Here is a 144,179-nt window from a genome sequence, read left to right as displayed (position 1 = left end):
GATGAAGACCCAAATTTGTCTGCATACACACAAAGTACACCACCAGTTGGAAAAACAATATAAGCGCTGGATTTGAGTGACTATGAAATGACAACATGGGTCAAATTCTAGTAACCAAAGTCCCTCTGTGGTGGGGGCTGCTGCCGTGCCAGGAGCTGATGGAAATCTCTTCCTCAGGCTGACTTTCCCTGCAAAGTAACATTAACTCTAAAAACAATCAACAGGAAAAGGAGGAAGCCAGCTTGGCTTGGAGGATACTTCAGGAGCAGAGCCTGTCTCCCAGGAATTTGAAGCTGGTTGAACCAGGGAATGAGGTCACAGGTCGGGGTTGAGGTATCTGTGAATTATTGAGGCTACAGTGGACCTGTCTCTTTCTTTCCTTATAGTCCTGCCTCAGTCTTCAAACTTCTCTCCTCACACATTAGACCTGACTCTTAACGGATAACATTTTTTTCTTTCCATCTCCCAGGTTCAAATCCTGAGCAAGGCAATATCAGTGGCCCTGAGCTCTGCTTCCAGGAGGGGTAGAGATCGGAGCTGAGACCAGGGACCCAGGGAAGTGTGTTGTAGGGAGCTGCGGGCCTCTTCCCACAGCCCGGCTCCTGGCTGCCTGGCTAGCTTATGCCCCGAAATAACAACACACAAATTGTATTCTTTTAAACACTGCCTGGCCCATTAGATCTAGCTTCTTACTGGCTAATTCTTACATCATGATTACCCATTTCTTTCTTTTTTTTTTCCTTTTTAAGAAGGGTTTAATATTTTCCGAGAACTGTCAGATATTGACATCAAACACATTTGCTAACAAGTTGGTTTGGAGTTTCAGCACGTGAGGGGAGGATATGGTGGCATGTGTTCTGATTCCAGGTACTATGAAGGATATTGACTTCTGAGTTCACCATGGGCAACACAGTGGGATCCTTTATCCAAAAATGAAATAATAATAATAAGTAGCAGTGGTGGTGTTCTCAGGCACCGGTTTTATTTTGGTGTCCTCAGAATTGTCACTTTTCTGATTTTTGAACAGGCAAACTATAGTCAAGATCTTCCCTGCCTGCCACTCAGGAGTATATTTCTAGTTTTATATGCCACATCTAGGATTTTATCTGGTTATTACAAATATAAAAACATTTGGTTTTGTGCAACTGTCTTTTTAAAGGTGTATTAATGGTTTAAAGATTAATGTAGACAATTTATAGCTTACTAGAATATATTTTTCACATGCTTAAAAATCTAATTGGAAGGCCTTTTTATTATTTCTTCTGTACCTGTAATTAGCTCTTTTAATTTAAAAACATACATCTAACCAGGTCCTTTTTTTTCTCTTACTATGAATTAAAGTACTAACTTGTGTTTATGTACTTTGCTCGCTGAAGATAATGTACAGATTCTTTTTTTCCCCCATATGGCAGAGAGTAGATTATCCATTTCTACAGAAGTAATCTCTTCTCTCTGGTATTTTCTCTCCCCATCCAAGCCTGATTCTCTTAGTTTGGTGTTTTTTTTTTTGTTTTTTTTTTTTAAGTGAGGGATGGAGGGAGATAGAAGTGAGTTTCTGAGAGTCACTACTAGACGAGGAGAAGTGCTGGGGAATCTGATGTACGTTCAGTGCTTGCTGCTCAAGAGAACAGAGCTTTTTCCCTGGTATTTTTCATAAGCAGTGAACTGGGCTTAGGAGGATGATGTCACTTTATTAAGTATCTATTTTATTTAGACTAGTAACACTAATTTTTGTATTGTAGAAGTTGATTGATTTGTTCTTTTTTTTCTCTTAACAATTGGTTTTGTATTTAGAGAAAAATTGGAATGGTAATACAGTATCCATATACCCCACATCCAGGCTCATCTTGTTACCAACATCTTACACTAACATACGCCATAATTAATAAAGTACCCTAAGTCTGTATCAAATGTCTTTTTTCTGTTGCAGGATTCCTTATTACATTAGTTTTTCTGTCTTGTAGCCTCCTCTTAGATTTTTCTTGTTTTGGTGGCCTTGATAATCTTGTTGTTAATTTTCTTTTTTTTTTATTGCGAAAAGAAGAAAACAAAAACATAAACAAAAAACAAGTTTCCACCTCCTCCCGGCCTCCCATTTCCCTTCCCCTCCTCCCACCCTTCTCCCCCTCCTCCCACCCTTCTCCCCCTCCTCCCACCCTTCTCCCCCTCCCCCCACTCCTCTCCCCCTCCCTCTCCAGTCCACAGAGCAGTCCGGGTTCCCTGCCCTGTGTTAAGTCCTAGGTCCTCTCCGTCCATATCTAGGAAGGTGAACATCCAAACTGGCTAGGCTCCCACAAAGCCAGCACATTAAGTAGGATCAAAACCCCCTGCCATTGTCCTTGGTGTCTCATCAGCCCTCATTGTTCGCCATGTTCAGAGAGTCCGGTTTTATCCCATGCTTTTTCGGTCACAGTCCAGCTGGCCTTGGTGAGCTCCCCGTAGATCAGCTCCTCTGTCTCAGTGGGTGGATGCACGCCTCGTGGTCCCGAATTCTTTGCTCATGTTCTCCCTCCTTCTGCTCCTCCTTGGGACCTTGGGAGCTCAGTCCAGTGCTCCTGTGTGGGTCACTGTCTCGATCTCTATCCATCACCAGATGAAGATTCTATGATGATATGCAAGATATTCGTCAGTATTGCTCTAGGATAGGGTCATTTCAGGTTCCCAATCCTCAGCTGCCCAAGGAACTAACTGGGAACCTCATCTTGGGCACTAGGGAGCCCCTCTAGGGTCAAGTCGCTTGCCCACCCTAAAGTGGCTCCCTTAACTAAGAATTGTGGTTCCGTGCTCCCCTATCCACCTTTCCTTTATCCCAATTCTCCCGTTTCCCAGGTCCCCCCTCCTTCCCTTCTACCTTTTCTCTCCCCATCTCCCCTTACCCCCATCCCACCCCCCCCCAAGATCCCATTTTCTCCCCGGAAATTTGGTCTACTTCCCTTAGCCAAGAGGACAACTATATGTTTTTCCTTCGGTTCACCTTCTTCCTTAGCTTCTTTAGGTTCACCTATTGTAGACTCCGTGGTCCTTATTTATGGCTAGAAACCAATTATGAGTGAGTACATCCCATATTCATCTTTTTGGGTCTGGGACACCTCACTCAGGATAGTGTTTTCTATTTCCATCCATTTGCATGCAAAATTCGAGAAGTCATTGTTTTTTACCGCAGCGTAGTACTCTAGCGTGTATATATTCCATACTTTCTTCATCCATTCTTCCATTGAAGGGCATCTAGGTTGTTTCCAGGTTCTGGCTATTACAAATAATACTGCTATGAACATAGTTGAACAAATGCTTTTGTCATTTGATAGAGCATCTCTTGGGTATATTCCCAAGAGTGGTATTGCTGGGTCCAGGGGTAAGTTGATCCCGAATTTCCTGAGAAACCGAAACACTGACTTCCACAGTGGTTGCACAAGATTGCATTCCCACCAGCAATGGATGAGGGTACCCGTTCTTCCACAGCCTCTCCAGCAAAGGTTATCCTTGGTGTTTTTGAGTTTAGCCATTCTGACAGGTCTAAGATGATATCTCAAAGTTGTTTTGATTTGCATTTCCCTGATTGCTAAGGAAGTTGAGCACGACCTTAAGTGTCTTTTGGCCATTTGAACTTCTTCTGTTGAGAATTCTCTGTTCAGTTCAGTGCCCCATTTTTTAATTGGGTTAATTAGCATTTTAAAGTCTAGTTTCTTGAGTTCTCTATATATTTTGGAGATCAGACCTTTGTCTGTTGCGGGGTTGGTGAAGATCTTCTCCCAGTCAGTAGGTTGCCTTTGTGTCTTAGTGACAGTGTCCTTTGCTTTACAGAAGCTTCTCAGTTTAAGTAGGTCCCATTTATTCAATGTTGCCCTTAATGTCTGTGCTTCTGGGGTTATACATAGGAAGCGATCTCCTGTGCCCATCTGTTGTAGGGTATTTCCCACTTTCTCTTCTATCAGGTTCAGTGTGTTCGGACTGATATCGAGGTCTTTAATCCATTTGGACTTGAGTTTTGTGCACGGTGAGAGATATGGGTCTATTTTCATTCTTCTACAGGTTGACATCCAGTTGTACCAGCACCATTTGTTGAAGATGCTTTCTTTCTTCCATTGCATACTTTTAGCTCCTTTATCGAAAATGAGGTGTTCATAGGTTTGTGGGATAAAATCCGGGTCTTCTATATGATTCCATTGGTCGACTTCTCTGTTTTTATGCCAGTACCACACTGTTTTCATTACTGTAGCTCTGTAATAGAGTTTGAAGTCAGGGATGGTAATGCCTCCAGAAGATCCTTTATTGTATAGGATTGTTTTGGCTATCCTGGGTTTTTTGTTTTTCCATATAAAGTTGATTATTGTCTTCTCCAGATCTGTGAAGAATTTTGATGGGATCTTGATGGGGATTGCATTGAATCTATAAATTGCCTTTGGTAGAATTGCCATTTTTACTATGTTGATCCTCCCAATCCAAGAGCAAGGGAGGTCCATCCATTTTTTGGTATCCTCTTCAATTTCTTTCTTCAATGCCTTAAAGTTCTTGTCAAATAGATCTTTCACTTCCTTGGTTAGATTTACCCCCAGATATTTTATGCTGTTTGTGGCTATCGTGAATGGTGAAGCTTCTCTGATTTCCCTCTCTGCTTCCCTATCCTTTGTGTATAAGAGGGCAACTGATTTTTTGGAGTTGATCTTGTATCCTGCCACATTACTAAAGCTGTTTATCAGCTGTAAAAGTTCTTTGGTGGAGTTTTGGGGGTCGCTTATGTACACTATCATATCATCTGCAAATAACGAAAGTTTAACTTCTTCCTTTCCAAATCGAATCCCCTTGATCCCATTATGTTGTCTTATTGCTATTGCTACAATTCAAGCACTATATTGAAGAGGTATGGTGAGAGTGGACAGCCTTGCCGTGTTCCTGAGTTAAGCGGGATGGCTTTGAGTTTCTCTCCGTTTAATTTGATGTTAGCTGTCGGCTTGCTGTATATAGCTTTTATTATATTTAGGTATGACCCTTGTATCCCTAATCTCTCCAAGACTTTTAACATAAATGGATGTTGAATTTTGTCAAATGCTTTTTCAGCATCTAATGAAATGATCATATGGTTTTTTTCTTTCAGTTTATTTATATGCTGGATTACATTGATAGATTTTCGTATGTTGAACCAGCCCTGCATCTGAGGAATGAAGCCTACTTGATCATAATGGATAATTTTTTGGATGTGTTCTTGGATTCGATTTGCCAGTATTTTGTTGAGGATTTTTGCGTCGATATTCATGAGTGAGATTGGCCTGAGGTTCTCTTTCCTGGTTGAGTCTTTGAGTGGTTTTGGTATCAGAGTAATTGTGGCTTCATAAAAGGAATTTGGTAATGACCCTTCTGATTCTATATTGTGGAATACATTAAGGAGTATAGGTATTAGGTCTTCTTGGAAGTTCTGGTAGAATTCTGCATTGAAACCATCTGGTCCTGGGCTTTTTTAGGTAGGGAGGTTTTTGATAACAGCTTCTAATTCTTCGCGACTGACAGGTCTGTTTAGATTGTTCACCTGGTCCTGGTTTAGTTTTGGTAAATGGTATTTATCTAAAAAAGCGTCCATTTCTTTTACATTTTCCAGTTTTGTGGCATATAGGCTTTTGTAGTAAGATCTAATGACTCTCTGAATTTCCTCTGTGTCTGTGGTTATGTCCCCCTTTTCATTTCTGATCTTATTAATTTGCGTGTTATCTCTCTTTCGTTTGATTAGTTTGGATAGGGATTTATCTATCTTGTTGATTTTCTCCAAGAACCAGCTTTTTGTTTCATTGATTCTTTGGATTGTTTTCTGTGTTTCTATTTTGTTGATTTCAGCCCTCAATTTGATTATTTCCAGTCTTCTACTCCTCCTAGGTGAGTCTGCTTCTTTTTTTTCTAGAGCTTTCAAGTGGGCTGTTGAGTCTCCAATATGTGCTTTCTCTGTTTTCTTTAGGTGGGCACTTAGTGCTATGAACTTTCCTCTCAGGACTGCTTTCATAGTGTCCCATAAGTTCGAGTATGTTGTTTCTTAATTTTCATTGAATTCAAGGAAGACTTTAATTTCTTTCTTTATTTCTTCCTTAATTCAGGTATGGTTCAGTAGATGACTGTTCAGTTTCCATGAGTTTGTAGGCTTTCTGGGGGTAGCATTGTTGTTGAATTCTAACTTTAATCCATGGTGATCTGATAAGACACAGGTGGTTACTAATATTTTTTTGTAACTGTGTAAGTTCGCTTTGTTACCAAGTATGTGGTCAATTTTCGAGAAGGTTCCATGAGCTGCAGAGAAGAAGGTATATTCTTTCCTCTTTGGGTGGAATAATCTATAGATGTCTGTTAAGTCCATTTGATTCATTACCTCCATTAATTCTCTAATTTCTCTGTTAGGTTTCTGTCTGATTGACCTGTCCATTGGTAAGAGAGGAGTGTTGAAGTCTCCTACTATTAGTGTGTGCGGTTTGATGGCTACCTTGAGTTTTAGTAATGTTTCTTTTACGTACGTGGGTGCTTTTATATTAGGGGCATAGATATTCAGGATTGAGACTTCTTCCTGATGAATTGTTCCTGTTATGAGTATAAAATGTCCCTCTCCATCTCTTCTGATTGATTTAAGTTTGAAGTCAACTTTGTTAGAAATTAGTATGGCCACACCTGCTTGTTTCTTAGGTCTATTTGCTTGATAAGCCTTTTCCCAGCCCTTTACTCTGAGTAGGTGCCTGTCTTTGTAGTTGAGGTGTGTTTCTTGTAGACAGCAGAATGTTGGATCCTGTTTTCTTATCCAATCTCTTAGCCTGTGCCTTTTTATAGGTGAGTTGAGCCCATTGATATTAAGTGATATTAATGACCAGTGGTTGTTAACTCCGGTCACTTTTTAAGTAGTAGGGTTTGTGTGTTTTCCTTCTTTGATTTGCGCTGGTGAAGAGTCTCTAGATGTCTGAGTTATTGTGGTCATTGTTGGACTCCTTGGTTAGTGATTTTCCTTCTATTATTTTCTGTAAGGCTGGATTTGTGGCTACGTATTGTTTAAATTTGTTTTTATCCTGGAAAATTTTGTTTTCTCCATTTATAGTGAATGAAAGTTTGGCTGGATATAGTAGTCTGGGCTTGCATCCGTGGTCTCTTAGTTTTTGGAGAACATCTATCCAGGACCTTCTGGCTTTCATGGTTTCCATAGAGAAGTCAGGTGTAAGTCTGATAGGTTTACCTTTATAAGTAACTTGGCCTTTTTCCTTTGCGGCTCTTAATATTCTTTCTTTATTCTGTATATTTTGTGTTTTGATTATTATATGGCGAGGGGATGTTTTCTTTTGATCCAGCCTATTTGGTGTTCTGTATGCTTCTTGAACCTTCATAGGTACATCTGTCTTCAGGTTGGGAAAGTTTTCTTCTATAATTTTATTAAGTATATTTTCTGTACCGTTGAGCTGCACTTCTTCTCCTTCTTCTACTCCAATTATTCTTAGGTTTGGTCTTTTTATTGTGTCCCATATTTCCTGAATGTTTTGTGATGAGAGTTTGTTGGACTTGCTGTTTTCTTTGATCAGAGTGTTTATTTTCTCTATGTTATCCTCAGAATCTGAGATTCTTTCTTCTATCTCTTGTATTCTGCTGGTTATACTTGATTCTGTAGTCTCTATTCGTTTACCTAGATTTTCCATGTCCAGTCGGCCCTCTGTTTGTGTTTTCTTCTTTGCCTCCATTTCAGTTTTCAAGTCATGAACTGTTTCCTTTATCTGCTTGATTGTTTTTCCTTGGTTTCCTAGGGTATCATTCACTGATTTACTCAATTCCTCGAACTTTCTATTATACTTCTCATCCATTTCTATAAGGGCGTTTTTTATATGCTGTTTAAGGGTGTCAATCACTTTCATGAAGTCAGTTTTTTCTACTTCTTCTTGATTAAGGTGTTCATGTCCTCCTGTTGTGGGGTCACTGGCTTCTGGTGGTTTCGTGTTGTTTTTCAGATTGTTGGGAGAATTCCTGCATTGGCGTCTGCCCATCTCTTCCTCCCAGTACTCCCCTTTGGATCTTCTTTTATAGGATCAGGTCTTCTTGCCCACTGATGTACCTTCCCAGTGATGTCACTCCCCAGAGATGTTTCTCCACAATGATGTTTCACTCGGTGCCCAGATCGAAACTCTGCGCTGCTTGGTTAGCTCGCGAACAAAGGGCCCACCCCGCTCGCTGCGGGCAGGCTATGGGAACAAAGGAGCTACCGGCCACCCCTATGTCCTCCCGGTTCAGATTCGGTCCCAGCGCCCTAGCAGGCTGGGCAGGGAGGCGCTATGCCCCAAAGGAGGGAGGGAGACAGGGGGTGTGGGGATCTGGATGTAAGCTGAGTGGGATAGGAAGAGAGAGGGGGTTTGGGCAGTATAGCCCCTGTAGGATGGCCAGGAAGTGTGGGCGGGCTGAGGTATGATCCCAGCTGCCGCAGCACTCACTCACCACAATGATGTTTCACTCGGTGCCCAGATCGAAACTCTGCGCTGCTTGGTTAGCTCGCGAACAAAGGGCCCACCCCGCTCGCTGCGGGCAGGCTATGGGAACCTTACCCATTTCTATTAATGTGTGTAGCACCCCAAGGTGCGCTTACCGGCAAGATTCTAGCCTAAGTCCATCCTGGGTTGGCGCTTCATCGCGTCTGCCCTGGAGAGAGCTGCATGGCATCTGATCTCACTTCCTCTTCCTCCCAGCATTCTGTTCTGTTTACTCCGCCTATCTAAATTTCAACCTATCAGGTCCAAGGCAGTTTCTTTATTTAACCAATGACCTTCCTCCATCAGAAGTGAACATCTCTAGGGTGTAGGGTGCTGGGGGCTTGCAGGGGTGCCATGTGGTAGCTGCAGACCCAACTCTGCCCTGCTTTCCAGTTGCAACCTGTGTTCTCCTATCTTTTCTCTCTGAGGGCTGGGAGATAGGATGGAACAGAGCCAGCAGGCCTCCCCCCGCCCCACTCTTACGTAAGAAGCAGCAAGCCAGAGGCTCTTTCTTTCCTCCCTTCCCCCCTCTCTTCCCCCTCCCTTCTTCCCTCTCTTCTTCCCTCCCTCCTTTTCCCTCCCTCTCTCCTTCCCTCCCTTTCTTCCTCCCTCCCTCCCCTTCTCACCTTGCTGCAGTTTATTTCTTCTTTATTGTATGTACAGAGCCAAAAAGGAGTTTTACCTGTATTTCTGCTCAGCTTTCCTGCACCCGGACTTCAGAACCAGAACACGTGCCCCTGTGTGTGGGCAGACCAGGATGTCCATTCCGAGGCTACCAGGCCTACTGTGCTCTCCTCCTCCCCTTCTTCTTCCAGCCTGTCATGCCCCTCTCCCTCCACGCCAGGCTTCTGGAAGGAAAGGATGCCTTCATAGTGGCTTCGAGGCCTGAAAACTCAATCCAACCTTTGCACACACTGCAAAGAGGAGATTGGATCCATTGGGTGTTGATTGACACTCGGGTTCTCCATGTGCTTCACATGGAGGGGGCAGGGATACTGCCTCTTTGAGAGGTGCCCTTTAGTTTGTAGGCGCATGTGGGGCATCCCCACTTCCACTGCGGGCCACTTCCAGTCAGCGGTGATGTGTCGCGGGAGGTCCTCCTGCTCCTCCAACCTATAGCTGCTGAAATACCAGCCCATTGGGGTGTGGTCTCTCTCCCTTTAAAAAAGCAACCACTTCCCTCTTCTCTCTCTCTTCACTTCCTCTTCCTCCCAGCGTTCTGTTCTGTTTACTCCTCCCACCTATCTTCTAACCAATAAAATGGGCCAAGGCAGTTCCTTTATTAGCCAATGACCTTCCTCCATCAGTGATGGAAGCCCAGAGGCACCTGCGAGGGTCAGAGGATGCCTTTCCTAGACTCCACATCGACCGGGTCACTGTGTAGGAAGAATGCAGAGTTGTCCCAGGATGATCTGATCTGGCCACTAGGAGTTTTTTTTTCCCCACCCTGAGGGGTGAGGTAGAATTAGTAATTCAGGCAGACACTCTGTCTCTAAGGTCTCAGTGAGAAAGCTCTGTTTTTCAGGCAGAATACCAGCATTATCCTTCAGGCAGCTCTGGGACTTGCATGATGAGCAACCTGAACAGGCTCATGATAAGATGAGATAGCATAGGACAAAGTGTCACCATTCAAGCTGAGACTTTTTAACACATACATACCTCAACCCAGCCATGGACACCTGGATCTGGAGGCTGGACATTCCCTCCCTGTTGGGAAACTGCCTGGCCAGGATGTGGGACTACCTCAAGTCATGTTTTCAGATGTATAAGGCAGGTATGGTTAGTCTCAGGTCACTAGTGCTGGTTAATTTTTTGACAAGTTGACACAGGTTGAAGGCATCTTGAAAACGGAGACTGCTCTTTCGTTTCCTGGCAGCTCACACCCAAATAAGCACACAGAAACTATATGGATTACAATACTGTTTTGCAAATAGCTTAAGTGTATTTCTAGCTAGGTCTTACATCTTAAATTAACCGATTTGTATTAATCTATATATCACCACAAGGCTGTGGCCTACCAGTAAGGCTCCAGCCAGCATCTGTCTCCTTTGACAGCTGCATGGCATCTCTCTGACTCTGCATACTCTCTCTCTCTCTCTCTCTCTATATATATATATATATATATATATATATATATATATAGATATAGATAGATATAGATATAGATATATAGATATAGATATATAGATATAGATATATATAGATATATCTTCCAGCCTGGCTATGTTCTGCCCTGCCATAGGCCAAAGCAGCTTTATTCATTGCCCAATAAAAGCAACACATATACAGAATAACATGCCATATAATCTCCCCTTTCCTGTCTAAATAAAAAGGTAGGTTTTAACTTTAACATAGTAAAATTACATATAGCAAATCAAGTATCAAGCAAGAATTACAGTTACAATATTTAGTCTATTTGTATCTGGCAAAATTAAAGAAAATATTCTATCATCTATTTTACCTTTGTGAATCTAAAGTTTCAGATCTAATTTATCTTTTATTATAAATAAGGAAAACTATAGCTATAACTGTCTTCAACTCCATCAAAGACTCCAGAAGGATATGTTACCTAAGTAAACAGGAAGTGCATTGTAAGCAACTTCCAAAACTCTAGAATTGACAGAGACATCTTGCTGCCTGGACAGTCACCCAAAGTTCTTCTGTAGCATTGAGGCATCCATCTTCAGCCCACTGGCCCATAGTATCCAGAAGAGTTTTCCATGAAACAGGAAATTTGCAGATCTGGTCCACCTATATTGGCAGTTTTCAGTCACTTTCTTCTGTGTCTTGCAGAATGTCTGGCAGTTTCTTCTGTGAAGCAGGAACGCTAAAGGTCCATTCCATCTTTTGGAAAGTTCAGCAGTCACTTTTCTGTGGGTCCTGCATGTGCAGTTCATACAGCATGCCATAAAGCAGTCCAGGCAAGAGCAGTTTCTTGCCCAAATGGCTAGCCTTGTCATGTTAAAGACAAATTCCATAACAAGTTTCAATACCCATCAACCTCTCTGAATTAATCAGTGCTGCCAGAAGTAGACATGTCTCACTTTCTAGAAAAGTCTAAGTTCTTAAAACATTTTAAATACCATATTCTGTAGGTCTTTGAAGTGTTGAAGATTAACTAAAATATATCTCTGTATATGTAGAAAACCTAATTAACATGACTAAAAGTTTATTATAGATGACTCTCTATTAACCTGGATTTCTTAATTGTACACTACATTTTTTAAATGAACTGTATAAACTTAATACCTTAAACAAGAGTAGAAATATACAGATAACAAAAATTGGCCTTAAATTTGTATCAATAAATCAAAGTCCATATCAATGTAAAATATTCATTCCTATATCATATCCCACTTTAAATGAAAACAAACATTTATAAATAATCATTTTTGGGAATTTGGGCATTATTTTCTCAAAAATACTTCCTGCTATTTGTTGGGCAAAGTATTTTTAGAGTCCATGGAGACCTTTTAGGGGGTCTTGGTTCATCAAACCACATTAGTGTGGAAAGAATCCACAGGTTCCCATCCTCTGTGGAAACAAAAGCAGAACCTCTTTTCCAAAGTAACATATCCTCAGACTCAAGTTTTGAAGTCAAGATATCTTTAAAATATATATGTTGGGGGCTGGAGAGATGGCTCAGTGGTTAAGAGCATTGCCTGCTCTTCCAGAGATCCTGAGTTCAATTCCCAGCAACCACATGGTGGCTCACAACCATCTGTAATGAGACCTGGCACCCTCCTCTGGCGTGCAGGCATACATCGAGGCAGAATGTTGTATACACAATAAATAAATAAATCTTTAAAAAAAAAGACAGAAAGAAGAAAAAACTGCTTGCAATACACAGTTAACAGCAGAACTGACAATAGTAGAGAGCATCTTAATATATTTGAAATGAGGGTTGGATTAAATATAATTTTGTAAGAGACTTAAAAGTACATACCATTTTTTAATATTTATTTATTTATTATGTATACAATATTTTATCTGCGTGTATGCCTGAAGGCCAGAAGAAGGCACCAGACCTTATTACAGATGGTTGTGAACAACCATGTGGTTGCTGGGAATTGAACTCAGTACCTTTGGAAGAGCAGGCAATGCTCTTAACTGCTGAGCCATCTCTCCAACCCCAGTACATACCATTTTAAAACATGAGACTTATTGTTTTTGTAGTCTGTTGATGGAGGAAGGTCATTGGTTAATTAATAAAGAAACTGCTTGGCCCTCATAGGTTAAAACATAGGTGGGTGGAGTAAACAGAACAGAATGCTGGGAGGAAGAGGAAGTGAGCTCAGAGGCCATGCTCCCCTCTCCAGAGCAGACACAATGAACTCCCACCCAGGATGGACGTAGGCTAGAATCTTCCCAGTAAGCGCACCTTGGAGTGCTACACACATTATTAGAAATGGGCTAGTCCAGGTGCGAGAGTTAGCCGAGAAGAGGCTAGATATAATGGGCCAAGCAGTGTTTAAAAGAATACAGTTTGTGTGTTGTTATTTCGGGTAAAGCTAGCTGGTGGTGGGAGCTGGGTGGCGGAATGCAGCCCCTCAGCTCCTACAACAGTCTGCAATGAGATGCAATAAACAGACAATTATAACATTAATCATAGGTACATTTAACTTACATGTATGAACACACACAGAGAGTGAACAGGAATTGGGTGAAGTGGATGCTCTTAGTGGGCCCTACCAAAGGCATGCCACTGTGCAAAACACACATGCAACAGAGTCAGCAAGAAGAATTTAGAGACAAAAACATAAATAAATTGGGGGACCAGGCAAGGTATACAGTAAAGATGGCAAGATTTGGTCACCCGACCTGGCTCTCAGTTAAGATGGCGGTGAAGTCACCTGACCTCAATCAAAATGGCAGAGGTCACATGTTGTATGGAAAATCTACAATTTTTGAGCTGCAGGGATTTTAAGGTTAATAATAAGAGAGACCTAGAGAGGGGGCTGGAGAGATGGCTCAGTGGTTAAGAGCATTGCCTGCTCTTCCAAAGGTCCTGAGTTCAATTCCTGGCAACCACATGGTGGCTCACAACCATCTATAATAAGGTCTGGTACCCTCTTCTGGCCTGCAGGCATACATGTAGACAGAATATTGTATACATAATAAGTAAATAAATAAATATTTTTTTTTAAAAAAAAAGAGAGACCTAGAGACATGATCCACCCTGTCACTGAGCTGCCATGCCACAAACCCTGGCAGGGAACAAAAGGCTGGAATTGAAAAAAGCCGCCTCATGGATCCGACCAATCTTGTTAGCAGCGGTAGCAGTGGCAGAAACAGTTTGAGGAAACTCTGACAGTAGTTATAAAATTGGAGTCAGCAGGACATGGGTGGAGTGAGCCTAGGAGCTGAAAAAGTAGGGCATTAAGGCCTGGGGTTTTAGGGCCTCTAAAAGGCATCTATCCCAGGGGGAGACTGGATTGACGGACATGGATGGCTTCCTACCCATAGCTGAAACTGTGAAAACCCACAAAAAAACAGTTACACCACAAGGCCTCCATGCAGACTTTACCAAAACAAAAACAAGCAACACAGTGGGGGGGGGGAAGAAAAGAAAAAGAAAGAAAAACTGAGGGACCCTGGGCCCCCAACTAAATGCACCACACAGAGTGTGTAGAGCTAGCGTGGGAGAACTGACTAGGGTCAGTCTGGTCACAATTTTAGCTAAGGGAAGCAATTCAGAGATGAATGTCAACAAAGGGCTCAACCATAGCAGAATGGGGGAAACTCACCAATCAAAGGCAGTGGTGTGCAGAGAAATCATGCTCAGACATATGGAACATGTGGTTGTTGTGGAAAAAATACCTGGTTCTGGATTCCGACCCTGGGAGAGGAGCTCAGGGCAGGAGAGCCTCTAAAATACTTGTTCCATCTCTTCAGCTCTACGAAGCATGCTTTATGGAGGATGTGGCCACTGATGAGTGTTCCACGTTCCAGGGGACAACCCTATATCCATGCACATATGGGAAACACTAACTGGACTTACTGTGTCATCAAAAAACAAAGGAAGACATGAAGTTGGGAGACAATATATGTGAGAATGTATTTGGAAAGAGGAAATGGGGTTAAATATGATCATATTTCATTGTACATATGTATAAAATTCTCAAAAATAATGGCTGGTGAGAAGACATTTGGCACCAAGCCTGACAACCTGAATTTGAACCCCAGGACCTACAGAGTCCTTTTGTTTACAAATGCACACATTGATTTCCTTCCTTTTGATTGTTTAAAATTTGTTATTATTACTGGGCGGTGGTGGCACACATCATTAATCCCAGCACTGGAGAGATAGAGACAGGAGGATCTCTGTGAGTTCAAGGCCAACCTGCTCTTCAGAGTGAGTTCCAGGACAGGCTCCAAAGCTACCCAGAAGCCCTATCTCGAAAATAAAATAAAATAATTGTTGTTATTAATTTTTTAAATTTCTTTAACTTTATTTCATGTGCATTGGTGTGAAGGTGTCAGATCCCCTGCAACTGGAGTTACAGACTTGTATCTGCTCGCTTGATTCAGGAAATAACCAGGCCAGCTTAAACATAAACAATTATATTTTTAACTGTTATAAGGGGAAACTCACACCACAAGAATGGGAAGTCCGAGTTCCACTGTGTCCAGCGGGGAATCACCCAGAGAGAGCGCACACCTGGTCTGTCCCAGTTTTCTTCCTGGGCTCCAGGTAGCCATGCCTTAACTAGGCTCCACTTCTTAAAGGAGATTGGTTAACAGAGCTTCCTCCATCACTAGACAGTTGTGAGCTGCCATGTGAATGCTGGGAATTGAACCTGGATTCTCTAGAAAAGCAACCAGTGCTCTTTAACCACTGGGCCATCTCTCTAGCCCTACTTTTATTGTTGTTATTAGTGTATACATGATTTGGAGATGGGGTACATTTGCCACAGTATATGTATGGAGGTCAGAGAACAGCTGGTAGCAGCTCACATAAAAGGGCATGGAAGAAGGAAGCTTTTGCTTTTTTCCTGTTTGTACTTACTTTTGCTCACTTTGTAGAGTCCAAGAATAAGAAAATATAAATGTAGATTCCAAAAATAAAAATGTAAAAATAGAGATATATAAAGTTCTAAGTCTAGGAGAATGAGAACAGACTGTCGGCAGCTTTCTCAGCAGATCAAGGATCAGTCATTCACAGTGAGCTATTTTCTCAGATCCTTGGGAAGCTTAGGTCATTTCATTTTACAACTGGCTGTTTTATTTACAAGACCAGAGCTTCTCCCTGCAAATTGAGAGTAGTGTCCTGGCCATCCCTGATAAACAATAGATGTGGTCTACGGCCATACCACCCTGAACGCGCCCGATCTCGTCTAAACAATAGATGTGAACTGAGTTAACCTTTAGGAGACAGAGATACTGACCTCTGGGTTAGGCACTGTCTCTGTTATGGGAAAGTGGCGCCACCAGAGGGGAGGCATGGGACACCAGTATACACTGTCTGGAGGTACCAGGAGACAGTGGACAAATGCAATGGTTTAATTAATGAGCTCTGGTAATGGAGGTTGTAAAGTATGACAGTCAGTATCTGAAGATTTACCTTGAGATAGTGTGAAAAGCTTTCTGATATCTTTTAAGTTTTCCGCCTAAAAACCAGTTAATTTTAATTTATTAACCTTCTAGTATTACTAATAGTCCTTTTTCTGACTAATTGCTAAAGATATCTGTTTTCTTGCAATTAGTGACTTTCACTGCAATCTACTCTAAAACATGTTTCATGATAGCTGCCTGTTACCCACTGACGTTAGAACTCACTCCCCTCCTTAGGGTCTATGTTTACTGATCCACAAGGTCAGGGAAAGATTATAAAAATTCCTTTGTTCAGACCTAATGCTTGGTGCCTCTACTATAAAAAGTGGGTTCAAAAACAGGCCATTTGCCGCAGCCTAACAAACACCATCTCTGGCTGTGGTCTCAGCTAGCTGATAAGCTTCTGTGCCCTGCGGTGTTTTTTTATTTCTTATTTTTAAGTTTGCTTCTGGTTTTCCTAGGATCTGGTTTCTTTTTTTTTTAATATTTATTTATTTATTATGTATACAATTTCCTGTCTGTGTGTATGCCTGAAGGCCAGAAGAGGGCGCCAGACCTCTTTACAGATGGTTGTGAGCCACCATGTGGTTGCTGGGAATCGAACTCGGGTCCTTTGGAAGAGCAGGCAATGCTCTTAACCACTGAGCCATCTCTCCAGCCCCTAGGATCTGGTTTCTGAAATAAAGTTTGCTTCTGGTTTATTAGACTTGGTGGTGCTCTCATCTTTGCGTGACCCCCCCTGGACCCAACAACTTTTGATGGTAATTTCTTTTTTCTTTTCTTTTTCTTTCTTTCTTTCTTTCTTTTTTTGTTTTTATTTGGTTGTTGTTGTTGTTGTTGCTGTTGTTTTTTGAGACAAGGTTTCTCTGTAGCTTTGGAGCCTGTCCTGGAACTAGCTCTGTAGACCAAGCTGGCCTCGAACTCACAGAGATCTGCCTGCCTCTGCCTCCCAACAATTGCTCTGTGATTAAAGGTTTGTCCCACCACTGCCTGGCTTCACTGGTAATTTCATCTATCCTGATGCTAAGGCATTACTTCTCTACCAATAGAACCTTCTTCAGAATTTTGGCATCTACTGAAAACCAACTGAAATATACAGTCAACTTCTGGATTCTTGGCCTTTCTATTAGGAGACAGCCTTTATTGGACTAACCAGACCACAGACTATAAGCCACTCTAATGAAACCTCTTTTTATTTATACATATAGATTTAATCTGTTGGTTCTGCCCTCTAGAGAACTCTGACCAATACAGCAGGAAATTTTTTTGAGACAGGGTTTCTTATAGCCCAGACTGACTCTGTGTAGTCCATGTTGGCCTAGAATGTTTCATCTTCCTCCTGCCTCAGCCTGTCACTATCCTCAGTGCAAAAACAGGGTCCCTGACACACTTTACAGATACAGTATCAGGCCCCGTTCTGCAAAGTGTAGTACCTTTGCAACCCAGACATAGTTGATTGCTCCCCCTGTGGCAGCTGAGGTGAAACCTAATATAACAAAACATCCTCCCCATAATTAAACCTGATGGTTAGACTCTGTGGCATGGCCTGAGGCCTATAGGAATGAATCCCCCTTTAACTGGTCCCCATCTCCTCAGGGTTTAGAAGCCACCTACCAGGAGACAGCCAGCAAGGACATTCCTCCATCTGAACGAGTTTCCTTTCTTTCGTTTGTTGTTTTGGCTTATTTTTGTGACACAGGGTCTATCTATCTCAAACTTAGTTTCCTCCTGCCTCAGCCTCCCAAGTGCTGGACAAATATCCTACTGTGTAGCCCTCCGCTGTCCTTCCTCTCCCTAGCTTTCTCCAAGCCTCTGTCGTTATGGAGAGAAGGCTTCCGTGTCATCTTCATCAGACCAGCTGGCTTTGTTGACACCTGCTGCACCAGCACAGCCTTGAAATCCAAGAATATATTGGCAAAGGGTGTCCAGGTTGAATGAATGCACAGAGCACAAGGTTAAGGTGGAACAGCTTCTTTATTGTTCTGCTGGGGCTGGCTTTTATACCATGGCGCCAAATGAGGAGGGGGCTGCATAGGGACTGTAACCTGACCCTGGCAGGGATCAAAGAAGGTCACCATGTACTCAAAATTCCTTCCCCTACTCCAGGAGCAGAGGGTATTTATTATGTTTTCTTTGCAGATAAGCACCTCAAATGGGGGCAGGGATATCATAACTCAGGACTGCTGTTCCCACAGACAACTGTCTTAGTTCCCTTACAGGAAGGGCAGGTAGGGCTATAAGGCCCTCACCCTGGTAGCCACGCCTCCTAACCAGTTGTATGCAATTCTGCCCTAATTGCATGGTGGCCTCAGGAAGGGGTAGAGGATGTAGGTGGGGAAGAACTAGAGGAGGGGCTGCAATCTACATGGCCGGCCATGATGGTTATAAAGACATAAAGGGATCATAGGAAACAGCTGAGGTTTACAAATGTATGGCAGGACTAGAGTCCCAAAGAATGTGCAGTTGCAAAGATAGACCTTAGTGGTTTTAGAAACACCAGTGCCAGGTGATAGTCACCAGAAGTACCAGCTACAGTGAAATGGAGCAGACTGAGATCTCAGAGACAGGCTATGTATATGCTGTCGAAGGTAGGGCCAAAGAGGTACCTTATTTTTGATAATGCCGGAAGACATTTAAGAGATTTTAATTTTTTTAAGAACAGTTAAGACTATAGAACATTTGTGCTTATAAAATGTTTCATATTGTTGCCGGGCATGCCTTTAATCCCAGCCTGGTCTACAAGAGCTAGTTCCAGGGCAGGCTCCAAAGCCACAGAGAAACCCTGTCTCAAAAAACCAAAAAAAAAAAAAAAAGTTTTATATTGTTAATATTTGGACTTAAAATATAAAGCTAAAAATTAGGGCACAGCCATAAGCACAAAATGCTAACCAGAAACCAAAATGTTCACTTCTTGTGATGCAGAAGACAGTGACCTAAGCAGTTTGATAGAGGGCTTGAAACAGCGTCCAAGCCTGTGGGTCTCAGTCTTTTGGGATTTGTACAGGAGTAGCCTATGACCACCTCCATGCCAGATGTTTGGATTGAGATTCATAACATTGGCAAACTGCACGTGTAAAATAAACGCAGAAAAAAATTGTAATGTGGGATCACCATAACATGGGAAACTGTATTAAAAGGTCAAAACATTAAAAATATTAACTAATGGTTTAAAAAATGTATCTCCTTGCTCAAGGCCTATTCAGGCTTCAAAATGCATGTTTAGCCTCCTTGTCTTTGCTAGCTTTGTTGGGTTCCAGCTATTTGGATAAACTGAGTCATATAAATTTCTTTTGCATTGCTAGTAAGAGGAAAAATTGTTTTCTAAGGATAAAACTACAAAGTCCTTTTCCCAAGGTCAGGCATTCAGATAAAGCTCCCATTCCTGCAAGTGTCACCCTCCTTATCTGTGACAAAAGGAACTTGTGCCCTGTTGCCACACCACACACAGCTGTAGTGCCTTAGAACTTGGGTAATGCTAGCCCCCAGGCTCCCTCCTGTTCCCATTTCCCCCTGGGACCTTTTCCTTGCCTTAGCAGGAGGCAGCATTAACAGCTGCATACAAACTTGTTCTATTTTTACCCTCAGAATTACTAGTTTAGTTTCTTTATTATTTATTCAAAATCATTAGGTTTTTTTTTAAGATTTTATTTATTATGTATACAGTGTTTTGCCTGCATGTACACCTGCAGGCCAGAAGGGGGCACCAGATCTCATAGATGGTTGTGAGCCACCATGTGGTTGCTGGGACTTGAACTCAGGACCTCTGGAAGAACAGTCAGTGCTCTTAACCTCTGAGCCATCTCTCCAGCCTCAAAAATCATTTTTTTTTTAAGGCTAAACCTGAAAGAATGTAAAGTTCTAATCTTATGAAAGCTGCTACCTTACGACTGTTAGGAATTACAAGTTAGTCAGTCATTTTTTTTTCCTTTTTAAGGTTTTTTTTTTTTTTGATTTTTCGAGACAGGGTTTCTCCGTAGCTTTTGGTTCCTGTCCTGGAACTAGCTCTTGTAGACCAGGCTGGCCTCGAACTCACAGAGATCCTCCTGCCTCTGCCTCCCGAGTGCTGGGATTAAAGGCGTGCGCCACCACCGCCCGGCCATTCTTTTTTTTTAAAAATATTTATTTATTGTGTGTACAATGTTCTGTTTGTGTGTATGCCTGCAGGCCAGAAGAGGGCACCAGACCTCATTACAGACGGTTGTGAGCCACCACGTGGTTGCTGGGAATTGAACTCAGGACCTTTAGAACAGCAGGCAATGCTCTTAACCACTGAGCCATCTCTTAATTACAGGGATAAGCCTTTTTTGGTCCCCTGTACATGTTTTCAAAGTCAAACATAAAACAAGTTACTAGAAACAAAGTTTGTCTAGTTAGATGTATGTAGGCAGCCCTCATACTTCAGGGATCTGCAGAATATGGCATTTAAAGTGCTGATTAAAAAGTTTATTATATTAGACAGAGACTCCATGACCCAAGGTCTCCAAAGATAATTATGGAATACCATGATGTCTCCACTTGGATCATGACAACGCTGACCACTGGGCAAGATGCCCCAATATAACACCTGCTACCAGGACCCAGCCCAGACTGTGGAAAAACAGCAAGACTTTGGAGAATTGATTGCATCACTTTTGCCTAGACAAAATAAAGTCAGTCTTTTCCACTCCCTCTTCCACATGGGCCTGGCTAAGATACTTCTGCTTCCAATGCTGTGGAGACCTGGGCATGGCTAACTATATATAGACTCTAGTCTCTGTCAATTTTAATAGATTCAGAAGCTGCTTGGTCTATACTCAGGTGTAATTTATTTATCTTTCTGGGATCTCTGACAGTATTGATGGCTAGGCCAGCTATAACTTTGTCAGCTTATCAGCAGCAGGCATCCAGATCCTTCTACAAAGCTATATCCAGCTTGTTAGCTCATTTTATATATATCAAGACTTGCTTTTCCTAAAGCTACTAGGTCTCTTGATAAAAAAAAATATTTTAAAACATCTAAAGGTCTGAGGATATAAAAGATCATAAGCTTTTAGGGTCTTAAAAATGATTTAAGATGTAATTGTTGTGCCCAGACTCTTACTCCCAAGAGAGACCACCAGGGATCTAGAACTTGGATGCAAAAAGCAAGGTTTATTCCAAAGTGCAGTACGAGCCAGGCAAGGAACTCATCCAGTACATTCAATACAATCTCCTAGAGATTACAGGGATTTGTATAGACAATCTTGCAGGACCACCAGTTCTCACCTAATTTGCATACACGTACCTAATTGAGGACAGCAAACGATTACAAAAGGGCACTGTTAGCTGGGTGGTGGTGGCGCACGCCTTTAATCCCAGCACTCGGGAGGTAGAGGCAGGCAGATCTCTGTGAGTTCGAGACCAGCCTGGTCTACAAGAGCTAGTTCCAGGACAGGCTCCAAAGCTACAGAGAAACATTGTCTTGAAAAAAAACAAAAAAAGGGGGGGGATGCTGTAATAGATTAAGCAAAATGCTGCAGATCCCCAAGTGGTGGCAGTGGGCCATGAGAAGCAGCAAGTCCCAGGCAAGGAGCCCCCAAGTGACCTGTGAGCCATGGCAGGGAGCAGCACAGGCAAGAGACCTCGGTGGGGCAGCCAGTCGCACGAGGAGCCGCAGCCCCAGCAGGTGAAAGACAGATGGATAGTTGCGCCATGCAGTGTGAGGTTGGATATTTATTTAGTGGGTTATGGAAGGAAAGGGGAAAAGGAAAAAAAGCAGAGAGAAAGAGAGAAACAGAAGTGGGGGAAGGGGAGAAGTAAACTGGAGAGACAGAAGCTGCCTCTTTGATGTGGGAAGGTCATTTGTCAATCTGTTGTTTCATTGGTTAATCAATAAAGAAAACTGCTTGGCCTGATAGGTCAGAAAATTAGGTAGGTGGAGTAGACAGAACAGAATGCTAGGAAGAAGGGAAGTGAGCTCAGATGCCATGCCACTCCTCTCCAGGGCAGATGCGATGAAACTCTGGCCCAAGATGTACGCAGGTCAGACATGCTGAATCTTTCCTGGTAAGCCACCACCTCGTGGTGCTACACAGATTATTAGAAATGGGTTAACCAAGATGTGAGAATTAGCCAGTAAGAGGCTAGAGCTAATGGGCCAGGCAGTGTTTAAAAGAATACTATTTGTGTGTTGTTATTTCGGGGCATAAACTAGGCCTGTGGGAGCCAGGTGGGATGAAAAGCAGGCCTTCCCGCAGCTCCTTCTACACCTCTTCGAGAGGGAGACAGAAAAGGAAGGGACTCAGCCTAGAAGCTGAAGATCAGTTTGCCTCAGCAGATAGGGGGGTTGTGGGCATGGCATGTCTCTTAAAGGGACAGGACAGATCATTACAGGCACAAAATCCAATAAGCATGATATCATTATGCAAATGAAGTATGAATATAAGTACATTCTCAGTTGGCCCGTTCCTATCTGTCCTTGGGGTATATAGATGAAGCATACTACAGACATATTTTGGACAGTTCTTGGCTGTCCTTGAGGATGCTCTCCCAGTTGTTATCAGCTCCTGGCCCTTGTCAGGTATGAAGTGTTTTTGGCCTAGCCTAAATAGCGTGGTTCAGGAGGAAAGCAATTAGGTCACTCTGACCGGCTTTTCATTTCTCTCAGTAATACATGTTACAACAGTATAAAAAGATGATTAAGATATATAAAATGTTTCTGATTTATTTTCCCTTTAACGGTATAGTTCTGATAAGCTGACAGACCAATGACTACTTACTGTTTGGGTCACAAGCTCAAGATTTTAGATTTATTCTGGTTGCCATCTAAACATTAACTTAAAGGTGTTTCTCATCAGGCCAAAGACATCTCTATCCAATCCATACCTGGCTCTCTGGACAGCAGAAAACTATATATGCTTCTAACCAAAATCTGTAGTTTTAACTAGGACTACAGGTACCTGTTATCTGCTTTTTTTTTCTACAATATGGATTTCAATATAGGCCTGAAAGTTTCAAATGTATTTTCCTTTAAGTACGTAAGTTTTAACTTCTTTTCCAAGTTTAAACCTTGTGTCAATAGGTTTCCACTTGGCTGGCAGACACATCTAAGTATCAGTTGCTGACTACAACCTGCTCTGAATGACTGAGAGGCCTGGACTTGCTGAGAGCTGATGTGGATGCTCCCTGTCTCTTCAACAGAGTCAGTGAATCGGATGCTTCTGATGAGTGCCCCATTGCCTGAATTCCCTTCTTACCTTTGGCTAGCCTTTCAGCCTACCTGGGCCCTGTTAACAATGCCCCAATGTCAGCTTGAAGTAGTTACAGAAAAGACCACATTGTACCATGCTCCCTGCCCAGAATAGGTTGAAATACTAAGACAAAGGGGGGAACTCCCTGGCAAGGCTACCTATAATGCCCATCACATAACAAAAAAAAAAAAGCAGGCCCAGAGTTGTCAATCAATGGATTCTAAAATGGTTCTACAATAAGAAAATACCTTGGTTCTTTATGCAGAACCAAAGAGAACATCCAGGATTATATTTATAATCTGGTTGTACCCAAAGATCCGAGCTACAGGGCCTGGGAGGATGGCCACTGCTTTGAAAAAAATCTGTTAGCTAATGATCGCCATACTATCTCCTTAAACCCATGGGCAAACAGGACCCATGATTGGGTCCTATTATTGGTATTTATGAAGGGGGAAATATAAGACCCAGCCATGACAAGCTAAGTAGAGGCTTGAATCTCAGTTGTTTACCCTAAGGCAATAAATACCTGGTTCCAATAAAGACCACAAACTACCCAGGCACCACCCAGAACAGACCAATCAAAGGAAATTCCTAATGTTTTCACCATTTTAGATAGGATCACCTGCCTGCACACACCCATCGCTTTTCACCAGGACACCTCTAGACAAATGTCAACCAATCAGAGATCCTGAAACTTAGTAATCCCTCGCCCCTACCCTTGCTACTATAAAAACCTACCTCAACTGAGCTCAGGGCTCTCTGATCACTCTAATACGTTGGACACACAGAGAGACCAAGTTTGCAAACTTGTATAAGAATAAAGTCTGTTTTACATACAGGACTCATCTCCTAGTTGGTTTTGGGGGGGACTCTGTGATCGAGGCATAACATGTGCATGTGTGTTTTCATGTGCATGGATTCAAGTTTGGTAGTGCCTAAAGATCCTACAACTTGGAGGAACCTTTATTAAAAAACCAAGTCAAGCCTGGGGTATGTAACCTTTGAGAAGCCCTGGGTTCCATTCTCAGCACTGCAAGCAAGAATAAGGTAAAACAAAATGAAAACAGAATATGTACTTCAGACTCAAATGCATGCTTACTTAGAATCAGACAGAAAACACAATTCACAAAAACTAAAAGCTAAGAAATGTACTAAGTGGTGGTGGTGCAGGCATTTAATCCCATCACTTGGGAGGCAGAGGCAGGTGGATCTCTGTGAGTTCAAGGCCAGACTGGTCTACAAGAGCTAGTTCTAGGACAGGCTCCAAAAACACAGAAACCACCACTGGCAGGAACCGATCATTTCAGGTAAAAAATTTTTCTTTTATAAATAAAATGTCTGAACACATTACTGTTCAAGAATTTAACAGTTTTTTTAATTGTACCATGTGGGAGATTTTACAAGAGGTGTCTATCACCCCACATCTATGGATCCTTCTGGGATTCGTAGTTTTCATTGGCACTAAAAAATTGGTATCGATTCTTGTATATTGATACAAAGTTAAATTATATTTACTATTGTATGCATGCATGTTTCTATCTCTGTTTAAAACATTTTTATGTATTGACATATATAGTATTGATATATATATATATTGTATATATTTACCATATTGCAGTGTACATTTCTACCTCTGATTAAGATACTTATATAATGTTTGTGTATTGATATATATTTACCATATTACAATGTATATTTGTACAGTGTTTATATTTGGAGGTCATTATCCTCATTTGTTACACAGTTGTCTATTGTCTTAGTCTTTAAGTTAGATAGGTATTGAGAATTATATAGATAAATAGTCATCTAAGTTTGTCATTTATAATTAGACTAATCAGGTTCTCTAGATATATAGAGATTATACTCAGTATAGATAGATAATCTTCAACCTCTTCAAAGAGCTGTAGAAAATGGCCTTTAATCTAACTCAGAGTTTCGTGATAGTGAGACACAATTGCTCCTGGCAACACCGCTCTATTCCCGAGAGAATGTTGAGCACCAAAGACACTCCACCTGGAGCCTTTCTATTTGGCAGAACTGGCCTTTGGGCAAAGAAATGCCCATACCGCAACCACTGACACAGATACAGAGCGTGCATCAATGGATAAAACAGGACTGTCATATCCTGCCAAGACAGGGTAAGGTAGTTTTGAAAAGTTCCTTGCCTTTAATAATGGTATGTCAGTTATGTTAGGCCTTAGCCAAAGTTGGTTGACTCAACATTGCAAACGAGACTTTGGGTGATTGCCCAGGTAGTCAGTTGTCTCTGTCAATTGTTGCACATTTTGGATATATCTCGTTTGTTGAGTAGTGTTTATTCCCTTCTCTTTGACGGAGTTGAAGATTATATAAATTGTAGTTACTCTTTACATTATTTAGACTCCTTGAGATAGAATGTTTAGCAAAACGTTTGTTCTCAATATTTGTTATATTTATTATTTGTTATTATTGTATATAGTTGTATTTGGTTTAGTTCTGTCTTATTTAGACAAAAAGGGGAGATGTAGGGATAAGTCCCGCCCTTAGGAGGCGTGTTCACCTCGGGCTAATGTTTGCCTATAAATTTGGCAAGCGTGCTCCCAGCCGCTGCTTCTGCTTTCCTGGTCTCTGTGGGAACGGTGGTTCTGTAAGTCTATTTCGCCATTAAAGCTGTATACATATTTTTACAATCTGTCTGCATTTGTTTACGCTGTTACACACAGAGAGATGGGGGCATGGCGAGGTTAAAAACGTGTTTTTAAAAATAGTTGAAAAGGATGGTTATGTGGCTCAGTTTGTAGACTACTTGGTTCCAACCCCAGCACCACATAAAGAATGCACATAGTGCCGGCGGTGGTGGCGCGCGACTTTAATCCCAGCACTCGGGAGGCAGAGGCAGGTGGATCTCTGTGAGTTCGAGACCAGCCTGGTCTACAAGACCTAGTTCCAGGACAGGCACCAAAGCTACAGAGAAACCCTGTCTCAAATAACAAAAAACAAATAAACAAAAAAAAATGCACGTAGTTGTTAATGTTTTCTTTAACTGATGAGTCTATTTTCTCAATTGTAATCCAAGAACACATAAATGTAGTTTTTTAAAAAGAAAGACTGTCCCCCAAAATTAAAGGAAATGAGAATAAGAAAGAAAGAACTAAAGTTAGATGTAAGCACACTGGGGAGGCAGAGGCAGAATGGTTGTCACAAGTTCAAGGCCAGCCAGGACTACATAGCAAGACTCTATCTCACTCCCATAAAAACAGGAAGTGGGGGAGAGAAAGAGAGAGAGAAAATATGAGAATTTTATTGCATAGTCAATTGCTATTATATTTATTGCATTGTTGATTTCTGTTGTGTGAAAAGATCTTTCCTGGGGAAATAAAACACACACCTCTACTTACCCCATGATAGACCAAAGTTTAACTTGTACTGGGTTACTGATGGGAGTATGGTGAGGGGCTACTTACAGGAGTAGGGGTGACTCAAAAGTAACCCTAGCACAGGTGACATCTCCTCAAGAGGTACATCCTGAAGTTCTCTGCACAACTGGACAGGTCTGAGCTATTGCCTTTTGGCAGCTGGCCAGAGTTACCTGCCCCAGCAGGAACTGACCACTTCTGAAAGCTGAGGAGAAACCTTTAGAATCGTGCAAGTCTCGGCTTCCTCAGTATGTATATTTAGTGCCCTTCTGGAGGGAACCTTTCTCAACCCTTTCTGCTAGTTTTGGTTTTGTTTGTTTAAATTTTACTTTATATGTATGAGTGTTTTGCCTGCGTGTGTGCGTGTGCCGTGTGTGTCCTTGGGGACTTGCAGCGGTTTACCATACAATTGGAGTCCCTGAAACTGGAGTTAAAGGTGCCATGTGGGTACTGAGAATCAAACCTGGGTCCCCTGCAAGAACAGTCAGTGCCCTTAACTGCTGAACCATTGATGAACCAGCCTGCCTCCATTTTAGTCTTGAAAACCACCTTTTTTTTGGTTTTTTTGAGACAGGGTTTCTCTGTAGCTTTGGAGCTGTCCTGGAATTCGCTCTGTAGACCAGGTTGGCCTCAAACTCACAGAGCTCTGCCTGCCTCTGCCTGCTGGGATTAAAGGCGTGCACCACCACTGCCCGGCGAAAACCATCTTATCGTAAAGACAAACTAAGCTCATTCCTGTTTATGGTCAAATCTCTGTTTCTCAAGTGTTGGGCTATGTTCCACCTGTAACCTTAAGTACCCAAGTTTCTGTGCTGCCTGTTCCAAAATGTTGGTATAGCCATGTAACCCTGATTATTTACCCACTGAACCCCCATTTGGAAACCCCTACCTCTGAGGTCTAAAAGCCTTGTCTTCCTCATATCCAATGCTGACCTTTCCAACCCTGTGTTGTACATTAAAAAAAAAAAAGGTTGCAGCTGGACAGCAGTGGCACACGCCTTTAATCCCAGCACTCGGGAGGCAGAGGCAGGTGGATCTCTGAGTTTGAGGCCAGCCTGGTCTAGAGTGAAATCTAGAATACCAAGGGCTGTACAGAGAAACCCTGTCTCAAAAAAAAAGCAGGGGGCTGGAGAGATGGCTCAGTGGTTAAGAGCATTGCCTGCTCTTCCAAAGGTCCTGAGTTCAATTCCCAGCAACCACATGGTGGCTCACAACCATCTGTAATGAGGTCTGGTGCCCTCTCCTGGCTTGCAGGGATACACACAGACAGAACATTGTATACATAATAAATAAACAAAGTTAATATTTCTAAAAAAAAAACAAGATGCTTAAAAAAAAGCAAAACAGAAAAGCTTGCTTTAAGATTAACACAATCTCGACAGCCCTCGTTTTAATTTTTTTGAGATTAGTTCTCAGTATGTTGTTGTTCCTAATTTCTGGCTGGCTTTCTTGTCTGCGGGTTGGAGGGTAAAGATGTTACGCAGGGAAGAAGACACAGACACGCGGCGGTCCCACGTGGGTGCACTTTTAATGGGGGAGGGGTAGCAGCGGGCAGGTAAAAGGTGTGCGAACACAACAGGAGAGGCGGGGGAAAAAGGGAGAGAGAGGGCTCGTGGCGGCCCTCGCTTTTTAACGAGGAATGCAAAGGCTTCTGGGAATATGTCCGTAGTTCGCAAAAGAGTTTCAATATTTAACCTAATCTTACAACCTAACTTACCATGATATTTATATGATTCTCTGTAATAACTTGCTTCCCAAGGAGCACCGGCGGGTCTGGGAACAGGCGAGGCTGCACGCTGATGAAGTTCATCAAACGCTGGCTTCCCATCCCCCAGGGGCAGAGGCAGTGCCGGACCAGGAACCCCACTGGGATTACAACTCTCCCGGGGGCATTCTCACCAGAGACCGGTTCCTAACTTGCCTCATGGTGGGGCTAAGGAAGGCTGCTCTCAAACCAGTAAATTATTCTAAACTCGCAGAAATTTTCCAAGACACTAAGGAAAATCCCTCTGCATTTCTTGACCGCCTTACTAAAGCTATGTTACAGTTCACAAACATGGATCCAGAATCCACGGAGGGCAGACAGCTCCTGATGACCCATTTCGTCAACCAATGCTACTCAGACATCAAGGCAAAGCTCAGACATTTGGAGAAGGGTCCCCTAATCCCACAGGCACAGATCCTGGAGACGGCCTTTAAGGTGTACCACGCGAGGAACGACAGAACCCGGAATCATTGCCACGTAATCACCGCACCCGCCTGGCCAGCCGAGGTGATGGACTCCACTATCCCCCCTCCCCGTCTCGGCTCCCCTGCCCCCCGGGGTGCATGAGCCGCTGGGCCCAGGCTTCAAATGTGGTAAGACAGGTCACTGGGAGAAGGGATGCCCCAATCCCCATTGCAACCCAAGGGGCCCCTGCCCAAGGTGTCACAGAGAGGGTCACTGGTCCGCAGACTGTCCTCGTGCATTCGATGATGCGGGGGCGGCCGCCCCAGAGGACCCCCAGGTTGACCTATTGGGTTTGGCCCTGGAAGACTGAAGGTTTCCGGGCTCCTCCATTGACAACCCGACCGCCACACCCATCTGCAACCAGAAGCCGCGGGTACTTCTCACTGTGTCGGGACGCCTCATCTCATTTCTCTTGGACACCAGAGCAACATATTCAGTTCTAAGGGAATTTTGGGGGCCAACCTCCCCCTCAAGCTCCCCTATCGTCAGGAAAGGGGGATAGCCTTATCTACCTCACCAAACTCCACCTCTCAATTGCATATTTAGAGGTATCTTTCTCACTCATTCATTCCTAGTTCTACCAACCTGTCCAGTCCCACTCTTGGGAAGAGATCTTCTGACCAAGCTGGGAGCCTCCATTTCTTTCGCGCCCCCCCACTCGTTTTGTTTCAGATTCGTCAGTGACACAGCTGCTGCTTCTCCTGGCCCCGCGATCTTCTGATACTAACATGCCTTTTCCTCTTCCAGCCTCCCAAGTGGACCCTCTCGTGTGGGATACCCAAAACCCCGCTGTCGCTAAACACCATTCCCCCGTTGTTATTCAGTTAAAAAACCCCACTGGGTATATCACCCAAGCCCAGTTCCCCCTTTCTTCCCAAAGCCTCAGAGGACTAAAACCTATAATCTCTGATCTTTTGAGGAAGGGGCTGCTTCGCCCCACCTCCTCCCCCTTTAACAATCCTATAGTGGCTGTCAAAAAATTTAACGGAACTTATCGTTTGGTTCAGGACCTCCGGTTCATCAATTCTGCTGTCGTTCCTTTACACCCAGTCGTACCCAATCCCCTCACCCTTCTGTCCAACATTCCTTCAGGGACCTCCCACTTCTCAGTCTTAGACCTCAAGGATGCCTTTTTCTCTATTCCTCTCAGCCCTCAATCTCAGAACATCTTTGCCTTCACCTGGACAGATCCTGATACTAATTTCTCCACACAACTAACCTGGACCGTTCTCCCTCAGGGATTCCGGGACAGCCCACACCTCTTTGGCCAGGCTCTGGCCTCTGATCTGCTCTCACTGTCCCTCCTTAAATCAAAACTGGTACTCTATGTCGATGACATTCTGCTGTGTAGCCCATCTTTGGAGACTAGCAGGACTGACACCGCCACCTTATTAAATTTTTTATCCAAAAAGGGCTACAGAGTCTCGCCTTCTAAGGCTCAATTGTCCACCACTCAGGTAACGTATTTGGGATTAATCATAACCCCAACACAAAAGGCTATCACCCTGGACAGAAAAAGACTAATTCAATCTCTTGCAGTTCCTTCCACCAAAGAAGAGGTTCTATCGTTCCTGGGAGTGGCCGGTTTCCTGCGATCCTGGATTCCCTCATTCTCTCTCGTCGCTCGCCCCCTATATGAAGCAGCTCTTGGCTCTCTGCATGAGCCCCTCCTTAACCCCATCACCAAACCTTTCCAGAGACTCCAACAGGCCCTTACCCAAGCCCCAGCTCTCCATCTTCCGGATTTAACCCGCCCTTTTTCTCTTTACGTAGCAGAAAAAGAGGGCTATGCCCTGGGAATCCTAGGCCATCAACTGGGACCTTCCTTCGCACCTGTAGCTTACCTGTCAAAGAAGATGGACCTCACCACTCGGGGCTGGGCACCCTGCATACGTGCTTTGGCGGCTGCTAAACTCCTTATTAGTGAGTCAAAAAAGCTAACCTTCAGAGCACCCACTACGGTTTTCTCTCATCATAACCTGTCTAACCTCTTAACTTACAAAGGCCTACAGACCCTACCTCCTTCTCGAGTTCTTTCCCTTCAGGTGGCGCTGGTGGAAGATACGAGTCTCACATTTCAATGCTGCCCACCTCTTAATATTTCAAATCTTCTACCTCAACCTAATGTTAATGATTCCCCATCCCATTCCTGCATTGAGGTCCTAGAGGACCTACTGCCCCACCCCTCACATATACAGGAGGGCAGTCTGTCCCAGGCTACTCACACCTGGTACACAGACGGCAGCTCCTTTCTATGTGACGGGACCCGCAGAGCAGGTTATGCCATAGTGTCAGACACAGAGATAGTCGAGGCAAAGGCACTCCCTGCTCATACTACTAACAAGCAGGCTGAGCTGATAGCCCTCACCCGTGCCTTTCAGTTAGCCACAGGACAATCTTTAAATGTCTACACAGATTCTAAATATGCTTTCATATCCTGTTATCTCACGTGGCCATCTGGAAGGAACGTGGGCTTCTCACGGCGAAGAGAGGGTCTATTACCAACTCAGAGCATATTATGGACTTACTAAAAACTTCCCATCTCCCTAAAGCTATAGGAATTATTCACTGTCGGTCTCATCAGTCTGACAGTTCTATTGTTTCCAAGGGAAATAACCGGGCTGACAGAGCAGCTAAAACAGCAGCTCTTAGCTCAGATCTGCCTCAGTTACCTCAGGGAGTTCTTACAGCACAGCCTACAACCTTACAGACACCTCCTAACACTCAACAGATCCTGTCCTACCTACACCAGCTTTTTCATCCCAATGAAAAAGCTCTACTTCATTTTGTAAAAACACATATTAAACCCACACCTGAGGACATCAGGTTTCTAAAAGCCACCACTGCCTCCTGTCAGATCTGCCAAAAGTCAGATCCCAGGACCAAATATCATAGCTTCCCTTTCCCTATCCACCAGGCAAGGGGCTCCCTTCCGGGAACTGACTGGCAGCTGGATTTTACACATATGCCCACAGTCAGGAGAATTAAATATCTCCTGGTTCTGGTGGATACAATGTCTGGGTGGGTTGAAGCCTTCCCCACCTCTAACAAGAGAGCCCAGACAGTCTCTGATGTTCTTCTCCGAGAGATTATTCCCCGGTTTGGACTCCCAACTTCTCTTCAGTCAGATAATGGTCCAGAGTTTACTTCTCAGATTTCTCAAAATCTGTCTAAAGCGCTCGGAATCCCCTGGAATTTTCACATACCGTACCATCCTCAGTCGTCAGGTAAGGTAGAACGAACTAACCGCTCTTTAAAGGAAGCTCTCATTAAGATGTCACAGGAACTTCACCTCGACTGGGTAAGACTTCTGCCCCTCACTCTTCTCAGGCTTCGGGCTCTCCCAAAGGGCCCCCTTTTCATTTCACCCTTTGAACTCATGTATGGGCAGCCGGTCTTAACCCCCGGCCTCTCATTGGGGACCTCTCCCCTTCCTGACCACCTGCTCACTCCCCTCCTTTTCCACTTACGTTCACTACTGTGGGACTTCACAGATCATTCACTACCTCAACCATGTGCTAATACATGTCCACCACCGGTTAACATAGGAGATAAGGTATTACTCTCACCCCCAGGCCAGCGTCCCTCACCTCTTTCTCCTAAATGGCAGGGCCCTTTCAGAGTAATTCTTCTGACTCCCACAGCTGCCAAGCTTGAAGGAATTCCTCATTGGATTCACCTGTCACATCTCAAACCGTTTATCTCCACAGCTCAATATAATCCTTCATACACGGTAATTCAGATGGGACCTTGTTCTCTTAAGTTCCAAAGGACACCGGTTCAGCCCCCTCTACTCCAGTCTAAGGAAGACAGTGGTCCCATCTGTCGCTGTGTTAACACACCCTTCCTTCTTTAAATTCACAAATAACCATCTAGCTGTCGTTACAGGTACCATCATCAAATACGGAGTCAAGGACTCAGGTGGTAAGCAGATTCTCAACAAAGTTCTTTGACATAACAGGTCAGCCGCTGACTGCAGCAGTGGCCCCTGAAATGTTAAGGAATATACGGTTAAAATCTATTTCTTTTAAGACACTTTCTTTAAGCTCCAGGATGCCAGCCCAACCCACCTAAACAAATCAAACACAAGCAGATCATTAACGGAATAAGTATCATTTAATTTTTTATCATTCTTAACCCCAGACATCCTAAAACTCCCTCACCCCAGATCTCCTCTCCCCTTTAATTTTTTTTCTCTACTAATGCAACTTTTGCCTTCCAGCATCTTAATGATGACCCAGCTACTTAGAAAAAGCCAGACAGATTTCTTCAATCAGCCTCCTCTGACGCCAGCCAAGACTTCAAACACCAGCGGGACAATCAGCCACCCCAGACACCAGCGATCAGCGACACCAGTGACCTCAAACGCCAGTGGGACATCGCCAGAATAATCGGACATTCCCTGGATCCCCCGACGCCCAAAGCCAGCAGGAAGCAGTCATGAGAGACCAGGCTACGCCCGCATTCCCTACCCTTTAAGGTACCCCAATTTTTTTTTAATCAAACCAAAAGGGTGAAATGTTGTTCCTTTGCAGAACTACAGCTCCCAGCATTCTCCTGGACTACGGACATATTCCCAGAAGCCTTTGCATTCCTCGTTAAAAAGCGAGGGCCGCCATGAGCCCTCTCTCTTCCTCTTTCCCGCCTCTCCTGTTGTGTTCGCACACCTTTTACCTGCCCGCTGCTACCCCTCCCCCATTAAAAGTGCACCCACGTGGGACCGCCGCGTGTCTGTGTCTTCTTCCCCGCGTAATGTCTTTACCCTCTAACCCGCAGACAAGAAAGCCAGCCAGAAATTAGGAACAACATATGTAACCCAAGAGAGTCTGGATTTTACCATTGTATTACCTCAGGGTCTTCTGAGGGCTGGGATTGCTTTGATTACATTCTTTTTTTTTAAATATTTATTTATTTATGTATGTATGTATACAATATTCTGTCTGTGTGTATGTTTGCAGGCCAGAAGAGGGCACCAGACCCCATTACAGATGGTTGTGAGCCACCATGTGGTTGCTGGGAATTGAACTCAGGACCTTTGGAAGAGCAGGCAATGCTCTTAACCTCTGAGCCATCTCTCCAGCCCCTCATTTTTTTTTTAAAGACAATGCATTTCTTGTTAAATTTATTTTATTTATTATGTATGCAATGTTCTGTCTACATATATGCCTGCACACCAGAATAGGGCCCCAGTTCTCACTACAGATGGTTGTGAGCCACCCATGTGGTTGCTAGGAATTGAACTCAGGACCTCTGGAAGAGCAGCCAGTGGAATTTAACCACTGAGCCACCTCTCCAGCCCCTGATTATATTCTTGACAGGAATAACTTTCATTTAGATCTGCTTGAACTTTTTTTTAAAGATTTATTTATTATGTATACAACATTCCTGTATGTTTGTATGCCAGAAGAGGGCACCAGATCTCATTATAGATGGTTGTGAGCCACCATGTTGTTGCTGGGAATTGAACTCAGGACCTCTGGAAGAGCAATCAGTGCTCTTAACCTCTGAGCCATCTCTCCAGCCCTTGAACTTTTTATTTACTTACTTGTTTGTTTTTAAACTTTTATTTATTTATTTATTTATTTATTTTTTATTATTTTTTGGTGTTTTGAGACAAGGTTTTTTTGTGTAGCTTTGGAGTCTGTCCTGGAATTCACTCTGTAGACCAGGCTGGCCTTGAACTCACAGAGATCAGCTTGCTGCTGCTTCTTGATTGCTGGGATTCATCGCCCAGTGAATTTTTAATTTTTTAAAGCTGTATTTCTTTTTCTTTTACATGGATGGGTGTTTTGCCCGCGTGTATATTTGTGCACTATGTGCATGCAGATCTTGAGGTCAGAAGAGGGCATTAGATTCCCCTGGAATTGGAGTTACAGATCGTTGTGAGCCTCCATGCGGGGAGGGGGGGTGGGTAGGAATCGAATCAAGTCCTTTGGAAGAGCAAATTGTGCTCCAAACCACCAAGCCATCTCTCCAGTCCCTGCTCAGTTTTTTGGCTAATAGCTGGGATAATCTTCCATAGACCATCTTTCGGCTCTGCAAACTTGAAACATTTTTTGCTCTTCCACCACCCACTTCCCAACTGCTGTAGTGTGGTGCTACCAGGTGGGCAGGCAGATTATTCCTGGAAGTCATTCCCATCCCAGGATGGCCAGTAATTCCTATTTGTGAAAATGGTCCAACAAAATCATGCTAACTGCATCTCCAACTTCTCCGGATTCAGAAGTCCCTCAGCCTGTGAAGTGGGGCAGAAGGAAAGACGCAGGAGATAGCAGTGTTTTGTTTTGAAACTGGGTCTAGCTATGTAGTCCGGGCAGGCCTGGAAGCCACAGTGAACTCCTGCCCGTGGAGTGTCGGGATTACAGATGTGCACCAGCCACTACTTAACCAATTATAGCTCATAGCAAACTCTTTCTCCAATTTTACACAAATGTATGACAATAGCGTTCATTTCTGGGGTCACTCCAAGGATTTCCAGCAAACTACAAGCCAGAAGCTTAAGCCTTAGCTCCGGGTCCCTAATGTGAAAGGTTTGGGTGTTTTTCCACTTCTGATTAACAAAGAGCGGAAACCGGAAAAAAAAAAGAGGTGGTGGTGGGAGGGGAAGGCAGGAGAATCTGAGAGGGCGGGGTAAAGTGCTTGCCTCTGCGCAGCCGCCTCAGATCCCCTCCCCCCACTCCCTTGAGCAGATCATCCTAATTCCGTAGTTGATGTGACCCTGGTGCCACTAGAGGGCAGCAGAGCGTCACGTCTGGCGAGGCCCGGCTCATTCTCTGGGGTGCCGACGGGACTTGCGAACCTCGCTCACATAGACTTCCGGTGACGCCATCCATCGGTAATAACAAAAAGTGTGCCCGCTTGACCTAGCACGGAGCCGCGGAGCACTGATAGATGCTTCCCTGTTAAAGATCAGGCTCACCGGAAAGTGTGGCGGAATGCCACCCCAATGGGCAAAGGTCCGCGTGGCAGTGGGGTCAGGCCCCTGAGGGAGGTAGCCCAGAGCTGGCAGATGTCACAGGCACTGTGTATTCACAACCAGTCGTCGCCACAGGGCACACAGAAAAAAACATTGTAAGCCCAGAGGTGTCTGTCACCGACTTTCCAGCTGCTTATTCAGGAACTCTGCAAAACTGGCGGCTGGGGGTGAAGGGCTGCCTTTTGTAGAAGAAATTTGCAAGTATCTGCATCTGTAAGGGGAATAGCAAAAGCAGAGGGGACTTCTCCGCTCTGAAAAGGAGGTGGGGGTCCGACGTCCAGGGCCCACACAAAGGCGCACAGGTGGCAATTCCTGAGAGACGCCACTGCATGACAAGGCAGCCCGACCAGCTGCAGACAGCTTTTTCCGCCTGCTTTGGGCCTTCTCTTGCCCCGGAAGCCCAACCTCAAACCCTGCCTGCCAGCAGCTCTTCGCCGTGACTCTCTAAACTCTGGATAGTGGTTCAAAAAGAAATATGGCTGCTTTTATTCCTTTTTGTTATTTAGGTTTTTTGTTCTGTTTTGTTTGAAACAGTTTCATGAGGCCCACTTGGCCTGAAGCCCAAACTGGCCTTGGACTAATCCTTCAGTGCTAGGGTTACAGGCCTGTGCTACCATGGCTGTTTTCTTTTTTTTTTTTTAAATATTCATTTATTTATTATGTATACAACACTCTTTCCACATGTATGCCTGCAGGCCAGAAGAGGGCACCAGACCCCATCACAGATGGCCGTGAGCCACCATGTGGTCGCCGGGAACCGAACTCAGGACCTTTGAAAGAGCAGGCAACGCCCTCAACCTCTGAGCCATCCCTCCAGCCCCGGCTGTTTTCTTTTTGTCTCTCACTTTCCCTCCCCCTCTCCCTCCGTCCCTCTCCCTTTCTCTTTCCACAGCTGGGCTGGGGTGGGGGTGGGGGCCGAAAGAAGGGGGTGTGGAACTCAGGCCCTTGAGCTTGCCAAGAAACCTCACTGCTACTGAGCGGTCTTCAGCCCAGAAAGACATCTATTTTAATGCTCAGTTATCTGTTTAAGATTTGATTGATTTTTAAATTTAATTTTTTTTGTGTGTGTGTGTGACAAGATCTCACTCCGTGGCTAGCCCAGCCCCTAAACTTTTTGACTTGATCTAAAAGAGTGCCTTTAAAGTCTTTTAATTCATCATTTTAATTAGAAAAACCAAGGAGTGCGATGAGGTGTGGGGAGCAGACCAGTCCAGACCTGTCTCTGGCTATAGGCTGGGCCCCAACCCGGTCCTTGCCTAACCAGGAGTTCAGACACCTAATATGTTCTCACCCCAAGCCTGCGGGGCAGCGACATCTTAACATGCTTCCTTGTGAGTCCCTTTGATTGGTGGGTCACTCTCTCCCTTGTGAGTCCCTTTGGGGGGTCACTCTCCCTTGTGAATCCCTTTGATTGGGGGTCACTCCCTTGTGAATCCGTTTGGGGGTGGTCACTCTCCCTTCTGAATACCTCTGATTGGGGGGTCACTCCCTTGTGAATACCTTTGATTCGGATTCACCCCGAATCAAAGTATTCACAGGGGTGTGTCTGATTAGAAATCACACTGCTCAGATTTGTGAGCCCCTGCAGCTACCTCAGCAGCCCTAGGAGTTAGCTGGAGTCCCCCTGAAAAAGGGCCAGGCAGATGAAGCCAGAGCACAGGATGGATCAGAGTGAAACAGCTAGTCAGTTTGTAATCAGAGGTGGACACATGGGGAGAGGACAATAGCTCAGCCCTGACTGCCCCCACCCAGGGCTGGATGTGCGTGCCTTGAGAGCTGGGTGTGCTTTGGCGGTTTTCAGGGCTCTGTTTGTGATCCTGGGGCTTACTTACTAAATTCCAGTCTTCAAAGGATGATATTTACAATAAAGTTTAAAAATGACTAAAGCTGTAGACCGCCTTGGTTCGTGCTGGCTAGGTGGTGGTGGTGGTGGTACACACCTTTAATCCCAGCACTCGGGAGGCAGAGGCAGGCGGATCTCTGTGAGTTTGAGGCCAGCCTGGTCTACAAGAGCTAGTGCCAGGACAGGCTCCAAAGCTACGGAGAAACCCTGTCTCGAAAAACTAAAAAAAAAAAAAAACCCAAACAAACAAAAAAACAACAAAAAAACTAAGTGATTCAAAGAGGAAAATAAAATAACCCACTTGTTCACTCCTCCTCTAGACTTGTAGTTACAAGAGTGCATACCCCCAGCTGGGTTTTTGTGGCTCAATAAAAATTCCAGATTCATAAAGACTCATCCCATGGGGGGAAGGGTGGAGTGGGAAGAGGGGAGGGAGTGGGAAAGGGATAGCTATGTAAAATGAGAAAAGACTGTACTAAAAAACTCTTAATAAAAAAAATAAAATTCATTCTGGTCTCTTGGTGAGAATAGCCTACTAGTGGCTGACTACAAGTTGGGAACCAAGAGCAGTAAGTGTTCTCAACTTGAGCCAATTCTCTAGCTTCCACCTTTAACTGTTTTAAACCAAGTTCATGTCAGACCTCAGTATTTAATAAAGATTCAGGTGACATTAAATGTTCTTTGGATTCTGTGTGTGTATGTCACTTTTTGTGACAGTGTCTTAACACCTTGGCCCAGAACTTACCCCGACTTCCTCCTGCTTCAGCTTCCTAAGTGGTGGAACTACAGATGTGAACCACCCCACCCACCCTGCTTTGCAGTTTTTTCAAGACAGGGCTTCTCTGTATAACAGCCCTAGCTGTCCTGGAACTCACTCTGTAGACCAGGCTAGACTCGAACTCAAGAAATCCGACTGACTCTGCCTTCTTGGTGCTGGGATTAAAGGCATGTTCCACCATTGCTCAGCCCACCCAGCTTTTAGTCCATTCTGCACTTTAAAAACACTTAGTGGCTCAGAGAGTAAAGGTACTTGATGCCAAGTCTGGTGAGTTCAGTTCTTAGCATCCACATGGTATCAGAGAACTTTTCTCTGACCTCCCCAGTAGCATGACCTCCTTCCCCATCGTACACTGTAATAATGGTCAGGGCCTATTACAGAGGTCTGGCTTTCTTGGAATGCACCTTATAGGTTGGCTTCAATATCCTAAGAGATCCACCTCCTTCTGCCTCCTAAGTGTTTGGATTAAAGGTGTGTACCAACGAAGGCTTCTACCATCCTTTAATTAAAACAGGGTCTCTGGATGACCTTTAAGGTAGGCTGACTAGCCAGGGAATTCCAGGGATATGCCTATCTTTACCTACCTAGTGTTGGTGTTCCAAGTGTGGGTTCTGCAATTTAGCTAAAGTCCTAGTGATTGCAGTCAAGTCAGCACTGCGGTAACTGAACCATTTCTCCAGCCTTTAATTCAGTACCTTTATGAATCTAGTGTATCCTTTTCTTTGGGTATGACAGAACATCCAAAAAAAAACTCTCCTGAGCTCCTGTTAGTTATTCAATGCTCCAATAGCTGGGAAAGGAATGGGTTAGAACACAGTTAAAAATGTCAAGAAGCCAGATGGGTTCTTATCAAGTCTATGAAAGTGGTTGGCCCCCTCTTCACTGGTATCTGACTGACTTGGTGAGACATGCTATGTTGTGAAGCATTAAGAAACAGTCAGGTACCATTGTACCTCAGTTGAAATGCTTCCCACTCCACTCTTCCCAAGTTTTGTATATTTAAAATGTCTTCTTAAAATGTGTCTGAAACATTTTGTAATGGTTGAATTTTTAAGATGGCGTAGTTATACAGTGCTAGCTTGAGTAGTATGTGGCACAGGCTCTATCCAGCACAGCAAACTAAAAAACCCCAAAAACCTACCTCAAAGTCAAACGCAAAGGGGTCATTACAAATATAGAATTATTGAGACTGTGCATGTCATATTTGTGTTTACAGTAGGGTCTAATTCCAAAGATATCTCATATATGAAAGTAACTCCCTAGTCCCTGATGCTGAACACTTTCTTGTCCAATATTTAGCTAAGGGACATTATTCAAATAGAAATGGTCAAACCAATTAGTTTCCCAAAAGGCAAGAATATTTGACTTGGCTTTATATAGTTGAGACAGGGTCTTTTATAGTCCAGGCTGGCCCCAAATTTAGTAGTTGAAGATGACCTTTAACTGGTCTTCCCCTTAAGTGGTAGGTTCATAAGCATACCACAATACTTTGCCAATTTTTCTTTTAAAAAAAAAGTGGAGCAGGAAGGATGGAACCAGAAAATTATATATATATATATATATATATATATATATATATATATATATATCTGGAACTTTGGAGGCTGTGACAAAAGATCATGGTCTGAGTTAGAATGAATTAGAGTGAATTTAAGACCAGCCTGAGTTAACAGGCTATGTTTCAATAAAAATCCAATGTGAGGAATATTTGAAATGCCCTTCTTTAGCAGTAATCCTTAAAGTATTCCAACTTTGGGGAAATTTCAATAGGTTTTGCAGATACTGCAAAATTTCAATAGGTTTTTTCCAGATACTGAAAATGAACAGATGAAATACTAAAGTGAATTTTCATACTAACTGAACCCCTCAAAACGGGAGTTTTCAGATTTAAAATCAAGACAGGCAGTGGTGATGCACACACAGGTGGTGCCTGTAACCCCAGCACTTGAGAGGCAGATGAATCTCTGAGTTTGAGGCCAGCCTGATCTACAGAGGTAGTTCCAGGACAGACAGGGCTGTTACACAGAAAAACAAAAAAGAAAACAAAAAACCCAGAAATAAACCAAAAACACCCCACAAACCCAAAACAAAAACCAATTTTCAGCTGCTTAGACATTAACATGTTGGATCTATATATGACCTTTTATAATAAATGTTTATAATCATTTCCCTTAAAAAAAATTCAAGGGCCAGGAATGTGGCTCAGAAACTTGCCTATACGTTAGAGGCCCTGTATTCCATCCCCAGCAATATGGGGGTGGGTGGGACTAGGCTTTAGATCTTAGAAACTGTATTTCAATAAATAAAAGAAAAACCAAAATTTAATTTATAAAGTTTTATTTTTGTATATGTGCTAGATCTTACGAACTGCGGACAATCTTTTATGTCAGTCTGTTGGCTTGTAAAAGGCTAAGAAGTATGTGAGATTTGGATGGTGAAATTTCCTTTTGGGAACCCCAATTCCAAAATTTAAAAAAAAATTGCACTCTAATATTAGTGACTTTAAAATGTGGTTCACCTTTCCCCACTTACAACCGTAAGTTTAGAGGACAAGTGCTACATACTTCTGCAAACACAAAATAATAGAAATACAATCGGCAGCAAGTTCTTAATACATTCAACACTTCTGTAGTGATTTATCACACCAAAGCCTTATTTTCAATATGCAACACTCATGTAAGTGAGGGACCAAATCTGGTTGGGCCCTATGATGAAACCAGTACCAAGAATGGTTTTGTTGGTAACATAAAAGCTGGGGCAAAGGGGTACTATTTTCCTTTATCAGCAGTCTGTATGTCCTCGTACCTTCAAACTAGAAATCAAAGCTGGGCACTTATCACAAAAAGGCAATTTTCTAAAATTCTAAATAAGGCAGGATATAGCCACCAAATTAACCACAAAATTTGACAAAGTAAAATAGTCCATGGGGAACATAACCTGGAAAAATACTAATAAAAACCCAAAGAACTATTCCAAAGTAGTCACCTGAATATTCACAGACTGTTACTTTCCTTTACAAAAGTAATTCAAATAAAAAAAGACTCATCATTTTAACCAATGAGGATTAAAGATTAAAGTTGTTACTGTTCACTAATAACAGTTAATCATGAAAATAGAAAACATTTGAATAATTCTAGGTCTGTATAATTATAGCTGAGACAAAAAAGCTGGGAAATTATCACTGAGAAAAATCAATAAAAGGAAATAAAGTCCAAATATGATTATGTTTGTATTTCTGCCTCTGTGATGGTGAACATGAGAAGTCAGTTGGTGGAGGGTTTAGAAACAGCAGCAATATGGTGTTTACCAAGTTGTACACAGAAATACTTAGATCCAAAGGTGCAACACCCCAATTCACACAGTTTCACAACTAAAATCTCTTCGGTCTTTACGTTAACAGATTCTACTGTCTTCAATAGAATAATCATGCCATTTAGAAACATGGGAGTATTTCAAAGAAGACTAGTGATCTGCAACAAACATTTAAAGGAGGAAACATATGGCTCAAAAGAACCAGTTGAGAGAACCAAATAATTTTTAGGCACTTTTAAGACTTGAAATTTAAAATGTGCCATTTATGTTTTAAAGACCTCAAAATCACCACTAAGTAGCTCTTACAATAACATGCATCTTAAAATTTTCAGTTATACATTAATGCTTAAAGAGTTAAACATAGAAAATAATTTTCATAAACAAAAAATAACTCTGTTCAGTTTCCCTAACTCATGGTCACAACACAGACGACTCTTCCTCAAATGGAGGGAAACATGACTCATAAGCCCTCACTAGGAACTGGTGGACTTATACACTCAAAGCAACTAATGGGGAGGGGGAAATCCCTCCAAAACTAAAAATTCACAGCCTTTGAAAATGTCAAGTTTTTTCTTATCTAGGAAGTCACTAAGTTTTATGTATTTCATAGTTTCATTAAGGAGCAGAAAATGTCAAGGTTGTCTGTCAGATGGTAAGATAATATAACTAGTACCAGTAACTCCTCCAAACAAAACTAACGTACTTCACTATATGAGAAACTTTGAAAACTTCCAGTTGGAAAGGCAAACACTGTATACAACACCTTTGCTCAAACTTCAATTCAGGCTGAAGGTACAGCTCAGTGGCAGAGCACTTGCCCGGAGTGCTTGAGGCCATGGATCCCTAGCTCCACAAAAACCAAAACAAAAGCAAATTCTGATGTAAACAGAATCTAGAGTAGAGTCAAAAGCTGCTAAAATTACAAGAAGCCTAGAGGCAGGACTGGAATACTGCGAATAAGATACCCAAAGCTTTATCTTAAATACGGCCCCCTTTAAATCACAAAATAAGATAAATGCTCAATTTTACATCTGCTTTGAACAGTGTCAACTATAGCCTTTCAACATTTTTCTATCAACTGAAATGTAAAAAATACAACCAAGCTTGTGCTCATTAAATACACAGGTATATAAAGAAAATACAGAAAGTACAAGATTGTTAGAGGAACTTTTACAACATCAACATCCTGCTCTCCAAGTCTTTTTTAGTAAAGAGCCAATCCTTCTGTGCACAAAATATGCAGAGAGGGGAGGGGGGGGGAGAACCAAAACCCCCAAACACACCACAGGACAAAAAGTTCTTCTTAAATCAAATTCTATTTGCGAATTCAGCAAAATAATTTCTATAAAATAAAACAGCAAAATATTTAAATAGGGCGGGTTGTATCTTTTTGCAGGGGTATTTGGTTTTAGACAGTTTCTAAAAATTACACACATTCAAGTCACCAATTCTCTTTAAAATACAGTATTAACTGATGAATTAATTCAAATTGTTTATTCTAAAATTGCGATACTTCAATTATATTAATGACTAGTAATTATTTTATTTTTAAATTAGACCCTGCTTTGAACGTTAAAATTTTTGGAATGGAACAGGAGCTAGGACAGTTCTTGCTTTCAAGTAAAATTATGACTGAGCAGAGAATCAGTCAGACATCTTGGTGCAGAGGTACTCAAAAGACTGGGGTTCTGACTTCTGAATCACTGGGGTCCAGCAGAGGACAGTTTGAGAAGAGTCACTTAGTAAGCTCTACCAAAGAAGAAAACAAGCACACCAGATACAGTCTTCTACTAGGCTCCAGCCAGCATCCTGGCATAGCAAATTTTTGCATTTTTGTTTTAAACCTTCCAAAATTCCCACCACTAAATTGATAAATTTGTGTTCTTTATTCCACCCAGAGATCTGCACTGTCAAACACGAGAAGGAACACATGTGCAATTGAGAACTGCCTGCTTACCACAGTGAAGGAAAGCTCCAGGCAATGCAGTCTCCATGTCAGGATAACTGCAGTCATTATGGTAATATTTCCTCATTGGCTACACTAACTTGTGTGAAGCCATGCTAAATGTTACAGCATATCTATAGCTTCAAAGTGATTAACCTAACATCAGAATAAAAAGGCAATGAAAAAGATCTAGAAACATAGTACATCACCAATTTTCCACATCAACCAAATAATTAAAAGGTAACCAGCTTTACATTGCTCATAGTAAAATTGATTCCAGTGGCAAAGAATGAACACGAAAACTATTGGTGTGACATGAATGGGCTGTTTTGTTGCTGTTAATTTTTGTTTTTGTAAAGGAGGTAATCCAACTGCCACAAGGTAGGCAACACTGGCTGCAGAGTGCAGTGGGTATAACAAGAAAATTAATGTAGTTTTTGTAGATCTGTGAGTCTCATCAAGGAAAAGAAAAGTTTCTTAAGAATTAACAGTCAAACATTAATATACTACACCTTTGCCATTTACACATTAGCATCAGGCCATTTATTACAAAACACTATACACTTTCCACTGCAGGCGGGTTATATATTGACAGCATATTTCTGCAGATAAGACAGTGAATAAACTCTCCAATCCATGTTGATTAGGAATAGTTTTTCTAGTTTTAAATATTAGCCAGACACAGAAAAAAGTTGGACTGTAAGGCCTGGGTGCACAGTCTTGATGGAACCAGTTAATATGTGCATTTCACTGATCCTTGGTTTGAGGTGGGGACACTTCTTCACTGCCTTCATAATTTTCTTGTGCTCGTTGGCCAGTTCTCTGAGGGTTATTCATGTGATGTGCTGCTGGGCCTGTATATGGCTGTCCATGCACATGATTATTCTGAAAGGGAAAAAAAATCTGTGCATTACAACTTTTCCATGGCTGGATCAGACTATGTATCAGTTATACAGAGGATGAAAGGTTGGTTCCCAGCACCCATGCTAGGTGGCTTTTAACTGGCATAACTCCAGTTATAAGATCTGATACACCTGAGTCTTTGCAACTGATACTCCCTGGCATATATGCACAATACCATAATTAAACGTGGTAAAATAAATCTAGGAAGAACCCAACCTTTCCAATAGCAAGCACACTTTAAAACCACGAGTTGAAATTGTTGAGAATGTAAACATGTATCTTATTCTTAGGACTTAACCTTTAAATACACCTGCCTGATAATGGAAACTGGTGGAAAAAGAAAAACTTTATGGGCAAATACAAACCTCAGGACCCTAAAGATCAAATGACTTGGTTAAGTCTGAAACAGTATTTGTCCTAAGTGATTTTTAGTGTCAAATACATAAATTTAGGGACCAGAGACAGCTCAAAAATTTAAATTCTATTATTAGTCTATGTGTAGGTATGTGTATTATAATACATATGGGAAGGTCAGAGGAGAGCTTGAGGAATTCTTTTCTTTTTCTACTGTAACAGTCCTAGGTACTGAACTCAAGTGGGACTTGTATGACAAGTGCCTTTACCCACTGACTCTTTTGCAGATAAACCTGATTGTCTATGAAATCCATATATGAAATTGCTTATGCAGACAGATTTTGTTTTTCCAGACAGGGTTTCTCTGTAGCTTTGGAGCCTGTCCTGGAACCCACTCTGTAGACCAGGCTGCCTTGAGCTCACAGAGATCCTCCTGTGTAGGGATAAGTCCCGCCCCTTAGGGGGCGTGTTCGCCTCGGGCTAGTGTTCACAATGAACAATGAGTTTTTCCTGAAGTGACATTTGAAGTTTCCAGGAAGAAGACAGGGCCCCACAACAACAACTCTACCTGGTTGATATGACCTCATGATACTGATAGCGCTACTACAAGACCTGTTTTGGATACCAGCTGCACAAGACAATCCCAACTTGGTTAGCTGAAATGGTGCACATCTTGTACAACATTCTGGCCAGACCTCCACAAAATACTCAGAGACTATTTGCAATTTTAAAAGACATTGATCTTGAAATTTAACCATCATTTTACTTTCACAGGATCCCCCAGAAAGAACATCGCCCCCATGACAGCTGAAGTAATTCTAGAGGACGACGTCCCCTCTCCCAGTAAAGTTTACCCCTGGGTTTAGGGACATCATTTAGGGGTTGGGAGGTTGGGGGAGGAATTTTATAAGCTCAGGGATCATTTTGGAAAAAAAAAAAGAGGGAATGATGGGATAATAGATTTCTAATTGTGAGTTACTGCTTTTAGACAAATATATTGGTATCAATTCTTGTATATTGAAACAAAGTTAAATTATATTGACTATTGTATGCATGCATGTTTCTATCTCTGTTTAAAACATTTTTATGTATTGACATATATAGTATTGATATATATATTGTATATATTTACCATATTGCAATGTACATTTCTACCTCTGATTAAGATACTTATATAATGTTTGTGTATTGATATATATTTGCCATATTGCAATGTATATTTGTACAGTGTTTATATTTGGAGGTCATTATCCTCATTTGTTACACAGTTGTCTATTGTCTTACTCTTTAAGTTAGATAGATATTGAGAATTATATAGATAAATAGTCATCTAAGTTTGTCATTTATAATTAGACTAATCAGGTTCTCTAGATATATAGAGATTATACTCAGTATAGATAATCTTCAAACTCTTCAAAGAGCTGTAGAAAATGGCCTTTAATCTAACTCAGAGTTTCGTGATAGTGAGACACAATTGCTCCTGGCAACACCGCTCTATTCCCGAGAGAATGTTGAGCACCAAAGACACTCCACCTGGAGCCTTTCTATTTGGCAGAACTGGCCTTTGGGCAAAGAAATGCCCATACCGCAACCACTGACACAGATACAGAGCGTGCATCAATGGATAAAACAGGACTGTCATATCCTGCCAAGACAGGGTAAGGTAGTTTTGAAAAGTTCCTTGCCTTTAATAATGGTATGTCAGTTATGTTAGGCCTTAGCCAAAGTTGGTTGACTCAACATTGCAAACGAGACTTTGGGTGATTGCCCAGGTAGTCAGTTGTCTCTGTCAATTGTTGCACATTTTGGATATATCTCGTTTGTTGAGTAGTGTTTATTCCCTTCTCAGATCTTTGACGGAGTTGAAGATTATATAATTGTAGTTACTCTTTACATTATTTGGACTCCTTGAGATAGAATGTTTAGCAAAGCTTTTGTTCTCAATATTGTTTGTTACATTTATTATTTGTTGTTATTGTATGTAGTTGTATTTGGTTTAGTTCTGTCTTATTGAGACAAAAAGGGGAGATGTAGGGATAAGTCCTGCCCCTTAGGGGGCGTGTTCGCCTCGGGCTAACGGCTGGGCTGCCTATAAATTTGGCAAGCATGCTCCCAGCTGTCTCTTCTGCTTTCCTGGTCTCTGTGGGAATGGTGGTTCTGTAAGTCTATTTCTACATTAAAACTATATATATTTTTACAATCTGTCTGCATTCGTTTACGCCGCTACACTCCTGTGCTGGGATTAAAGGTATGTGCCACCACAGCCCAGCTGCATGCAGACAGAATTATTAGTTAATGCTACTGAAATCACAACAAGGTTGAAGAAAAAGTAACTAGGTTAGATTAGCTTTCTTAGGGCTGATCAAAGTAACCTCTGTGCTGGTTCTCTAAATTGTTTTTTAAGGATAGGGACTAGTGGTGTATGTAGCTCTGGCTGCCTTGAAACTGACTATGTTACTTTGCCTGGTGGCACAAGCCTTTAATTTCAGCACTCAGGAGTAGAGGCAGACGATGTCTGAGTTACAGGACAGTCTTGTCTATAGAGCAAATTCCAAGACAAACAGAGCTACACACACAAACCCATCCTTGAAAAACAAAAATAAATTAAAAAAAAAAGGAGAAACTCATCGTGTCAACCAGGCTATCTCTGCCTCTCCCAGTGCTGGAATTAATGTGTGTCACAGCAACTGTTCTTTCATCTTTTTAAATGTCTGAATCTGACAGGGCTGAGGTTTTCTTTATAACTCCATAAGCCAATTTAAGATTTTAGGCTTCATGTTCAATTATTCTAGATTATCAAAATAACTACATGGAACAAACACTAATTATTCCATGTGGTTCCATTTGTACCCTAAAGCATAAGGCTGTCATTCCCCCCCCCAAAGGGTTTTGTTGTAGTTTTAGAGCCTGTCCTGGAACTAGCTCTAGTAGACCAGGCTGGCCTTGAACTCAGAGATCCACCTGCCTCTGGGATTAAAGGCGTGCACCTCCACCGCCTGGTACATAAGGCTGTCTTAAGTGCCAATCTTAATGCATGCTTTTCAGGGTAGCAACACCTGGGAACTTGTCAACAGATCTCAAGCACACCTCCCTCCCCCCGTTTTTGTTTTTTTTCCCCTCTTAAAAGACAATGTGTCTCTGCTTTAACAGTCCTGGCTGCCCTGGAACTCACTAATAGCCACCTGTGTCTGCCTCCTGAGTGTTGGAATTAAAGGTTTGTAAGATAGAGTCTTAATATGTAGCCCTGGCTGGTCACAATCTCAGAGATCTGCCCATCTCTGTCTCAGGATTGCTGGGATTAAAGGTTAAGTCATCTACTCTTGGTGAGTTTTGGCAGTCTACACCATGCTAGGTAGTTGGTGTCCATTGTGTACTACTGTCAACTCAAAACATTTGATTTGGTCACATCTACGTTTTAGGAATGTTACCATTAGGATATTATTCTCTACTTTTGTAATTTTTAAAAAATATTAATGCCGGGCGGTGGTGGCGCACGCCTTTAATCCCAGCACTCGGGAGGCAGAGGCAGGCGGATCTCTGTGAGTTCGAGACCAGCCTGGTCTACAAGAGCTAGTTCCAGGACAGGCTCCAAAACAACAGAGAAACCCTGTCTCGAAAAACCAAAAAAAAAAAATTTAATTTATTATGTATATAGTATTCTGTCTGCTTGTATGCCTACGGGCCAGAAGAGGGCACCATACATCATTACAGATGGTTGTGAGCTACCATGTGGTTGCTGGGAATTGAACTCTGGACCTTTGGAAGAGCAGGCAGTGCTCTTAACCACTGAGGCATCTCTCCAGCCCCCTACTTTTGTGATTTTACAGGTATAATCACCTGTAGAAATATGTCAAATTCCCCATAATTTCTACTGTCAATGAAATCCCAGGCTAATTAAGGAACATTATTTAACTGCCATCTCTGTGTTTTCAGAATCCACTTATAGACTTAGCCTAACAAGTGTTATCATAATCCTTCACACTAAGCAATGATTATTATGCTGAGAAGAATCATGCAGTTTTACTCACTCTATACTAGTATTTGGTAAGGGAACGACATCACTGGGGCAAGTTAAATTAGCACCATGACCACATTACAACCATTCTTCTGATCATGTACCCAGAGTTAGTTCAGATAATCTATGAGTTTAGTCATGGAAAAGCCATCCTTTACAACTAAGCATGAAATTGGTTTTAGAGCAGTGGCTCTCAATCTGTGGATTGCAACCCCTGGGGGTGGTCTGAATGACCCTCTCACAGGGGTCACATATCAGATATTTACATTACAATTCATAATAGTAGCAAAATTATAGTTATAAAGTAGCAACAACAATAATTTTATGGTAGTCGGTCACCACAACACAAGGAACTGGATTAAAGGGTTGCAGCATTAGAAAGGTTGAGAACCACTGTAGAGGTTATTAACCCCACTATCTGACTCCTGCTTACCTGCTGATATTGAGATCCAGGGGAATGGGGGTATAATGGGGCATCTTCTGGTGGAGGTGATTCATGCTCATCTGGGGCATCTTGGTCATCTGGTTCCTAATTTTAAAGAAAAATTATGCAAGCAACATCAAACTCACTTCCAACTCTGTTGACGTAGTAACAACTTTTAAAAACTGTTTATAACTTCTGCAATCTAAGGTTCAGGGACCCTCCACAGTCACTGAGGGGGTGGAGTACTATAAAGAGTCAGAGGAACGGGATGTCTGTTGTGAGGCTTCATCTCCTATAAATGCCAGGGAAGCCACACACATGGCTGTCTAAACAAGGACATCCATAGATGTTAACATGGAAGGAGGAAAGTTCATGAGATTTTAAGCCTAGAGAGAGAACTATATATAGGTAAACAAGGAATGCTGAAAGCAGGAAAATTATATCCCCTAGGGAACAATCCCCTAATTATGTATCTAATACCAAATGGTCATTCCTAATGTAATAAACATGCAAGTAACTTTATACACAACTGAACACGTTATTTATACATTAAGAATATACATATATACAACATTTAAAGATAAAGAAGCCATGAATCAAAGACAGAGCAAGGGGATGTGTAGGAATTAACTAAAAGGGGGAAAATAATGTGGCTATATTTTAACTTGAAAAAAAAATTGATCTCCACATGTGCTATGGTTCATATTCACACACATACAGAGTAAATGAATGATGTTAAAGGCGGAAGGGAATGGAGCTAGAGAGATGATTCAAGTCTTGTCTTTTTTTTTTTTTGGTGGTGTTTTTTGAGACAGGGTTTCTCTGCAGCTTTAGAGGCCATCCTGGAACTAGCTCTTGTAGACCAGGCTGGTCTTGAACTCACAGAGATCTGCCTATCTCTGCCTCCCAAGTGATGGGATTAAAGGCGTGCGCCACCACTGCCCAGCCAGTTCAAGTATTTTTTTTTTAATTTTTTTGGTTTTTTGAGACATGGTTTCTCTGTTTAACAGTCCTGGCTGCCTAGGAACTTTGTAGACCAGGCTGACCTCAAACTCACAGAGATCCAACTGTCTCTGCCTCCCAAGTGCTGAGATTAAAGGCACGCATTACCACTGCCCGGCCAAAGTTCAAGTTAATATGCAAATGGCAGTTCACAATAATTTGTTGAACTGCAATTTCAGGGAATCCAATATCCTTTTTTTCTGGCCTCCATGGACACCAAGAAGGCACATGGTGCAGACATATATACAGACAAAACACTCATACACATAAAGATTTAAAAAACAATTAAAATTTGTAATTTGGATTCTCTTAGAAGAATGAGGTTATAGCACTGTAATTTTCCAGAGGGAGGCATCCTGATTAACTTATCACTAAATATTAAAGCAAGTACAACTTTAGCAAAACCTTTAAGAAACAACACTTTCATTAATACACAACCAGTGGCCTAATGAAGAATTACTTTGCTTTCTTCCATTTCTATCTCTTGTTGACTGGTGGCTTTCTTTACCTCCTCTGGACAGAGTTCACAAGCTTTTGCAAGTGTCATTCTAGCACTATGTGATCTTTCCAAAAAATAGCCATTTGATGTTTCATTGCTTTGTACTGGGGGAGACCAATTGTTGTAAGTATACTGAGGATTGCCAGTGTATGGTCTTCTTTCGAGTTCATCTCCAAGCCATTCTACTGCCCAGGTCCATTTCCTTTTAAGATCTCCATTGCCCTTTAAAAGTAAAACCACATATACACTTAAGACGATTTGGAATATCTCAAAGAAAATTTAAAATGATGACCACCCTCACAATCTCAGGATTGTTCTCCCCCCTTGAAATAAAGACTTGCTATGTAGCTCAGGCGGTTGTTGAACCTGTTGTCCTCCTGCCTTAGCCTTGAATATTGATTTTATAGATGTATACCCACCAGTCCTGGATTAAAACAAGATCTTAACGTCATTTTTGCTTATTGTTTGTGGTACTGGGGATTTAACTCCAAGGCTTTGTATATTCTGGGTAAGTAGTATACCACAGAGCTATATATAGCCTTAGCCTTTAAAATAGGATCTTTAACTCTGATTCAAACTTTTATGAAATTACAAGAAAATACCCTCACCTGCAGGATTTGGTAAGCAACAGGACAACTGCTAAAGAGAGCTACCATACATTTTATACACTGGTATGCTCTTTTTTGATAGTGATTCTTAGAACGCTGGATTGTGTCAAACAGCCCATCTCGGTCATCTGGAATTCCTTTAAGGGCATTATGAATTCTGAAAAACAATCAGAAGATAAAAACTTCTAAAATCTAAGAGAAGCTAACATTTATTGAGTGCTATTACATGTCACCCAGTAAATGCCTGTGAGTTCAGTTGTTTCATACTGGACAGCAAATATTATTAAATCTTGGAGAAGATGACAAAATAAACAGCTTGCCTAGGGTCATACAATTGCCAACCAATCTGACTCAAGTCTGTGCATTTAACTTTACTTGTTCAAATTGCCCTTCTTATGAAGTTTAAATACATTACCAGAAGCAAAGTCAAAACACTCAAGAATAACACGAACTTAAAAAAGTTAAGAAACAAGTTCACAAACTCCGTAGTTGAGAATAATCTGATTTTTGTCTTTTGTTTTTTGAGAAAGGGTCTCATTATGTAACAAAGAATGGCTTTGACCTCTCTGTCACAGTCTCTCAACTACTGAGATTATATGCTTGTAACACCATGCCCAGTGCCTGTTTTTTTTTTTGTGTTAGACATTACCTGCCAATAAACAAAATGACATACCTGTAAGACTAAGTAATCATTTAGCCATAAAAAGGAAATAAAATACCAATATATGCTATAATGGTAAATGAACCTTACAAACATTACACTGAAGGAAAATAACTGCTAAAGGAAAAAAATGCTAAATGTTGTACTTACATTTTGGCAAAATGATAGGAAAAGGCAAACTCACAGAAGAAAGGAGATTTAAATGGTTGTCAGGATGGGAAAGGAACAAGAATGTATAAATGGCTACAGGCTTCTTGCTGTTTGATCTAAGATACTACATATAAATCCTACTTCTCAATATTTTTTTTGAGGGGGAGCGGTGCTGAGGGTGAGGGCCTGTGCAACCCATGTTAGATAAGCTCTCTGTCACTAAACCACCCCCAATCCTTACCTTCATTTTTACAAACTTATATAAAAGTGCTAAAATATTATTTTCCACTAATATCAATAGTTTTCCAGATACCATCTTTAAACATTATTAGCTTGATGTTGCTTCCTCATGTCTAACAAAGCAGGACACATGGGAAGACATTATGACAAAACTTCCTTCTTCCTGGTTTTTGTCAAAACAGGGTTTTTCTGTGCAGCCTTGGCTGTCCTTTGTAGACCAGGCTGGCTTCGAACTTACAGCGATTCACCTTTCTCTATGAGATGATTTTCAAGCTTGAGTTAAAATGACTACTTTCTTTCTCACAGTTAATCCAACGTGGTTTCATAATATATGCTAAAAAGAGAATTTGATATGTTTAACTAGAAAGCTACAAATTCTTTTCTATTTTTTGAGAAAGGATCTTGCTATGTAGTCTCCGCTGGCTCAGAACTCAAAGGGATCTGCCTGCCTCTGCATTGGAAAGCTGGAATTAAAAGTTCATATATGCCATTACTCCCTAAAAGCTATAATCTCTTACACTGTTTTAAGAAGGAAAATACTAGAAGCTAAACTACATTAAAGTTTATCCCAGGAGTGAAGTATCAATGGTGACAGCTATGAACATTTTGCCTCCAAGAAAACAGAAACTTTGCTTACTGCTATTTTTTTTTTTTTTGGTTTTTTTTTCGAGACAGGGTTTCTCAGTGGCTTTGGAGCCTGTCCTGGAACTAGCTCTGTAGACCAGGCTGCTCTCGAACTCACAGAGATCCGCCTGCCTCTGCCTCCCGAGTGCTGGGCTTAAAGGCGTGCGCCACCACCGCCCGGCTTGCTTACTGCTATTTTTATAACAGTAATTGGAAACATATAATGCTAAAAAGATAATTTCATAGTTTGAATCTGTAAATTCTGGCATTTGTAATCTTCCACTAAGACTAAACATTGACATAAAAAAAAAGGTTTAAATTATTTTATGTGTAGATGTAGGAGTGCTTTTCCTGCATTGTATATATATGTGCCTGGTGCCTTTAGCAGTCAGAAGAGAGTTGTCAGTTACATACAGAGGGTTTTGAAACACTATGTGGGTGACCAAATATAAGTCACCTCAAAAACATGAAACATGGCCAAGCCATTCTACAACCCCAAGAATGGGTAATCTTAAAAATCAGTAAAGTGCTTTGTTAGCTATCTGTGATCATGAATAAAGTAGCAAATAATTTGAGTTGCCCAGAACCAGCACTTTCCTAGCAGAGGTTGAATAAAGTGACTCCGCCTTGTTTCCCCTTCTAACTCTGAACAAGTATTTGCTTTTGCTGTTTTAAATGGTATACCAGCATAGCACTGAAGTGCAGTCTAGTGTTCCTAAGCTGTGATGCATCTTACAGAAAATGTGTACTAAAGAAGCTCACATTGGGTGTGAGGTGTAAGCTATTGGCCGTAAATTCAACGTTAATGAGTTAGCAGTAATCTATTAAGATAACCAATATATTTCTGTGTGTGCCTGCCAGTGGATAGCTGGAGAGAACTGGTTTTATTTTCTTTCTGGTGTTTTGAGACAGGGTTTCTCTGTAGTTTTGGAGCCTGTCCTGGAACTAGCTGTTGTAGACCAGGATGGCCTCAAACTCAGAGATCTGCCTGTCTACCTCCTGAGTGCTGGGATCAAGGGCATGCACCACCACCGCCCAGCAAGAACTGGTTTTCTTTTAATCACATAGGACTAAACACAGGTCATCAGGCAGAAGCCAAGTACCCTCACCTACTGAGTTATTTTATTGCTCCACCTATGAACTCTCTCTTTCTCTTTTTTGTTAAAGACAAGGCCTCCCTACAGCCCTGGCTAGTTTGGAACTCAAAAATCTGCTTGCCTCAGCCTCCCAAGTGCCAGGATTAAAGATCTGTATTCTCTGTGCCCTCCTCACCTAAGGACTACCTTTGTGTCATGAGATTAGTTCTAAAACTAATGTAATCTAAAACTAAAATAATTCTTAGGCTTAAATGAATTCACATGTATACAAAAGTCTATTGATGGTTTTCTTTAAGTAAAAAACAATTCAGTTGAATTATGTTTAAAGTATTTTTACCTGTGAGTCTGCCAGGAATCCTCAATCAGTAAGATTTGTAAAAGCAGATCCAAATAGGGTCGGAGTTCATAAGTATAGGAATATGCAATCTAGAAATAGGTAAGACACAGTAAATAATGGATACATGGGTAACAAAATCAAGTCATAGATATTTAGCAATGGTTATAGTTTCTTAACCTGCCAAAGAAGTTCACTGAGGACGGTAGATGAGAACTGAGGATTCTCCCAGCAGCAAAAGCGAAGCAATTTGACGGTCTCATCAGAGTTACTGCAGTCTTCAATAATTTTCTTCACATAACTTGTTCTCACAAATAAAATATCTACCACATTTTGCTGAATTGGCATTATAGGTTGTGATAAATTAGGATCACCAAAAGGATTTGGAAGAGAAGGATTACCTACAATACAGATTTGTCACCAATGAACAACCAATAAGCTTCTCCACAATAACAATGTAGACATCTAAGAAAATAGCCTGTTTTAGAAAAATGAGCAGCAAAAGTCAAGTTTCCTAAGCATAATGAAGAAACGTAGACTATGCTACAATGATTAGGTATACTAACATGAAAAGTTTTAGAAATTTAACGCAGTAGAAAGCAGAAAAAGATTCATATTAATGTGAAAAAAAGTACAGAACTTGTAAATACTATAAAATGTCATAAGCACGGACCTTCCTTCACATCCTTACTTTGTATTTATCTTCGGTATTATATTTAATTTAGTTCTAGATCTGACCCAGAGTATTCAAAACTATTGCCAAGGATATATTACCATTGATAGAAGACTGCATTCTCGAGGAGACATTGCAACAGCGGATTAGCTGTGACACTACTGAGTATAATTTGCCTAATTCAGCATACTGATATTTAATCGGAGGACCAGGACCTTCATCTAAGGACACAAGCATAAAGGTAGCAGGCACACTCAGTTTCAGCAGCTGTGTCTTCTCCGCCACTCCTGCAGTCAAAAGAGAGACAGGGAAACAGGCAAGAGAAAATGGGGAAGAAAAACATTAGGACAGAAATAACTTTGTAGCAGGGCGGTGGTGGCGCATGCCTTTAATCTCAGCACTCGGAAGGCAGTGCAGGCGGATCTCTGTGAGTTCGAGGCCAGCCTGGTCTACAAGAGCTAGTTCCAGAACAGGCACCAAAAGCTACGGAGAAACCCTGTCTCAAAAATCAAAAAAAAAAAAAAAAAAAAAAAGAGGAAAGAACTTTGTGAACAAAATCAGCAGTTATTAGCCAGCTTGCTCTGTAGCTTCCATGTCTCAACCTTTTCAGGCTGGAATTACAGGCAAACCATCATATTCCACTCAGCATATACTTGAGTTGTAAGAATTTGAACTCCTGTACAAGCACTTTAACTGCTGAGCCACCTTTCTAACCCTGGTCTATCACCTTTTTTTTTTCTTTTTTGGAAATAGGGCTTCCCTATATAGTCCTAACTCTTCTAGAAGTTACTCTATGCAGACCAGGTTGGCCTCAAATTCAGAGATCTACTTGCATCTGGTATTATGCCTAACCCTTGCCTATCACTTTATAATCAGAAACACATTGTTCTTACTTGAATTCAGACTTATTTAACTATGGTAAGAAATTTACCACTTTAGAAGTTTCTATACAAACAGTGATTATGCTGGGTGGTGGTGGTACATGCCTTTAATCCCAGCACTTGGAAGGCAGAAACTGAACTGTGAGTTCAAGGCCAGCCTGATCTCCAATCTCTCTCTCACACACACACACACAGACACACACACACACACAGGGTTTCTGTTCGCTGTACTGGAATTTGCCTCTGTCGACCTCAGAGATCCGCCTGCCTCTGTCTCCTGGGATTAAAAATGCGTGCCACCACTGACCAGCTGGCAATTTTTATAATTTTAAATATTACAGGACATATATCTTCTGTCCAAGTTAATTAAAATAAACACCAAAATAACACAAAAATTATTTGTGCTTTTTTTTTGGGGGGGGGGACACATCTCATTGTCATTCTGGTTGGTCTAGAACTCACCACTCACTATTAGGGAGACTGACCTCAAACTCACAGATCAGTCTGCCTCCCTAGTGCTAAAAATTAAAGGTGTGTCCCCACCCTTCAGTGTTGGAATGTGCGTATTTGTGGTAGACAAGTTTTCTCCCCCATCCAATCTTTTGCAACAAATAATGGTAGAAGACAATAGAGCACAATATTTAGGTACACTTCTAGTAGTAACTGAACAGGAATGAACAGATATTAGAAAGAGCAAGTTACTTCGAGGAGAGCTATCAAACGAGGCAGCCCTGTTCCAAGGAATTCAACACCCTCATACAGACAGATATGCATGTAAAACACCAATGTATATAAAATAATAAAGCAAACAGATGCAGTATCATTGATTAAGGAGGCAAAACTTTAATAGAGTCTCAGTTGTGTTTACCAGAGGTATTAAAAAAAAAGCACACAGGGGAAAAGGTTTGATACAAAGAACAAAGAAATCCTTATTTCATCATTTGACCTTCTGAATGACTTATCATTTAACATAATACTTTAACAGAGATTATGAAAATTTCACTTCTTACCTAAATTGGCATACATTACAAACAAGTTGAAATACTGCTGTAAATGACGACCATGTTCTGAAACTTCCCTCCTTAAGAGATTTAGTACTGCTCTTAATAAGTGGTCACTTAAGCTTAAGTTGTCATAAGCCTGTAAAGGAGAAAACACAAGCTAATAAGGCGTGTGCTGCCACCAACTGGCGATAATTGTATTCTTATAAAAAGGGGACATGTATGCATATGTTGAACACAAAAATACTTTTTTGGAAAAACTGATTACATGAATTCTATCTGTCCTGCCTATCACCACTAGACTGATCCAAGGCCATGTGTATGCTAATGCTAGAGAAGAACTTTGCCACTGAGCTATATTCCAAGATCTCTTCTTACTAATAGATAATGGTCTAAACTAAATTGGACCAAGCTGGCTTTTGAATTTGCAATCCTCTATCTTTAGCTTCCAAAGGGATTGAGATTATAGGCCTGTGCCACAAACTATTAAAAGGATTTGATTCTTGGTAAAGGGAATGAAAATCTCAAGTAGGTTTCCTATTTTTTTTTCTTTTTCATTTTATTAATTTTGTTTTGAGATAGGGTCTAAATATGTAGAACCTAGGTTGGCTTTCAATTCTCAATCCCCCTGCCTCAGCTTCCAAAGATTTATAGGCACGTGCCACCACACTCAGCTTTTGAGTTAAAGATTTTTCACTTTGCTGCAATTAAAAAAAGTTCATTAAAAAAATCCACCAAAATGAAGTAGATAGGAAAATCTCACATGGAAGCACTATTTTGTAAGCTAATTAAAAAATAGGGCTGGTGAGATGACTCAATGGGTAAAGGAGCTTACCACCCAAACAGAGGACTAGAAGTTTGATTCCTAGTACCTACATGGTAGAAGGAGAGAACTGACTCCCACACGTTATCCTTTGGCCTCTACACTTGTGCTGTGGCACATGCACAACATCCCATACATAATAAATGTTTAAAAAGCATACGCATACATACACATAAAAACTTATAACTTTACAAAAAATCCCTTCTGTGCTAGGGATAGAAACTAGAGCACCAGAGTATATTTTAGGAATGCTCTCTACCACCAAATCATATCCCAGGCTACCCATATTTTTTTAAAGGGCAAATAATCATTGCTGCTTTTTATCTAGTAATTTTAATGGAATTCAGGATCAGGCTTTGTTACTTTGGTAAACATAAAAAAAAAGCATTCAAGTTTCTCGCTTTAACTTCAGGAAAACACATTTGGGGGTGGGTAATACACAAATAATTACAAACAAAGGGACAATTACCTGACTAGAAGGTCCAGGAGATGCAAAAGGTGAAGGACAAGGCCCATCTTGCAAGGAAAAATGTGCAATGAAGACTATAAGTTTAGAAAATGCGCCTCTCACTTCTGCACTAGGGCATTCCAAAAGGTATTCAGAAAAACGATTTGAAACATTAAAAAGGACATTGTGAGCAAACCAAAATCGCACATTCTTGCTGTGACGAAGGAGAATACACAATGCATCATACCTAAAACAAAACAAACCACAACTATAAATTCAATTCACTTTTCCTACAAGTAAAGGGATGGATCGCTAGGAAACAAAAGACAGCAAACATTTTTTTTTACTGAAGGCAGCAGCAATAATGATCACTTCTAGTATTAACATTAAAATGACTGATATGGAGCTGGGCATACATGATGATACATGCCTTTAATCTCAGTTGGATCTGAGTTCTAGGCTAGTTTGGTCTACAGGAGTTCTAGGTTAGCTAGATTTACAGAGAAATCTTGTGGGCGTTGGGGGTAGAGACATGACTACTATATGACTTGGCCTAATCTCATGGAATTACAAAATAGGTGAAAGCTTGCATTGGTTACTAAAAAACCATTAATAGCCAGGTGGCAATGGTTCCTGGCCTACGGAGTTTCAGGACAGGACAGTGAGAGCTACACATAGAAACCTTGTCTCAAAAACCAACAAAACAAAAAAACCCCCAAACCAAAGAACATTATTAAATGATGACAAAATCCCTTCTTTCCTTATTGAACTATCTTCTGGATAAGTAAAAAAAATATATTGATTTAGTGTGTATAACTTAAAGGACTATTTGCAAGAATAGGTTCTCCCCTTCCACTATGTGGGTTATGGGGATCAAACTCAGTTTTGTCAGGTTTGGTGGTTAAGAGCTTTTACCCACTGAAACATCACTGGCCCTTAATAAGGAACAATTGCTAAGTAGATATAGCTGGTCAGTAGTGGCACATGCCTTTAGTTCCAGAACTCAGGAGGAAGAGGCAGATGGATAGCTGAGTTTGAGGCCAGCCTGGTCTACAAAGCAAGTTCCAGGATAGACAGGGTTACTAGAGAAACTCTATCTGGGGAAAACAAAAAACAAACAAACAAAAAAAACCCAAAAACCCCCAGAACAAACCAAAACAAACAAACAAAAAAACCCCAAAAACCAATGATGGTATCTATTATTTTTTTTAACAATTTTTTTTTACGCTTAAGTTTATGTCAAGTATTTTAGTGTGATTTCTCTCATTATTGATTACATTCTTTTAAAAAAATCTGTCTTTTAGATTTGAAACAATGATCTTAGGGTTCTGAAAAAAATAAAACGAAACACTACTAAAGAACTCCACCAAATTTTAAACAGGAATAAAAATCCAAAACCAGGTACCAATCACTGGCAGAGCCACGAACTATTTTCTTTGTGTGAAATCCTGTTGTAAAGAGGAACCTAGCAGCAAGCTGAATACTAATCATAGTGATTTCTTCTGCTTCAGGAGACAGGTGATCTTGCCCTAAAAAACAAACACATACACACATATTTTTAAAAACAATCAAACTTCTGTTCAAGCCCCATTTTCAAACAAACTTGTACTCTGTGTTCTCAATTTATTAAAATAAATAGAACTCTTCTCAGATTACTTATAAAATTCTTATACCTGAATTTAGCACAAACAAAAAAAGCCAGCCATGCTGTATCACTTTAATCCCAGTACTTAGGAGGTAGAGGCAGGCAGATTTCTGTGACTACAAGGCCATCCTGGTCAACAAAGTGAATTCTAGAACAGCCAGGATTGTTACACAGAGAAACCCCATCTCAAAAAAAAAAAAAAACCAGAACCAAATCCAAAAAAACAAATACCTTCCCTCAACCCAAAATCAACCAAACAAAAAAAACCCCAAGGCAGTGTTCCAACTACCATACACAAGGCCCTGGGTTCAAATCCCAGAATCACATTCAAACACATGGATCTCTGACAGGCTCCAAAGCTACAGAGAAACCCTGTCTTGGGGAGGGGTGGTAGGTAGGGGGTAGGTGAAGCAAAGCTTATTCCTATCAATAAATAAGAATTACTGTATGCTGTAAGAAGCTACCTTGACACTTACCTGGAGGAGGGTTTAAGTAAACACCATTACATGTAAGTAGTTTTTTCATAAACTGAAAGTATTCCAAACTGTACTGCATTCGGTTGTGCATGAACTGTACATTCTGCTTCCGTACACTTCTCTCAATGGCCGATGGCATAACAATCTGATGGGGCCTTGTGGCGATAGCAATCTCTGATATGTATCTTAGCAGTTCATCATCATGGTCTATTGTGTCCATTCGTTCATAAAAAAGTATATAAGCATTCCACCACCTTTTCTGGCGCCTGTATGATATGCGCTTCATCATGTGATCAAACACTTCTCCCATATACTCGCCACCAAAACATTGGTTTTTCATTTCTTCGTCGTCATCCATTTTACACTCTGTTACATCTCCATCATCAAATTTATACCAGCGATTCTTTTCTCCATCTCCTCCATTCCTCTGAATGATGTAAGAATAGTAATGTCCTCCACTTGCTTGACCACTGTGCACAAGCACACCCACAAGTCTGTACTTTGTGCTTCCTGCTTTCTCTTCAGACTGCTCATTCTGTTGTATCAATTGACTTTCTGGGTTTACATTATCCCCTTCCAGCTTAGCAACACCTGCAACTGTGTAAGGTTCCATGTCTAACTCTCGAGGAAATTCAAAGTAATCGTTGAACTTGATTGCACATTCTCTTTCCCAGTCATAATCGAATCGTTTTAGTTGGATAGCAAGAACAGGAGGTAATTTTTTAATTAGCAAACGCTTTACAGTATCAACCTAAAATAGAGAAAAGAGATACAATCCACTATAAAAAACCAAAATCCAAACCACCACCACCACTCCCAAATCAGAAAGTGAACCTAGGGTGTCACACATGCTATGCAAGTGCTTGTCCTTTAGCTATACCTCCAATTCTTTTTTGTCCAGATTTATTTTGAACTTGCTTTGTAGCCCAGACAGGTCTTGAATGTGTTATCCTCTTGCTTTAGCCTCCTGAAGTAGTTGAGGTTACAGCATTAAGACCAGACCAGGCAAACCTTTTCTCTTGGATTCATTTTTTTTTTAAAGATAGGGCTTTATAGGGTCTATATGTTTTCCCTTCTGTAGTTGCGAATCACTACATCTAGTTCTTTAAGCAAATTATGTGTAAGTATAACACATGTGTGCCTAGTTGCTGAAGAGACCAGACAAGGGCAATAGATTCCCTGAAACTGGAACGACACACAACTGTGAACTTCCATGTGGATGTTAGAAACTGAATTCAGGTCCTATATAAGAGAGTAAACATTCTTCTTCACTGCTGAGCTATCTCTCCAGCCTCTTAAGCAAACTCTTAACAATAACAACAACAAAAATACAACGACTATATCAAGTTTTCATAAGTTATTTGGATTGCAATCAAAGTATTTGAGAAGCTGATGTAAATGTAACTGGTTAATATGAAAACGGCCTATACCAGTGATTACAAATTGCAAAAATCAGTCAATGACACATTACTTACTGCCTGGTTTCTATACTGTCCTTGCCTACAGCCATTTGTTTGTTATTTATAGTTATCAACAAAGGTTATCTGCTGTAAATAAACTAAAGAAATAGTTTACTTTTTCTTCATTGCTCATAATCCCAATGTAGACTTAAATACTTTTCTAAGTGGTGTGGTAGGCCACACAACACAGTTAACTTAGACTTGAAATACTTTGGAAGTCAAAAAAGAAAAATAATTTACTATTTATACATTTAAATATCCTTCTCCCTTGAAGAGTTGCATTCCCATAGAAAGATCTAATTAGAAAGCAAAGAACAATTTTACTCTATTTAAAAAACTAATAGTTTCAGCAAAATAATCCTAAACATAAGAGGAAAAATGTTTTCCTCCATCAGCTCATAAGCAATTACAATTTTAAATTTCCTAGCCTTTTCTGGCACTACTTTTAAACTTCCTTCCCCCAACACACACACACACATCCTGCTTTTTATTATCACAACAAAGGAAGATTTTTTTTTAAAAAAGTGACTGACAGGTCTACCTCTAAACGCCAAGTCCCCCCACCCCTCGCTTCTTTTTATAAAGAACCTACCAAGTCCAATTTGTGCTGATCATATTCTTCACTGGAATGCAGTCCACTTATCAGGGACTGATATGTCTTTCCCTTACCAGGAGCTATCAACTATCAATAGCTCCCAGAATTATCATAATTAACAGACAATACATACCTTTTTATTGCATTTTTCACAATGATAAGCATTTGCCCCTTCTAATAAATCTCCTTTGACATACTGTTCCAGAGAATCAAGAAGATTTTGGTGGTTTCTAATGTCTACATTCAGAGTCGTAAAAGATTCTTCACATTCGTACCTAAAGACATTATTTAAGAATTATCAGAAAAGGATTTACTATTTAGTTCTCTAAATATTTTGTAATTTATATATTTAATGAAAAACAAAACTCCTGAGTCAGAATTCTACTAATACCAATAGATTTCTTGGTTATTTAGACTGTGCTGGTCACAAAATTAGATTGATAATATACTCTTCATAACAAAAGTGATAGAGAACTATCACCGCCCACACTTGAGTGAAATGGATTCTGAAAGGTTAACTGAGTCAAAAGAAATAGGTGAAATGAAAATTAAGAGAGTAACTGAGTGGTGGTGCCGCCCACCTTTAATCTAACACTTTCTGAATTTGAGGCCAGCCTGGTTCACAGAGGGAATTCCAGGATAGCCAAGGCTACACAGAGAAACCCTGTCTTGAAAATCAACATCAATAAAAAGGGCTAGCTGTGCTTATAGGTTAAGATCTTTTAGTCTACCGTGCTTTCAGTAATTTTAGGTTTACAGTAATTAGTTATGGGTCCCATTGTCTCTGTATCAAGTGTTCAATTCTACCATTTTAGCAAAAGTAGACAGACAACATATTATTGAGTGAGCAAGTTCCAATAAAACTTTATAGAACAGGTAACCAGCTCGCTAAGGCCCATGCTCTATAGTTTTCGGACTATATTCTAAACAAACGAAGTCCTGTAATAGAAGACTTGGACTCTACTTGATTATACTGGATTTAACAAAAACAAAACTAGTTTAGCTGTTGGTCAAGCATTATGTATCTGATATAGATTATGATAAAGATTATGCTCTCAAAATTTTCTCTTGGCAGCCCAGTGGTGGTGGCAGCACCCGCCTTTAATCCCAGCACTTGGGAGGCAGAAGCAAAGTTCAAGGCCATCCTGGTCTACAGAGCAAATTCCAAAACAGCCAGGGCTTCAGAGAAAAACCCAGTCTTGAAAAACTAAAAAAAATCTCTTGGTAAAAAATTCCAATACAAGATTGATGGAAACAGCTAATCAAAATGTTGGCTGTTTTATCAATAATTAAGAGGTTAAATTATTTATATAATTTGCCTCTGAATGATAAAAAGGTTTTTCTAAAGAACCAAAAGTTGCCCAGGCTAGTGGACAATATATGTCGAAAGAACACATATAACCTCTCATTTAAATTATGAACCCACAGAAGTCTATTTAAATAGTACTTTTCAATCATTTACTGATTAAAAAACAAAATGTTTCCTTCAATGACAAAATCAGCCCAAGACTACATAAAGTAAGAGTTTGGTTTATGTAAAAATACCACCTTTAAAAAATTATAAAAAAAAATTTATAAAAAAAAAAATAAAAATAAAAAAATTATACTCTGGATTGGTTCTCTACTTTCACAATAGGGGACTTGAGGATCGAATTTAGGCCATCAAGCTTGGAGACACACATCTTTTGCTTGATGACTTTAAAATTATCATCTTAGAGATTGCAAATCACCAACTTATTTTAAAAGAATTCTAATAAAAAACAAATTTAAAAATGTATTAGAGTGTGTATGCCACTTCATACAAATGTCAGGACAACTTTGTGAAGTTGGTTCTCTCCTTCAGTATTTTGACAAATTTGAGTACTTTTTGTTTCTAAAATTCATCAAGTTTATTTTTTATTACTTTATAAATAATATCAATCAAAATTCCTACTTCCTCCCCTCCTCACGCTTCCCTCCTACCTGCCCACACACCTTCCCCTCTCCCCCATTCCAGTCCTAAGAGAGGGCAGAGTGTACCCAGCCCTGTGGGAAGTCCAAGCTCCCCACCCCCCTACATCCAGGCTTAGGAAGGTATACATCCAAATAGATAGGATCCCAAAAAGCCAGTACATGCAGTACAGACAAATCCCAGTGCCATTATCATTGGCCCCTCAGTCTGCCCCAATTGTCAGCGACATTCAGAGGGTCCAGTTTGATCCCATGCTCGTTCAGTCCCAGTCCAACATGTGTAAGTTTCTATGTCTGCCATTTGTTGTGTTGTGTGCCCAAAGAGACCAGAAAAGGGTTTTGGATCCCCTGGAATTAGAGTTATGGTTATGAACTGGCTGATGTGGATCCTGGGAACTTGGGTTCTTTAGATACAGGAAAAGCTTGTTAATTGCTGAGTCATCTCTCCAGGCCTGAGTTTGTTAATAAAAGAAAAAAATATCTATGTGCATGGGTGTTTTGCCTGCATGTATGAATGTGTATACTGTGTATGCCTGGCGCTTGAAGAAGCCAGAAGGAGTCAGATCCCCTATAAATGGAGTTACAGACAGTTGTACATCACCACGTGGGTGCTGGGTATTGAACCTGGGTCCTCTGCAAGTATAGCCAGTTTTTAAACAATGAGCTGGCTCTCCAGCACCCCCAGTTTTAAAATTAGTACACATAGTAACAGGTTTCCTTACAGCACCAAAATAAAACCTTGATGTGATTTGATAGTGAGAAATGCCATGTTTATAAATTCCTATTTTTTATTAAGTTTTATTTATTTAAGTATTATGTATCTGTACCCTATGCATGCCTACACGTATTGTGTGCAAAATGGTAATAGGTGGAACTGTTTTACTGTTTTAGAAAGAAAATAACACCTCTAGCCAGTCAGATTCTAGGTGTATTTATATTACCATTTAAATTCTCTAAGATAAAAAGGAGAACTGAAAAGTAACATTTCTAGTCATATGCAAATTGTCATCTTTGTTCCTTAGGAATATATGAAAGAATTAAAAGCATGAAATAGTAAAATATTAAGCACAAGACAATAGCACAAGTAATCAAGTTATTTAGCAAAACCAAAAACCACCCCAAAGAACTAAGATATTCGTAATACTTATTCAATTGTGGGAGTTGAATAAAATAATGACATATTTTATTTTTATAGTAACACTAATAAGAATTTTATTCTACTTAGCATATGATAGTATATGAAACTCTATTAGCTATGACACTCTATCACCACTTACCTATGTGGGCAGCCTTGGCAAATCTTCTGATCAGCAAAAGAACCTCCCAAGACTTTACTTAACATAGCTGGATGCCCTAAGGCTTTTAAAGCTTCATCTAAACTATCCACCAATGAATTAAAGAACTCTAAAGCATCATGTTGTTCACGAAGATTAACAGGTTCACCCCAAAGTCTGTGAAATGAATGCAATATAACATGTAACATTCACAACAATACGAACATTTTCTAGGGTTGTAGGTAAGGCAATTTTAACGACAGCATACTGAAACAACTACATGAAGAAGTAGGAAACATCACAAAAGTCCAGCACTTTACGTTGAAAGTGGTACTCCAGTGGCAAAGAACTGCCACAGAACTACTGGTATAGTTGAAAGAGAGCATGGCTTTAAGAAGGGTGGTAGCTTCAGATAATGTTATATACACATGCATTTTGAAACCAGTTGTAGATGCTATCAAAATGAGGTGGTGGATCCAACAGTGATGATTTCACTAAATTTTTGGATTACAGAGTTGTGTGTCTACCTTCATTAAACTGATTATTTTCAAGTGAAAAAGACTTTTACAGTTAATCTATTTTCAGTGATCTGAGGACTTGTTAGACAAACTAATCTTAAAAACCAACTCACACATACATACATACATATGTATACATACATATGAAATTAATATAACCTTTTTGCCCTCTTTCAAGTTAAATCTGAATCTAATCACATGGAAACAATTATACAAACCTAACTGTGAGGTTCACTAGTACAGAGTAGAAAACAGCAAAGGCTTAGTGAGAGAGAAAATACCCAGCATTGTAGCATACGCCTACAATCTCAGTATTGAGGAGGCCATGGCAAGAAGATCCTAATTTCAAGGCCAGGCTGGGCTATACACCAGTCTCAAATGATAACAAAAATCAAAACTCCAAAATGAAAGTCATAAAAACAAAACAAAAAACAGAGAGAGAAAACTGTAATCAATAGATAAATTGCAGCATAAAAAGGTGAGAAAGTGTTTAATTCTTAGAATAACAGGATCAGAAATTTTAGATTTATAAAAGATTTATAAAGGCAAAAGAATAAAGTAGAGGAAAAAAACGAATGAATAGTCAGTCTGTAAAGTTAGAAGATGGGTGTTCTGGTGAAAAAAGTGTAACTGGTGGTACATACAAACTTCCAGTATTGACTGAGTAGGGACTTAATTAGGGAAATATAAGAAACTGCAATTGTTCTTGTTGCTGAGTGTCAAAAAAAATAAAAAAATCCTTAAGGGGAAGGGGAAAAAAATATAAGGGGAAACCTCACTCTGCCAGAAGCAGGGGAGGACAGACAACCCTCTAGGTTTCTTTCTTCTTTTTTTTAATTATTCTTTGTTTATTTATTTACTATGTATACAATATTCTGTGTATACACAGAAGAGGGCACCAGACCTCATTGCAGACGGTTGTGAGCCACCATGTAGTTGCTGGGAATTGAACTCAGGACCTTTGGAAGAGCAAGCAATGCTCTTAACCTGTGAGCCATCTCTCCAGCCCCTCCCTCTAGGTTTCTTCTGTCAGCTGCCTGAAGGTCCCCTGGAGGAGCTATACTTTCCTTTGTTGGGGGATGGGAGTTAGGGCCCTTGGGTAAGCTAGGCAAGTGTGCAACCAGACTAATTAACTGCAACCCCAACACCTTGAAGCAGCACTATTTAAAAAACAAACCATATCTTGCTATCAATCAAGAGTGCATTGTTTCTTTTTCTCCTTTTGTTTTCTTTGGAACTCAATTTCTTTGTGTAGCCCTGACCTGGAACTCAATCTGTAGAATAGGCTGAACTCAAACTGAAGAGATCTACTAGCCTCTGCTCCTGAGTGCTAGGATTAAAGGTGTGCGTCACTGCCGCCACTGCCACCAACCACCACCTGGAGAGTTCAGTGTTTCTTTACCTGAGTTTTGTAGGTATTGACTGAAAAACATGAACTAAAGCTTAAGAAAAAACCAACCAAACAAACAAAAAATAAACCCAAACCAATCGCAAGAAGTCAATTCCCAAGAGCAGTAGTACATTTACGCTGTCTTTACTGTAAAACCACAGGAAGCATAATATGGGTAGCATAACAGTCAGTGAGGCAGTGTCTCACCATCTGTAATAAATTACAAGATCGTTCACACCAAAGGATTGTTACTAAAGGACCAAGTCTGGTCCTGTCTGTTCTTATTCCTTCTGTTCATGGATTTTGCTCCTATACACAATCCAGCAATGGTGGGTCTCTATCACCCCTTCCTTCTTCAAATGTCTTGGACTTTTAATCTTGGACTTTAAATCTTTAAAATTACACTTAAAAAAAAACCAACCCATTCTCTGGATAAACTGGCAGTTGTAAAGATTTCATTGCTGTTACCATCAGAGAAGAGGAAGACAAAACATCATGTATCAACTTTTCATGGAGGTAAACATGGAGGCACACCACCCCATCCAGTAGCCTCCATGAAAAACAAAACAAAAAACATGGCACCAACACGTGGCAGAGCATAAAAATGGAATATGGGTTAATATAAAATGTAGGATCAAGTTAGTAATAAGCCTGAGCTATTAGCTGACCATTTAATTAATATAAGCCTCTGTGGTAATTAGGAAGCAGCTTCTAGGATAGGAAAACTCCACCTGTAACAGGGTGGTATATCAAATACCCTTCATTATCAGGTATTTTACATTACAACAGTAGCATGTTATGAAGTACCAACTGAATAAAATTTTAGAGCTAGGAGGGGTGACAGGAACATGAACTGTATTAAAGGGTATTATTATTAACTTTATTAAATGCATTAGGAAAGTTGAGATGCACCCTTGTTAGAGGAGGTGTCACTGGGGGTGGGCTTTAAGGTTTCAACAGACCAAGCCAAGACCAGAGTCTCTCTTAATCTGTCTGCTGCCTGTAGATCAGGATCTAAAGCTCTCAGCTACTACTCCAGCACCATGACTGTCTGCTCCCCACCATGATAATGGACTGACCATCTGAAACTGTGAGTAAGCCCAATCAAATGTTTTCTTTTATAAGAGTTGCCTTGGTCATGGGGTCTCCTCACAGAAATAAAACAGTAACTAAGACATCAAAAAAGTAAAGGGATTAGAATGTTGTCCCTATATGCATTAAAATATCACATAGCCGGGCGATGGTGGCGCACGCCTTTAATCCCAGCAGAGGCAGAGGCAGGCGGATCTCTGTCAGTTCGAGACCAGCCTGGTCTACAGAGCTAGTTCCAGGACAGGCTCCAAAGCCACAGAGAAACCCTGTCTCGAAAAACAAAAAAAAAAAATCACATAAAATTCCACAATCTGTTTAATTTTTTTTTATTTATTTATTTATTATGTATACAATATTCTGTCTGTGTGCATGTCTGCAGGCCGGAAGAGGGCACCAGACCTCTTTACAGATGGTTGTGAGCCACCATGTGGTTGCCGGGAATTGAACTCAGGACCTTTGGAAGAGCAGGCAATGCTCTTAACCACTGAGCCATCTCTCCAGCCCTCTGTTTAATTTTTAACATCAAAAATAAAACAGCCGCCCTTCCCTATTGGGAAATATTAAGATATGTTACTTTTGTTTATGCTACATTTGTTTAACTCTTTGAAGCTGCGTTACTGTGCCTGTCTGAAACACCTAATGGTCAAATAAAGAGCTGACTGGCCAATAGCAAGGCAAGAGCAGGGATAGGTGGGGGTGGCAGGCAGAGAGTATAAAGAAAAAGAAAATCAATGAAAGAGAGGAGCAAGACATCAGGGGCCAGCCATGGAGTCAAGAGTGAAAGTTAAGATTTACAGAAGAAAAGGAAAAAGCCCAGAGGTGAATGGTAGACGGAATAATTTAAGCCAAGCTAAGGTCAGGCACTCTTTAAATTTATTTATTTTTTTGATTTATTTATTTACTATGCATACAACATTCTGCCTCCATGTATGCCCTCAAGCCAGAGGAGGGTGCCAGATCTCAGTACAGATGGTTGTGAGCCACCATGTGGTTGCTGGGAATTGAACTCAGGACCTCTGGAAGAAAAGCCAGTGCTCTTAAATGCTGAGCCATATCTTCAGCCCAGGTCAGGCACTCTTTAAGAATAAGCCTCCATGTGATTTATTTGGGAGCTCGGTGGTAGACTCCCCAAAAAGTCAAAAGAGTAAAACATAACCAGACATTTCTCTCATTATGACAGTCATAGGGAAAAACTATGAACTCTTGTGGGCAAAAAGAAGAAAACAGTCTAAGGATAGTTGGAGTGTAATTATTGCTTAAAATCTCAACGTAAAGATATCTGAAGATACGTATTTTAGGAATATGAGCTATTCATCAAGTTTTAAGATGTGTTTTATGACTGACTATCCATCCATACTTTACCTGAACTGTTTCCAAAACCCTCTTGGCACGTAGTATTGTAGTCGAGAAGCAGCTAAATGCCCAAAGATAACCTGAAGGTGTCTTAGAACACCAATATTGTACTCTTTCCTATCTTCTGTTTTACTCAATGCTGGTTTATCTTCGAATTGTTGAGGATATCCAAACACATCATCCCTCGGATCAACATTGCTCTAGAAATCAAAAAGATATCATTAGTGAACTAATCAGAAGTGTAGTAAAATAAGTCGAGATAAATTCCAATTAGTGAACATATATATACTTGTTTCCAAAAGCACTTAATTTTCAAAAGGTGTATACATTTTAATGTATTACTTTATAGTATTACTTATTTCTGCCACTTCACAATGAATGAGAATATACACATTAATAGTTGTAAAAGAATGAAGCTAAAACCTCCTTAATATTAGGTTAAAAAAATAATTTCACTGTTTTAGCAGTAACCCATATAATTACCTTAATAAATAAATGTGATTATAAAAAAAAACTCGGGGCTAGAGAGATGGCTCAGAGGTTAAGAGCATTGCCTGCTCTTCCAAAGGTCCCGAGTTCAATTCCCAGCAACCACATGATGGCTCACAACCATCTGTAATGGGGTCTGGTGCCCTCTTTTGGCCTGCAGGCATACACACAGAATATTGCATACATAATAAATAAATAAATATTAAAAAAACCCAACTCATTCTGCACCAAGTCCTAAAAGTTAGAGCTAAAACATCAAAAATCTTCAAGGAAAAATCTTCAAGACATGGTAATTGGTAATTTCTTATTATGACATCAAAGGTACAAGCAACATGAAAATCGACAAGTTGGATGGCTCTCAGGAAAATGAAAAAGTTTTGCATAAATACACTGCCAAGAGAAGCAGCTAATTTAGTGTGGGAGAAAAATGGAAAATCACTTATCTGATGAAGAAGTAGAACCCAGAATATATAGGACTCTTGAAACTCTCAATTCAAATTTTAAAATGCAAAACAGCTGGCAATTCCAACACTTAGGAGGCAGAAGCAGGAAGACTTCAAGTATGAGGTAATTCTGATCTACATAGCAAGTTGCAGGCCAGCCAGAACTACATATAATTAGACCCTCCTTAAAAAAAATAAAAAAGCAGCAAGATTTACAGAGGTTTTCTTCAAAGATGTTCTACCTTAAACTCAACTAGAATACCTAGTCTGCTAAGAACTAAAAGCAGGGTCTAAGAGATTTCTGTGTATTCATGCTCATAAAATGAGGAAGCAATCCAAGTGTCTGTGACAGATGAAGGATAAACAAAATGTGCTACATACAGCCAGTAGAAAGTATTATCCTCTGGCAGGAGGAAGCTCACAAGTTACAGGTTAGTCTGTACTATTCTCAAACAAAATGAAACAACCAAAAGAAAAAAAAAACCTTATCAGTCACAGAAGGGCAAATATTGTATAATTCCAGTTATATGAGGCACTTAAGAGTAGTCAAATTTATATAGGGAAAAAAGTCACTGTCAAGGACTGTTGCCAAGGTTGAAAGTTCTTTAAATGGGTACAGAGTTTCACTTTAAAAAAAATTATTTATTATGTATATAGTGTTCTGGGCACCAGATCTCAGATCTCATTATAGATGGGTATAAGCCATCATGTGGTTGCTGGGAATTGAACTCAGGACCTCCAGAACAGCAGACAGTTCTCTTAACCTCTGAGTCATCTCTCCAGCCCCAGAGTTTCACTTTTGCAAGATAAAAAGTTTTGGATATGGTGGTAATGATGCACAACAATAAGTGCATTTAATACTATTTAACTGTACAATAAAACATGGTTAAGATCAGTGTATTGTAAAACCTGGGAAAATAAATAGTAGAGTTGAGTACTGCAGAATGTGCCTGAAGTCCCAGCTACTTGTGCAGATCACTTGAGCCCAGCCCAGGAGTTAAAAATGGGCAACCTGGGCAAAACAGTCAGATCCTTAACAAAAACAAATAGCAGTAAAAGATATGACATGAAAATTGCCAAGGTTCAAAATCATGAGAGCCACCAAGGAAAACTTATAGTTCAGTTGACCTTTGATATAGGAATAGACAATATGTAGGGTCCTAGCCAGGTTTGGATATAAGCACCCCCTATGAAGCTTTTGTAAAAAGTAAAAATACTCAGTCCCCAATCCCTGGATCATTTAAGTCCAGTATGTCTGGGAAGAGTTCGTTTAGAAGACCCAGAAATGGTAAACTGTTTCTTTAAAACAAATCCAATTTTCCTGAATGAAGGGAAGAAAAGAAGAAATATCCAAAAACATTTACAACAAGAATAGTATACTTGGGCTTCTCACTTCAATTAGCACTAACACTACAAACAGGGATAGATTAAACATTTTAAAAAGGGACATAGGGTGGGTATAGACATGACCCAACTTCAGTACTGCCACATTCTCTTCTTTGAAAACAGGCATCCTAAGTATCTGCTCTGGCTACTTTACAGGCAGCTTAAAAAAGCCTTGTCATAACAAGATCATGTGAAAAATATTTGAAGTAGAGAAGAGTTTTAAGTAGTTAGAGATATGACTGGGATGGGGGATAGTATATAAGAAAAATCATGTAAGCACAGAAAAAAACAGCCTAGCATGGCATATACACTATAATACTGGCACCTGCAAGACTCAAGCTGGAGACCTTCAGAGGCTAGCTTGAACAGCATAGCAGGAATATCCCCTCAAAAATCATGGACACAAAAATGGGAAAAAAGAAAAGTGAATATGATTTTTAAGTTGTGTGACCCAAGACAATTCTTTGTCCAATGGGGACCAGAAAACCAAAAGGGTGGTCATTGCTGATTTAATCTAATCAAAGTTCAACTTTTATCAAATACTACATAAAAAAGATGCATTGGAGACATCATACTAGGAGGTAGTCCAAGTGGGAGAGGCAAATCTAATGACAACTTTTATAGTTTTGACAGTCTAAGGAAGGAAAATACACCAGAAATAGCTCTTCATATCCACTGACAGCATTTGTGGATTCATGAAGGTCAATATTGAGAGGAAAACTGATTCTGTACCACACATGTACAGACTTTTAGAAATATTTTCTATGTAATACAACAACTACATAGCACTGACACTAAAGTATTATATAAAATCTATGGATAACCTAAAGCATGTAAAAGGATTGATTTGTGTAGGGTCTATTCAAACTATTTGTAAATGCTAGTAAGTGGATTTTAATCTACTGCGGTGGGGGTAAGGGAATCTGGAAGGGGATCCTGGACCAATCTCTTGTGGAAAGTGGTGACTATACTAGCCTCCCTCAGTCACCTTTGGGAGAATGGTATCAGTTATTAGAATTTCAAACACAGAAAAAACAAGTACTAAGCAAAATTTACCTCATTGTCCTGCTTCTCATCCCCAGAAGTATCATCATCTACATCACTACCTGTGCCTTCAATTGCAAGAATACCGTTCCTGATGGAGGGAATCATATAGAGCTGCTGAATCACGGAATTCATATAACAAGTAGCACCGGCATTTTTCAGCCCCACAAATCCTTTAGGTGGGCGGGGTCCAACAGGTGGCAGGTATTCCCACTCAGTAAGTGCTTCACAAGCTGAAAAATAAAGAGTTTTATAGCATAAGCATGAATCATTTTGTCTTTTCCAAGCCCTGTTAAACTGTCAAAACAGTTAACACTATTACCTGTGCAGCCATTGGAGTTAGGGCTCTCACTTGGCATTTTTTCCACTAATAAATGCATTTAAGACAGATAGCGACCCACCAATCTAAAATCCTATTTATTTTTGAGACAGGGTCTCATGTAGCCAGACTGGTCTGGAACTATTGATGCAACCCAGGATAATCTTGCTTTTATCACCCCAGTGATTGGACTACAAGTATGCACCACCATACCTACTTTATATAGTATGAGGAAATGAAAGTCACTGCATTCAACCAACTGAGCCACATCTCTGACTCCAACAAACTCCGTATTTTTAATCTGGTGCTGCTTCTATGGCAGTCTCTTTGATATATTCACATATGATGGGACACAGCCAACATTTCCTTGTTCAGTTTGGTTTTATCTGTACTATTCAGTCATTATTTACTTTTTGAAAAATATTTTTATTAATGTGGATGTTTGTGTATACACGTAAGCCAGAGATATGTGTAAAACCCCTGGAGTTGGAGATATAGGTATTTGTGAACCACTCAATGTGGATGCTGAGAACCAACCAAAGGACCTCTACAATAGTAGTAAGCGTTCTTAACCATTGAGTTATCTTTCCACCCCATTATTAACTTTTACTTTATATACATCACAATACATGATGGTTTGCTCAGCTTTAATGAAATAAAACTTATTCATTCATGTTTGTGGTTTTAATAATCCCAAATAGCCAGAATTTATGTCCTAGTCGTGACACTTGCAAATACAGTTAAAACTAGCTCTGCTTATTTTTTCACACCATGTTATTTTAAGGAGCAAATCAGATGGTAGATATGTATCAGCTGTATCAAGTGGAAAACAAAGTGACAAGGGATTAGAGAGATGGCTCAGCGGTTAACTGCACTGGCTGCTCTTCCAGAGGACCTGAACACACAGAGAAGATATAAATGATGATATGGCTATCAAAAATGCCAGAAATGTCCTTTTTTGTAGCACTTGTTAGCTTTCATTTTAGATAGAGCCTTGGAATGCAGTCCTAGCTGTCCTGGAATTTGCATGCAGGTCAGTATGGCCCTTTTGAATGACATGTACCTCATAGTTTGGGCCATTTGAACTTGGTCCCCAGTTTGCAGCACCATTTGGTTACTTTTACAAGGTGTAGCATTATTAGAGGAAATATGTTACTTGGGGCAGGCTCTGAGGTTTCAGAAATTATGTGCTATTTCCAGTTCATTCTGTTTCCTGTTTGCAGTTCCAGGATGTGAGCTCTTCTAATGTTCCTACCTATTGCCACACTTTCTGGCTGAGATAGTGATAGATTTATCCCTCTGAAAATGTTAGCCCAAATAAACCCTTCCTCCTTTAAGTTGTCTTGTTCATTGTGTTTTATCATAGTAATAGAAAAGTAACTAATACAAACAGGTTGGCTTCAAACTCATAGCAAACCTTCCAGATACTGAGATTACAGGTGTGTATTGCCATACCCAATTCATACTTAAAATTTAACATGCAAACGTATTACTCAAAAGGAAAATACCTCTCCATTAAGCTTAAAAAAATTTCATCTTACTATATTTAAATTTGCTAGAATAGCTAAATGTCTAATTTTAAGGTACTTTTAACAATTGTATTTTCTATTCTGGGATACAATGTAATAATAAAATCATTTTGCAGACTTTTCAAAGATTTATATAGTGCTGAGGATTTATGTATTGTATTATGTATATTCTGATTGAGCAATCTATCGATCTAACATATCGATCTATCTATATCCATGTGAAGAAACATGTATTTAACCCCAGCATTTGGAAGGCAAGATCTCTTATGAATTTGTATTCAATCAGGACTCCATAGTTAAATGTCTTAAAAGAAAAAAAAAAAACAAGTCAGATGGGTGGTGGTGGTGCACACTTTTTAACCTGGAACTCGGGAAGCAGAGGCAGGCAGGTCTACAAAGTGAGTTCCATGACAGACAGGGCTACACAGAGAAATCCTGTCTCAAAAAAAAAAAAAAACCCCAGGGGCTGGAGAGATGGCTCAGAGGTTAAGAGCATTGCCTGCTCTTCCAAAGGTCCTGAGTTCAATTCCCAGCAACCACATGGTGGCTCACAACCATCTGTAAAGGGGTCTGGTGCCCTCTTCTGGCCTGCAGGCATACACACAGACAGAATATTGTATACATAATAAATAAATATTTAAAAAAAAACCCAAAAAAACAATGAAACAAAACACAATACAACAAGAACAAATGTGAATTCATTTCCCTATGAATGCCTAATAAGACTCTTGAGTCATGAGATTTAGGTTTTGGTTGCATTTACTAAGACTACTGACTACAATGAAGATAGATTGTATTTCAGATTTGAGAGATGACATTTAGTTTACCAACTACTTGCACTTGTACCTATGTTTCCATATATCCATTTGCTAAAAATCTCAAGATTGGTTACTAACAAAAATATGAAGATGTTTGTAAAAAGAACAGAATTTAAAAGAATCATCTCCACAATTTTATGTTTTAATGTACTTACTAGTTATTGCTGTACCAATGTAATACATTTCAGTCAAAGAATCTACTATCTGTTTGAGGTTTCTCACACAGCCAACAGCTAATGCTACAAGTAACTCAAAACCAGCATTAATCGTAGCTGGTGAACCACAGACAGGAATAGCCTGTTCAGCTGGAAGCTCTCCATTTCTCATATACTGCAGGTAAACATTGGATGCAGGAAAGATGAAATCGTCGATTAATTCCTAAACAGTTGAAAGAAAGAATACATATTAGTAATGACATATTCTGAATTTATCTTTTAAGAAAATCATTTTAAAGTTTATTACAACTTAAGACTTTCTTACATCACAGAAAACATAGTGGGGCTTCAAGTGAAAATATCCCAATTTTAAAAACTCTTTACCTACGCAACCTATTTCTTACTTATTTTTAGGTATTAAGACAGAACTGAATGCTATAGTATCATTTATATTTACTCAGAATCTACATAGCCCAGCCTGAATTTGAACTCCGAGATCATAGTGCTTGGCTCTATTTTACATTTACTTTAAAAATCAAATGGTTATCAATATAAAAAACTTTGACTGAAATTATACTAAAATGACATTTTATCACCTAAATTACCCTGTTAAAAAACTTAAAGAATTAATATAAGCTGGGCAGTGGTGGTATACTCCTTTAATCCCAGCACTTGGGAGGCAGAGGCAGGGGAATCTGTGTGAGTTCAGAGACCAAGCCTGGTCTACAAAGTGAGTTCCAGGACAGCTAGGATGGTTACACAAAGAAACCCTGTCTCGAAAATTGAGAAAAACAATTTATATATGATGTAGTCTTAACAAAACAGAGGTAGGCAAATCTAACTTCTAGGCCAGCCTGCTCTACATAGCAAATTCCAGGATAGTCAAACCTACTATATAGAGAAACCTTGTCTTAGAAAACAAAACAAAGAAAAAAGGGACTTAGGAACAGTTCAGATTTTTCAGAAAAGAAAAATTAAGTAACACTTTACACTGACATTTTATATGCATATAGAAACACGCCTAGAAACCTGACATGGCTACTGGAAGACATAACTGCTTTACATTATCTAAACAAACATTGCAACCTTGGTAAAGATTCTTAAAAGGTAGGTTTTATAAAAGGTAACGATAACACATCAAAGACTTAATACTATCAATCAGATTCAATGACAACACTTACAAGGATAGAATATGTAGTTTAAAATCCAGAACACAGAACTTACTTTAATGAGATTAGCACCTCCCTTTTCACAACCAATATGAAACTTTTTCTCAGGAGTCTGAAAAGCCAGTAGCTCTTTTGTAACCCCAAGGTGTCCTTCCAAGATTGTGTCTTCAATACCCGTTTCACCTGTTCTTTTAACATCATCCTGCCAAAGGAGGAAAAAAAATTCAATGATGAACTTATGAAATGGAAGAATCTGAACAAGACAGCTAAAAGAACATGAGACTATTTTAAACCTTTCCAGTCAAGCAAGTTAAAATTATCTTGAAATTTCTAGAAATATGCTTTATGGATTTCTAGAAGAAATGCTAATCTGAAGGCTAAAATCTGCTGTAGTTTGGATGTGAAATGTCCCCTATAGGCTATGTTTAAACACTTGGTCCCCAGCTGCTGGTGGTATTTGGGACACTTGAAAAACCTTCAGGAGGTAGAATCCTCCTGGAGGAAATATATTAGTTACTAGAAGGATGTGTTTGTTGGCTTCACCCTATCTGGTTCTTTAGTTTAAGTATGATGGATTGGTCAGCTTTCTGTTTCTGCTGCCATACTTTTTTTGATGTGGACTCTTAAACCCCCTCACCCTTGTAGATCTCCCTTACAGATCACCTCAGAAAGAAAATTTTATACAAGTCTTCAAAAGAGTTATAATCAAAATTAAGTGTATCTGACCACTTTTGGGGGTAACACCAGCATTTTATTTATTCATTCTCCTCTCCCTCTCTCTCTCCAAACAGGGTTTCTCTGTGTAGCTTTTGCTGTCCTGGAACTTGCTCTGCAGACCAGGCTCACCTCAAACTCACAGAGATCCGCCTGTCTCTGCCTCTCTAAGGCTGGGATTAAAGGTGTGTGCCACCACCACCAGGACAGCATTTTCTTTAAATGAAAATTTGCTGAAAGACAAAAAAGCTAAAACTGCAGCTGAACCTGAGTATGCCAAATCTTCCCCGTTACCTTACTATGTAGCCCTCAATTCATACAAATGTGCTTGCTTCTGCACCTACTAGGTTTAAAAGCATGTGCCATCATGCTCAGCTTTTTACGCATGTGTTCTCTGTCTCTAGGTATGCCTGCATTCCAAATGAGGGCATCAGATCTCATTACCTATGGTTGTGAGCTGCTAAGTGGTTGCTGGGAATTGAACTCAGGAGCTTAGGAAGAGCAGCCAGTGCTCTTAACCGCTGAGCCATCTTTCCAGCCCACGTATTCTAAATCTTAAGTACACATTTTCTGTAAGTAGTAATGCATTCATTCTGTAAAGCACAACAAACAACACAATGCATGTTCTTTGGTTCTGTTTTAGATTTATTCACTTCACCAAAATGTTCTAAACTATGAACCATTATTAATAAAGCATTTAACAATGATAAAAAACAAACATAGCATTAATTGTGACTTACCCTAATTCTTTTAAGCCAATCAATTTCATTATTGAGAAGAACTTCAGCATTGGGTACATTAATATTACTGTTGTAAGCATAATTAAGAAGGTGCCGTAAAAGGGTAAAGTAGTCGCCTGAATGTTTAGCCCTCTCTCTGGCTGTGCTCTGAAAATGGGAAAATACAGTATGTTCATGCTTGGAATTTCTTTTATTCAAAACCCTGAGTCTTACTGATTAAGTATAAATTGCCCTAACTGATACAAGCTAAATTCACAAATTCCTGAATATCCTAGTTGAAGGAATTAGTTACACTAGTAAACATTTTTTTAAGTGTCTTACCCCCAAAACAGTGAAGAGCAGAGTAATGAAGAAAAGTAGAGGCCTGTGTCCCATGCAACATCTGGTGCACATTAATAAGAATTGCTCCTGTGCTACTTGACGAACCGTTCTGAAATGTTAATTATTAAGAACATAAAGTAATATCCACTTAAGCAGTCATAAAAAATACATAAGTAAATGAGTTTACCACAGCAAGTCCAAGGCTGAGACCAAACACTGTTTCTGAACAGGTTTCAAACTCTTATAGGTAGAAAATGCTCTATAGCAAGTCCTAAAACATCCACCACCAACCCCCACACAGAATTTTCATCCAAGTGCATTTTATATGGGGTCAAAGGGAATTATGTTATCAGAGAAAGGATATTGCTGTAGGTAGTACTGTTGTACTGGTTCCAAAAGCATGGCCCCCATATGAGCAACATCAGTATCACCTGGAAACTTGTTAGGAGTGCCAGTTCTCAAATCTGATGAGAAACGGTGGTAGGTCTGGCCAAGAATGTGCCAACAAATCTTTCAGGTGATTAAGATAATCTCTAAGGACAAAGTATTTATACAGTATGTTTTCTAAGGGGACTAATGACATTATGGGAATTTTATCTAACAATTTATGGATCAATCTTTCACCTAAGTTTATATACTACATAAACTTCACGGGGAGCAGAGACAACTCTGTTTGACATGGTGCTTCTAGAACCTCAAAGAGCTGAGACACAGTATGTGTGCAAGAACCAGTTACAATTAAATCAATGACAATAAAACTTTCAGATTTGGGCCTAAATTTAAAATTTAAGATTTGAGCATTCCCTAATTCAAAAATCTTTCCTTCAATATCAGCATGCAAATGCATTATTAAATGGAACTAAATGTACAGAGCTGTCCAATCATCGTAAAGTTTTCTCAAAGAGGCAGCAAGCTTTTCCTGTTCTGTTTGGATTCCATGGAAAGAGTGTTTCTGGGTTTGTTTCTCTCTTTCTCCCCACCTCCCATCACCCCCCTTTTCTTTTCTTTCTTTTTTTTTTTTTTTTTTTTTTTTTTTTGGAGACAGGGTTTCTCTGTGTAGTCCTGAAACTCACTCTGTGGATAAGGCTGGCCTCATGATCTGCCTGTCTCTGCCTTCTGAGTACTGAAAACAAAGATGTATGCTACCACTGCCTGGTTGAAAGAGTTTCTTTCTTTTTTTAAACTTCATATTTATTTATTATTTATTTTTAATTAAAAATTTCCACCTCCTCCCCTTTTCCCATTTCCCTCCCCCTAGACCCCCTCCCTCTCCAGTCCAAAGAGCAGTCAGGGTTCCCTGCCCTGTGGGAAGTCCAAGGTCCTCCCCACTCCATCCACATCCAGGTCTAGGAAGGTGAGCATCCAAACAGACTAGGCTCCCACAAAGCCAGTACATGCAGTAGGATCAAAACCCAGTGACATTGTCCTTGGCTTCTCAGTCAGCCCTTCTTGTCCAACATGTTCAGAGAGTAAGAAAGAGTTTCTTAACTGGCCAGACTGTGTTCAAAGAAATTACTTAAGGTTCTTTTCATATCAGTATATTTTCACTTGATATTACACTGTATCACATTAGTGTGCTGTCAGGAGTAGGCAAGTTGAACCTGACTCATTAACATGTAACAGCAACACCTACTAATTTTTTTGTGGTTGTTTTATGAGACATAGCCTCACTATGTAGTCCTTGTTGTCTTGGAACTTGAGATGCAGAGCAACTAGTCTCAAATTCACAATAGTATCCATGCCTCTGCCTCCAGAGTGCTAAGATTAAAGGTGTGAGCCCACCATACCTGGCCTAATTAGTTTTATAATTTACTTACATGTGAAAAATCAGACTAAGACTAATATAAATGGATGGAAACCATTTTCTACAAATTTGAATGCTTTAAAGTTGAATGACTTACATAAAAAGCGGTTTGAAACATTACTGTTACTGATTAAATGCTCTTGAGATAAAAAAAGAGGGATTTACGCTAAGTAATTAATCTTTATTTTAGTATGATGTTTCTATGTAGCCCTCTTTTAAATTTCACATTAAAGTAACAGTTGGCACCTAGAAATTTACAACAGGAGGCCAATAAATATCCAATATTGTAGACTAAAACTAAACAAATTCAGATTAGGTTAAACATAGTTAAATGAAAATTTCTTCAACATTAATGTACTGTGGAGAGTATTTGGTTTCTCTGATACCTTGTGCTAACATAAACTTGACTCTACTTAAAAAAATAAAGCTTCTTAAAATTAAAAACAAACTTACTTGCTGTGACAGTGCAATAGTAAGTCAATAATGAACGTCTGCCAAGCCTTTTCTTTACTTAGAGCATCTAAGGCTGTTGGAATCAAGGCGAAACACAATGTCATCACTTCCAATGCTTCACAGCAAACCTGTTCATCTTCCAAGTCTGGTTCATTGCCTGCATTGGTCTGTAAAATTATATTAGAAACAAATTACTTAAAGATTCTTTTAAAGAAAAACCATACGTAACATGAAAGTCTAAGGGGAGATTCCTGATTAGGGGCTGGGGAACAGAGAGAACAAGAAAGGGAGGAGGAAGGGAAGAAACAACAAAAAATTTTGCTCACAAAGTGCAATACAAAAAATCTAATGCTTTATAAATTCATTTAAAAAGTGCTTAAGAGGAAAATATGACTTCAAAAACTTAAGTGTTTAAAATTTACCTACTCATTAAATTACATGGTCCTTCTTTTTACTCATACCTCTTGAGGCCTTTTGGAATAATTTGGAAATGAAAATAAAGTCTAATATCAATACTTTGCTGTGACTCAAAAAGGGTTAAACACATATACTAAACATATATAATCATTAACCATTTTCTAGTAAGAAACTTCTGAAGACCAACAACCAACCATTCTTTTTCCTGTGAACCACAGTAGGTTAAAATAGCTCTATTATCTAGCTTTTCTACTGTGCAATTAAAAAAAAATCAATCTCCTTGGACAATTGCTCAGTAAGGGTTTCAAAAATCTTCCTAACCCCAAATATGCGGTGATTTTATTGAAAAGTCAGTACTATAGTAATGTGAATGAACTAGGCTTTCAATTATTTTGCTGAATGAATACTGAGGACTATACCAAACAGATAATATGGGAACATACAAACAGTAAAAAGGACAATGAGTTTGATACAAAGGGTAAGTTCTACTAAGTGAGTGAATCAGTCCTTACTATTCAACTTTTTCTTAAGAATGTAGCAGTGTGGGCTGTAGAGTTGGCTCAGCAGTTAAGAGCATTGTTGCTCATATAGAGGAACAAGGTCCAATTTATAGCACTTGCGTGGTGGCTTTCAGCTGTCTATAATTCCAGTGCTAGGGGATCCAACACCCTCTTCTGACCCCTGAGAGAAGTGGGCATTCATGGCACATATATGTGCATGTAGGCAAAACACTCATACGCATAAAATAATAAAATAAATAAAACTAAAAACCAAAACAAAACCCCCAAAGAATGCAGTAAGTATCCAAGGGATAGGTAGGTATACATGACAGAACCCTAACTAATATAGGACTGAAAGATAATGAAAAAACAAATGTGAAAAAAATTCTTTGAGATAGTCTCACTTCAGTGAAAACAGAAAAATCTCTTTTAATTTTAAAGCAGCCTCACAAGATTAAGTTCTTTATTTTCAAAGTAAATATTCAATTATAGCTGCAATTATGACTATGAAAGTGATTGGATATTTTAAAATGAATACAGTATAAGTATAGTCATATACATAATTCACTAACATTCATTTTTATATAAGGGATATATTTCTCTTACAACTCTTACCTTCTCATAAATTTTTGTGATTTCTTCATTTGGGCTGAATACCAGCTGTAATCCCCCACATCCTGATGTCCAAATAATTTTTTGTATAGCTCTAATTACACAAATATCAGGCATATATCTTGAGGCCTATAAAAATGATGATTAATTAAAACTGTTGTTTAGACTATTAGTGCTGATCATCACAAAAATGACAATGATTGCACTCCCAGGTTTTTACAACAGAAAAAGTCAAATACTTGTATAGAATTTTCACAGCAGTTTTATTCATATCTAAAAAAAGGGAGAAAAAAACCCCAAGTATATTTTGGCAAATATACAAAGTATGGCACATTCATAATGGGATATATACAGGTTTATTTTATATATAAAAGATATATTTCTAAGTATATGCATATTTGTATTTGTGTGTGTGGTGTTTTGAGACAGCCTATGTAGCTCTGGCTGTCCTGGAGGTCTCTATGTATACAAGGCTGGCCTAGAACTCAGAGATCCAACCTGCCTCTGCCTCCCAAGTACTGGGACTAAAGGCATGTGTCACCACAACCAGTTTATAACAGGATATTTAACAACAACGAATTAACTAAGGAGTCTTAGAACACTGACAATTCACAAAGTCATTAACTTGTTTTTATTTAATTCATTTTTTGATCCAGTCTTGCTAGCCTTCTTGTTATCCTTCTGCTTCAGCATCCCAAGTGTTGGGATTACAGGCATATGATCCAAATGAATAAAATTCGAGAAAATGAAAACCCTCTTAGCAAGTCACGCTGGCTCACACCTTTAGTCTCAGCACTCAGGAGGCAGAAACAGGAGGGATCTTTGAGTTCTGTCAGCCTGGTCTACACAAAGTGAGTTCCAGGACAGCTGGGACTGTTACATAGAGAAACCCTGCCTTGAAAAGCAAAGCAACAAAGAACAAAACAATCTTTCATCAGGACAGAAAAATTACTGGTTACCTGGGACTAGTGCCTGGAAAGAATGGACTGAAAAACAAATCAAAACAGAACAAAACACAAACAACAACAACAACAACAAAAAAAAAACACAAGGAAGAATTACAGAAATATTCTGTCTTAGAGCTATAGGTGTAAAACCCTGGATCTGATCTTGAGATCCAATGGCAAAGAAAAAATATTCTGTGTAGTGCTTATATTTTAAAAAGAAGTATTGGGGCTGGAGAGATGGCTCAGAGGTTAAGAGCACTGACTGCTCTTCCAAAGATCCTGAGTTCAATTCCCAGCAACCACATGTACTGAGATCTGGCGCCCTTCCTCTGGCGTGCTGGCATACATGGAGGCAGAATGTTGTATACATAATAAATAAATAAATCTTAAAAAAAGTATCAACTATACATTTTGAAAGAATGCTATTATACAAAAAGCTGATGAAAATATTGCACTAATATTAAGCTGACGTTAGGAAAACATTATCTAAACTGAACCAGGCAAAACACATGTAATAAAATAAAAATTAAAGAAAATTTAGAGTAACACTTACGACAAGTAAAGCATTATATGTGTGTGTTACTGCACAAAATTATAATAATATAATTTTCATATTTATATAGAAATAATTTTGTACAGTAACACTATGACACAACTACATACACACACGTATATTACTTTTAACAATACTAACCTCATCAGAAATCTGCTGAGCAAGACGAACAGACACATTTCTAAGCATGCATTCAGACGACGGGTTAGGAATGCTCTGAAGGGCACTTTGTAGCACCACTGCTTGATCATGAGTTACTTGGTTGACCTGAAAAAATAAAAAGTTAAAACATTTGAGTATTCTGTATGTAACTTCATCCAAACATTTGTACCCTACTCATCAACTTAAAATGATTCCCTTAAGATGTTTTCTTTCCGCAGTAACACACAAAGCACTCCACTTTGCCAACATGGCATCCAAGTAGCACAAATTTCTATACAATCCCTTACTGTAGATTAATCTAACCCATGTCTCTAAGAACAGATCAAGTTCAATCTCATCTAAAGATACAGCAAATCATGACTATTTTTTCTTACCTGTGCACCCTTTGGTTAGACCCTGCTCATAATCTCCAGTTATCAAATTCTACTTAGCAAGTGAGAAAAATTACAACTATTAAAGCCTAACATACAAAGAATAGTGGTATTTTTACCTAACAATATACTAACATTTTCAATGAACAAGAGGCATATGAAGTAGTTTGAGTAATTCTGACTTTTTTATCTGTCCACAAATACTTGACAATTATAATAACCTTAATATCTGCAACTGGCAAATGGCATATTCTCAAAGTATTATAGAAGAGATAGAAAAGGAAGCATGTTACTGGCTTTTCTGTATATTGTATACATCATTAAGTAGTCATATGTCATAAATTAAAGTATGAATCTGTTTTCATCCTAACAAGAGCCCTTTCCTCATTGGGTGAGATACAGGATCCCAACTAAACTCTTGGCCTTCCTCATGTTGTTTAAGCTACCCAGAACCACTCTTCCCCCTTTAACCTATTAAGAATTACATTAAAATATATATAGTATGTATGTATCTATATACACTTAATTTTAGTCATTTTTATCTTTTGTAGAAAGTTTGCTGCTTTCTTTTAGGTCTGTTTCGTATGCTATTATGGCCTTGAACTGGTGATCCTCCTGTTTTAGCTTTCTAAATGCTGAGACTACAAACTTCCACCACACCTGGTTGCTTTACAGAAAACTTCTAACATATGAAAGTGTTCAGAATAAGATAATACAATTATCTACAAGGTACTCATTATTCTGCAGGTATTGTCAATTATCTAATTACTCCTCATTTTCTATCTCTATTGCTCTTTACTCTAGGATTGCTGTTAGGGAAATTCTGGGTATCATGAAACTACATTGGGCAGTGGTGGTGCACACCTTTAATTACAGCACTCAGGAGGCAGAGTCAGGTGAATCTCTGTGAGTTCCGAGGCCAGCCTGGTCTACAGAGCAAGTTCCAAGACAGTCAGGGTCACATAGAGAAACCCTGTCTTGAAAAACCAAAACCAATAAAAAAAAAGACCCTCCCCAAACAAAAACAACAAAATATCCCAGAAACTAAAAACCAGCAACAACAAGAACAAATCTCTGTGAGTTCCGAGGCCAGCCTGGTCTACAGAGCAAGTTCCAAGACAGTCAGGGTCACATAGAGAAACCCTGTCTTGAAAAACCAAAACCAATAAAAAAAAAAAGACCCTCCCCAAACAAACACAACAAAATATCCCAGAAAGTAAAAACCAGCAACAACAAGAACAATTATGTATCATAATCACCAACATTCCATCCCTCCCCTATTAAGACATAAGTAATTTCTAAAAACAAAACTTTCGTCAGACTTTTGTAAAGAGAGGGTCTGTAGCCTAGGCTGGCCTTGAATATGTAATAATCCTCTTGCCTCCATCCCCCAAAGACTTTTGACTTCTTTCAGCAATTAATTAAATATTATTAAAAATCAACATACTGAAGAGATGGTTCAAGAGACTAAGAGCACTGGTTGTTCTTCCAAAGGACGGGGTTCAATTCCTAGCACCCACACGGCAGTTCACAACTGTCTGTAACTCCAGTTCTAGGGGATCTGATACCCTTGAACATACACTCAAGGCAAAACCCCAATGTACACTAATAATCAAATCTTCAAAAAAAATTAAATTCATAGTTTGACCTTTAATTAGGCATCAAACTCTAGTTTATCTTGAGAATTTCACCAAAATAAAGATGCTATCTAAGCAAAAACAGAATGATAACTTCATAATTGGAGTTTAAGCAAATGAAGGTGAGAAAGAAAACTGGTAAGAGGCTAAATCAACTATAACTCAACACCACTGGTATCTTATCTGCCTGACAGAAGTTAAAATATCTTATCTGCCTGACAGAAGTTAAAAATTCATTACATGTGAGATTTTTTTTTTGGTTTACAGTGAGAGCCAAACAAAACTCAAATGGTCAGAAAAGAACTGAAGGAACCACCCTCCAAAATAGTAGTGAAGCCTTTGAAGAGCTAGTATACTTTTAATACAAATACAGTCATAAGATACCCACTAGAAAGAAAACTTCAACACTGAATCAAAGTTGAACTTTAAAATCACTGAGAAATTTAATCTTAAAAATTATATCTACTATTAGAAATTAAAAGCAAAGCAAAACCAAACAAGTCTGTATTACCGATGTCATTGGATTTCCGCCTTCTACACCTGGCTGACAAGCTTCTGCCACAGCCCGAACATGGCCATAGCCAATAGCAGTTAGTAACAGTTTGGCTATTTTAAGAGCATTGAGGTAAGCACCCCTTCGAGTTTCCATATCTGCATTTGGTAGGAAGTTATTTCTGGTTAGCATACTCAGGACAAGGGGTAGACCACCACTTTTCAAGAAGTGAAGCTGAAAATCAGAGGAATCATCTCCCAGGGGTGCACCAGCAGGCATTAACAAGGCATAGACTACCTGAAAATAAAAGGGGGAAGGGGAAAAGAAAATGATTGTATTAAAAGGAATTTAAAACATAACCTCCATGTCAAAGACTAAGACATTCCTGACTATCTTAAAACCATCTAATCTTATTCACATTCTTCATAGTAACACAAAGATCAATTTAAAGATCAAGACCCAAACTCAAAATGTAAAAGACAAAAAACCAACCTCTGTTAGGTATAGCACTTGTGAGGCAGAAGGACCAAAGAAAAGTGAGTCAAGAGACGGACTAAGGCTGCTTTCTCCAAGTTTGGCATGGTCCAAACAAATAGCTCTTAATTTTTCTATTGTTGTACTATCTGTAAGGGAAAGATATAGAAAGCATAGTCTGAAATAAAATGCAATTTACACCTTTATCACTTCTAATATTTTCAAAAGCATGGAACAGCAAACAATTCAACTGAGGTATACATTCAGTTAAGCTTCTATAACACAGAACCTTATTTGAGTTGATTTAAAAGCAACCAAATAAGAGAGAAACAAAACACCAACCAGGGCTTTTTAATTACTCAAGGAAACAGTCTCTCATCCCAGGAGCCTCCAGTCAACATGCTCTATTCAGCTGCAGGAGACCAATTTAAAACAAAACAAAACAACAAAAAACACTTCCAAAGGAACAGTTCTTTCCTACAAATTTACTGCTTACCTAATGACATTACATTATTTCCTACCTAGTTTATTTCACTGAGAGATATAACTGTACCCAAGAAACTGAACCTTAATAAGACTGAAGAGGAGCCTGGCACATGGTGCATACCTTTAATCTCAGTGCAGAGCCAGAGGCAAGCAAGTCTGTGAGTTTGAGGACAGCTAGAGGTACACAGTGATACTCTATCTCAAAGAAATAATCAAAAATCTTGAATGTAGGATGGAAGCAAAAGGTAAGACTGAAGAAATGAGATCATTTAAGCTCATTCAGTAGGTAAATGTCCTTGCCACCAAACTGATGGATAACCTGAGTTCAATTCATATAACTCACATGATGGTATGAGGAAACTAATTTCTGAGCCACATAACCTCTGACCACCACATAAACACTGTGTTATCTACACAAAAAATGAATATATAAATTTAACAAATGTTAAAAGAAAAAAGTTTAAGGCCTGGGGCTGGAGAGATGGCTCATTAGCCTGCTCTTCCAGAGGTACAGAGTTTAAATCCCAGCAACCACATGGTGGCTCACAACCATCTGCAATGAGATCTGATGCCCTCTTCTGGTCTGCAGTCATACATGTAGACAGAATACTGTATACATAATAAATAAATAAATAAATCTTTAAAGTTTAAGGGGAAGTGTGGTGGTGCATGCCTTAAGTCCCAATACTCAGGAGGTAGAGGCAGCCAAAGAGTTCTAGGCTAGCATAGTCTACATAGAAAGCTCAATGTCAGCCACAAATATTCAGCAAGATCCTGTCACAATAAGTTCAAAAGGAAGCAACAAATGCTAAACAAATCATTTAATGCTGTTGGCTTACAGTTTATCTCTCTGAAGAGTCTGAACCAAAGTACTGCTTTGTGATGTGTGCATACACACACCTAAATAATTTTAGGTCCCTGATCGTATACTTTTTAATTATAAAATATGGATGGAAAAAAATTAATCTGCCCATAATCTTGTCATCAAGGGTAATTTACTTCGTTTACTTTTTTTTTAAGATGATGAAGGACCATTTTATCACTGCTTAAAAGAATAACCTCAGAACAGGCAAGCTGTAAAACCTCAGAAGCTACCTGAAGGAGGCAAATGAAGAAGAAAAAAAAGTTATGCAATTTAAGCTGTCATAGAGGTCAGACATGCGGCAAAACAACAAGCTACACGCAGGGAGGGAAGCTTTAGAGAAAGATTTAAGAAAGCCCAAGTGTTAAGGAAAGCATGCTTAGAAAAGAAGTAAAGGAAAACTTATGTTTTTTTGAGTAATTCAGAACAGTAAGCAGGCTTTTAACTATATGTGTGGGCAGTTTGTAAGCTTCTACCTTAGGTTACTGTTTTCCCTCTAGAGTCTTTAAAGGATACCTAAATATAAGCAATTATATACCTAAAGCAATGCATTATTAAAAAAAGTAAATCCAACCAATTAGGGAGGTAGTAGCTTTTAATTCAAGCAATGAGGAGGCACAGGCAAGTGGGTCTCTGTGAATTACACGCCAGCAAAACCTACATAGTAAGATCGTGTCTCAAAAAAAAAAAAACAAATAAAAACAAAACAGTAAAACAAAGAGAATGAAGACCTTACAACAGACTTTGGCATATTTACATACTCTTTACATTAAACTCCTTGAAGGAAGTAGATCTTAAAAAGCAACTCATTCTGCTTTGTTATATACATATTTATATATATATATATGTATGTATAAAGCAATACATACTTTAACCAAATGCTGACTGTTTCAAATTTTGACATTATAGTTTGATTTTAAAAAGTTCAATCATGAGTGAGTACACAATAACATTGTTCATGTGTAGAGGAAGTCTGAATAAAACTTTTTGGAGTTAGTTTACTTACTTCCATTTTTATGTGTTCTAGAGATGTAATTCAGGCCATCAGGTTTGTGTAGTAAGTACCATTACCCACTAAGCCCTCTTAATGGTACAAATATAGGTACTAGATCTTGATTTTATTAAAAAACAAAAAAAAGCAACCTTGACCTTTTTTTGTTGTTTTATTTTGTTTTTGCCTGACCTTACTGGCTCACTGTCTCCATCTGGTGGCAGGAAGTTCAAATCACAAGCTCAAGGCTTTGGTGTGGGTTTGTATTTTTAAACTATGTTGTGGAGGTTGAACCTGCACACACAAAGCAAAAACTGTCATAGGCAGGTCAGGACTAAAATGAATTGAGGAGTCTAAGCTGGTAATCTATTACGTAAATTTACTCTGTCCCATAGTAACAAGACAATAAAGTTGCTTATGTCAGAACATGGTGTTTACTTTAGAAAATAATGGTTTTTGAAGCACAAGATCGCTTCAAAAATTATGTGGACAAATTAAATGATACATTAAGCCAACGATGTGAAAAGAAGAGGAAGCAAACACTATAGAGCTTTCAATATTATCCAAGGTGGGCCGGGTGGTGGTGCACTCGGGAGGCAGAGACAGCCAAATCTCTAAGTTCGAGGCCAGTCTCTTCTTCCACTGTGAGAGTGGGTTCCAGAAATCAAATTCAGGTTTTTAAGACTGGTGACAAGCACCTTTAGCTGCTGAGCCATCTTACTGGTCCTAGGCAATCGGGTTCTACAAATGGCCATGGTACATATTTTAGGGTTTGGGACCACATGGTCTGTTACTCAGTTCTTGGCTGTTGATTGACAAAAAATTGCAAATATATGAATGAGTGAGTGTGGCAGTACACCAGCAAAACGTATAAAGGATATGAAAATTTAGATTTCATAAAATCTGGTATCAAAAGTAAGTATTTGAAATTTTATTACTGTTTGTATGTGTATATGTGTGAGTGAATGGCAAATGTGTGGAGGTCAGAGGACAGCTGAAGGCAGTCAGTTATCTTCTACCATGTGGGTTCTGGTATCTAACTACGGGTTCATTAGGTCTGGAGGGACACTTTCATTCACTGACCCAGCTCACAAGATCCTCAATAGATATCTTTTGGTTTTATTTTAGCTATTAAAAATGTAGACACTTTCAAATTGGGCAGTGGTGGCGCACGCCTTTAATCCCAGGACAAGAGGCAGAGACTTGAGTATCTCTGTAAATTCAAGGCCAGCCTGGTATATGGAGAAAGTTCCAGGACAGGCTTCAAAGCTACCCTGTCTCAAAAAAAAGATGTTGGGGTGTATAAAATTAAGCTGTAGGAAGATTCTGGTCTTTAGGCCTATTACCACTGATGCATGGTTCATTTAGGAAAAAAAACAATTGTTGTTGGGCGGTGGCACACACCTTTAATCCCAGAAGGCAAAGGCAGGCAGGTCTCTGTGTGTTCAAGGCCATTCTGGTTAGAAATGGCCTTGAACACAGCCAAGGTCACAAAGAGACAAACCCTGTCCGGAAACTCACACCTCCCGAAAAAATGTTTATATAAATATAATACACACACACACAGAGTTTATTGTTACCATGCATTATGGCATCATTAGAAACATCTTACCTGGCGGCATAAGTTTCATAAGCACTCTTGCTCCATCTCTAAGGGGTGGCATATTTAGGCTGCTCCCTAAGTCTGCAACTTGCCAAAGGAAAGAAATGTATCTGGGATGAAGTGACATAATCTAGAACACAAAATACACAAAATTACCTGTAGATTATTCCTTGACTTCAAAAAGGTCTACCTAAAATTTAAATTGCTCCTGTTGTTCTTCCTCATCCTACCTTTACAAATTCTTCATGATGCAGACCTAACATCATCTGAGCAACATCTGCAATATTATTTTTTTAAGTATTACTTTTCACCTGCATATAACTTCAGATGACTCTGGACATGCCACTAATAAATTCCTAACCAGTTTGTTCTTATACTGGAGTGTCTTGTCATTAAAGACATTAAAGTTCTTATGAGGAGGGGTGAAAGAAGAAGTCAAGAATGGGAGATGTCAGCCGGGCTGTGGTGGTGCACGCCTTTAATCCCAGCACTCGGGAGGCAGAGGCAGGCGGATCTCTGGAGTTCGAGGCCAGCCTGGTCTACAAGAGCTAGTTCCAGGACAGGCTCCAAAGCCACGGAGAAACCCTGTCTCGAAAAACCAAAAAAGAATGGGAGATGTCACTGTTTCTTTGGATACAATCTGAGAAAGATTACAGATACTTCACTGCATATGGAGTTTTCAAAGGATCCATTTCACAGGATAAGCATGTAAGACAGTAGTAGCTTTCAAAATTCATATATTGAAATGTTCCAATTTAACTCCAATAGATTAACTATATGCAAGTATAAGCAAATAGTAACTACAGGGTTACCTTGCAGAAGGCTTTACTGAAATTTAAATGGATAATTCTATAGATATTTTGTCTCATGAAAGAGTTCCTCAACAGCAACAAAAAAACTTTTTTATGCATTTGATTATTTTTTTTTTTTTTTGGTTTTTTCGAGACAAGGTTTCTCTGTGGTTTTGGAGCCTGTCCTGGAACTAGCTCTGTAGACCAGGCTGGTCTCGAACTCACAGAAATCCGCCTGCCTCTGCCTCCCGAGTGCTGGGATTACAGGCGTGCGCCACCACCGCCCGGCTTATGCATTTGATTATTTTCAACAACTCTAGCATAATGCCTTGCACAACTGAATCTACTCACCACTCCAGGCAAACAGCTTTCCACTTCTGGATTGGGGCTGTCACTATAATGATTACCATGGTTTCCAGGAGACCCAGTTGAGGAATCAGAGGAGCTATCAGGACTTGAAGGCATATTGGAGCTTATTTGTGTAAGTTTGGCTGTAATTAGCTGAAAATGATATATATTAGAATCAAAAATGGGGAAAAAAACCACACAAAACAAGAAAACTTATTTGATGATATACCAACAAATGAATCAAAAAACTACAGATGCTGGACTTGGAGAACTGGCTTAGTGATTAAGAACACTGGCTACTTTTGCAGGGGACCTACAATTCTTAGCACCTACATAGCAGTTTACAATTGTCTGTGACTCCAATTCCAGGGTATCCAATGCCCTCTCTTCTGATCTTCAAGGGAACCAGGTACACACATGGTGCAAAGACATACAAGTTTTTAAAACATTCATATACATAAAACAAAACCAGATGCTAATATTTTCGAAAGTACACGTAAAAAATACTCTTGTAGCTACTTGTTTTAATATATTGTAAGTATCCTATTGAGTTAGTGTTATAAGCTTAACATCTAACATAAATATTTAACAATGAAATAAGTCTGAGGTTCTATTAAAATTTTTTCTTTTGGTAACTATATATACTTACTGATTTATCTTTTAGATTTAATTGTCCAATCAACTTTCTGTCATCTCCAGGATCAATCAGCTCACCACCCACAAAGAGTTCAATTTTTGTATGAGCTACATTAGCTTTAATGCGATTGAGAATATATCGTCGAACTGAACCAATTGTATCATTTGTATGAGACCAAACTTCCAAGTCATCTACTTGTCTGCCCTGGTTTGGAAATCGAACTATAAAAGAGAGGTGTTTACCACGGAAAGCTCTGGTGGGGAAAAAAAAATTTTAAAAAATCTTATCAGCAGATTTCCAAATTTAGTTGCCAAGAAAAAAACGATAAAAATTTAGCATTAAGTATTTTCTTATTAAACAAAAGAATGCAAACAAGACTTTTTAGTGCCCTAAAAATAAAAATTGTTTTTAACTATAAATGCTGCAATATCCAAAACACAATGACTATATTCCATTGTTATTAACCATGGTGGCATCAAATGATGTACTGATCTATAAGAAATTAGTACAAATGTCAGGCATGGTGCCTCATTTCAGTAATTCAGTCATTGATGAAGAAGAAGGATTATAAATTTCAGTCCGGGATGAGCAACCTAAAGCAGCTCACAAAATTAAGACACAGATATAGTAATAGTTTGTTAATTTTTATGCTTGTAAAGTCTAACTCACTAATTCTTGCTATTTACAAATGTGCAAGGTAAGATTAACTTTGAGAGTAGCAACAAAAAAGCTGTCACACATTTTGCCTGAATTTTACTTATTTTTGAGATAGGGTCTCACAGGGTAGCTCTGGCTGGCCGGGAACTTGCCATGTAGACCAAATTGCTCTCAACTCAGAGAGATCTGCCTGAGTGCTGGGATTAAAGGCATGCACTACCACTCAGAATTGCCCGAAAAAAAAAAAAAAGATGCAAAACTACAATATGTTGCCATATTATCTTGAAGGTATGATACAAAAAAGGAAATTATATTCATCAAGGACAACTACATAAATAACATCTGAATTATTAAATGGTAAAACCTAAAAAGTATTATTTGAGCATTTGAAAATATTTCTTGGCTATATTGGTTACCTGATAGTTTTTAAGACTTCATTCCAATTACTTTTCAATCTGAGTATGCTATTTTGTTGTTGTTTGACACAAGGTACAGAAGAACCAGGTTAGGTTCCTAGAACCTGCCTGACAGCTCATCTCACGGGGCTCAAATGTGTCTGTAACGTCAGTCTGAGGGGGATATACTGCTTGTTTCTGACCTCCAAGGCACACATATGGAACACATACATACAATGTAGGCAATCACTCAAAAGAAGTAACTATGCACTATATTCTTTCTTTTTTCGTAATAGAATCTCATTAGAGTCTTGGTTGGTCTAGAAACTCATTATATTGACCAGTCTAAGTCAGCTCCAAATTTGTAACAGTCCCCCTGCCTATGCTAATGGGCTAAGAGGCATGCTATAGTGTTTAACAGTGTAAACAACTATAATCAATGTATAATCAAATACATAACAGTGTAAACAACTATAAAACTGAGGCTGAAGGGATAGCTCAATAGTTTAAGAGTGCTTGCTGTACAAGCATGAAGAATGAGGATCCAAACTCATTTCCCAGCCCCCTACATTAAAAAGTTAGAAGCACTTGTTAACTCTAGAAATGTGGGTGGCAAAGACAGGATGATTAGGGTTTGTTACCAGTCTAGCTCCAGGTTCAGTGAGAAACCTTGTCTGAACGGAATAATAAGGTAGAAAATGACAGGACAACCAAATTTCACTTCTTGTTTCCATAAGTGAGCATGGTGGGTCCATTCTACATATATACATGTGTAAATAACACACAATTATATTAAAACTTGGGCCTATGAACACGTAAAGTAGCTTGCTACCACACCTGAGAACCCAAGTTTGGTCCCTGGGACCCAAAGGACTCAAAGAGTAAATGGCAAAGAACTGATCTCTCAAACTGTCATATGATCTCCACACTCAAAACCATGGCATATGCATGACTACACACACAAAATAACTTACTACACACTGAGAATATGTTTAAACAAAACAAACAATCCCAAACACTTTTTAAAAACCATATAAGGCCTGACCCACTTCCTCTCTTGGGGTTGTTTTCTTTCCTAATAAACTGTTCTACCACAAAAATAGGCAAACATTTCCAGAAGATACTTATGTTTTTAAAGGGCAAGAAACGTTTTTCAAGAAGATAAATTTCTTCTTTTTTCCTTGTACATTTTAAAAAAATGGCTAGGAAAATACCAAATGACTAAAAATTAATCGCAGTTGATCAGTTATTCACATACCTTGACATAGGCAAAATTGTTCTTTCTTCATGATAATCACTATCACATTCATTTATGTATTCTCGTAGAACAGTTAATACTCTAACCATTCGAACAGCTTCCTGTCTTGCACAATTAATACTGTCTTTGTCACCATCCAAAACACACAGCGTGTCATAAGAGGCTTTCAAACGGTCAAAGCAAGACTGAATGAAGTCTTCATGGATCACCACCTACAAATATAATGCGACAAATAAAGACAGAGATGAAAACACCCAACAATGTTGCTCTAAATAATCATATTTAGGCAGATAGTCTACTGTTGTTAAAAGGAAGCTAGTGTCAAAATAAGTTAAGGACAAATGATATTTTAAAAAAGCCATTTAGGGTTATGTAACTGGTTATGAAAATAAACCCAGTAAAGTCTTTACTATTTCAATATAATAATAAACATCAAAATAATCCAACCAAGATCATTCTCAAGGCAAGATTCACTTAGAGATATAAGAACTTGGTATTTTTACAAATGTATGTATTTTGAGGTAAAGTGTCACTATATAGTACAAGCTCACTTTAAACCTCTAATTCTCCTGCTCTCAGATGCCAACATTATAGGCACATACCATCACACCCAACTTTTATGTTTTATATGTTCTAATTCACAAGCTAGAATCCTCACCTGATTGACCTGCAGCCTTGGACCAAGGTTTGTGTATATCTCTTTAAGGATATCTATAGCTCGGCTGGCAATATCATCGTTACTCTGAATTACAACCTGCATTAAAAAAAAAGATTAATGTTTCTCAGGAAATGTTTTAGTTGAGCATTTAAATTCAAATCATATCCTTAGTTATTTTCAATTATACTAACAACATAATGGTTAAGTTGACTGAGTAAACGAGACAAACAGATCAAAATAAAGACTAAATGCAAGATGCAACTGTTTAAATAAAGAAATTTAAGAATGACATTTTACTACAAATAAAATATGCTCAGTCTTTCAAGAAGGAATTCAAAGTAGATAGAAGAAAACAAGATGCTACATAAAAATATAGTTTAGTATAAAAATTCTCCCTTTTGTCTCTCAGTTCCATAATATTTAAAATTTACACCTTATTACACTTGTGGCTTTCAAACTATATTCAATAGGGTTTAGATGAAGTGTGTTAAGGCTGACCCCTGTTAAGAGGACTGGAGAGGGAAAAGTGAATGAAGAAGCCTGGAGACAATGAACAAAAATAATCAGGCTTTAACTACGTTTACATTTTAGTTATGTCGTTTTATTACTGCTATTATTATTTTTAGAAATCAGAATCTCAATCTACACCTGTAGCCTCAGGCTACCCTAGAAGTCAAAATACTCCACCCTCCAAGTATATACCACCCCACTCACTGTATCTAAAGTGCAAATTTGGATTTACAGAAGGGTAATATTAAAATATGTGCTAGAGACTAACTCCTGGGCTAAATCCATGATTAAGTATGTACTACCTCTCAAGCCCTTCCACTGCTTATAAACAAAAACAAAACAAAAAGCTTTACTTATTTAAAGTTGTTAAGCACTAAAATACTACACAAAATACTTTGCAGACATTTAAAATGTAAGTAAAAAACAGAAAATGAGTATCAGCCACTTTTAACAGATAGGGTGATGTTACACCCTCCTGGTATTACAATCAGAAGGCAGATCATGCCACTTTATGTCATTCCTCACTATGCTCATGTTGACTACATAGTTGAAATGGTTTCTACCAGGCTCCTCCATTGTCAAGATGCTACTTTTCCCCACTAGCTTTAGCATCAGCCCAGCTCTATTCTGTGTTTAAGTCCTAACATCTTGGACACAGAGCTTTGAAAAAATTCAATGAAAGCCAGATAGAAATAATATAAAACATAAAACAGTTTAGCCTTAAATGATTAACATCATACTTTTCTAGGTTTAAAAAAAGTTAAATAAAATAAAAAAGGAGAACAGAAATGCAAAAGATAACCATGAATCCCAGACTCTTGGGACAAGCATCAGATAATACATATATACTTTATGCAACACATTTAGTTATAGTTATTTATTCAAGAACATCAGGTGCAATGCTGACAGAGCTCCTACTTTTGACTTACCCTCCAAAGATAGTCTAATCCTATCAACTCCAAATCATCCATCATATAGGCTCTTCTTTTTGCTACTAGTTTTCCTTCTCGACAATTCACAGCTTTGAAGAATCTCTCAAAACATTTCATTCCATTTTCAGTTAACAAGGAAGGATCAAGCTGAAGTACATTACTTTCGAAGAAGTCCTTGTTGATATCAGGATCTAAGTCGGGTTCATCCCCCATTAATTTGGAATACCACTTGAAACAGGCTTCACGATCACAAAGGTAAACCGCATTTTCAGCTAAGCACTTCCATATTTGTTTTGCCTGAGGAGCACACAGCCACAGTTGGCCATCCTTCAATAAAAATCTTAGAAAAACAAAAAGAAATTAATTTATTTGACACAACATAACCTACCTGTTTATGTATGAAGTAATACCTCTATCACATTTATGTTTTTAACTACAAATGTCAGCTCTTTCTAAGAGTTCATCAGTTTTTATCTGAGAGTTTCAGGACAGCCAGGGCTACACAGAAAAACCCTTTCTTAAAAACAAACAAAAATGTCCTGTAATAAAAGTAAGCATAAACAAACAAGAGACATCTACCCTAAAGCTTAAAATAATGAGGAGAATGCTACAACCCAGGGACATAATCTTTTTATGTGGGAAAATAAGATGTGGCAAAAGAAAAAAAACAAAGCAAAAAAAAAAAAAAACAACCCCCCCACCAAAGACATAGTCAAATATCAAACAAACCTAAGAAAGTTAAGCCGTTCTTGAACTTCTTGAACATGACTATATCTACTTCCCAGTCTCACAGTCTGTGGGTCATAGTCTTCATGATCTACAAATTAAGAAAAACATGAATAATCATACCACTGCTGATTTCAACCAATGACCTGTCAGTTTAAAAAAAATCCTTTAATCTGGCTGGGGTGGTGGTGGCGTAATCTTTAATCCCAGTACTTGGGAGACAAGAGGTAGGTGTTCTCTGTGAGTTTGAGACCAACCTGGTCAAAAAGAATTCCAGGATAGCCAAGACTACACAAAGAAACCCTGTCTTGAAAAACCAAAAAAGAAACCACAAAACACATTAATCTTCTATCATTATATAAGGTAACTGGAAATCTACTAATAATAGGTGCGTTTCAACCTATCTAATATTCTAGCAAAATGTATTTCCCTTTGATGCATCCCAAAATAAATGATCTGTTAAATGTACTATTAAAATTCTTCAACACAGTCCCTTTACTCTTTGATGTGCTATTAATTCTGGCCAAGAATATTAGAGAAGTGATGTTACACCCTCCTGGTATTACAATCAGAAGGCAGATCATGCCACTTTATGTCATTCCTCACTATGCTCATGTTGACTACATAGTTGAAATGGTTTCTACCAGGCTCCTCCATTGTCAAGATGCTACTTTTCCCCACTAGCTTTAGCATCAGCCCAGCTCTATTCTGTGTTTAAGTCCTAACATCTTGGACACAGAGCTTTGAAAAAATTCAATGAAAGCCAAATAATCAAGGAAAGTCAAGAAATGTGACAGTAGCTTTGGGCTACATGAGAGGCCTTATACAAAGAAGCACCGAGACTATTAAAAACAGATAAACTTGGCATGCTGATGCACACCTCTAGTCTCAGGACTGAGGAGGCAGATCTTAAACAGTATGAGTTCGGTTGGTACACATAACTGAGTTCCAGGCCAGGAAGGGATAAACAGAGAAATCTGTCTCAAAAACAAAACACCAAACAAAAGTCGAAACATTGTAAATATTCAGTCCTAACAGTTCCTTGATTTGTTAGCAAATAAAGACAATCCATTACTAACTTGTGTTGTCTATGTGGCAGTATTCCATTAAGGAAATATATATATGATCAATTCAGTTATCTTTGAAAATGGGTGGGAAGTGTTAATAAATCACAGCCGGGAACCAACATAAGTCAGTTGTTATTTTAAATATCAAGTTGTGGGAGCCATTTCAGAATGCATTATAAAAAAATTAACTTGGGGCTAGAAAACTGGCTCAGTGGATAAGATCACTTGTTGCTCTTGTAGAAGTAGGGTTCAATTTCCAGCATAGCACATGGTGGCTCAAACTGTAACTCCAGAACCAGAAAGATCTGATGCACTCTTCTGACCTCTTCAGACACCAGACATGAATATACTGTATACATACATGCAGGCAAAACACTCATGCATATAAAATAAAATCTAAAACAAGTCCTCCTGCTAAAAAAACTTAAGCAAAATATACTACCATCATAAGCAACCTACCAACTTTAAATTTTTAGATTTTTTAGGAGAGTTTTATAATTAGCATCAGTCTTGTAGTATACTACATTTTTCACCTCAAATACTACACGTATCTCCATTTTCTCCACATACCCAACCCTAAGGCCTTTCATATAGTGTTTTCTGGGTGCATTCCCACCAATGAGCATGTTTTCAAGATTCACGTGTTGTAGCATGTTACTCTTTTGATACGCTGAGTAATATTTTGGATAATACTGTATGGACATATCACCTTTTATTAAGTATGTAATCAACTAAGACGTTTGGACTATTTATACATTTTTGGCTATTACAAAGTTTGCTATGAACATTCACATTTAAGATTTTACATTTGTTTCCATTTTACTTGAGTATGGGCCATACTATGGTAAATTGTTTAATATTCTGTGCAACTGCCAGTCTAATTAGTAAAGTGGCTGTACCAATTTACGAGCCCACAAAGAATGAAGCTCCAATTTCTGAACAGTCTCAGCAATACCAAGTGTTATCCTATAAGCCTAGTAGGAGTGATGTACTCTTACCGTGCTTCTGATTCAAATTTCTTCAATGATACTGAGTATCTTTTAAAGTTCTTATTAGCCATCTATAGCTCATCTGGGAAAACTTTCAGTCTGTTCTGTATCCAGCTCTGAGTGGTACAGTGTGAAATGCACTAACACACTATTTCTGAGCCCTCAGTGAGACTGGGATCACAAAAGGGCTCATTTTGCCTGGTTGCTGGACCGTTTCACTTGGTGACAACAGTAAAAGGGAGCTACAACCATCCTTGTAGTTATTTTTCACCCATCTCCACTTTTCGTAGACAATTCACTTGCCATGAAATGTTCTGGTTTCTGTAGAACTCCGTTCCCTATGGCTTCTTCTCTCTTCCCTTTGGGTAGAAGGTCTGACACCAGCTAGGACTCGGGCAGAACAGCAGCCACTTCTCCAAGAACGATATCCCTTGGAGAATCATTAGGTGTTGGGGTGGGTAAAAATAGGGCCACTAATGTCCCCTGGTATGGAGTATTGGAGTCAGTTATGGTGAGGGTAACTAGGGCCCTATTTTGAGTTATGTTTCACCTTAAAGAGGCACTAAGTAGGCAGGGTAATAATAAAGAGTCCTTTAAGCTACTCTGCCTGTAAGGGCTTCTGTAGCAAAGGACTAAGGATAAAAAGGTCAGCAGTGAAGAAATAGAAACAGTCATCAAAGTCTCCCAACCAAATAAAGCCTAGGACCAGATACTTTCAGTTCAGAATTCTACAAGATTTTCAAAGAACTAATACCAATACTCCGCAAATTATTCCACACAATAGAAACAGAAGGAACATTGCCAAACTCTTTTTATGAGGCTACAATTTAGCCTGATACCCAAACCACAGAAAGACATTACTAGGAAAGAATTACAGACCAATCTCACTCATGAACATTGATGCAAAAATACTAAATAAAATACTGGCAAATCGATTTTAAGAACACATCAGAACCATCATCCACCATGATCAGGTCGGCTTCATCCCACAGATGCAGGGATGGTTCAACATACAAAAATCTGTCAATGTAATCTACCATATAAAAAAACTGAAAAGTAAAAACCACATGATCATCTGATTAGATGCTGAAAAAGCTTGACAAAATACAACATCCCTTCATGATAAAGGTCTTGGAGAGAGCAGGGATACAAGGGACATGCCTAAACATTATAAAGGCAATATAAATATACAGCAAGCCCAACAGCCAACATCAAACTAAATGAAGAGAAACTCCCAGTGGTTCCACTGAAATTAGGAAAAAGACAAGGTTGTCTACTCTGTCCATATCTATTCAATACAGTTCTTGAGGTCCTAGCTAGAGCAATAAGACACTCTAAAAGGAGATCAAGGGGATACAAATTGGAAAAGAAGTCATCAAACTCTCATTATTTGCTGATGATATGATAGTTTACATAAGCTACCCCAAAAATTCTACCAAGAAACTTCTACAAACTCATAAACACTTTCAATAACGTAGCAGGATACAAGATTAACTAAAAAAGAAAAAGAAGAAAAAAAAAGGAATCAGTAGCCGTCTTGTACACAGATGATAAAAGGGCTGGGGAAGAAATTACAAAAACAACACCCTTCACAATAGCCATGAATAGCATAAACTATGTCAGAGTAACTCTAACCAAGGAAGTAGAAGACTTATATGACAAGAACTTTAAATCTTTGAAGAAAGAAATTGAAGACAACAGAAAGTGGAAAGATCTCCCATGCTCTTGGGTAGGCAGAATGAGCATAGTAAAAAATGACAATCTTACCAAAAAGCAATCTAGAGATTCAATGCAATGCCCATCAAAATCCCAGAAAAATTCTTCACAGACCTTGAAAGAACGGTATTCAACTTCATATGGAAAAGCAAAAAACCCAGGATAGCCAAAACAATCCTGTACAATAAGAGAACTTCTGAGGGCATCAAAATCCCTGACTTCAAACTCTACTACAGAGCTACAATACTGAAAACATCCTGGTATTGGCATAAGAACAGACAGGAGGACACATGGAACCAAACAGAAGACCAGGATATCAATCCACAACATCTAACACCTGATCTTTACTAAAGAAGCAAAAAATATCAAATGGAAAAAAAAGAAAGCATATTTAACAAATGGTGCTGGCATAACTGGATATGACCATGCACAAAACTCAAGTCCAAATGGATCAAAGACCTCAACATAAAGCCAGCCACACTAGACCTTATAGAAGAGAAAGTGGGAAGTACACTTGAACGCACTGGCACAGGAAACCACTTCCTAAATAGAACCCCAGCAGCACACTGATAGAAACAATAAATAGGACCTCCTGAAACCGAAAAGCTTCTGTAAAGTAAAAAGACAAAATCAACAAGACAAAACGACAGCCTACAGAATGGAACAAGATCTTGACTAATCCCAAATCAGACAGAGGTCTGATCTCCAAAATATACAAAGAACTCAAGAAATTGGACATCAAAAGATCACATAATATGGGGAAGGAGAGCAGAGTTGCCAGGAGACACATGCTTGAAGAAGGTACCACATGGTAGAGCACATATAAGAAATATGGGTTAATTTAAGTTGTAAGAGCTAGTTAGTAACAAGCCTAATCTATCAGCCAAGTATTTGTAATTATTAAGTCTCTATGTGGTTATTTGGGAAGAGGCTGGCAGGACAGAAAACCCCACCTACATATACTTAATGCTGATACAATGGTTACCTGTAATTCAGAGTATTAGTGAACTGTAGAAGCCTGACATTAGCCTGCTGAACATCTTATCTATAATGAGAGTCAAACGATACCTTCATTATGCACAAGCAAATTCTCTGCACAAATTTACTGCACAGTGGCAAATTCAGAAATATTGGCAGGTACTATCACAGGAGTAACTTAATGTGAGTTCAACAGGATTTTAGGAGCTTTAAAAACTACCTCCCCAAAGGTACAGTGAAGCCCTGTCTCAAAACAAACAAAAAAACTACCTCTTGCCCATACTAAATATCTATAGACTAGTGTTCACTAGAACACTGCTGTGAGTTAGAAGAAGAAATTGTACGAAGACTGATTAGGACAAAGAGAAGGTGAGTGATGTCAATGAATTTAGAGGGGGAAAAAAGCCAGTCCTTACTATGTGCCAGATATTGCTTTAGCATAAATAATTTATTCAAGGTCCTAACAGATACCATGTTTGGGTCATTATTTCAGATTCGGATAATATGTAAGCAAACTGACAAGTATTCACACTCAGAAACAGACAATATTAGAAAAAACTTGAATGCAAGCATTCTTATGATTATGAAACTGAGGCAGTAATTCATATAGAATTTGACTCAAATGGAATAGAAACTTAACTACACATGTACCACCTAAGTATCCAAAATCAGACTCCCCAACCTCTGACAATGAAATTCAAGTACATAAAAATCAGCAGTAAAACACACATAACCTGTATGACTCTTACCCTGGAGCAAAGACTGTGTTGACAATCACAATGGCTCTGAATCACCAAAGAGATCATATAAAAACTCTGAGCCGGGCGATGGTGGCGCACGCCTTTAATCCCAGCACTCGGGAGGCAGAGGCAGGCGGATCTCTGTGAGTTCGAGACCAGCCTGGTCTACAGAGCTAGTTCCAGGACAGGCTCCAAAGCCACAGAGAAACCCTGTCTCGAAAAACCAAAAAAAAAAAAAAAAAAAAACTCTGATTAACTAAATCCCAACATTTGAATGTCTGTGTATAGTGCTTATGACCTACTTCTCACTGATTTTGGCTTTCTTTGGTATAGAACATTTAGACCATACAGCTGTATACCTATGTGGCTTTCAATGTGATGATGAGAAGGACCTTAAGACTAAAATGATCAAAGATCACCATTTAGTGTACTCAGTAGCCTGATTTTTTAACTGTTTCCTGGCCCAAAAGGGAGAAATTTAAGAGCAGGGTTAACAAAATCAGCAGGGCTATCTTAAGAATTGCTTTCTTATTATGTTTGTCTAATTTATTTGTTTTTTTTTAGTTTTGTATTTTTTGTAGATCAGGCTGTCCTCGAACTCAGAGATCCACCTGTCTCTGCTTCCTGAGTGCTGAGATTAAAGGTATGCACCATCACTGCACAGCTCTGAATTTTTAATGTTAAAAAAAGTTTGGTGGTTTATAAGCACCATGAATTTCATTCAGTGCTAAGTCCATTCTACTGAAATAGGGTTACAAAAGCCTCATTTTTAATATACATCACTGTAGGTCCTATAAAGTTTCAAATGAATGGTATATATAGGAACCATGCCTAATTCAGACTATAGTGCTGATACTTGTAGTGATATTTTGTTTGTGGTTTAACAAATGAAGCTTGTCTGACAGAGTGCAAAGCTAAGCTACTAGAGGTCAGATAGTGGTGGCACACACCTGACCCAGAACAAGTAAGACAGAGGCCATCCTGGGATACAAAAAATTGATCCAGTATCAAAGAGAAACACAGCTCACACAAAGGTGTGATCACACGCCTTTAATCCCAGTACTAAGGAGCTGGACACAGGAGTGATATGGCTGGGCAGAGGGGAATATAAGGTGGGAGGAGACAGGAGCTCACTGCAGTCTGAGAAGGCATGCAGTCTGAACACAGAATTGCCCTTTTGGTCTAAGCATTAGTAGAACTCTCTAGGGACTAGCAGCTCTGCTTCTCTGATCTTCAGCATTAACCTCTATACCTGACTCTGTGTTTTTGCTATTAATACCAAATAGAAATTTATGCTACAGATACTATATAAAGTTCTCTATGGCTATGGGAACAAATCAGAACCTATGACATGGTTCTGATTTCTTTTGGGAGTGCTGAACTATAAATTTGGCATAAGATAGAGACCATGTACCAAGAAGCACACTAGTGAAAAGTTCTGACACAGCTGTGTTTTTAGAAGGCGAAATGTTGACATAAGGCTTACAGGAAAAAAAGCTTACAGAAACCATTTTTTTTTGTTTTTGTTTTTCGAGACAGGGTTTCTCTGTAGCTTTGGTGCCTGTCCTGGCACTAGCTCTTGTAGACCAGGCTGGCCTCGAACTCCCAGAGATCCACCTGCCTCTGCCTCCCGAGTACTGTAATTAAAGGCGTGCGCCACCATCGCTCAGTTTACAGAAAACATTTTTCTTAAAAGGTGAATGGTGGTGTAGTAAAAAAACAAAACAGGTACATACATATCCAAAAGGTCCTAAGATTCTTAGCAGTGGCTGGCAGAGCTCCAAGTAGAGAGAAAAAGAAACTATATTTAACCGGGGAAGGCAAATACTGGATAAAAAGCTTTCAACCCTAGACTGATGTTTAAGATTATAGAAGATCTGGAAGTCAATGTGTATCTTACATCAAAATAAGAATTCATAAACTATCTTGAGGTTTTTTAATATTAAGTGCTATTCCTAAGGTAATTAATGAAAAACAATTACTGTTACTTGCCATCATTCAGTTATCTTACAATAAGTACATACCTCTGGCATACAGTCTCATGCTTTCCATGTAAGTTGCAAGGTTTTCTGCTACCAAAGTAACTAGGGCATGATTGTGCTGAAGTTGATTGATTAAGTCATGACGATAAAATACATGGGAACTTCGCTGAGTTTGACTGAAACGAGAAGAACTTAACAATATAATTAGGCAATTAAATTCTGTTGCAATCAAGAGTTTCTTACAACTAAATTCCAAGCTACCAATTAAAAAAATTCAAAAGCCTGTTTTGCTCATTTAGTTCCTTCAATGACAATATTAGGCAATTTAAAAGAAATTTATGTATCAAACCCAGAAATATATTGATTACTTGAAATTCAAGCATCAGATTTCTCTTTACTTCAAAAGGAGCCTGTTTCAATGACTATCTACTCTCATAATATGATAGTAGCAAAGCATTTGTGTTAGGACACAGGGTTATTTAAAAATTACAAAAATCTAAACTTCTTTGTATAACTATAGCATTGTAATTGCTAGTTAATAATGTTTTTATAAATTTTTTTAGGTTAGAGAGATGGCTAAGGAGGAAAAGTTACTTGACTCCCAGTTTGAAAACCTGAATCTGATCCTCATTATTCTCATTGTGCAAGGTGAGAACTGACCCCCTTAAAGGTTGTACTTCAACTGCCATACAGTGTAACATCAATCCCCATTCCCTATACCCACCAAAATATAAAAAGTAAAAAAAAAAGTATTAGCTATGTAAAGTTATACACTGGGAACATTTGGTTTGTCGCTAAGTTGTTCTTGTCACCAGAAAGATAACTACTTTCCAATTTCTTTTGTCACATTCTCTGAAGCTAGTCAATTTTTATAGCTACTACTATTCTAGTATAGATAAAGTCATTAATTTCTGGGAGAGTAGCTGAATACAATGTTTACCTGGAAGCAATAGATTTGATAAAGGTCAAGTGGTGTTATGTACACTGGGCCAAACACACTCAAAATAGACTAACAAACATAACCCCCCGGCCAATTTGTATCTATTACACAGAGAAAGCGATTAGAGAATGCTCCCAAGATTAAATGACTGTATTGTTCACATTTGATTTATGAATATTGGTACCACTATACTCAGTTCTTTATTTCTATGCCAACTACTCCACCTCTGTTTCCAGAAAGAAGGAAGAGGGCAACTCATTTCATTAAGCAGATTTTGGAATCAGATATTTTGCTAACTAACCTACTTTGTTTCTTCTTTTAAAAATATTTATTTTCATTACATGAGTGTTTGCCTACATTTATATCTATCTGGGCAACATGTATGTGCAGTCCCTACTGAAGCAAGAAGTGGGTATGGAATTCCCTGAAATGGAATTACAGATGGTCTTGAGCTGAAGTTGAGTTCTCTGAAAGAGTATCCAGTACTCTTAACCACTGTACCATTTCTCTAGTTCCTAATTTTGTTTATTTGAAATAACGTCTCACTATTTCATCCTGGCTGGCCTGAACTGTATAAACCACCCTGGCCTTGACCCACAGAAATCTATCGAACTCTGTTTCCTGAATGGTTGGGCACCACCATGCCTGGCCTAAAAGAGTATATTTAAAGACTGATATTAAAAAGTTCAGTGCTTTATCATGTCATCTACTATCATTTAAATTTCTCTATAATTCAATCTTCTAAATCAACTTTAAAAATTTACTAAGAAACTTTTTTGAAAACTATCATGTGACAGCCTGAAATAGCAGTATCACCTCGATTCTGACCACTTTCCTCATCAATGAAACAAAGGAGGTAGGAATGACAAAGGTTTTTTTTTTTTTGTTCCAAATGAGGCCTTCTCTGTTTCCTGTCACTCCATTAAATTTTTTTAAAAGATTTATTTATGTATATGGGTACTCTATTTGCATGTACATTTTTATTTGAGAAGAGGGCATCAGATCCCACTATAGATGGTTGTGAGTCACCATGTAGTTGCTGGGAATTGAACTCAGGACCTATGGAAGAGCATTCAGAATTCTTAACCACTACTGAGCCATCTCTCCAGTCCCCATTAATTTTCTTAAAAAATTTGCTTTTACCAAGTAAAATTTATTAACAAAACATAAAAATACAAATATTCATATTGTTTAGTTTTAAAAATCTTACCTCAAATTTTGAGGTGCTTCACCAAACAAACTACAAATTTCTCTAATTTGTTTCAGTGCAGGAATGACCCATTTGTCATTTGTGCGAAGTTCTTCTATAAAGCGATCTATCCACTGAATCTTTTGTGTGTCCCGATCCTTAAACAATTTCAATATTTTATATATATCAATACTCAGAAGAACTCTAAGTTGGAGTATTTATAGATAAATGTACATCACAGTGAAATTAAGCTAAATTTCAATTATCCATGGAATTAGAAAATCAGTTTTTCTTATAAGATAAACATGATAAATACTTTAACTTTCTATAATTGTAAGTAAAAAAAGTGCTCTCAGTTGTCTTAACTTTACATTTACTACCAAACTCTAAAAAGTAAAAGACCAAAATAACTACGTACATTCAGTATTGTTTAAAACTTGTCAGGTTTGAGTTTTAATGTATTAAATTAAGAGGTTTTACCTCATCATAGAATCATGTAACACCCTGATGAAATCTTTTATGAGCAAATAAAAACATTTCATCTCCAAAGTCCCTAACCCAGCTTTAATAGTCTAGGATCTATTTAAAACTAATAATGTTTATATGTAACAACATTATTAGTAAATGACGTACTGCTTGTAGTTTTTCCCAAAGAGATTCATATGATTCATAAAATATTATTATAGAGAAATTAAGAAAGGCAGACTTTCACAGATTATTTTAGGATTCCTCTAGCATAAACAGAAAGACTTGAGGGCCCATATTATTTTTGTTGACAATCATCTATAGTTTGACCAATTGATTTCATGTTTCTTATAGGTTCTGTCTCAACTGCACTTCTGTCTTCTTTTGGTTTCCAAGTAGGAGTTTGTTAATCCTTCCTATTTTTGTGTATTTAAACAGGATTACAAACTTGAAATGCACTGTAAAACGAACCTGTACACATTCTTTCAAAACCACTTAGGTGACCCATTGATGGAAATTCCAACCTTGCAGGCAAATACAGACAAGTTGGGAAATCTTCCCAAGTGTTTATTTGTAAGCCATTTGTAATTACTAAGCAAGAATGAATGAAAACTCTGCAAAACGTAACATTTTGCATTAAATAAATAAAAGGCAGTCAGTCCTAAATGAACCATTTAAAAGATAATACCAGAATAACCTAAAATTATCACATATTTAAGCCATTTTAACACTGAAGGAGCAGAAAAGTCACAAAACCAAGCCAAGCAGCACCCCCTTACCTGGGAGCAACTATAATCTAGTATTTTGATATGAGCACTGAGAGCCAGGTCCATGATATCTACAGGCACATCATCACTGTGGGCTAGATTCCACAGAAGGTTCAACACTTTATGAGCCATCACACCATCTTTATCATCTTCTGCAAGACGACGAATCAGCTCAAGGAGCTTTTCACGTTGTTTTTTACTTGCATTTGTCCAACTGGCCTAGAAAGACATTTAAATGACAAGAAAATTCATATTTGGTTTTCTCTTCTTTTTTAGGGTTTGTGTTATAGTAGATTTGAATTCGGGAACATCATGGTCTACCTACTGAGTTCCAAGCCAGCCAGGGATAAACAGTGAGATACCAAACTCAAAACAAAACAAAAGTGCTTGTTATTTACCAAGTTCTTGATAAGCATTTATTAATCCAAAAAGGAATCATTCATTAAGGAATCATCTAAAGATTATTCTGGGAGGAAGAAGACCCAGGGGATGTAATAACAATTGTTCTATTTCCTTCCTTCGTATAAATATGTCACTGGTTAGGTATCACCACCATTTCAGAAGTCATTTCAACATTAAGGATGAATGACTATTAACTTTAGGGCATTCTCAATAACTGATTACATTATTTCCTCAGCTGTCTAACATAGATCAAAAGATGGAAAAATATATATACAGCAAGTTTATCTTTGTATGTGTGAAATGTGTAAGATGAAATTTAAAAGCACAAAAACATTAATTTTATACTTTGTTCCCTTCAAATCAGTGATATTTTCAAGACACAGATTTACAACTGACATTACTGAAAATATGGACTTCTAGAGCCAGGTTGTGGTGGTGGGACATGCTTTTAATACCAGAACTCGAGAGAGGCAGGGGCAGGTGGATCTCTGTGTTTGAGGCCAGTCTGGTTTACAGACTGAGTTCCAGGACAGGACAGCCAAGAATACAGAGAAACCCTGCCTCAAAAAAACTAAAAAGGTCTTCGAGGCCTTGTACCTAGTAACTGACATAACATAATATGCCTGGGGTAGAGGGATTATACATAAAACAAGATGTAAACATGTTTCATTAAAGAGTACCCAGTCTACGGTTGAAGAGATGGCCCAGAAGTTAAAAGTGCTAGCTAGTCTTCCAGAGGTCCTAAAATCAACTACAACCACATGGTGGCTCACAACCATCTATGAGATCTGATGCCCTCTTCTGGCATGTAGGCATACATGCAGGCATGTATGTATATGAGGACCCAGTGTAGACATAAACATAACCATTACCTATATTAAAAACCACACGAGGCAAACAGAACCCAAGGAGCCATCTGGAACTATTTCTGACATTTATGCTACTTTATTCAAGGTAGAGATTATTAGGTGGTTTTAGTCCTTCTTCAATGTTCTGTCAATGATATTCATCCAGTTTGCTTATTCCCACTGCCATGGAGTATTTCATTAAATGGACATCCCTTATATATCCTCTATACATAGCCATTTGTAGCTAATATAAAAGCATTCTACTGCTGTGCTATACTGTTTCCAGAATATTGTACCTCATCAGAAACAACGCTTAACCTTCCAAAGTGTTACAGCAACTTATATTCCCAGTCAGAATCACTATTTTTAGTAGTAACACTTGGTGATCTAATGTCAATTGTTAATAAGCCCTCTCCTTTGTGAACACTGTCATGTCTTATACTATTAATCCACAAGTTCACTTACCAATTAAGCATTCACTGAGTCTCAGCAACTGATGAAGATTGCTAACACTAAATAACGGGACCGATGTGAATGTAACTGTAATGATCTTAGCACAACCCTGTTACATTTCTATTACGTTATGCTTTACCTGAGTATATATCCCTAAAATGCCATAGTATTTGCTATTCCTTTTCTTGTCATCTCTTACATTTCTCATAATCATCCTTTCCTACTTTTCTAAAGTTTACTTCAATCTATTTCCAAAATACAGAATAGGAAAGAAAATCCAAATGATAAAATTCAAATGAGTTTTGAAAAGGAATGAGAGTCCTTTTTAGGGCTATTAGCACTATTGTAAAAATGAAAATCAAGTTCTCTAGGCAAACAAACAAACAACACTGGCAAAATCCTTCACATCAGATAAAGTCCTTCAAATCAGAGAATGTCCTTATGAGAGATTTTGATTATTTGTTGACTAAAAACAGCTTGTAGTTTTAATAAATCAATTCTATTTAAAATTAAAATGTTAATAACCTTGCTGTGTTAATAATTACCTTAAAGCAATCAAAAAGATGATCAAGTTGTTCAGGAGAAAAATCCCATGCCAATTTGGCCAGTAGATCATGTACATTCTTCACAATGGCTTCATGTTTCCCTGCCTATTGAAAAATATAAACAAAGATCATAGCACACTAGACTGTGACTAACAGAAACATATACACTGACTGCTGATGACCATCAGGAAAACTTTATCATAATCTCCATTTAATCAATGCATAAAATGCTTAAAATTCTTTAGACCTAAAATGTCACAATTCCATTTCTGCATTTACATAGTTAATATGTACTTTGGAAATTCCTATCAACTTGTTTGTTTATTCACATAGGATTGCTCTGTGTACCCCTGGCTGTCCTGGAACTTGCTCTGTAAACCAGGCTGGCCTTGAACTCATAAAGATCCACCTGCCTCTGCTTCCAGAGTGTTGGAATTAAAGGTGTGTGCCACCCCCGCCTTAACTTTTTAATTACAGTTTATTGAATATACTAAGATTTTAATGCCATAAATAACACACATTGGACTGGGTTATCTGTTTCCCTAACCCTTGTCTTCTGGGTCAGAATCTTGCTTTGTAGCCCAGGCTAGTTTTCAACTCCTGATTCTCCCTATTTTCTACTTCCCATGTGCTGAGATTGCAGATATACACAAGCATATTCAGCTTCCCTATTATTTTACTTTTTGCCTCTTTAACTTTTACCAAATATGAATTCTTGCCTATTTTAATCATTACTGACAATTTTAGGGTAAAGTTTTCAAGATCCTTACCTGTGCAGCCCAGATATTATCAAGATCTTGCAAGGTCAGAGCTTTTTCTTTGATGACAAAACGAAGAATCTTTTCTAGCTTCTCTACATACTGTGGTTGATGAAGACTATCTCGTAAAACTATAGATAAAATATTGTTCTGTTGTATCCATTCCTAAATGTAATTTAAAAAACAGGTTTCAAAATTAAAACAAAACTTTTTGAAAGTACCATTCATATAATGTAAACAATGTGTAGGAATCCTAAAGCTTATTTACAAAATAGAGTGCAAGTATGCATTATCATCGAATATTACTTTAAAAAAACTCTATAGTGTTTAACCCTGAAATGGAATCCTGATAAAGAGCATAGGCTAGTCTTGAATGTGTTATTCTCCTGCCTCTACCTCCATCCCAACTGCTGGGATTAAAGTTGTGAGCTACCATACCTGACATTAATTTATCAGAGTATCTTCCATTAAGTTATACTCACGTCATTAAAAAGATTATAAATAACAGCATTTAACTCACAAAAATATCATTTAAATGCAATAAAACACTTAAGGTTTAGGTAGAATGAGCATAAGGCCAACTTTGGTATTTTTGAGTTCCTTACACTAATTCTAATACTGCCCCAGAATGGTTTTAATCTTAGATCAAAAGATACTTTTAAAAAGACTTTTATCCAAGTGAGAGATACACTGTCTTAGTGTAATACAGGTTTACAGATACTGACACTGGAATCTGAATCAAGTCTACATGCTTCCTTTATCTGTACCCATCCATAATACTATGTTAAGCTAGGTTGCAGCTAGACTGTCATTTATCAAACTTCAAAAGGAATAAAGACTCAAGATTATAAAAAAAGATATTTCACACAGTTATGACTCTACAGTATTCAACCGGAGAATACTGAGTTGGGCCCAAAATGTGCCTTCAATAGGAGATTTTTACTACTAAGGGACAAGTTTTAAAAATTCCCAACTTCTTAAAGGAGTCTTTTTCCTAAAATACAACAAGAGTGTGTGTGTGTGTGTGAGAGAGAGAGAGAGAGAGAACTGTCAACTACTACAAAAATTTTTAGGCATTTAATGCCATTTTCTGTATGTTCTAGAATGAGTCAGTCACACAGCTCAAGGATCAACAACATTCCCAATGCAGACAGGCACTTGGCATACACAAAATTAGACATCTATCACCTGGCCTCTTCACCCAGGGACAAGGTCTAAATATCTAAATATCCTTATTTTTTGGTTAACAACTGAACTCAAGGCTTCACTGAATTCTCTCTCTAACCTTTCGATAGTTTTTAAAAATCATTTCAATTGTTTCCCCTATTAACAGAAGGGAGCCATGGAGATAAAGTTTTTGGTTTGCTACAGGTGTCTCATGACTGTCTACATGTACCCAAGGAACATGGGTTTTCTAATTTAAATGGCAGTTTATTCACTAAAGCTGTAATACACGAAATATATAAGGGAAATAGTTTTCTAAATATTTGATAAATACATGACAAGCACTATAAAAACAAATTCTCAAAATTGGGATAAAACAGTAATTTATGTAGTTCTCATTCTCATATATATTATTCTCGTGTGTTTATATATATGTACATGTATGTATGTATGTATGTGTATGTATATATATATATATATATATATATATATATATATATATGACAGTCTCAATACGTGGCCCTAACTAGCCTTAAGCTTGTAGCAAATCTTCCTACCTCTGCCTCCCCAGTTCTGAGATTCAATTGTACACCACCACACCCACCTGTGTATTTCATGTTTTCAAGTCATTAACTGGAATTGGTCATATGAACAGGCCCCCTTGCTTCAATTATGTTCAAATATTATATCTTGCGTTCTCTTTTAATCAATTTCCCAATTTACTGAAAAACTTGCAATAAAATGATATTGAACAAGAAATTTATTGAACACAAGATCAACCACCAATAATTATGCTATTTTAGAAAGTTTGAGATTAACAATCTTATAAATTAATCAAAACATTCAATTTACAACTTTAATTTGAACGTTAACATTACTAATTTGAGTAACAGTCATTCTAGATTTATTTATTTATATACTAAAAAAAGAAAAAAAAAGGAAAAGTGAAAGAACTCACAGCCATCCTCTCTGCTGTGAGCCACTCTTCTTCCTCAGGATTGCCATGCCGATGGGTATAGGATGACACACTAGAAATTACCTTGTTAACTTCATTCAGTGCATTCATCTTTCCATTGAAAGAAGAAATCTGCAATAACCTGTAGGAGAAATTCAGTTTTGATTTGATTCTAAAAAATTCATGTACATGATTATTTCCAAAGATAAGAAACTTACCTAAGTATCATTTTTAACCTAAATATTTCTAAGTTCTTTACAGTTTCTTCTTGTCCAGGAACCCGGGAGGCTAAATTCTTCAAAGATTTAATAATCATTGAAAGAGCATCGTTTTTGGCTTCATTCTTTGCTTCTTTCTTCAGTTCTTCATCAGTTAAGTTTTCCAAAAACTGTGGAACCATTTCTATTATTGGAAGGAAGTATTTTTTCACTGTGTTCAGAGTGATAAATTCATAGCACTGTCCAAATGGTCTGAAATAAAATAGAAAACTCCTGTAAATACTCAATTTCTTAAAATCAAATTTAGTAGATTCTCATAGTACATGTATTATTTTTAAAAACATCCAATTAACAAGTAATAAAAATCTTAACTTGAACTATTTCTCTTTAAATTTTTGTGTGCATACATGTGTATATTTTAATTTAGATTGAACATGTGCATTTGAATACAAGTACCCTCAAGAAGTCAGAGATATCAGATCACCTGGAGTTGACGTCACAGACAATTGTGAACCATGCATTAGAATCAGGTCATCTGAAAGAACAGTCACTTAGCCATTGAGATATCTCTCCAGCCCCAATTACTCCATTTCTTAACTGAACCAAAATAAAACCAGAAATGATTAAGAACACTGAACATTTCATTTTAAGATCTAACTTACTTAATAAGGGCTGCAATTATCTGAACATTTAATGCTGATCCATTAATAAAACGATCGTGCAATATCTGGAATCCATTTAATGTGCCAAATTTGTTGAGGAGGTCCACTAGCCAACCCTGCAATTAAAGTAAGAAAGTTTACTTTTTGGCTTCTAAGAAAAAGTACTATTTTGACTGATATATTAAAACCAATTAATGTCAAGTCATTCACAGTAATCCACTTGTGATGAAGAGTAAACAGCAAGCATGAATTTACATTACAGAAACAATGCATCAGCTTTGCTACTGGGGAATTAAATCCATGTTTTGTCTCAGCAATCACACACTGTAAGAGAATGTGGCTTTCCTAAGTACCTAAAAACACCTATGTAAAAATAATTTATGAGGTTAAAATACTCAAGTAATAGATGAAGGAAAAGCTATTTAACAATCTAGTATAAAATATTCTAAGTAAATCCCCTCACTCCAAGACAGGGTTTCTCTATACAGCCCCGGCTGTCCTGGAACTCCCTCTGAAGACCAGACAAGCATTGAACTCAGAGATCTGCCTGCCTCTGACTCCTGGGTGCTGGGATCAATGGCATGTGTCACTCACTGAGTCAATTTCTTATTACAGTTATAAGCATTTAAAATTTCCATATCAAGGGGGCTGGAGAGATGGCTCAGAGGTTAAGAGCAATGACTGTTCTTCCAAAAGTCCTGAGTTCAATTCCCAGCAACTATATGGTGGCTCACAACCATCTGTAATGAGGTCTGGTGCCCTCTTCTGGCCTGCAGACATACATGGAAGGAATGCTGTATACATAATAAATATTTTTAAAAAATTCCATATAAATAGAATAATCTTGAAGCCTAAAAATGAACTGTCAATTAAAAACTAGCCCATGCCACAGGAGTTGAACACTTGGCTACCGAGAGCAAAGGCTTAGGTTTGATACACTGCAGGAGGAACAAAAGGAGAAAGGGAGGGAGGGAGGGAGGGAGAGAGAGAGAGAGAGGCAGGAAAACCCAATTATACCATCGTATGTGTTATTACACTTCTGGATTCTTTAGCTAATTTACATAAATGTATTCAATTCCAATCTTATTAACCTTATTAATAAAATTTGCCATTTAAAAAAACTCAAAATGAACTGAAAGGTCACAAAAGAAATACATCAGCCGGACAGTGGTGGTGCACTCCTTTAATCGCAGCACTGGGAGGCAGAGGCAGGCGGACCTCTGAGTTTTGAGGCCAGCCTGGTCTACAAGAGCTAGTTCCAGGACAGGCTCCAAAGACACAGAGAAACCCTGTTTTTTTGGGGGGGGGAGATCAATATATCAAAAAGCTAAATACCCAAGACAACCTTTTACACCTTGCCACCCTCTAAAAAGCCGTGTTTTGAAATTAAATGAGGGAGAAGAAAATAGTTTCTCTACTAATGTCCTAGGCAAAAAAAAAAAAAAAAAAAAAAAAAAAAAAAACCTACAGCTGAATTTAAAAAGAGGAAATGTAGAATACAGATTCTGTTGATTGGGCAATGGTGGTGCTCACCTTTAATCCCAGTACCAGGGCAAAGGCAGGAGGGAATCGCTGAGTTCAAGGCCAACCTGACCTAAAGTGTGAGTACCAGGGTAGCCAGGGATACACTGAGAAACCCTATCTCTCAAGAAACCAAGGGAACAAATACAATAAGCTAATTATAACAATTGAAATTTTAAGTTCTCTAAGACTAGACACTGTCATATTTCAGTAAGTTCAATATTTTTCTATCTTTTATTTTAATGACCAATCCTAGGTCATTAAACTCTCAGTATTTATTTTACGTGTATGAGTGTTTCCCTTTATATACTTCACCATGTGGCATTTCTGGTGCCAGAGGCCAGAGGAGCACATTAGGTCCATTTGAGTCAAAATTAAGGGATATTGTGAATCACAATGTGGATGCTATGAACTGAACCCATATTCTCCACAAGAGCAACAAGTGCTCTTTAACCACTGAGCCACCTCTCTAGCCCCCAAACCTCTATTCAGCTCACCAGATCTCTTTTGTGATTACTTGTAAAAAAGTACATGTTTGCTATGTATTTTTTTTTATTTCTTCAGTAACTAGAATGAGATTACTGAGCTGATATACTTAATAGGTAATTCTTTCTCTTTTAAGATTTTATGTTCAGGGGCTGGAGAGATGGCTCAGTGTTTAAGAGTATTGCCTGCTCTTCCAAAGGTCCCAAGTTCAATTCCCGGCAACCACATGGTGGCTCACAACCATCTGTGATAAGGTCTGGCGCCCTCTTCTGGCCTGCAGACATACACACAAGTAGAATATTGTATACATAATAAATAAAAAAAAATATTTTTAAAAAAGAGATTTTATGTTTATAAGTGTTCAGTATGCATGCATGTGCACTATTGGGTGGAGGTCAGGAGGAGGCAACACATACCACCCTAGAACTGGCAACATCAAACCAGTCTTACATAGAAAAATATTTAAATGATTCCATAGCCTAGAATGTGCATGCTCTTTGCGGGGTGGGGGGTGGGGGGTGGGGATAGTTGAGAAAAGTTTTCTGTAACAGCACCGGCTGTACTGGAACTCAAAAGATCCACCTGCCTCTGCATCCCAAGTGCTGGAATTAAAGGTGTGCACCACCACCTCCTGATAATCAATTTTTAAAAAGTTTATAAAGATTTAACAATGAAAGTCACAAAATTCCTCTGACTTTCAATTTTTCTTGACTGATTAGGAGAAGGGGGAAAAAAATCCCAAATCTTAAAAGTATCTCTCTAGGGACTAGATAGGTAGGTAGCTCAGCCGTTAAGCACTGACTGCTCTTACAAATGAATTAGGTTCAATTCCCAGCACTCACATGGGAATTGTGGATTACAGGGAATTCATTACTTTCTTCTGGCCTCTGAAGGGCACCAGGTTTGTGCATGGTGTAAAAACATACATGCAGGCAATATTCATGCACATGAAACAGAAACGAATCTCAAAAAGTTTCCTTAAAGTTTATATTTAGAAACTATGTATTAGCAGCACTTACTAAAGGAAATTAAAATTATAAAAGTATAAATTTAAAAGTATATAGTAAAAAAATCTAAAGTACAGTCTGTTTACACTGCTATAGGAAATTTATTTATTTATTTATTTTTTGATTTTTCGAGACAGGGTTTCTCCGTAGCTTTTGGTTCCTGTCCTGAGGAAATTTATTTTTAACTATATATTTTAGTAAAATTTCAAAGTTTTATCTTCCTGCTTCCATTTTATAATTTCTATTATTTTACTTTTGTGATTTATTATTAAGCATATAACATATTCCTATTCTGGAGTTAAAAAAAATATCATGGCTTTATTATCCACACCTGAGGTTTCTAATCAGTCATAATTTTTCTCTATTACTATTACAAATGAAACAAATATCTTTTATTAACCAAATTATGACTATTTCTAGTTGAGTAAAAGATAATAGGGATTAACTATACATGGAGGGGGGACCATAAGCACTGAACTGAAATACTATGACTACGCAAAGGCTCCTAGTGCTATATACTGTTTCATTAAAAGTCTCAAAGCCATATTTAGTTGTCAGATCTCAACTATTACTACACAGAAAAACTAAACACTAGTAGAATACAATAAAACAGTTTTGGTATAAAATCAAGAATTCAAACCATAATGCAAAATCCCTTTCAGAGTATAATTAAATTAGTCTTTTTCTGTGTTCATAAGAGATTGAGATTAAAGTTCTGCAGTAGAACAAAACAAATCTTAATGTTTAATTTTGAAAGTAACAAATCAACATACTTTTGGTGATCGAGGGTCTGGAGAACGAGCAAAAAGTTCATCTTCAGGCACCTGAGCACTTGAGGACACTGATTCACACGGACGTGTACCATGGTAGATATGGAATTTGCAATGAGGATTTAAGGCCATGGCAAGAAGTTCTAGAAGTGGAAACCAGTCTTGGGCCAATTTAGCCACACATAGCTCCACCAGGCGATGAGTATTGTTAATAATACATCTCTGTTATATATGGGAGAATGGTGATTTAGAATGTGAAACACTGCAATTTCAAACAGAAGTTGCAATCCTAATTACTCTTAAGATTAAATGAACTCCCCATTTTATACTGATTACTTGAATATATTTAATCCACTAGTATTATGACCAAATTAATCTGCTTCATAATTTATATGGTGTGTACTTTCAAGAAGTTTCTTGCTTAAAAATGAAATAAGTAATGATTGTATCTTCAGACAAGATACAAATTCCCTTTTCCCTCTTTAGAATTCTTACACTAGAAGCAACAATTCTAAAATTCTAAAATGTATCAGTTACTCCAAATGGAAGACTATATACTGACAAATCATATTCTAAATCTGAAAATTATGTTATATTGTGACTTTTACCCCATCATTGTAACTGAAAAAATGTTCAGAATACAAAAACATAATTGGCTTTATGACTATGTCCATAGTGAAACAAGAAATAGGTCTGTAGCAGTTACAGCATTTCATTAGTCCAAATACAACTCTTTAAACAAAATATGATTGCATCCTACAAATAACAAATACTAAACTATTTTCATTTGCTTCTGTTCATTATTCAGAGATATTATAGCCCCTGAGTTATCTACTTAAAAGGGATGACAATTGTAAATTGAATTCAGACTATAGAATTGTTTAGACAGTAACTCATGGCTTAAACACTTAGAAGTTTTAGGTGCCAAAAATGAAATATGCATGTTTCTTTGGTACTCTTTTCTGCAGTGAATTCATTTCTCATTATCTCTACAACACTGACTTTTCTAGTCCCTCAGACATGCATTACATTTTACCCATCTTGGGCAATTTTGCCTTCCTTAACAATATATAAAACTACATCTTACAATTGACTGCATTAGATTTTCAATAAAATGAGGGAATTTGCCCAAGTTCAAAAGGTACTGGAGAACCAGGGAGAAAGATTAAATCAAGTATTTTTAGCTCTAAATCTCATGCTAGTTTTAAATGCCCATGCTACCTCTAACAGAAATAACTTACTATAAAATTACTTTAAAAGTTAAACATTTATACTCCAATCAGCCAAATATATCATAAACAAATACACACATACTTGCCCTCCCCACCAAAAGGATTACTATATAATCTGCTTTTTAAAAGACAAATGGAAAACTCACGTGAATCTCAAACTTCCAGCCACTCACTGCTTCATCTGTAAGGATTTTTGTGAATGAGATTGTTAACCCATCTCGGAAAAATCGCTGACATGCTTCACTTTTAACATCAAGACCTAAGAAAAGGGAGGAAAAAAAATTATTTCACAATGTTCAACTATGTGATGAAAGACATAAGTAATTGGAAACCTGGATGACAGGCTAGCAGTTAAAGGGTACTTCTGGAAAAAAGTTCACAGCATTATCCTAACACTATTGTTATTTCAAAGTTTCTACATGTCAGAAAGGAAACTTAAGTCAGAAATAAACTTTTAAAAATTATTAAGAAAAATTTATGTGTGTGTGCCTGATGTATACCATGTTTCATGCAGGTACTACAAGGGCCAGAAGAGGGTGTCAGATTCCCAGGAGCTGACATTATAAGTGATTATGAGCCAATGATCGTGAGTGCTAGGAACTAAATAAACCTGGGTCCCCTCTCTGCAAGAGCAGCAAACATTAGTAACTAACTGCTCAGCTATTTCGAGGCCTCCGGAATCAAATTCTAAAATAATTATGCAGAAGTGATAATATTAACAGTAACTCAGGGCTGAAGCTATAGCTTAGTGCAAGGGTAGCTAGTCTAACATATACACAATCTTAGGTTTAATCATCAATGAAGTAAAAAAAAAATAAAGGAAATAAATATGAGACTATAACTTAAACCCAAAATGAGTCAGTGCCATGTGACAGAGACTCAAGCATTTTGTTCTGAAAGTCTTAAATTTGACATTTCACAATCATTTTTAAAATATTAGCTTGCAAACCATGTACTTAGCGCCCACTCATATCTTTACTATTCTCGAAGAGACCAAGTAAGATGCATTGCTTCTATTTTGTTTGTTTTTTGAAACAGGGTTTCTCTGTAGCTTTGCCTACAGAGTACTCAATTGTAAAAACTTTTGTGTATATTATGGAATTCCCGTAACAGGAATAAATCTTTGAGTGACTGCAAATCTAAACAATGGACTTGCTCTTTAGAAATATAAATACATATACATTTTCTGTCGAGCACTCTTGAGGACTGTCCTTTTTAAACAAATGAGAGCTTTATCTGTAAGCTTGTGTTTTAACAGGAAAATAAAAGTTTTCAGAAATAAAGTGAAAATATATGTAGTAGCACACATTTAGAAAAGCATTGACACTCAGACATACCTTTCTTGCTAAGATCAATAGCAGCTTCTAAAAGCACTTCTAATTCCCCTTTTGGCAAAACTGGAATGACCCATCGAGGCCTAGGAATTGTATAAAATAAAATAGAGGTTTACTGGTTGTGTATTAAATATAAAACGTACTATAGTCAGTTACTAATTACAATTATTCATTTTACTATGAAAATATTAAGTATTAACTAAAATAACACTAAATACTACAACAGTGGGGCTGGCTGAATTTTCTTTTAACAATTAAGTATCATTTGTTGTCTCTACAAGAAGACTTTTAAAAAATGTAAGAAACTATTATAATAAAATACCAATTGTGCATCAGAGGCCTATTATTAAACTTCACAGGAAAGGGCTTTCAGAATTCAGATTAGAAGTATGCTTTGAACTTCTTCACAAAGAACAAAAACTTCAGGAGGCCAAGACTGATTTATGCCTCATAATCTAGCAATTTTTTCTAAAGGATCTACAGAATCCACAGGTGACTCTCCCTTAAACAAAGATGCAGCCTTTTCTTTAGTTCCAGTGCTGACCATCTAGCTATCCTTTTTATAGGCCTTCCCAATCATCACCATTAATTTACTCACTGTCCCAGGAAGAGTCAACCTTCTTCTAGCCAACCACTGAAATCTCTCCTAAAAGCTGGTCTTAACTCAATCTCAATTGCTCTTGCCCCTTTTAGTAAAAACATTCCATTAATAACCTATTAGAAATAAATAACTACCCACCATTATTTTAAAAACGTCCTTTGCATTTTTCTTCCATAAACAATTGTTTTTATGCAACCTAATATCTAGCCTGCATATTTTATCAACCACTAGACAAATCTGAAATGTAACAATGCAACTTTCCAGTATGTCATCTCTGTATTAAGAACAACCAAGAATCATTATAAATAGCCTAACACTGATCTGACAGCCCAGCTTACTATACCCAAAACTTGCAATTACCATAGATGGAGAAAGCAAGATACAAATTCAAACAATATCTACCTACAAATAAAGCCTTACAGAAGGTGCGAGTAGGAAAACTCCAAAAAAAGGAGAAAAAAGTAAAAGAAAAATTGATTTGACAATAATTCATTGCATGTGATTATTAAAAGCTGCTACTAGAAGCATACATTCTTTTAAATGTTCCCTTTAAGATGAATCAATTGAAAATATTTCAAACAAGTAAAACAAGTTACAAAATTATAATAAGATTTTATATAGAGAGAAAAAATACATATATAATAGTAAACACAAATATGGAAAAATGTACTCCTGATTTATGTTAAGAGAAATTTTTGGTTGGGATGTGTAAGGGGGATAAAGCTGGGGGAAGGGGTTAGATAAATTATTATCTATTTACTATATATTATACAACATAGTTCTATGCATATTTAACAATGCATACTTATTACTAAGGAATTTAGATTTTTGTTTGTATATTTTCTCCAGATAGGGTCTATGTGGCTCTGGCTGCCCTAGAACTTACTATGTAGTCCAGGATGACCCTGTACTCACAGAGATCTGCCTGCCTCTGCCTCCCAAGTGCTGAGAATAATGATGTGCACCACTACACCCAGCTTAGTTTATTTTAATGCAGAGGATTTTTATTCTTCCATGTATCTAACAGTTTTTACTTTTATTAAGTAAAAATACAACAAAAAAGCAAAATTCCTAAGAGTATATTTTCCATTATCCTTTTAAAAATGTTCTCATTTTAATTATTTTATGTGTATGAGTATTAAGTCTGCATGTATGCTTGGTATTTTTCAAGGCCAAAAGAGGTACCCGTAACTCCCTGGGTCTAGAATAACAGACAGATGGGTGCTGCCATATGGTTGCCAGGAACAGAATCCAAATCCTCTGGAAAAGCAGCAAGTACTCTTGCTGGCTGAGCCATTCATTGCTCCAGTGTCCACTACTCTTTCTGAGGGGCCCTTGTTGAGTTCACACTACCCAGTGAGGACTACACTCAGATAGGGTTTTTTGACATGCACTTCTGTTTCTTTACATTCTTTCCTTACCCCAAAGAACATCTTAAAAGTGTCATTCTCTTGAGTCAGCATGAAGGGCATGTCCTGAGAAACTCCTTATGATCTGGTTTGTTTCAGGGATACCCTAAAGTTATTAAATTTAGGAATATGCCAATTGAAAACCTGCTTTCATCATTGGTCAGATGGTGGTGGCACATGCCCTTAATCCCAACACTGGGAGGCAGAGGCAGGTGGATCTCTGTGAGCTCAAGGCCAGCCTGGTCTACAGAGCAGTTCCAGGACAGTCAAGACTGTTAGAAGAGGAAATCCTGTCTTCAAAAAACAAAAACAAAACAAAACAAACAACAAACAAAAAAAAACACAAACAGTTCTACTTTGGAATCAAACAAATATGGCCCTATGTAGGTGCATATTGTTAACCTAAAAAATTTCTCACTCTTTTTCATTATATCCACCAAGAACCATGGGTTATGAAGTACTTGGTAGTGATTATGATAGGAAAATTAAGGCAGCAGATTCCTCTTCCATTGTCTTTGTGTTACCTACCACATAGAATGCTGGAAAACCTGGCTTTCTTATGTATTATATACACCAGAAACAAAACCAACTGACCTGTTGATCATATCATCTAACTTTGCCAAGTCAGTATGTGGAAATGCAGGTTCCTCATCTTCAATCTGTGGAGGGGCATCACCTTGACCTTGCTCATCAGGAGGAGTTGCCGGGGAATTCTCATTGGAAGAATCAGGCGATGAAGTCTTGATTAAAAATTAAACATTCCAGATATTAAGTTCCTATAACATACGCACACTAGTCCAAACACTAATAGATTAGTAATATTTTTTAAAATGTCAGTAGCATAAAATTTTACAAAGAGATCACTGAAAGCTTATGATTTAATATGTTCTCCTTTCAGAGTTTGTGCTGAACTATAAGAGAAAGTAAGCAACTTAATGATGAATTTTCACATTTAACATGGAAAACACTACAGTTACCACACAAAGTCACCAGAAGAATTCAAGTGCCAGAGGCCCCATATAAATAGAAGTCTATAACTTTAGAAACCTGTTTTAAACAACCAAAACACTTTGTCCTGTGTTTACAAGCTCACAAAAAATGCGAACAAAAACCAATTTTAAACATCTATAATACCACACCAACAAATAAAACACCAGCAAGGACATTTTAATTACCTCCTTGTGATCGTTTTAATGTAAAGAAAAACTATTCATGGATCTGTAAGTTTTCAATAAAATTAGGACTGTTATCTGTCCTTTTCATTTTCAAAATTAGGGCTGTATCTGTTCCCTTTCCATTCAATATCTAAGTAGTCAAAATTCTCAGCATTACATAAATTAAAATTAATGAGCTTTCCATGTATAAATCTTACAGAAAGCAAATTTTTCTTTAAGACAGGACACTAGAAATATTTACTACAACAATAGACAATTTGTTTTAAAACTATTAGCATACATTGTCAAATTACATTCAAGAACCTTCACAAATACTGCATATCTGAGGAATATTCATCCCATTTGTCACTGGTTTTTATGACATACTTGGAGCCTTAAAATCTATATACACAGATTTTTAAAGCTAAAAATTTGAGTCTCCCGCGTGACGACGTGGGAGACCGGGGTTCGATTCCCCGATGGGGACTCCCCCCCCAAAAAAAGCTAAAAATTTGATTAAGAAATTTCCTTTATGGGCCATCAAGATAGCTTAGTAAGGTGCTTGTCACTGAGCCTGATGACTCAAGCTAAACACCAAGAACACACGTGGCACAAAAATGACTACCTCCAGTTACTAATTTCTTTAAATTTTCTCTTTATTTCAGTATGTGTAAAGCTATCAAGAAACTGAGTCCTGGGCTGGAGGGATGACTCAGGAGTTAAGAGCAGTGGGTTCAATTCTCAGCACCCATACCAGGCAGTTCACAACCACCAGTTCCAGGAAGATATGACACTACCTCGGTAGATACCTGTACTTAGTGCATATTCCCACACATAGATGCACATACACACATATAATTAAAAATAATGAAAAGAAAACAACAACAACAACAAAAACCCTAAGCCCTAATCGGACACTGATTAAATCTTTGGTTGCTTCTTTATGGTCCAACAGTATCAGATTTTGTGAAATAAATAAAATCCTATCATTAAATAACATAGATAGAATAGCCTGGATGGTGGTGGCACACACTTTTAATCCCAGCAGTTGAGAGATAAAGGAAGGCATATCTCTGTGAGTTCAAAGCCAATCTGGTTTACAATGTGAGTTCCAGGACAGCCAGTGCTACAAAGAAACAAGTCCTGTCTTGAAAAAACCAAAACCAACCAAATCAAACCAAAAAATAGCAATAAGAAACAAGGAGAAATTCTATAGGTAAAGAGTGGTTGTATAGGTAAGAATGTAATTTACTTTTATTCTTTTGTTTTAAAGATGAGAGTTATCGTCAATAGATGAAAAATATATTAATACCTAACAGACATGAAATACTACTATCACAATCCTAAGACCTCTACAAAACCAAGTATATTTTTAAAATAAAATTAATATGTCTTTAAAAAGATTTTGTTTATTATAAATACAATTTCCTGCCTGCATGTATGCTTGTACACCAGAAGAAAAAAGAGATCTCATTATAAATGATTGTGAGCCACTATGTAGTTGCTAGGAACTGAACTCAGGACCTCTGAAAGAGCAGCCAGTTTTCTTAACCTCTGAACCATCTCATCTCTCTAGCTCCATAACATACGCTTTTAATCCCAGCACTTGGGAGGCAAAGACAGGAAGATCTTTGAGTTTAAGGCCAGTCTGGTTTACATGGGAGTTCCAGGACAGCCAGATACATAGTGAGAAATTCTGTTTCAAAATAAATATAATTTTAACAAATAAGATTTCTTTTCACTGAAAGCCCTGCAAAGCCATGAAAATTGCAAAAGGAGGTGAGAATCCACATACAACACAGATAATAAAGAAGAAAGAAGGGAGAAAAATAAACTACTAGTTCCTGGTTTAAAAACAGTTATTATTGGTGTCCAACAATCCTTTGACTATATTTAAAGAAACTTGAATACTGACCTTCAAATTTATGGGACAGGAAAGACTTTACTTTGTCAAGTTTTGTGACCATATGTATTACCATTTTATGTCTCAAAAATAGGAACTAGAAAAGGAAATGAATTAAGAAAGTTGGCACATTTGAAAGGGAGGACCTGGTTTGCTCATTTTCTCTCAAGTGGCAGAGGAAGGGGAGACAGATCTCTTCTGTAAGACTAATGATATAATAGCTAACCTCTAACAGCTGAATAGTAAAAACCTAGCCCCAAATCACAAATATAAGTACTCTACAATAACACTTTTGCTTTAAAACTTACCCATACAAACTCCACAAAAATGTATATCTCTGTAAACAGCATACCTATTACTCATGTTTACACAACAACCTCAACCAGTTTACCCATCACAGTACTATAGGGGCTGCAATATCACAAATGTATGAAACTATATAGATTAGAAAGGACTAAGATAAATTTCAGAATATGAAAACAAGAAAATCAAATCCAATGAAAGTAAAGAACAGTAAGAACATGTGGCATGCTTTGGGGGATATCAAAGTCCCCAAATATATTTGGGGGGCATTAATGAAATTGGTACGCCCCTAGAAAGATTAATCAGGAGAGAGAATACAAATCAGCAGTATCAGAGATGAATAAAGACACACTGCCACAAGCCCCCAATATACTTAAAAAATAGTGAAAAGGATATCAAAGGATCTGGGATGAGAAGCATATGCAGGAACCTGAGTTCCATTTCAGTACCAAAGGGCACAAACAGTATTATAAACAACTACATCTAAATAAAGTTGGTGCTTTAGATGAAGTGGACAAAACTGACCCCCCCCCCAAAAAAGAAAGAAAAACAGATGGACATACACATTTTTTTGCTGTTGTTGTTATTGTTTGTTTTTGTTTTTTTTTTTTTTTACAATCAGTAAATTATGCTAGTAAAATCTTCCAATGGGGGAACAGGAATCAGGAGAACCGGAAACTTTACCTAAGTCGAATATAAAGTATAAAAATATTACTTTAAGAGCATTGGGACAAAGCAAGAAACTGACACCAGTATCTATACTAAGAGATCTTTACGAACATTTCACTTGATCCTCAAACAATGCCATGAAGTTCCATTACTGTTATCCCTATCATACAAATGAAGAAACTAAGGTTTAGAAATTATGTAACTTATCTAGTCATATAGCTGGTATGGCACAAAGGTAAAATTTGAACACCAGTAATAAGACTTGATTCTATATTCTTTTAAAAATCTTATTGTAAATTGATAATTTATGGTTTTATGTATATGGCATACAAAAAAAATAAGAGTTATGATTTACTTGGTCCCATAGGCTACACTGAATGAATAATACAATGGTTTCTCCCAGAATCGACACAGGGCTTAAATCTTAAGTTTTATTGAAGACTGACAATGTAAGCACTAGAGTTTTTTTGTTACAGCTGAAGACCTGTATTTACTTTTCTTAAAACATTCATTTTATGGTTGTTTCACAATCATCTCTATCATGTTTCCACACTCAGCACACAGAAGATACTCCAATGTGTCTTCTTTATCTATAATGTCTTACCTGATTCTGTTGGAGGGGGGGCTGAGACTGTCCATCAGGAGCTTGTCCCTGGTTGTCATTCCCTCCAACTGGAGAGCCACGAGTCGTGGCTGTCATACTCGACACAGGGCAGATCTTTGCAATTTTGTCTGCTTATGTAGTTGTCTTACGAAAAGAAATTATAGTCCCCTTACAAAAGATGAAGTACCAGCATTTGTCAGTCTTAAAAAGCCCCAATTCAAGAATAAAACATGTTGCAGAGACCATTGCATAACCTACAAGAAAAAGGAAAGAGAACATTTTACTTTAGATATAACTATCATGAACTAAAAAACTGTTAAAAAGTTTAGTATATCATGAGTGAATCAGGCCAAGAGAGCATGACTATATAAAATGACGGGTAAAAAGTAAAAAAATCTAAAGCTTCATTACTACATTCAACTTAATGGTTCCATAGCTATTATTCCATAAAATCATGTAAGTCTAGCTTTATCAAGCAGTATTTCAATTTTCTCCTGGAACTGACTCCAAAGACAATTATCAAAAAGTTAGTTGCCACTCAGTTAAATCATGGAATGGTAAACTGTCCTTAACTAGCGGTCTAATCCCTTAAGTATACTGCAAAAGCATGTACATCAGGACAAAAACCACAAACTGACTTGTAAACTTTTTAAGAGAGACTACTTATCTAACAAAGATAGCAATTCGTTCGTACACACACACACGCGCGCTAAAAAAAACCAAACAAGCAAATCAACATCTAGATCTTGGATTTCAGATTCTATAATTGTGAGAAATCCAAGCTCTATTGTAGTTCCTATTCTCATTCCAAACCAAGCCTCGTCATAGTAAAAATGTATAGCATACTACCCTAATACAAATGAATTCATTAAGTAATATTAAAGTTTCCACTTTTGATAAAATATTTATCAAAAGCACTTTGGAGCCCTATTCAAGGCAACAAGTCCCAACCATTTAGTAACAAGCATTCTTCTCAAACTAACAAAAGTGCAAAGAATACTATCAAAACTTTAAGTCCATATTAGACTACTGAGTTTCTTTTGGCCTGCAGAGTAAAAGCACCTGAAGAGGTGTTTTTAATGGCACTTATGTCCAGGTTCCTCATCAGATGTAATCAGGCCTACACTGCACTTTAAAAACAACAAACAAAAATCTCTTGTGATTAAATCTAATGTGAAATGTATTTGGTTCTAATTTTCACGACTCCCACTAAAATTAAAATAAACCCTAAAATTGAAATATCACCCAACCCACTGACTCTTTGTGAGAAATTGTCTATAAACATTACAAAATTTCTTCTTATACAGCATGGTATACAAAACATACTTGGAGCTCCTGTGCTTCAGCATCATAACTATAAAGTGCAAGAGGCCTTCAAGGACTTTATTCAACTCATTTGTTTCTCCTGTCTGTCTGTGTACTACAGAAGGTAAGTATTACTTTACCCTTTTCCCATAGTCAAAAATAAGAGTTACAGTTTATTAAACCTATTCAGAACCAAATCTAATTTGTATCTGCTTCTACATTATGTCTTCTAAAAACAAAGTGTACTTTTTATCGATGGGTTAATGAGGAAAATGAAATGGTGACTGGTTATAGGTCTCTGGTAGAAAACTACTTCTTCAATATTTCATATGTAAGACTATTTTGCCTGTGAAAGCAGTGACCTCAGAGGCCAGAAGAGGGAGACAGATACCTTGGAACTGGAGCTAAGATTGCCAGCCACCTTCCCATAAATACTATTAGGAGGTGTGGCTTTGTTGGAGGAAGTATATCACTGTGGGGGCAGACTCTGAGCTCTTATTTATGTTCAAGATACAAGATACTGGCCAGTAAAACACACCGCTTCCTGCTACCTGAAAGATGTACTCTAGCATCTTCCGTGCCTGCATCCTGCCATGATGATAATGGACTGAATCCCTGAACTGTAAGCCACCCCAATTAAATGTTTTCCTTTATAAGAGGGGGAAAAAAAGATTGCCAGCCACCACGAGTTCTGGGAACCAAACCCAGGGGGCTCTAATCTCCTGAAACTGGAGCTATAGACAGTTGTGATCTGCCACGTGGGTCCTGGGAACTGAACCAGAGACCTCTGCAAGATCAGTAAACCACCAAGCCATCTCTCTTGCCTACTATACACATAGGCACAGACAAGACATACCTCCTTCCTAACATATATATTCCTAATCTATAGTCAAACCAAAGCTATTGGGCAAAAGTGATGAGAAAATCACCCCAGACAAAAGCACCACATAGATTACTAAGGGGCAAAATTACAGAAATCTATCAATCAAAAAATTTTAAAGATAAAGAGATGATTCCTAAAAGTGAACCTTTCAATAAACTATTTCCTCGTGTTAAATATTCTAAAACCTAGTTATATTCATAAAAACTGGCTTATTTTTAAAATAAGTTTTTTAAAAATAAGCTGGGGAGATAGCTCAGTGCATAAAATACCTGCTACAGAAGCATGAGGACCTGAGTTTAATTCTCAGCACCCCCATAAAGAGCCAGACAAACAGCACATGTTTGCAATCTCAGCATTGGGAAATAGATAGTAGGATCCCTGGAATTTACTGGCCAGCTACTGTAGCCCAATCTTTTAAGTTCCAGTTTAGTTAGTACTGGTGCTTGCCACCAAGCCTGACAACCTGAGTTTGATCCCTGAGATCCACATGGTGAAAGGAAAGAGCCAATTTCTATAGTCTGTCCTCTTCCACACACATGCTGTGGCACACATGCAGTAAGAAATTTAAAAGGGATAGATAGATAGATAACAGCAGTTAAGAGCACTGGCTATTCTTTTAGAGAACTCAGGTTATATTCCTATAATCTACAAGAAGTTTATTATACTCTAACTCCCAGGGGATCAATCAGATAACCTCTTCTGGCTTTCTCAAGCACCAGGCATGCATGTGGTACACAGACATATATGCAGGTAAAACAGACATAAAATTTTTTAATTAAAAATTTTAAAAAGCTTAATAAGGAAGAGAGTAATTAAGAGAGATAAACCAGCATTGACCTATGGTACCCACATAGACACAAAAATTTATAAAAATTATTATTCAATGGGCACATGAAAGGTCATGCTATGGAGTTTTAAAGACAGTACATTTATAATTTAACATTAAGCCCATAGCCATAAATACAAACATCTCTAAGCAATCTTATTTTTTTTTTTATTTTCGAGACAGGGTTTCTTCGTAGCTTTTGGACCAAGCTGGCCTCGAACTCACAGAGATCCGCCTGCCTCTGCCTCCCGAGTGCTGGGATTAAAGGCGTACGCCACCACCGCCCGGCTTTAAAAAAATTTTAAATTGCTTGGCAGTGTTGGCACACTGCCTTTAATTCCAGCACTCAGAGGCAGAGTCAAGCATATCTCTGAGTTTGAGGCTAGCCTGGTCTGTGGATCAAGTTCCAGGACAGCCAGTGATACACATAGAAATCTTGTCTTGAAAAATAAAAACAAAAGGTAACACAAACAAAAAAAAAAAAACAAAAAATGACAAGGAAAGAATAAAGAAATTCCAAACAAACCTCGGGACAATTTACTAAAACTCAAGTCTCACCTTCCACTACGTAGGTCCTAGGGATTGAACTTGAGTTGTCAGGTTTGGAGGCAGGAACCTTTATCTGCTTAGTCATCTCACTGCCCCCTCTAAGCAATTTTTAAATTTAACCTTTCCTCGAAAACAAAAGATATCCCCAGAGCCCAGCTGTGGTGGCACACGCCTTTAATCCCAGCACTTGGAAGACAGAGGCAGATGGATCTCTGTGAGTTCGAGGCCAGCCTGGTCTCAAGAGCTAGTTCCAGGACAGGCTCCAAAGCTACAGAGAAACCCTATCTCAAAAAACCAGATAGACAGATATCTACATAGATAGGTAAAAGATCTCACTGTCCTAGCTCCCAATACTCCTATAATTATCAGTACATGAACTCATCATTCTGAATTTTTATGATTCCAAACATTAAGAATGAGGTTCCAAGTGTGATGTCTGGTCTAGACAACTTTACAACCAATCAATTCAGAAAATGTAAATGAGGATGTTCAATTTTTGATATGTTACTCCATGTCAACTAAATATTTACATTCTATTTTCAACACTATTTAGAGCCCTCCACATAAATCTTGTAACTAAGTCACTTCTATCTAGCTATGGCTCTATCCTAAGGATAACTTCCTCAAAGTCAAAATGGACATGCACCCTGCACTTGAAAGTCCTTATGGCAACAGAAATGTACAACTTAGAAATGCTTGATAATTAGCCAAATTCTCTTTACTCAGGCCTTCTCCACAGTGAGGTCTGTCAAGTCCTACATATACAATTATGATACTGAAAGCTTCAGTGGATGTTAGTACCCATTCTAGGCATTTCATAGCCAACTTTTCAGGTTATTGTAATTTGACAAATAAAATGACTTCAAAAATGGTGCTATCAGGGGCTCTGGTGAGCAGTTTCCTCAGTAAAAGCACCAATACCAGGTGGGGAAAAATTAAGTCTCTGGAAATTGTCTTAAAAACATATAACAAACTACAAAACTTTTGAGCAAAAAAAAACTACCATTATCTCATTTAAACCACCGCACTTTTCATTCTAGGGGAACACACCAAAAAACAATGGGCCTTCCCCTTCTAGTTAATGGTATCTTCCTGGGAGAAGAAAGCAGCTAGATTTCTCATCAATCCAGCAAGAGGTTCTACTGCAGGGAAGACTATCAGGTCTGGGCTCTATTGTTCCACCCAGGTCCCACTTGTGGGACAGAAGTTCTACTTAAAGGGCAGCAAACCAAGAATACTATAGTCCTAATGGTTCTCACCACAATTCATCCATAGGGTCAAGGTTCCAAGGCAGGAGGACAGGCTGAGTCAGAGAGTGAATGTTGACTCCATGAAGCAATCTGCTCACGGTAAGTAAGCACTTTAACTATGACAGAAGCCAGCTACAGTCTATTGCTTCAGTTCTGAAGTGCTTTGTATAAAGGTTCCACCAGGGGTGGGGGCGAAAAATAAGAACAGAAATCTCTAAAGTTCTCTTATAGTAAACTGGCTATATTTCGATTAAGATATTGGTAGTTCCATAAAAGTCAACAAATTAAAATACCCAACTAGCAGTTTACCAAAGAGAACAAGGGAAATGGAGCTACAGCCAACCAACTTGGGTCAAAATAGAACCTTAAGAACCAGCACAAAAGATTATCCCTGAAAAATAAGAATTCAATTGGATCAGGGATCAGACTGTGGGGAATTTTATAAGCCAAAACATCATGTAAAACAATACAGCACAGGGCTGGAGAGATGGCTCAGCGGTTAAGAACATTGCCTGCTCTTCCAAAGGTCCTGAGTTCAATTCCTGACAACCACATGATGGCTCACAACCATCTGTAATGAGGTCTGGTTCCCTCTTCTGGCCTGCAGGAATACATGCAGACAGAATATTGTATAAATAATAAATAAATAAACATAAAAAATAGAGCAATCAGTAGGTAATTAGTAAAAGCTAATAGTTGGGTGGAGGAGTGGGCAAAGACAAAAGTACAAGTGAAATTAAAAATCCACTAACATGGTTCAACAGCAGAATTGTCTGACACAAGAAAACAATCAGCATACTTGCAGACAGCTATATGAAAGAGCAAGAAAAACATGAACAGATAGATCATCAGAGCAATGTGGCACACATCAATATAGGGTAATAAAAAATAAAAGCTTTGTGATGAGATATGGTCAAAACCTAACACCAAATTTAATAAAAAACATCAAAGGCAGCGTTCAACAAATTACAGATGGAGTATATGTTAAGATCAAGACCAAGAAATTTTAATAATCAACCTGACAAAAAGACATCTTGAAACAGAAAATTTGGTGTGAATACATTATTTTACCTCATCTTAACGGATTTAAAGCATAAAAGGCAAATATTATGGTCAAGGATTTGGCAATGAATTCTTCTAATAGCAGAAGTAAAAAAGAAACAGACAAACCAGATTTAACTAAAATCACAAACTTTGAAGGCTTGGGGTGTAGCACAATGGGAGAATGCAAGCATTCTATGTGAACAGGCAGGCACTAAGCTCAATCTCCAGTACCAAAGAAAAAAAAATTAAAGGGTCAACAAGATGTCTGAGTAGGCCAAAGGCTCTTGCCACCAAGATTGACAATCTAAATTCAATCCCTGCCTGGAACTCACATGGTAGAACAGACTCCCAACAAGTTGTTCTCTGACCTCCACACTGAGCACTATGACAACACACACACACACTTTATAAATAAATGTAATAATCGGAGTTCAAATGATACCCTAAAGACAAAGGGGTAACTATCTAAATGGAGAAAGAAAATGATAAATGATCAGATTATGAACTTGTATTTACAACAGACAAATATTTATCCAATTCAACAGACAAGCCAGCTGAAAGATGAGCAAAAGATCTAAAGAGCTATTTCTCTAAATGCACATTAAAAGCACAATTGCATATCACACATCCCTCAGGATGGTTGTAATAAAGATAGGGAAACAAAGTGGTGGCAAGAATGAGGAGAAATTGGAACCTTTATAATGTTGCTTTTTGTTTGTTTCTTGAGACAGGATTTCTCTGCTCAATAGCCCTGACTCTCCTGAAACTAGCTCTTGTAGACCAGGCTGGCCTCAAACCTCACAGAGATCCACCTGCCTCTGCGTCCTGAGTGCTGGGATTAAATGCTTGCACTACCATTACCCAGCATGTGTTTCTTTTAAAAGAAGGAAATTTTATCAAGTGTGGTGATACCTTTAATCCTAGCACTCTGGAGGCAGGCAGTTTGAGACTAACCTAGTCTACAGACGAAGTTTCAGGCTAGCAAAGGCTATATGGTAAGACACTGGGGAGGGAGGGAGAAATAGGGAAAGAGGGAGAGGAGGAGAGAAGAGAGAGAAAAGATAAATTATGATGTGCTGTGACATGCGTGAAAACTTGAAGGCATTATTTTATGAAATAAGCCAATCAGGAAAGGAAAAATAACATGATTCCATTTATGAGATACATATAGTTATCAAATTCATAAAGTAGAATTGTAGTAGTTGCCAGCCTTCCCCAATCATACTATTTTGTAGCTATAAGCTTAATGTTCCACATTCTTCTTGGTTTTGCCTAGTCACATGCTCTATTTTGAAATTTCTTTTTGTAGTTCTACCTGATCTTTACATGCACTTTAACCTTGTATCCCAACTTGGTAACTTCATTCTTCCATATACCCAAACCCTTCCATTATGCTACCTTAAAAAGGTCTTATACTGCCGGGCGATGGTGGCGCACGCCTTTAATCCCAGCACTTGGGAGGCAGAGGCAGGCAGATCTCTGTGAGTTCGAGACCAGCCTGGTCTACAGAGCTAGTTCCAGGACAGGCTCCAAAACCACAGAGAAACCCTGTCTCGAAAAACCAAAAAGAAAAAGAAAAAAAAGGTCTTATACTTACTGTAGGTTGTCAGGAATTTAGGACCTTTTTTTTAAAAAATATTTATTTATTTATTTATTATGTATACAATATTCTGTCTGTGTGTACGTCCGCAGGCCAGAAGAGGGCACCAGATCTCATTACAGATGGTTGTGAGCCACCATGTAGTTGCCGGGAATTGAACTCAGGACCTTTGGAAGAGCAGGCAATGCCCTTAACCTCTGAGCCATCTCTCCAGCCCCCTAGGACCTTTGCAAAGGCAGTTTATTGCATCCTTTTTAAACTGTTACTAATTTCGGGTAATCAAATTGCTCTCAATTCTACTGTTTCCCACAAACCCCATTATTTTTTTTGTGGATGATTATGCAGAATACAGGTTTTTCTCAGCAATGTATACAGTGTAATACAACAGACCCACAACAAAAAGTTCTATCTCCAAGTATTATCCTGCTCTCTCTAGGTGGCTAACACTTATAGAGATTATTAGAAAGCTTTAATGAGGGAATGTGCAAGTGCCAGGAACACACAGAAGGAACCCAGTAAATGATAGGTTGTTTAACAAGTGTTGGTTATTTCTCAAAATGCTGATTGAGATTATTACTCATCCTTGGCAATTCTTATTTTTGAATCTTCAAAGGCTCCTTAAAAATATGATCTCTAGGCTAATTCAAGGAAAGTCTCCAAAATACATTATCAAGATTTTCTGCTTTCGATATATTGTTCACAATTGCTATGATTTGTGAAATACGTAATTTCAATAGTTTCACATAATATAGCTATTAATATTCTATTGCATCAACCCAAAACTCTACTATACTTGATAGTTACACCGTACTTTGTGAAAATGAATTTCAAGTAAAAAAAAATTCTTACCCTCTGCAATAAAATTCAGTGTTATAATATTCCTATCAGAGTTTTAGATCTAAAGAAAATTTAATAGAAAGGAAATTAAAGAAACTAGTAACAAGAAGACATCAAAATTAAGCAGTGCCATACAACTTACTAATTATCTGCTGAATGAAAGAACATACAAATGAATCACCCTAAGGTAGAAACGTATCTTTCCTATTTAATGGAGAAATGACTTAGTAATAAGTATGCAATTGTGGTCCCAGGTCATGTGACTATACCTGCTAGGTTTCTATCAATGCTAAACTGGCTCAAATTTGCTAATTCTGATTCTAAAGAGAATCTTTTAATTACTTCCTGTTATAAATGTAACTTAAGAGAGCCAGGCCTGAGTTCAAGGTGTTCAAGGACAACCCAGTCTACAAAGCAAGTTCCAGCCCAGCCAGGGTTACCCAGAAAAACCTTATCCTGAAAAACCCAAAATAAATAAATAGATCAACAAATAAATGTTACTTAAATATATACAGAAACAAAATTAAGATTAAACATTTATTTTGGTTTTAAAGTTATATAAATAAAAATATATAACTACAAAACCAAAATATATGCATTAACTAAGTACAAACAAACCTATTAATATAACATGACAGATGTCAGAGTAGTTCTGACTACTAAGGCTTGAGTTTCTGAGGTTTCATGTGTATACAATCATCATATGTCATGTGGGAGACAGCTTTCCCACTTCTACTTCAATTACCACACCACTCTGTACACATGGTATGTGCTATGATATCATTTGCCCTTGGCACCAACACATCATTCATGTGTTAAGTCAGCCTGCTATTCTCATTATCCCAGAAATCAACAGATGAAAACAGATTAACAACGTGTGATTCATGAAAAAAAAATGACTACAAAGAAGTACACAAAAAGCCAAAACCTTGTAGGCAATCAGGATGGGATGGCTCAAAGTACATTTAAGATTTGAAAATAGCCAGTCAAAATGAAGGAGAGTCTATATCTACTCTTCCTCTGAACATTTTTAACATTGCAGTGCTCCTTGCTGCCAACAAAAGTTTTTTTTTCTTTTTTCTACAATGAAAAAGCTATTTCCCTATGTGACTGGTTTATTGGTTACAGTTCTGCCCCCCCAAATATAACATTAGGCTAAATATCTACCTGCATCCTCTTTCTCCAAAATACTGGAACTTATTGTACATATAGTTCTGGGTCTCTTTTCAACAGATATACTTTTATTTAAAATTTCTTTATTAAATCCTTGCAAAGGATACAAGAGTAGGATAAATTCCAGCCCCCAAAACGTATCAGCCAACATATGTGAGCAACACTGTTTAAAACATCAAAGACATAAATCACCTATCAAGTAGAAAACCCTTCTGTAACATGTATCACCTACCCTACTCTTGAAATGGCAGCATAAGATGAACTCAAATTTATCAGTTTACAGAATTTATTAATCTTTGTCAAACCACTTTAAAAGCGACTAATCCGAAAGAATGAAACAATGACTTCATTTAATAAATAATTTAATCAAGGCAGATAGATCATTAATAATTAACTTTATATACATCTTTTTACTTGCCTGGATCTTCCACAACTAGACCGGTTAAGTCAAAAAAGTAAAGGCAAGCCGGGCAGTGGTGGCGCACGCCTTTAATCCCAGCACTCGGGAGGCAGAGGCAGGCAGATCTCTGTGAGTTCGAGGCCAGCCTGGTCTACAAGAGCTAGTTCCAGGACAGGCTCCAAAAGCTACGGAGAAACCCTGTCTTGAAAATCCAAAAAAAAAAGTAAAGGCAAAAAATGAGTAAAGGATCTGACAAAGGAAACAAAACCAATTTGAAGTTATCTCCAGAGTATTCAAAATCCACAAAACTGATCATTTATCTGAACTGCACAATTGAAAGGGTCTTTGTATATATAGTTACGTAATTGCCACAATTCTGTAGTATTTTCACCACCCACAAAGAAACCTCATCCAAAAGCTAAGGGTTCAGCTCAGGGGTAAGCTGTATGCAAGAAACCCTGAAATTCCATAACCAGCACCAGAAAAAAGAGAAAGAAACCATACTCCCATCATTAATCAGTCACTCCTCATTCCTTTGGCCCTTAATCTACTTTCTATCTTCAGCAACTCGTTTCACTTCAGAATGCTTTTAAAGTTCATCTAAGTTGTAGTATGTATCAGTACTTCACTTTTTACTGCTAATATACTGTTTTATATATTTTATGAATTATATTCACCATGAAGGCATTTCAGTTGTTTTTTGTTTGTTGAAATAGGGTTTCTCCGTGTAGCCCTGGCTGTCCTGGCTCTGTAGACCAGGCTGGCCTCGAACGCTAGAGGTCCACCTGCATCCCCCTCCCAGGTGCTGGAATTAAAGGTGTGTGCCACCACCACCACCTGGCTTCAACTGTTTTCTATTAGTGTTTATATACATTAATTCCATTCTAAATTCTGTCTTTGTGCAATCAATACTAAATTTAGGTTTCAGAACACAAAATAAGACCAAAAAGATTAATTCTTAAACAGAAAAGCCATGTTCAAGCAAAAAAATGGAAATTCACAATTTAAAATGGGTACGTAGTGAGCAAAATTAAAAAAAAAAAAGACAGGGTCTCCAAATATACCCAGTCTGATCTGAAATACATCTCCAACCACCCCAGTCTATTGTCACACACCTAACACTATTATTAAGAAACAAAGGGCTAGTTGGAACTACAACAACAAAAATTTTCAGTTTTATTTCACAAAACGGAGATTATAATAAATTATGTACATACTTAAATGTGAAGTTAGTTAACTACCAAAGACATGCACAAAATGTGTGTGTATTCTCTCTCTTTTTTCAAAGACAAGTCTCATGACGTAGACCTGTAGACCTGGCTGACCTAGAACTTAGATTGCCTATCTCTGCCTCCTGAGTGCTGGGATTAAAGGTGTGTCCCACTATGCCAGGCTCTGTGTCAACATTTGCATTGGTTAAAAAAAATAAATCACTGAAATCTGAGTGACAACCAACAGAAGAATGGATAAATAAAACAAGATAATTTTATAAAATGCACATTTCACAGTAATGAAAAGAAATTAGTGAATCATGCATTAAGCAAATATATGTGTATATATGACATAATTAAAAAACAGAGGTTAAAATGTTTTTGGAGTAATAAGGGGACCTTCTAGACTACTACTAAAACCACTCTGTATCATAACCTGATTGATATACTGGTAAATTATCTATTAAAAAGTAAAATTTTATAATAGATAAGCCATTCTAAACATCTAAACTTTCCTGGAAACAGCAGTCTAATAAGTTACTGGTTCTCCTGGCTTCTGTAAGATCTTTTTCCCCCCTAGAGATCACAATTTTTTCCTCAGTAGGATATTACTTGCTAGCAGGGCAGTGGTGGCATACAGCTTTAACAACAGCACTTGGGGGCTGGAGAGATGGCTCAGAGGTTAAGAGCACTGACTGCTCTTCCAGAGATCCTGAGGTCAATTCCCAGCAACCACATGGTGGCTCACAGCCATCTGTAATGAGATCTGGTGCCCTCTTCTGGCCATCTGGCCAGCAAAGATACAGACAGACAGAACACTGTATACATAATAAATAAATCTTAAAAAAAAAAAACCAACAGCACTTGGTAGGCAGAAGCCAGGGGATCTCTGAGTTTGAGACCAGTCTGATCTACAGACTGAATTCCAAGACAGCCAGGGATGTCCTATCTCAAAAAACAAGACAAAAAAATAAATAAATAAAGGAAAAAAATTCAAGAACTTAAAAAACAAAAACAATCTCTGTGCAGTACCTTGGCTTTGCAGGTAAGTCAAAAGACCCAAAAGGTTCATGAAATGATTTATAATAGATTTGGATAGCTAACGTTGTGAAACAGTCCTGACTGGTTCCAACAAACTTAGTACTGACTACTCCCATTCTTACTTAAAATAAAGAGGAAATCAGAGAAAAATCTGAGGAAAATAAACCCTACAAAATAGTAACCAATAAAACTGAAGCTACCTTAAACAGGATTATTCACCTATTTTTACTGGTTTAATTATTTTTAAATTGGCAAAACGACACCTACACAAAACAAAGAGCGCTTACAGTTAATGCTTTCTGGTGCCAGATCCTGGGCCCCTTACATTTAGAGGATGAGGGTGATAAACATATTTAGATAATCTATCCTTTAATGTAAAGGTACCCATTGCAAAAGTACTCATTCTAAACCCAAATTCTATTCTGTGACCTTTCAACACATCTCAGCAGACAGCAACTCCAAGTGGGAGTCAATTGGAGCTAGGAAAAATTAAAGATATTTTGCTCTAGTCTCTTATAGCATGAATTCCAATTGTTCTTAATAAAAACTCGGAATCAGCTATCAAGAGGTGAAAGCTGAAGGATCAGAGAAGCAGAGCGGCCAGCCACTAGAGTCCTTACCTCTACCAATGCAAAGACCACAAAGGTGACTGACTCCTTAGACTGCTGCCTCAGATTGCACTGCACTCCAAACTGCATCTGAGCTCCATTCTCCTGTGATATTCCTCTCTCCGCCCAGCCATATCCTTTCCTGTTTCCACATCGCTGGTGCTGGGATTACCTTTGTGTGAGCTATTTCTCTTTTACACTGGATCAATTTTGTTAGCCCAGGGTGGCCTTGAAAGAACAGAGATCAATCCGCCCTCTCCCTAACCCTGAGATTAAAGGTGTGTGTCATCACTCCCTGGCCTCTAGTGGCTTAGTTCTGCACTCTGATCTTCAGGCAAGCTTTATTTGTTAAAATACAAACAAAATATCATTACAGTCTCTACACATAGAGTCCTGTGGATCCCATTCTTTTATTTCATTCTCAAAATCTTTATTACTTAACAAAACTATTAAAGTATCTAAATTCCCTGCTACCAATTTCAATATATCCACCATGCTAATGCTCAGAACCTTTGTGTTTGTGCATGCAGGCAAGTGCATATGTAAGTCAGATGACAATCTTGGGAGTAGTTCATTAGAAGTTTGTTACCCACCTTATTTTTGAGACAGGGTCTCTCATCCACCTGGAACTGTCCAAATAGGAAAGGCTGGGCTGGCCAGTGAGCCCTAGGGATCCATCTATCTCCATTTCCTGATTTCTGAAATTAACAGATGCATGCTGTGCCTGACTGTTTTATGTGGTTTCTGGGGATTTAACTCAGGTCTTCATGCTTTAATAATTGGTTTATCTCCCCAGCTCCCTCGAAATTATCTTTAAAAAGAAAACCCAAAAACTACTGTCTTTCACTTAAAGGTCATTTGCTTATTATTCTTTTGTTGTTTCAAGACAGGGTTTGTATAGCTTTGGCTTTCCTGGAACTAGCTCTGTAGACCAGGCTGGCCTCAAACCCACAGGGATCTGCCTCAAGCGCTAGGATTAAAGAAAGGTATGCGCCACCACCGCCTGGCTCACTTATTCTAAAACCCAAACTTAAGTTCCCTAAACATATACCTTGTAACCTTAGCCTTAAATTACTTTTAAGTCTCATCTTAACTCCACATGACTCACTCTCCCCATTGTTCCTTTTACACTCTACTAGTTCTTCCTCTAAAACCAGTCTTTTCATTCTGCCATCGTACCATTTAAAGAAATGGTTCTCAAGTTTGCATTTGGCATACATTTTGCAATTCCTGAAGTCAATAATTGTCACAATAGGGAGAGGGGTAGATATTAACTGGAATTTTATGGACGGAGGTCATCGTGCCACAAGGAATTGTCTGGCCAAATAGTATTTGGTCAATAACATAAGGCTAAGAAACAATGCCTGACTGTCCTTGCCCTAACTCACAGGGACATCAAAACAGCATCTCTGAAGATCTGCAAGCCTCATTCAAATCCAAACTGAGCAACCTTTCCTACCACTACATTTCACACTTTTTGTGGTGGGGTTTTTTTTTGGGGGGGGGGGTGCAGAGCACTGATCTCAGACCCCCATGAGTAGTAAATACAAAGCACATTATTAACTTAGCTAAACCCCAGCTCCTTGTACCAAATACAGTTTTTATTATTTAATATCCAATTGTCATGAAGACGTTAATAACCATCTTTATAATCCCCTACACCTAATGAGGTCAAATGAAGGAATTTAAGTCAATCATCAGAAGAAAGTAATAATCAGAGTCTGATTTTTTTTTAAAAAAATTTCATCAAGATCAAATACTTGCTCACTACTTAGCAGTTACAACTATAATCCAAGGCACTGGAGTTGTGTGTTTGGGGGGTATAGATAAGAAAGAAGACACTTTATTACATGGTACAATACCTAATACACAGAAGAAGGGGTGGAGAGGCAGGAAGGGTTTATAAAAGGCTGAGTACCGTGTCAGCTACTGAACATTGGATTAGCTGGAAGAATGTGAAAGAACCTTGCAAAAGCAGACTATGGGGCTGGAGAGATGGCTCAGTGGTTAAGAGCATTGCCTACTCTTCCAAAGGTCCTGAGTTCAATTCCCAGCAACCACATGGTGGCTCACAACCATCTGTAGTGACGTCTGATGCCCTCTTCTGGTCGGCAGACAGAATATTGTATACAAAATAAATAAATAAATAAATAAATAAATAAAGAATATGGTTATAAAAAAAAGCAGACTATGTCAAAAATGACGCTTTTCATGGAATTGGCACAGTAAGCAATTTGAGCAGTATTTGTGGACAGCAGGAAGAAATAATGACATTGAAACAACCTGTAGCTTACATTAAAATGACTAACTTCAGTGTGTGGGAAAGGGAAGTTCTCAGTTAAAGGAAAATCATGTAAGATTCTTTGGTCTTCATTCAGCTGCACAACCACACACAATCCCTTTCCCCAGTTGGGTTTGATGGCTCAAGACTATAATCCTATCACTCTTGTGCTTAAGCAGGAAGATTATAGGGAGCTGGAGGTTGGCAGAGATATGTGATACTGGCTCTTAAAAATGAAAACAGGCAGGCATGGTGGTGCAAGCCTGTATTCCCTACCAGCACTTTGGAAGCTGAGGCAGGAGTAACAGGAGTTTGAAGCTAGAGAGCCTGTCAACAACAAAACGTAAAATAAAAAAATACACCTCAAGTGTACTTCCTTATCCTCTTTCAAAGAATTCAAATCTCTCAAAGTTAAATAGTATTTCCCCACTCTCATAATGCAGGAAATTATAAAATTCTTGATAATCTTCACCTGTCAAACAGGAGCATAGGTTGGGGATACAGCTCAGTTAGTGGAGTACCTGCCTAGTATCAGTAAACCCCTAAGTTTGATACCCAACACTGCATAAACCCTGCATGGCAACCACACACCTGTAATCCCAGCATATAGTAAAAGGAGGTTTAAGGTAATATTCAGCTACACAATGGCTACAGCCTAGCCTGGAATAAAATAAAACTGTCTCAAAAAAATTACTACTACCAAAAAGTAGGAACCCTCTAAAAAAAAGATACTGGACAAA

General features: G+C 38.5%; 1 protein-coding gene across 1 annotated transcript; it reads right to left on the bottom strand.

Moving 5' to 3' along the window:
* Nucleotides 1–44,220: 44,220 nt before the first annotated feature.
* Nucleotides 44,221–128,594, bottom strand: LOC121443491 (probable ubiquitin carboxyl-terminal hydrolase FAF-X). Its single transcript, XM_041645234.1, has 44 exons — nucleotides 128,432–128,594; nucleotides 124,393–124,538; nucleotides 121,792–121,871; nucleotides 120,601–120,713; nucleotides 119,226–119,444; nucleotides 115,439–115,554; nucleotides 114,777–115,028; nucleotides 114,562–114,700; nucleotides 112,452–112,604; nucleotides 111,682–111,786; nucleotides 109,446–109,652; nucleotides 108,223–108,359; nucleotides 106,115–106,248; nucleotides 98,604–98,691; nucleotides 97,872–98,214; nucleotides 96,433–96,528; nucleotides 95,775–95,986; nucleotides 93,477–93,717; nucleotides 92,831–92,980; nucleotides 91,698–91,818; nucleotides 87,765–87,895; nucleotides 87,291–87,569; nucleotides 84,751–84,876; nucleotides 83,113–83,238; nucleotides 81,581–81,747; nucleotides 79,324–79,432; nucleotides 79,003–79,149; nucleotides 77,604–77,750; nucleotides 76,380–76,602; nucleotides 73,571–73,791; nucleotides 70,206–70,396; nucleotides 65,847–66,020; nucleotides 62,753–62,894; nucleotides 60,565–61,315; nucleotides 59,849–59,972; nucleotides 58,465–58,690; nucleotides 57,182–57,311; nucleotides 55,392–55,577; nucleotides 54,798–55,018; nucleotides 54,621–54,709; nucleotides 51,512–51,668; nucleotides 50,913–51,125; nucleotides 49,412–49,507; nucleotides 44,221–44,591 (listed from the first exon to the last, which is right to left on the bottom strand). The coding sequence occupies exons 1-44, from the start codon at nucleotides 128,525–128,527 to the stop codon at nucleotides 44,454–44,456; spliced, it is 7,662 nt and encodes a 2,553-aa protein (XP_041501168.1). The 5' UTR covers nucleotides 128,528–128,594; the 3' UTR covers nucleotides 44,221–44,453.
* Between the last annotated feature and the right edge of the window lie 15,585 nt (nucleotides 128,595–144,179).

This window comes from Microtus oregoni, unplaced genomic scaffold (assembly GCF_018167655.1).
Source record: "Microtus oregoni isolate MIOR12 unplaced genomic scaffold, Mior012 000108F_ref0000382, whole genome shotgun sequence".
NCBI classification, from domain to species: domain Eukaryota; kingdom Metazoa; phylum Chordata; class Mammalia; order Rodentia; family Cricetidae; genus Microtus; species Microtus oregoni.
The sequence above is the reverse complement of the archived record's forward strand: the minus strand, read 5'-3'. Positions and strand labels throughout refer to the sequence as shown.

What these genes read in the sequence shown, in the direction of transcription:
- LOC121443491 (XM_041645234.1), bottom strand. Translation starts at nt 128,527, where the DNA reads ATGACAGCCACGACTCGTGGCTCTCCAGTTGGAGGGAATGACAACCAG. An exon ending in GAACGGCTTAACTTTCTTAG is followed by an intron (nt 98,215 to 98,603) that starts GTTTGTTTGATA and finishes TGTTTTTCTAAG; the next exon opens with ATTTTTATTGAAGGATGGCC. An exon ending in GATTAGACTATCTTTGGAGG is followed by an intron (nt 96,529 to 97,871) that starts GTAAGTCAAAAG and finishes TTTTTAATGCAG; the next exon opens with GTTGTAATTCAGAGTAACGA.